At 47.3% G+C, this 142,931-nt stretch overlaps 1 protein-coding gene and 2 long non-coding RNA genes across 5 annotated transcripts in view; 1 reads left to right on the top strand and 2 right to left on the bottom strand.

The window, feature by feature from the left end:
• Positions 1-36,032: 36,032 nt before the first annotated feature.
• On the top strand, positions 36,033-109,288 carry NUAK1 (NUAK family kinase 1). Of its 3 annotated transcripts, none has more exons than XM_070254438.1 (8): positions 36,547-36,721; positions 68,164-68,284; positions 73,496-73,565; positions 86,172-86,323; positions 88,953-89,018; positions 99,931-100,050; positions 101,872-102,004; positions 104,796-109,288. In XM_070254438.1, exons 2-8 carry the CDS (start codon positions 68,201-68,203, stop codon positions 105,947-105,949), a joined length of 1,779 nt encoding a protein of 592 aa, XP_070110539.1. In that variant the 5' UTR covers positions 36,547-36,721; positions 68,164-68,200; the 3' UTR covers positions 105,950-109,288. The 3 variants fall into 3 exon arrangements, with proteins under 3 accessions (XP_023487236.1, XP_070110539.1, XP_070110540.1); XM_070254439.1 differs by lacking the exon at positions 73,496-73,565 and adding an exon at positions 38,301-38,400 and having other exon boundaries at positions 36,594-36,721; XM_023631468.2 differs by lacking the exon at positions 73,496-73,565 and having other exon boundaries at positions 36,033-36,721.
• Positions 87,216-91,588, bottom strand: LOC138921266 (uncharacterized). Its single transcript, XR_011433702.1, has 4 exons — positions 91,239-91,588; positions 89,454-90,243; positions 87,721-87,864; positions 87,216-87,419 (listed from the first exon to the last, which is right to left on the bottom strand). It is a non-coding gene; the product is annotated as an uncharacterized lncRNA (long non-coding RNA).
• A 30,883-nt stretch (positions 109,289-140,171) lies between the features above and the next one.
• The window catches only part of LOC138921176 (uncharacterized), a 5,425-nt gene continuing 2,665 nt past the window's right edge, over positions 140,172-142,931 (bottom strand). The window contains exons 2-3 of the long non-coding RNA XR_011433523.1: positions 141,914-142,931; positions 140,172-140,989 (exon numbers count right to left, since the gene is read on the bottom strand). The exon at positions 141,914-142,931 is cut by the window's right edge and continues 35 nt beyond it. This is a non-coding gene — a long non-coding RNA (uncharacterized lncRNA). The remainder of the gene's footprint in view (positions 140,990-141,913) is intronic.

The following is a 142,931-nucleotide window of genomic DNA, read 5'->3' as shown; positions in this document are numbered from 1 at the left end:
CAGCTCATTTCGCAGTTGGCAGATCAGAAGTCTAGAGAGGAGGAGTCTTGAGGATTTGCACAAGGACATCCCTGTGACCAGAGATGGAGCTGGGTAAGAACGCAGTTCCTGACTTCTGCTTCACATATAAATCAGGACTCGGCTAGGCTAAAACAACCAGAATTCCAGCACTCCTGTGACTTCTGGTAGAGACTGCAACGACGTATGCCTGGAAGCACGTTCTATGAGATGCTCCGTGAAAGAAGGGTCCAGCGGCGGGTGAAGGGCGGGCAGTGTCCTGCAGAGACTCAGGGCGTATTTGCTTCCAAGAGCAGCTCTCCACATCAGCTTGCTCACGGACTTTTGGTAAACTGTTTGATTCAGTGGAACTTAGAGAGAAGGACCAGCTGCAGCTCAGGTTGGGACGAGGGAGGTGGAAATCAGATGAAGTTGGGAGGGTGTATGGTGTCGGGGAAAGGCCGTGGACTCCAGAGTTGGGCAGACGTGGGGACAGATTCTGTCCCTTGTGTGATGTACTGCCTGTGTGATGCTGTGCCCCTCCTTAGACCCTGCTGTCCCACTTGGACAACAACGGCTCTCATGCCTGTGGGAGCAGAGATGAAGTTGCTGAGACACCTACACATGGGGGCCAACTTGACTATTGATATTAATAATCTTAGAATAATTAACAAGAGTTCCAAACATATATTAAGAGAATGTAGATTCTTTGGGTATTAATAGACATTATTTGACAAAAATTTCTGTGACCAAATAAGTTGAGAAAATGCTTAGTTAATCCAGGGACACAGATAGATTTCTTTCTGCAGGACTTCTCAGTGCCTTTAGTTGGGTTCTTTTCCAACTCCATCTCCAGTCATGTTTCTTAGGATTACTAATTCTGATTTTTTTAAAGGGGAAACTTTGCTTTTTCATTTATTTTTCGATAACTATTTGTGTCCTCTAAGTCTTAAAGCACCCAGAATCTCTCGTGATACTTTGAATGTTAACTAGTGAGGTATCCGGCACCAAAGGGATGATTGATATGTGTGTCACACACGGTGTCATGGGGGATAAAACCAGCATTTATTGAGTGAGTGCTTACTCTGTGCTGGTTACTTTACACACATAATCTTATTTATGTCTCACAAAAGTCATGTGTAAGTTATTATCCCCATTTTATAGACTGGGAAACTGAGGCCCAGATAGCTCAAATAGTCAAGGCTACTCAAGTGGTTTATGGCCCAGCTGGACTTAAAACCCAACTTCAGGCTGACTTCATCGTCCACGCTCTTAGAGTGGTGGGTAGAACACGGACTTTAGGAATATCAGAAAACGAGAAGGGACCAAATAGGAAAATGAGCATCTTCCTGAGCAATGAGACGTAAATAGAGGATTGGGGTTGGGGGAGTGAGTTAGCTGGGCCCCATGCTTTCCTCTGGCCCGAGTGCTGGGGAAATAATTGAATGAATGAAGAACAGGGTCAAGTTTCCTAAAGGTTTTGACAAGCCAATAAAATGACAGTCTTCATCTAGATTCGGGGATGGAAAATGGGGGTAATTGAAAGAAATTGGCTATTTCTGCCTCCCTTGGCTGAGCTCTGGACCTTACATGTGTTCGGCTTGGATCAATTGTGATTTTCCTACCCTGTTTCTAGTCTTTGTTTTATTTTTTCTCTAATTTCTGAAAAATGGCTTTGGAGCCAGTTTCTGAGAAATGGCTTTTTCATTTTACACAGGGTTGCTTCAATAACTTAATATTACTATGTCATCTGCAATAATCCCTTGAATATTGGAAATAACATCCTTAGGGGACAGAAAAGCGTGGCTCCTCTCCCATTTGGGACTAATGATTCTTCTTAGAAGAATGAAATGGAGCTCGGGAGAATTAGGCATCGAGAGGGAAAAATGGAAGGTAGGCTTGAAGCCAAAGCATTCAGGTTTTAGTCCCAGCTGCGTTAGGACTGGAGGCAACAGCTAGCTGTGTGACCTTGGGCGAGTCCCTTTACTTCTCTGAGCGTCAGTTTCCTTACTTGTCAAATGAGAGGGTTGAACCACGTCCTCTCTAAGATGTATTCCCACTCTGATATTCCATAGCTATTGTGTGTGCATGGAATAAATAAATATACAATACACACTCAGGACAGCTGGAGAGATCAGGCTTGGGGTGCTGAGTCTGGGGGGCGTTGGGGCCCCGGCTCTGTGCGAAGGTGAGGTCTCCTCCATGACATCAACCTCAGAGGATTAGAGGTGCTCCCCCAAACTCTGGGTCCTATGTCAGACCTTGCAAACATGGCGTGCCACCGTGATTACAAGAAGGTTTGCGTCTTGGCCTGGCCACTGTGCTGGCTGAGGGACGTGGACAAATGCTGTCACTAGACTTTTAAAAAGTATCCCAGAGTTTGCGATGCACAGTTAGGTCTGGAATCCCTGGTGCCAATCAACTCTCAGGTGTTTTCCACCTCTAAAATGGTTGCAAGTCAGATATTTTCTTAACGTGTGAAACTGAAATAATAAAACAGACTGGTAGTGAGGGTTAAGTGAGATGATATGTGGATAGTGCCCTGGACATAGTAAACGCTCCATAAGAAAATTGTAGCACGAGGCAGGTGTTCAATAAACACCTGTCTACGTACTCCGTGTGTGTTACTGCAGCTCCTGCTCCTGTCAACCCCAGGCCCTTCCTGCACCCCGCTCTCCACACCCTAAACATCCTTCTCCCTTGCAGATGTCCCTATTGTCCACTCTGCTTTCTTCTTTGAGCCTTTGTCCCAGAGCAGCTGTCCCTTCCCCAGCACCTGCCTGTTGGGCTGGCCATTTGGCAGGGCCAGTTTTCCCAGCATGTTCCAGTTCCATGGCCTCGTTGTCTGAGACTGGAATTCTGAAAGTAGAGTTTGCTTTTAAATAACACAAAGTGTTTTCTCTTTGTTATAAAAGTGACCCATAAACTTAGAACTGAAAGTCTGGAAAATAGGGAAAGAAGAAAAAAATTAGATCTTCATTTGTCTAAAACAGCCAAATACAGTGACTGTCAGCCCCTATGTCATATTTTCTTGCATTCTTTTTGTCTACATGAATGCGTTTGAATGTAATTGGGATCATAGAATTGTGCACCTTATTTTTACTATATCATTATAACAAGCACTTAAGATATCATCACAAATTCTTCTTAAGTGCACTTAGTAAACGGTATCTAATACTCCATCAACACAAGTGGCCCATAATTTCTTTAACTGTTTCCATTTTGTTTATCTGAAAGATGTTTGTTGAGGGCCCAGGCTGGGTCAATCTCCATGCGAACTATTAGACACTTAGGTTGTGTTCAGTTTTCTAATGGTATACACAGCCCTGGGGTGAACAATTTTGTACATAATAAAATTTTTTCCATGTTTGAGATTATCTTCTTAGGCTAGGTTCCCAGAATTTGGAGGCAGCTGGCCAGGGTTAGTGGAAAAATTGCAGGTCTCTGAATCAGATGCCTGGAGCCCGTATCCCAGCTCCACCTTTCAGGAGCTGGAGGACCCTGGACAAGTGACACACGTACTCTGAGCTTTGGTTTCCCATCTCTAAAATAAGGGTTAGAAAACCTCCCTCCCAAGATTATTGTAAGGATTCAGTGGTAAGGGCTGGGCTGAGGCCTGATGCGTAGTATTGAACAACAACCACCACAGCAAAATATATTGTGTTATTGAGTTTGAGTGTATGAATATTTCAGACAGTCTATTGGGTTTTATTGATAATAAGTCCAGGCGTCTCTTGATTACCCTTCTCAGCTGTTGTCTGATTTCCGCTCACTCGGGGTCTGGGAAAGCCTTTACTAGCCTCTTCTCTCTCTTCATTCACCCAGGAACACCTCTCTGTGAGGCCATAGGGAGGGAAGTTGGCTATGAGGTATAATCTAAAGAGAACCAAATTATCTGCCCGCCCTAAATTGTCTCCCCGACTGGCCTCCCTTGGTGCCCAATATCTCCGCCATTAGGGGGACTTCTCCGGCCTAGGGAAGGGCTCTGGACTTACCTACCAGAAGTGCAGTTTGAAATCTGTCTCCGCCTAGAAGATCCTGGGATGGAACCTCTCTGAATGAAGCCGCCACTGCCTGGAGGAGCCCTTGTGCCCTTCCCCCTGGAGCTGAGAGAAACCAAAGGGGCTTGTGGAGACCCCCGCCCGCGCGGTGTTGGTGGAATCTGATGAGGTTCGGCTGCGGGATCCCATCGCCTCCCACTCTCCTCTGCTCGGGCACCAGCCCTCCATGCAGGTCCAGCTGACGTTTGCCCTCCAGGACTCTTCCCCACTATTGTCAGATTCTGATTTTTAAAAGATAAGCCAAGACATCTGGATTTAAAAACATATAATCTCTCAAGTTTTAAATGTTAACAAACTCTTACTTTTCCTTCCAGACTTCTTCCAGCTGTCACCTCCTCTGGGGAGCCATCCCTCGCCCCCCTAGTCCCCTCTGTACCTCCCACATCCTCTGCTTTTCTCCATCATCTCACCTGACCTTGCAGGACCTCTCACAGGCTGCTCACCTGTCCATCTCTCACATTTGTCCCTGAATTATTCCAGGGTGTCCACTTGGCCTGACTCATGCACTTTCCTCAGGCCCAGCACAGGGCTGGGTACTTAGAGGTGCTGAATAGACATCTAGAATGAACGGATGAACCAATGGCTGGTGAAGAGCTAAAGCAGGAAGATGTTACATTATGATGCAGAACTTGCAAATTAAAGGACCAGGTTGGTAAAAAGAACCATCCCTGAAGGCGGCTGCACTTGAGACGACAAGTGACAGACTACCTGTCATGAGAACAATCTAGTTTCTGCCCCTTTATGTGGGTTAAGCAAACTGCCACACAAAACATGCCCTGGGATCCTTGCATGTCCCTATGTGGAAAAAGATTACACATTATACTCTGTAAAATAGCTATGCCTGAGTGGAAGACAGCAAAAGCAACGGGACGTAAATGACCTCAGTTGTAAGGGTAGCCAGGATACTGGTGAGGTTCTTTCCATTACAATATTTTATATGGGTACAAGAATAATTTGTTTAGTTGGAAATAATTTTGATAGTGAAAAATGCAGAAAGGTACAAAGAATATCCTAACAGACATCCAGGTACCCACCACTTTGAGTTGCTGTGAACATTCTATCTTATTTGCTTCCAATATTTTTATATGAATGAAATTTCGAAAATTGCAGATAAAGTTGCAATGCTCTTTTCTCTTCTTTCTCAGTCCACCTCGCCTACCTCCTGCTTCTCTCCACCTTACCCACCTCACGCGCCACGGGCACCAAGATCACATGGTTAGTGGGGTTCCTTCCCATCTTTCTTTTACTCTTGGCAATGTTGTTTTGAACAATACATAAAAATGGGAAAACAAAAACAATTTACCTTTCTATACCCAATCCCTGTTTTGTTGGATACCAGGATGAGAGGCCTAAAAGCTAAGTTTTGGGGACTAGAATATTCTAGTAGGCATCACTGAGAAGAGTGTGGTTCTTAGGAGGTGACTTACAAGGCAGTGTTACAGGTTCAGTGGGTTTATATGCGTTAGGCACAACCAGAGAAATGATCGTATGTTCAAAATTTACAACAGGGTGAGTATTATAAATATATAGCTGCATTTAATCTTTCCAGAAGCTGGGAGGAAAAGTATTTCATCCCTATTTTACAGATGAGGAAATTGAGGCTTAGAGAGGCGCCGAGATACCCCAGGCTACTCAGCTAATGACAATCACAGCTGGATTTGAACCCAGGTCTGTCCGACTTCAATGCCCACACAGAAGACAGACAGCTGAGTGACACGGGCTGCAGACGGATTCAGGCCTGCAGACCAGGCTTCTTGTTCTCATTAAATAGGGCTTCTCTTTGGTGCTCTGTTTTCTTGCACTCTTTCACAATTTTTCTGAAAATTTCTCTCCTTAGGCCAACACTTTCCATCACAAAAGGTGATTTGTTTTAGAAAAGTTTGAGTAAAAACAGCTCTGTATTTCTTCCTTTCCGGAGAATGGAAAAACACATGGTCTTCAGTTGTGTTTTTAATAGCGACTTTAAGCAACAACATGCAGACACTCGCATAAATTATTTCTTCTTTATTAATCACCCCAAATGCCATCCACAGAGTTTCCAAACAACAGCTGGGAACGTGAGTTGAGAAACTGAGTAATTTCTTAACATATTTATTTTCTTTATGAAATCTGTATCCTCTGCTTTAGAAAAATAAACGTGTTTGCGATTTCTCAACTTGGAGTTACTTCACATTTTCCAAGGACCAGCAGACTTCCAGGTGCTTTTGGGGGCATTCAAGCAGACACAGTTCCTATCTTTGGGATTTTCAACTTAAAAATCTCATCAGGCAGGCAATGATCGAGAAAGATCCATGAACGAACAATGGCTGGTATTTGCCCCGTGCTCTGCAGTTTAAAAAGTGTGTTCACATATCGCACTTCATCAATCACCCTGGAGGTGGGGAGAGGACACCTTGTTATTCCCATTTGATGGAGTAGGCAAGCAGGGGTCTCAGTGATTGAGGGCCTGGCTGAGGTCACGTGGCTGGTGAGCATCAGAACTTCCCACCCCAGTAAGGTGTTCTGACTCCTGGGTCCGATGCCACAAGGAGACAGATGGATAGGGGTTTGAGTCCTGACTCTGATGCTTTCAGATGTGTGCCCTTGACAAGACATTCAGTCTCTCTAAACCTCACGTCTTCATCTGTCAAAGGAGGAACTAGAATGCCTATAACTCGAGGGAGAGGAGAAGAATCAGTGAGCTGAGGAGAGATCTGAAAGAATGGATGTCTTAGATCAGACTCACCGAGTAGCTTAGGCAAAAAGGGGGATTCACTGGGAGGATCCTGGGGGTCTTATGAAAACCAAATGAGTGCTCTGTCTTTCTTTCTCTCCTTCATTTCTTCTCTTCTGCTCTCCCCCAACCCCAGCCCCCCACCATGGCTTCTCATTCAGCCTGTTTTCTTCCTTCCCTCCTCCCGCAGGCTTTCTCTGCTTCTCCGGGTGCAGGACACATAATGGCCACCTCAGCTCTTACTTGTCATCTTAGTTCACCAACAGGGAAGCAACACGAAACACCCACAGAGAAGAACTAGAATTTCTGAGTACCAATTACACATTTTAGAAAGACAAAATCCAGTTGGCCCAGCTTGGGTCAAGGCTCTTGGGGAAGGGCCATGGGGGCATAGGTCAAGCGGTCAACAAGCATGAAATAAGCCCTTAAGTACCAGTCTGTGTGTTTACTGCCACGACCTCACCGGGTTTTTAAAACTGCTATTAATGGAGCATTTCTGTGAGTCAGGCACTGTGCCTTGCACCCGGGATTCCATTTCATCCTCACAGCAACCCTGGGAGGGAGGGCTTGTTACTCCAAGTTTTTTGATATATGAGGAAACTGAGGCTCAGAGAGATTAAACCATTTGCCCAAGGCACATATGTAACAAGAGACAGAGCAGAGATTCGAACTCAGGTCTGTCTGACTCCAGAGTGGGCACAGGGTAATCACCAGGCACTACGGCCTGTAGGACATTTATTGCTTATCTGAATGTTAAGGAAGGAATGAAAGGATGAGTGACTCAGTCACCGTTATTTGAAAGATGCACGAGAGCAGGAGAGGGTGATGCTTCCTTCTCAAGCTCTCATGGAGGCTAGAATGCTCTGATTTACACAAGTTCACTCCCGAGTCCTAGAGTAAAGTACTGTCTGGGCCTGTCTCGCTACTTCATCTGTTGGCTCTCCAACTCTCTCTTTCTTCAATCACAGCCCCAACTCAAGCACCCAAAGGCCCCCTGCCCTCCGGCCTGCACTGAAGTTCCAACTGGTGTCTTTTTCACCCCTCAACACAAGATAACGGACAAAATCAGACTTTATCCAAACAGAACGGAGCCTTGTTCAGGCCCTTGCAGGATGGGAAGTCTTGAGGACGAGGTGAGAAGTCTGCCCACTGACCACAGGGCAATCTAAATAGGCCTTGATATTCATGGTTTATGCTATTGAACCAGCTCCAGACCCTTTTATAGAGCTTTGCTTGGGGCAGTGGAGGTGACCTGGTTAAGTGGTAATAAAACTCTGGAGAAAATTGTTGTGCTAGTAGCTAAGAGAAGAATTCTTTTTGGGGAGAGAACCTGTTTATTTGGGAAAACGTTGATGAAACTGATTGGGCTGAACCCCTTGGGGCTCATACCAAGAGCATGGAGAGCTCACCAAAATCAAGGATGGCTCCCTTTTCTAGGCTGGGCACAACTTTTTGATCTTTTAAAATAAGTGACAAGGAAGAAGATTCTGGACAACAGGAGATGTAGCAATTACTGCCTCTTTAGTGCAACTTGAACCAATCCAGCTATTACCCCACCATTTTAGTCCTCAGTGTGGGGCATGGGGCATGCATTCCTTTTTGATTTGTGTGAAGAGATCTCCCAGCTTGGTTGGGGGCAGACCCAGAAAGTTTTGCCCACAAATGGATATCTGCCTTGAAGGAGGAGATGGTATTTTTATAAAACCTCCTGGGGAAAATACCATTAGAGGGATGGTATCAGATCATAACTCCAAAACTTCAATTGAGGTAGCTTTAACAAGTCCCCTTTGGCTTTTAAAAGTTGATATATTAAGCAACAAGAATGGCCCAATTATTGAATGACTATTACTTATAGGAATGTTCCAAGTATTATACATTCCACTTGTTTTAATAACCAAAAATTTGTCTTTCTGAGGAAGATGCACACAGATCTTCGTGTGACTCATTGGAAGCAAAGGGAAATAATCAAATCCACTTTCATCCTTTTCTCGAAAGACAGAGGGGGGAAAAATCTTAAAATGCATGTTAAATGTGAAGAAATTCAGTTAGGAAATAAAAAACATGCTAGGTATTTCTAACAGAGGGAATTTAAAGGAGGGTATTGTGATAAAGATGTTAGAAGGGCTGGATAAACAAAAATGAGAAGGAGGAGGTGGGCAGGAAGAATAAAACGGAAGACATCCAGGCATCCAGAGCTGCTGGTGTCCCCGGCAGGAGCCAGTGCACTGTCGGGGAAGTTGTAGCAGTGAGCTCTGGGTCATTTGAAGATGTGCCTCCTTAGCTGGGCTGGGACTGCCAAAATGGGGCTGCTTCTGCCACAGTGGCTGTTGTCTAGAATCACCCAACTGAGGCCGTCACTATACCAGGCCCCAGAAATTCCACCTGTCAGCATCAGAGCAGGAAGCTTCTCACTTCCTCCCACCTGCCTTCCCCTCTCCCACCAGCACCTCCCATTGGTGGAACTAACCAGGAAGCCAGCTTGCAAGGGAGCCTGGGAAATGTAGTTTGCCGATTACTTAGCTCCAGGTGTCCAGAGCAGAGCACAGAGGCAGCTGCAACGCTGCGGATTGATTAAGTAAATTACGGGGCTGGGCCTGTCAAAGAGGGATTTGAACAAGGGTCTCCTGGATCATCAGGGCTCCAAAGAAAGTGGTGGAATTGGAAAGAGAGCTGGGGGATGAGAATATTGGGGACAGCCAGAGGGATTGGTGTGTTGGAGGGAGAGGAGATGGTCGTGCAGGAGAGGTGTGACCCCTCCCTGCTACCTCTCCTAGCTAAACATTTTTCTTATTTATTTAGGAAACAGGTGAAGGATTTTATATCCAATTTGATGCCAGGATGGGCCAAGACAGCTTATGAAGGCCCAGGACTCCTCAGGCAGAGTCCCTGGGAATGTGCCCCTGATTCAGACAGGATGAGTGTCCTTTAGCTGCGTCTGTGCCTCCTACCAGCAATCCTATATACATCTCAAGGGTTGGGGGGCCCCGTTTACCTCTGAGTTAAAATAGACCCTTTGCTTGGAATTAGAAGACCTAGTTTGTGCCTCTAATGTGCCTCTTACTAGTTGTGTGATCTTTGACAAGCAACTTGTCAAAGTTATATCAGCTCTCTATTTAGCCTTTCAGATTCCTCCTCTCTGAAATGGCAGCTTTGCAGGGTTGTTCTGAGGGTGAAATGAGATAATCGATGTACAGTTCCTGGGGCACTGCCCACTGAGCATACTTTTTTCTTTTTTTGTAATTTCCTCCCCTTCCAGCTTCACTTCAAGAATGTCTTCTCTGTCTCTTAGGGCCCAGATCCTTGTGCCACCTCCTCCAGGAAGCCTACCCAGCTCTCGGGCAGAGTGAGACCAAATGTCTTCTGTGTTCCCACTGTCCCTTGTGCTTTCCTTTCTTGGAGACTTCCTGGTAAGGTATTCGAAGGGAAATGTTTGTTTTTACATCTTGCCCCCTGAGCTCACTTGAGCTCCTTGAAGGGATCAACTTCACTTTATTTGTGGTCTTATTCTTCTTTAGTAAAAGAATTTTTCCCTGGGCACATGGCTGTCCAGAATAAAGACTTCATTTCCCAGCCTTCCTTGCAGCTGATGTGACCACGTGATCAAGTCGAGATCAATGGGATATGACTGGACGTGAGGGAGGAGGTCTGTTGGCCGCCCCCATCGTCTTTCTCTTTTCTACTAGCTGGAAGGCTGACGTGGCAATAAACCATTTTGGACCATGTGGATGAAGGCAACATCTCCATGTTAGTTTTCTGGGGCTGTCATAACAAAGTACAACAAACTTAGTGGCTTGAACAACAGAATTTTACTGTCTCTCAGTTCTGGAGACCAGAAGTCCAAGATCAAGGTGTTGGGAGAGTTGGGTCCTGCTGAGAGCTGTGAGAGAGGATCTGTTCCATGCCTCTCTCCCAGCTTCTGGTGGTTTGCTGGCAATCTTTGGCGTCCTTTGGCTTGTAGAAGCGTCACTGTGATCTTTACATTCACGGCATTCTCATTGTGTGCATTTCTGTGTCCAGATTTGCCTTTGTATGAGGACACTGGTCATATTGCATTAGAGGCTCACCATACTCCAGTATGACCTCACTTAAACTTACCTAATTACGTCTACAAGGACTTCATTTCCAAATAAGTTCACATTCTGAGGTACTGGGGGTGAGGACTTTGACACATGAATTTGGTGGTGGGGGGGATTTGAATTTAGTGGATGCTGTGCTGCGCTGATCAGATTACCTTTCTGGACCTAAGGACTGTTCCCACAGCTGCCAGCCCTCAGCTCTCAGCCCTTGCTGAGAATTGCTCCCAGCTGAATAGAGTCTGCTGGTGCAAGGTCACCCCCCTTCCTGGGGGCGGCCGGTATCCAATGACCAGTCTGTGTGTGTGGATAAAGGCCTGGTCCCCACTCCTCAATTCGGCTGATGCTGAAAGGCCATCAAGGCCATCAGGGCTTCCCCAAAGGGCTGGCTGAGGCCTCGTTGTGACTCCATCACAGCCAGCTCCTCCCTCTGCTCCATCCAGCATGTGCCCTTTTCCACAGGTGTGGATCCGGCATACTAATCTCCATCTCGAAGTCTGTTTCCTGGGGGCCTCGAACTGCAACATGCCCTAAAGACGCCAAAGCAGAGAAGAGTCCTGTGTCCTCGACCCCAGGGAGCTGCCCCAGCAGCCCTGTGCTGTTTACTCCCAACTGTGACGTGAGAAAGAAAGAAGCGGCTCCTTCGTTCCAGCTGTCACTATTCATGGTCCCTGTCCCTGCAGCAGCAGCTGTATCCTGAGCATGTGTTGAGGCTGCAGGGGGGGGGATGCACGCTGAGCAGGAGACTGGGCTGGATGAATGAACTCTCACGTCCTTCCAGCCCGGACTTTCCAGGATTCCCAGATTTGGTGAACACAGCATAGGGGCAGCGGTCCCCAAATCTGTGCATCACTACAATGCTTGTTTGGGGGTTCCGTCCAAGACCTCAATCGTCTTTGTGGTGGGGCCTTGAGGGTTGTGATGCAGCCAGCTGCAGATGGCATTTGGGATGCACTGATGTGGGGGAAATTCATTGAACCTTGTTCAGGGGACTTCGTTCCAGGTTGGAATGTCTCTCTTCCCACCTCTGTTATTTTTCGGGCTTCAATTTCCTCATCTGGAACCCAGGACTAAGTGATTTGAAAGTCCCTTGCTCTGCCTACTTGAGAAAGTTGCACGAGGCCAAATGGAGCCCAGATGAAGGGCTTTGAAAGGTCAGTAGCGCTGTCTAAACACACGAGGTGTGATTATCATGATTGGTATTGACATTAAAAGGTTGTTTTGGTCACAGGTTGTGGGAACCAATGCTTGACAGATGGCGTACCCGTAAGGCCCAGTGGCCTTGTTACTGGGGGATTTTCCACTGAATTCGGTTCTCTTTCAAAGTTTTGTTTTGAAACCAGAGAGCCAGTGAGGAGCCTTGATTAATCCTGGATGCGGGCTGAGCAACTCGGCTAGCTGAGCGTGGGGCAGGCCTTTTATCTGGGCCTGGACCTCTGGGTGACCTGGGAAGAGAAGCTCTTTCAGTCCCTGAGACAGCTGGCCGCGGTTGACCAAATGAGAGCTGCAGGCCTATTGCAGTTCCCAGAAATCTCTGGATTGAGCTGAACCACACTCTCTGCCTTTGTGTTGATATACATTGTTGGGGCTGGGGGTGTGCGTGCACGTGTGTGAGGGAGCAGGGAGGAGGAGGAAGACGGAAGGGAGAGGGAGACCACAGCCTATGGGAGCTGGAGGGGACCTTAGAGCCTTCTAATCCAACCTCTTCACATTGCCAGTCATGACACAAGGCTCAGAGAGGTTTAGTATCTTGCCTAACATCACACAGCAGATTAGGAGACAGCTAGGTGCTGGACACAGGATTTTTAAATCGTCTAGGCCTGGGGCTGTTTACCACCCGTGGAGGCTCAAGGCTCAGAGAGCTGGGGAGTGGGGTGGAAGGGTTAGACTCATTTGCTTGGACCCAATTTCACATCTCAGTAACTGGTTTCTCCCTCTGGTGGGGCTAGATCCTTGTTAGATTAGCTTCTCCTCAAAAGCAGCCCTGGGCAGTGACCCGGCTGACCCTGGCTGACCCTCCTTTGAAATGCAGTGGAGAGTTGATTATGGTCTGGTGCAGGGGCAGCCTGACACGCTCTGCTTCTCAACAGACTGCCCCCACTGCGGCATGAAATTCCTCCATTGCAGGCCCTCTGTGGGGTTATCTTTCTAGGATTCCTCCGTTTAAGATGTAAATCGCCCCAGGAGCAGCTATGCTTTTCCATCTGCCCTGCTGCTGCTGCCTGAGGGCGTCTAGGGATCTCAGAGCAGGTCCGGAGAGAGACCTGACTGAGCACAGGTGGGGCGGGGCGACAGGGAGAGGAGGAAGCGAGGACCTGGGTTGTGGGAAACGCTTTTCTCACTGCACACCTCCCGCGAGGGCTGGCGGCTCGGAAGGCCCTGCCCCTGCCTTGGTGACGGCACTTGCTTCTCCTGCTCGGTGAGCTTGACGTGACTCCTACCCTCATCCAGGCCGCCCAGGAAGTCCAGGGTCTCCTGAGAATTGGGCTCATCTTTGACTTCTCCCACAGATGGGGAACAGGGGGCTGCGGTGGGTGGGTGGGGGTGCCTCCCCTTAGTGGGCCCAGGAGAGGGCTAGCTGACACTTCCAGCCATTTTGGGAGGCACGGAAGGGCTCTTGAGGACCTTTCCTATGCTTAAGTCCTCAAGGTGGCCTTAGTGAGAGAGCAGAGGCTGGTTCAGAAGTCTGTGATGGCCATGCGAGGGCTTGGGGAGGGGTCGTTGCAAAGGCAGGGGAGGCCCCCCTCTTCCTAGGGTGATTTCAGGGAAAGGAGTAGAACCTTCTGACCTCTGAGTTTATCCACAACCCCCCATTGGCTCTGTCTTCTCACTAATGGATCGGCATTTCTTTGAAAAAAGAAAGAACATTAAAAAAAGTTTTAAGTCATGAATATCACAGAAAATCTAGAAACGCATAAAGGAAAAACAAAAACAATCACCTATAGTCCTGTTGTCCAGTGAAAACCACTGTGAGCATTTTGGCTTGTGTCTTCCCAGTATTTAGAATGTGTGTGTGTGTGTGTGTATGTGTGTGTATGTGTATATATGTGTGTATGTGTGTACGTGTGTGTAGGGTCCAAGAAAAACAGCCCTCTTCCCCGTCTGACGTCTGAACCTCTTGAGAGAGTCTGAATGAAGGGAAAGCAGGGAAGATCCTAATGAAGAGAGGGGAGCATCACAGAGACGTGGGCAGAGCTAAGGAACAAACACACAGTGGTGTGCCCCTCTATGGCTAGCAGCAGCCGGAAGTACTTTCCTCCCCTGAGGATGCCAGGAAAGTGGAGGGACTGGCTTTGGAGAAGCTGTAGCATGAAGACGGCTACAGGAAGGACCATGGCCATGGAAGGATGGACGCAGAAACTGCCAGCGATAGGGCACTTCTCACCCTCTGACTCTTGCTGGTGCCTCCCATTGGCCGCGCCCGACTGGAAGCAAGAGGTCAAGGGGGCACTGGTGATATAGCCCACAGGGCTCAGCCTCCCGGGCCAGAGAAAGACCAGAAGGGATTGGTGTTGGTGAGGAGGGACAAACAAATAGACAACAGAAACTTTCTTCCCTGGGGAGTAGTGAGTGAGGAATCCGAGAGAGGCTGATTTCCATGGTGGAGATGCTCCACAAGTAAGTGAGGAAAGGAGAGGAAGCCCTCCCCCAACTATCCTACCTACCTACCTATCTATCTATCATCTATCACGTATATCTGCCTCTCAGTTCTTCTAGGAGAAGATTGTGGGCCGTATGAAGTAGCAGCTAAGTGTAGGCTTTGGGACCAGCCAACTGGAGTTGAGTCCTGGCTGGACCCCTTAACGCTGTGGGAGTTGGAGCTGGTTATGTCACCTCTCTGAGGCTCAGTTTCCTCATCTCTCAATGGGACGAGTGGTGGTTGGGAGGATCAGATGAGTGAATACAAGTATTTAGAATGGGGCCTGGCACATAGTAGGTTCTCAGTTAGTTTGTAGCTACGCCAACAATTCATTGTATTAAGAACTAGTGAGTAGTTGGGTAATAACTTCCTCGAGCAAAAAAAAAAGAGCCAGTCACCAGGTCACGCGGGTAGGGCTGGAGCCTGCTTGCCCCCCTCTTCTCTGGACACTCACCCCAGGTTAGATTCAGCTTTCCCAGTCAGGGCCCTAGGGGTGACCCTCCAGAGGCTCTTTCTGGGCATTTCCCTTCCAGTTCATGCCCTTGAAAATAAAAGTCCTCCGGAGGAGGGAGCTTCTCACTGAGGTGCCAAGAAGTTATCAGATCTTGGCCAGACGGGAGGAGACATTTAGTGGCTCAGACTGGAAAGGAGAGGAGAAGGGAAGGAAGAGAGAGGAGGAAAGTGCTACAAGAGGCAGGAAGGAATGCATGAGACACAAAGACCAGCTCTCCCCATAGTCCCCACTGCCTGAAACATGGTGAGGCTTAGTGAGGCTGGCCAGGCCTGCCTCAGATCCCTCTCTGTCCCTTCCTAGGGTGCAAGTCCTGATAAGAGCCTCAGTTTCCCCACCTGTAAAATGGGAATAATAACCCCTCATTTCCTTGTAGTGAGGTTAAATGCCACAAAATAACACATCTGTGGAGCTTGCTAGAGTGCCTGGCACAAAACATGGAAAGCAGCGTATGGTCATGAAAAATAAAACTAAGGGACCTGATAGACCTTTCTCCAAAGAAGGCATACAAATGGCCACAGGCACACGAGAAGATGCTCAACATCACTAATCATTAGGAAAAATGCAAATAAAACCCACAATGAGATATCACCTCCCATCCGTTAGGATGGCTATTATTAAAAAAACAGAAAATAAGAAGTGTTGATGAGCATGTGGAGAGACTGGAGCCCTTGTGCACCGTTGGTGGGAATGTGAAATGGTGCAGCTGTTATGGAAAACAGTATGGTGGGCCCTCAAAGAATTAAACATAGCATTACCATAGGATCCAGCAATTCCATTTCCAAGTACATACCCCGAAGAAATGAAAGTAGGAACATGAAGAGATATGTGCACACTCATGATCTTAGTAGCATTACTCACAGTAGCCAAAAGATGGAAGCAACCAAGTATGCATTGATGGATGAATGAATAAACAAAATGGGATATATACACGCAATGAAATATTATTCAGCCTTAAAAAGGAATGAAATTCTGACAAAAACTGTAACATGGAACAACTTTTTGCTTGTTGTTTGTTTTTTGGTGAGGAAGATTGGCCCTGAGCTAACATCTGTACCAATCTTTGTCTATTTTGTATGTGAGATGCTGCCACAGCATGGCTGACTAGTGGTGTGTAGATCCATACCCGGGATCTGAACCCATGAATCCCAGACTGCTGAAGTGGAGCATGTGAACTTACCCACTATGTCACCGGGCCAGCCCCTGTGGATGAACCTTGAAGACATTACACTCAGTGAAATAAGCCAGTCACAAAAGGACAAACATTGTTTGATTCCCCTTACATGAGGTACCTAGAGTAGTTAAATTCATCGAGACAGAAAGTAGAATGGTGGTTGCCAGGGGATGGGGGGAGAAGGAATGGGGAGTTGTTTCAGAGGTACAGAGTTTCAGTTGGGGAACATGAGAAAGTTCTGGAGATTGGTTGAAGAGCAACATGAATGTACTTAATGCCACTGGACTGTACACTTAAGAATGGTTAAAATGGTAAATTTTGTTATGTATATTTTACTGCAGAAATGTAAAAAAACAACAAACTCAAGGAAGTTATAATAACAACGTTGTTATTAACAACAATTACTCTTATCTTTCTGAAAGTGGATCCTATTTATTTTCTTAACATACTTTTCTTCTCGAGCCCAGCACAGTGCCAGGCTCTCAATACATGAAAGCTTCAAAGAAAACAAACCAAAGAAACACCAACTGAAGGAAAAGAACCATGGAGGTTGTAAGAGCTCCTCCTCTGCATCTACCTTCTCCATTTCCCTCTTCTGGAAGTCAGATCCTGTGTCTCTTCATGGTTTTATTTCCAGCGCCTATCACAGTGCCAACTTACTAGAATTTTTTTCAATGAATAAGTGACTAAGACTGTTCCTAGGAAAAGCCTTGTCTCTGTTCCCCTACTTACTCTCCTGGAAATGCATCTCAAATCTATTGACTTGTGTATATAAATGCAGCAGAGGAATTAAGAAGCTAATAAAAAAGACAGCTCCTCCTTTGCAGAGGGGTCAGAGCTGCCTCAGTCTGTTGAGACAGAGCCCACTGGGTGAAAATCAAAAGCCTTGGGGCAAAGGAGCCAGGCCTTGGTGAGAGGTTGGCAAGGTTCTTATCCCTTTCTAGAAATGCTGAGTCCTTAATCACCACCCAGAAAACAGACAAGTGTCATCTCCAAGATTCAAGTCCCCTCCAAAGGGCCTGGCCTCATTCCCTTTGGATTACACAAGAGGTCTTCCTGGCACTTTATTTTATTCATTGAACATTCCTTTGAAATGTTCTGATTCCAGGACACACAATAGTCACTTCTTGGTAGGTTGAGATTTGTCTCAGGGTTTGAGAGCTGGTATGTTAGAACCCTTGGTGACCAGAACGAAAGAGCTGTTTGCCCGTTTGACTTATTTTCACAGAGTATTTGGAACCATTGTGGTCTTTTCTCATCTTGCAGACTATGCGACTAAACTTTGGAGTAAGAAAAAAAAAGGAAGAGGCAGAACTGGGGTCTTCAACCTAATGGCGGAGGGCAGCAGCTGGGCTGGGTTTTGCCTCGCTTCATCCTTAAGAGGGTCTGAGCACAGTTACTGCAACTTTCACTACCATCCTGTGCACACCAGAGTTGCCAACTGTATTAGTTAGCTTTTGCTGTGTAACAAATGACTCCAGAATTTGGTAGATTAAAAAGCCATTTATTTAGCTCATGAGACTGTGTGTGACTAGTTGTTTCTCTTATCTGGGCCATGTGGGGCTGATGGCCCTTGGGCTCGTGCATCTGTGGTAAGCTGTAAGATGGCCTGGGGGCTGGCTGGTCTAGAATGGCCTCAGCTGGGTTGGCTCATCTCTGCTCCAAGTGGCCTGGCCTCCCATCTTCCAACAGGCTGGCCCAGCCTAAGCTTGTTCCTGGGGCAGTTGCCCAAGGCTTGAGAGAGTAGAAGTGGACAAGGCATCTTGAGACCCAGGCTTGGAACCAGCTGGACATTGCTTCTACTGCATTTTATTGGCCAAAGCAAGTCATAAAGCCAGTCCAGATTCAAGGAGTGGGGAAATTGATTCAAGTAGGGGAATGGCGGCAGGGCTTTTTTTTGCAAAGAATCTACCATTCTAACTTTACAAGTCTGCTGGCATCTGGGACATCATGTAAATGGAAGAAATAATGAAACAACACTTAGTAGGGGAGCTAGAGGCAATAAGGTGTAGTGGTTGAGAGCATGGCTTCCATCCACGTTGTCCAAGTTGAAATCCGGCTCTGACGCTAGCTTTGTGTCCTTCGGCAAGTCACTTGACCTCTGTATGCCTCAATTCTTCCCCTTCAACATGTGGATGTTAAAAATAGTGCCTCCCTCGTAGTGTTTGCATGAGTTTTAAATGAACTAACATTTGAAAATCAGTTATAACAGTGACTAGCATATAAGTACTATATGAATGTTAACTATTATTATTAATTATTTTTATTGTCATTGAAAAAATAAATAGATGTTAGTCACTCGGGGGCCTAGGAGAGGTCACATCATTCTAAGTGTCGCAGGTTTGGTGAGACCCCGCTCAATTCGCCTCCCCTTCATGTTGTGAACCAACTGAGAAATGGACACAGGAATCAGATAGAGGCAAGAGGAGTTTATACTGGGAAAGTTGGACTAGGGATCTCAGCTTGAGTCTGAGGCTCGTGTGGTCCTCCTGCTCCTTTGCCCCATTAATTGACTGCTTACTCACCCTTTCGCAGGGGTTAAGTCCTGCTCTGATCCGTTGATCACAGAGCAGGAGGAGAGGAGAAAAATAACTCAGGTAGTGTGCATGCAGGCAGGTTCCCAGGGAGAGACCCCACACAGGATAGCCCCCTTTCTTCTGCTCCCCCCTCAGATAGCCGGAGATGGCAAAGACAGGAAGTGATCTCTCCTGAAGGGTGAGGGGAAAGCCGTCCTCATCAGCTGGAAACACATATTTGCTCTTCAGATATTCACTGTCCCTCCCAGTTCTCAGAGGGAGGAGTACACACTCTCACCCCACGGATGTTGGCTCCCCAGTGTGACTTGCATTGGCCGGCAGAATGGAGCAGAGTTGACATATATCACATCCGGTCCGAGGCTTGAAACGTGCTCCCACATTTGGCTTGGCATCTTGAGCATCTGCTTCTGTCATGAGATCGACATACCCCAGACAGTGGCTTCTCTTTCAGCCTGGGTCCTACAATGAGAAGACACATGGAGCAGTCTTGAACCTGACCTGTGACTTGGAGCCCAGCCCAGCTGTGCCCAGGGCAGCCACAGAAGACAGGCAAACTGATAGTGAGAAATAAATATTTCTTGTAAACCCCTGAGATTTGGGGGGTTGTTTGTTACTACAGGAAAAGCTGACTACTAAAAGTAAGTAATTGGCTTGTCCCTTGACCACTAAATGGAAAGAAGAACATGAACCAAGTCAGCGAGGAAAGGATGAGAAGCTGGTAGCAGTTCAGGGATGCTGGGGCATCACACGGGATTTCAGGCTGGAGAGCAGGCAGGGACAGTCTAAGGAGGATGGGCCTCATCGGTTAAGGCCTTTGGACTTTAACCTGAAAGAAATGGGAGTTATTAAAGGGTTATTTAGGAGAGTGACATGGGTAAGATCTGAACTTTAACTGATCCATCTGAATAATTATAAAAGGACCTGGGATGCATTTGGGCCTTCTGAAAAGAAGTGAGATGGCTGAGGCCAGCTCCTACTTTAAGCAGTAGGTGGAACTCAGAGGGAACTATGCCCAGATTGGAATTTAGGGCCTTGGTTTCCTGAACCCTGTCCTACCCAGATGTGTCCATTAAAAAGGAAAAGGGAGAGGCGAGACCAGATTCTAAATCAAGCTGTGAAATAGGCTTGTTGTGGGAAGACCCTGGACGCAGAATTAGAGAAGCTGAGTGTGTCTTGGTTCTGCCACTTGCTTAATGGTACTGGGTCTCATGGCATTATTTGTAATTCTGCTTGCAAGTAACAAAAACCTGGTTGAGCCAGGGAAGCAAAAGGGAGGGTTTATTGTAAGGATACAGTGACGTTTTGCAGAACTCAAGAAAGAGATTCAGCTGGGCCTTAGGAAGAGACCGGAATCAGGAACGTAAAAGTCATCTGGGGCCGTACAGCTTGTCTCTGCCCACTTGCTTTATTCTTTTTCTGTCGACTGACTTTTTCTGCTTTTTGGTCCTATAACAATGCATGCCCCTTAGCTCTTGAGTTTACATCTTCTCTACTCAAGTAATTAGCCCATACTGATCTAAAATCACTCAATACTCACCTCAGATACGTAAAAGAGAGACTTTGGCCCATCTTGGGTTTCTTGTCTACTCCCATGTCTAGGAGGTCAGAGTCATGGTGCACAAATGTAATTAAGGGGAGTTCATACTTATAGGTGAAGTGGGAGGTCAAGGACATTGCTGTAAGCTGGATTGTTACACCCAAATTTATCTGTGGGCTATCTTAGAACATAGGTTCACTGGTTTACCAGGGACCTATTTAAACAGTGGTTTAAATAAGATAGATTTCTCATGTAACAGTCCAGTTATAAGCAGTACAGGGCAGAGAGAGCACAACTGCAGTACTGGTAGGCTGGGCTGCTGTTATCTTGGTGTCTGCCATGGTATCCCATGGGTGGGATTTCCCCCTCATCCCCGTGGTTCATTATGGCTTGTCATCAGATTCACTTTCAAGATGGCAGAAGGGGTAAGATTCCATTCTCTCTAAGACCATGATCCAAAAGCTGCCCATTTCTCTTTTGCTCACATCCTATTCTCCAGAACTTAGTTCCAGGGCCAACTGGGCTGCAAGGAAGGCTGGGAAATATAGTCTTTATTCTGGGAGCCATGTACCCCGTTAAAAATCAGAAGCTGTACTACTACAGAAGACGAGGAGAGGGAGAAAGACACGGGGCGTACATACCTGCTACGGTGTCATATTTCTTACCTCAACAAGTTGTTTGGGGATCAGAAGATCTGGTAGGTGGGAAAGTTTTGTAAACTGTAAAGCGCGATATAACGGTTCACCTCAGCCTTGGTTTTATGAGCCATGATAGAAAAATCTTCCTATGAATTGCTTGTAGTTCAATGTTGGGGTGAAGAGGCTTCACTTTGGAGTCAGCCAGGACTTCATCATTTGTTATTTGTATGACTTGGGGTGAGTAATTTCAACTTTCTGGGCCTCAGTTTCATCAGTGATAAAACAGGGCTAACAATTGTGGCCCCAAGGTCACTCAAGGATTTTGAGAAGATCAAGTAAGACAATGTATGCCAGGTCCTTACTACTAAGCTGGCATATAGTTAGTGTTCAACGGGTTATTGTTATTTACAGATCCACTTTGATATTAACCACTGGATTCCCCAGATTGGGCTCTAACTGAATTTTGACATCTAATGGAAATCAAATCTCTGAGAACCTTTCTTGGTTGCCTCCCTACAAGCCACCCCCAGACTCCTTTGTCCTTCCCTGCCTCCCACTGTGGAGCCTGAATACACTGGGAATTTGCTTTCCCAGCTTGCTTTGCGGCTAAGTGTAACTATGTGACCAAGTTATGGTCAATGGGATGTCCTAGGAAGTGTTTTCACCTCTCATACAGGGAGAGAAAGACATATGAAGGGAGCTCCTTTTTGCCCTGGCTGATCCCTCACCCCACCCCTTCTTACTTCCTTTGAAAGCAGTAGTATGAGAATGTGATGTCTGGAACTATGGCAGCCATCTGTGACCAGGAGGTAATAACCCATGGGATTAAAAAAAGCCAAAAGCTAAGAATGGTAGAGAAGAAGAATAGAAAGAGCCTGTGTCGTTGGTGTCTTTGTTGAACTGCTGAGCCAACCCTGGAATAATTTACCTTCAGCCTTCTTGTCACGTGAGGTGATAACATGTCTTCATTGTTTAAGTCATTTTTACCTGCTTGTTTTGATCCTTGTCACTAAAAGCATTCTCACAGAAATCCTCCCATGTGGGAAGAAGGTACATTCTCACTAAGGCTGTTCAAAAGAATATGTCACACACTAAAAAGTCCCTTCCCCAAAAGGGTACAGCAGCTGCACCCCCTCTTATGGTGACTACTCTGAAATGGACATCATTCGTTTCGGATTTAAGCATTCTGATGTATTTACTTAGCACCGACTGTGTCAATGGCACTAGTGACAATGAAAAAGAGCCCCAAACCCTGCCTTCAAAGAGCTCACAGTCTAGAGGAGAGAACAAATAGATGAAGAGATAATTCCAAAAGAGGGAAAGGCACTGATGCTATGGAAGTACCAAGGAGGGAAACCAGCCACACAGTGGGGAGAGAGAAGAAAGTCACTCAAACCAGGAAAGAGAACATTTACTGAATACCTACTATGAGTGTGTAGAGTGTATGAGTATATGCTTTGAACTTGAAGTCCCACTTCTGGGACCAACATCAGCCCACGAAGGGAGAGCTGTCTTCCTCCAGCAAGGACCACCATCTTTTCAGCATCAGCATATTAAGGTAGCCTAATTTACACATCCATAAAAGACAGAGAGATGGGTGGGGGAAGCAGAGCCAGCATGGATGCTAATGAGCATATCTAGAATCAGCACACTGGAATTTGCTTATTTGCATATAGCATATAGCTTATTTGCATATAGCTTATTTACATATAGCCTAGAAAGTGTGAACAGTGAAACCCCAGGGAAACCAATCACAGAAAAGGAGCCCCTCACTTGGGAGCCCAGGAACCCTGAGCTTTCATAGCTAGCTGGCATTTTTTGGCGCTGCAGGGGCTGTGCTGTGCACCTCTGTACCCTGCTCCCCTGTTGCCCTAAGAAACCCTTGCAGGTTTTTGGCCAGAGGCTGCGATCATGGACCATGCCCTGATGAGAACTCTTGTACCGGTTCCACTCCACCAGGTGGAGACAACTGCTGAGGTGAGAGAGACAACATCCATTCCTACAGGGGAGCCATTCCTACAGATACCTTCCTGGACATTAAGGCACTGATAAGGCCTTTTATCCCAAAGGAATATGTGTATGTACATTCATGGGAAAGTTTAGTTTAGACAGTTAAATAATTTTATGTTGGAGGATCTTTTAAGGTTAAATAGTCCTAATTTTGTGTGTGTATGTGGGGGGGGGGGGGTGGTTAATCTCAAAGGCATCCTCTGATGGGTTTCTACTTATGACAGAGCCAGAGGAATGAACAAAACACAGCTCACTGTGGCCTTAGACCCCTGTAGCTTTACAGGGTTCTCATAAATGGGGACTATGCCAGATGCCTCTGCTAAAGTATCGGGGGTGGATTTTGTGAAGTCCGTGGTCTCTGCAACTCTATCTTCTGTAGGTTTCACTCAAGAGGCCACAGCCACAGTCAAGTTGGACTCTACAAATCCAGGAAAACAGCCTCAGAGGACAAGGTCATCTCTGGCCCACATCGCCATATGCGGCTTATTTGCAAAAGAGATGGGATGTTCTCCGTCACCTGCATCGACGCTTCTCAAGCTCGTCTGGCTCTGCCTGACATTCTGTAAGTAGAGTTTCATCCTTTTGGCTAAGGCTGAACAGGCAATCTGTGTCTTATTAAAGTACATTCCTTGGAGCGTGAACTTTTCCACTTACCAGCCACAAAAGTGATGTTCTCACATCGCCTCCTCTCATTGGCTGCCCTTGACAACCTAGTAAGACAGGTTTGATGATGATGCCTGTTTAATTGATGAGGAAACTGAGGCCCAAACAGAAGCCACAATTTAAACCCTGGGCTTGAATTACAAATTTCTACAGATGATGTAGGCTCTCGGGCCTCACATTGCACATCTGTAAATTAGACACAATAATACAATAGCGTAACTCTCCTGCATGTTATGAGGGAGACAGAATGAAGCATGCTTCTCTTTTGCTCATTAGTTCATTCATTCAGTTAGCAAGTGATTCTTTGCAGTCCTGATGTGTGGGACAAGGGGCTACCAAGATGCCTAGGGAGAAAGTGCTGTTCCAACAGTAAAAAATAACAATATCCACCTTTAACTGAGCCCTTAGTTTGTGCCAGACATGAGGCATACTTTAATATAATCCTCTCCAAATGATAGTTGTTAGGTATTGGTCCCATTGTGTGGATGCAGAAACTGAAGCCCAGAGAAATTAAGCAATTTGCCCAAGGTCACACAGCTAGCAATGGAAGGAGCTGGGATTTGACCCAGATCTGACTCCAGAGCTTTCATTCTCTGTAGAGAAGGCCCATCCCACATTGGATTTTTCTCCGTGCTTTACTCCCTTCGACTGTGGCCGGGCTTGTTTTAGCTAGATGCAGCTGGATGCTAAGGGGTCACACAGTCAAATGGAGATCTGAGCCAGCCGGTAGGCTGATGACCCAAGCAATTTGGTGACAACTGCTGGGACATTTTTGGTCAAAGTGTCGAGTGCCCAAACTCTGCCTAATTGCTGTATCTTGCTGTGGCTGGCTGTGACTGAGAGGGCTGCTCACCGTCTCCTGCCTCGGCCGCAGATCCTTGCGTCTCTTCCCCAGCTGCCCGGGTGACGGCCCGCAGTCCACTCTTTGTCAGGGTAGGGACCTGGTCCCTCAGCCAGAGTCCACTCATCACCTGCTGTCTGCCTGATACGAGTGGCTGGCACTACCACTGAAGAGAAAGCCCGCTGGTAACCAGAGAAGGCCAGAGGTGAGAACACGAGCACAGGCTGGAAGCAGACTGCTCGGTGGAAATACCCCAAGGACACGTTAATTTCCCTAAATGCCCTTCCCGCATGATGAAGGCACTAAAAATCCAGTCAGCTGCCCTTTGGAAGGAACATTGAGGAGGCTGCGCTTTTTGAAAGAGCAGGAGGCCAAGCTGAAGCCAGGCTGGGGTTCTTTGTCCTGTCCCTTTTCTGGCTTTTCATTTTGGCTCACCGTCCTCCGATTTGGGGGGGTAAAAACTCAGTGCATCCCATTTGATTTTAGAAAGGAGCTTGAGACCCAGCAGCTAACCACATACAAAGTATTTTACAAATGGCTTTCACAAACATGCTCTTCCTTTCATCTGGACCACGTCCCTGTGATGAAGGGTATCATTATCCTCATTTTATAGATGGGGAGACCGAGGCCCAGAGAGACCTCATGATGTGGTGGAAGGTGGCAGGATGAATGAGTTGGGAGAACAGGACCCTAACCTGGCTCTAATCTAGGAAATAACAATGGACGCAAACGTAGAGCCCTTTACAACAGACACAGAGTTTTTGCATCTAACTTTTCAGCCCATCCTTACAACAAACCCAGTAAGGGATTTCATCGTTATCTCGCATCTTACAGATCACACTGTCAGTGACAGACCAGGTCCTTTAAATCTATATTCTGCCCTCTTTCCATATCACTTCTCCCTGGATTCCTCAAGTTCTTCGAGTCTCTATCCTAGGAGCTGGTGATTTTTTCTGTCTGTACAGGGCTGCATAGTAAATAGTTTAGGCTTTCACGGGCATATGGTCTCTGCTGAAACTACTCAATTCTGCTCTTACAGCTTGAAAGCGGCCATAGCTGAACACAAATAAGTGGGCACGGCTGTGTTCCAATAAATCTTTATTTATGGCATTGAAATCTGAATTTCACATAATTTTCAGATATCATAAAACTTGTTCTTATTAGATTTTTCCGGCCCCTTAAAAATGTAAAAACCAGTCTCAGCTGTGTAAGGCACAAAAACAGGCGGTGGGCCATAGTGTGCTGGCTCCTATTCTGTCTTTATCTGTAAAATTGGGGCCTCTCTCTTAGACTTGTATGGATTAAATGAGATCAGACAGGTCATGTGCTTGGCACAGAGTACGTCATCATCCTTAGGTCACATTGTCAGAGCATGAACTTCCCTGGGCCTCAGTTTTCCCATCTATACAAAGGAAAGTGTTGGCCACATGCAGCCCTAATAATCTATGACTTTCTGCTGAATTGCTTCTTGATAAAGAGCTTTGATTGCCTGCCTTCTCCCTATCCTGAGGACACCCACACCGCCCGGATCTCCCCCGCATTTCTCTACCCCACCTCCATTTTGCCAAGTTCTTTTTCTCCATCCTGTCATCAGATATGTTGTGCCTTGGCTTGCCCTGAAGCGGACTGGATTTCTTCTGCCTCTGTTTCACAGAGTTGTCAGTGGGCAGAGACTCAGCCACTTGGTGGTGCTGTGGGAAGCTGTTTTTTCTTATAAAGCCACCTGGATGTTTCTCCCGGAGAACTTCAGGTCTAAGGGTAGGCACACCAGAAATGGTGCTTCAGGGGGCAAGCGGTGTGGTTCATACCTGTGTGTGTGCTTCCAGCGTTTGTTTGCATCCTGGTAATTTGGGCAGTCGGGGCTCTGAGCTCAGAGGTTTCAGGAATCCCGAGGAGGGTGCTCATATTGGAGGGACCAGGGAAAGACAGATCTGGGGAGGCTCCCAATGCCTGCAAGTTTCCCAGAAGCCCCCTTCTGTCGTGCTGGGGAGGGAGTCAGTCTCCCTGCCCCACGTATAACATGCAATTTCTCTTTGGAGCCATTAGACCTACTATCAAATGGCCTGTATCTTTCAGGGAGCTGACTTTTGTGACTTTTATAGAAGTGCTGTTTGTGAGATGTGATGTTGCTTGGACACCAGCTGCAGGGTAGCCAAAATATTTGAGTTTGAGTCCTGGCTCCCCATCTGTGAGCCATGAGACCTTAGGTAAGGCACCCAGTCTCTTAGCACATCCAGAGAAATGTGAGGGAAACAAAAATATCTAATCCCAAGTAAGGTATCATTTTGAGAATTAAAAGAGAACCCTTGGTGAAAGCTTTTGTAAACTGTGAAAGCATGATTCTGATGGGTGGTATTAGAAACTTCCTGAGGGCAGAGGACTATCTTATATTACTCTTTAGCCCCAGTCCTTGCACAATGACTGCATCTCATACATGCTCAAGTACCATCTGGTGCATGGATGAACGAACAGGTGGATGCAGAGCACCATGAAGGGAAGCAGATTGGAAATGTGCCTATTAAGTTAAGGGTTTTAAGGATGAAGCTGGAGAGGGAGCAGGAGAAGCAGGCCCTTGAGGGGAATCTGGGGCACGTGCCTCATCTGCCGGGAAGGTGGCTAACACATGCCTCACCAGCCGGCCGCCTGGGCAGCCTGGCTCCGCTTGGGTCCAGCTGCCAGGTCCCGGGCCATCTAAGGCCTGTGTGACCGCTCCAGAGGAGGTGGGCCAAGAGCTTCTGCCCTCATGGGCAGGCTGGTGATGCGCCTGGAATGCCCTCCCTCTCGTGCCTGCTTGTCAAGCCTAAGTCCTTGGTGACAGTAAACATAATGGATGCAGGACCTGACACTGAGCTGTCCCGGGTCTTGGCGGGGGTGGGGGGAGGGGCTGAGGGACCAGTATCCCATGGTTAGAAATACAAATAAAAACAGGACAGGTAAATATAGGCAATTATGTAGGAAATCTAGATCCTAAAAATACTTTTCCCTGATCTAGTTTTTAGTTTGGGACAGAATTACTTGGGAGATTGTAATTGCTTTATATGGTTGTTACAGAAGCTGATAGAATAAATCTAATAATATTATTATTTAAACAGTAATAATAGCAGCTACCACTTGTCAGTGCTTACCACATGCCTATGTAGGTACTATGCCAAATGCTTCACAGGCATTATCTTATTTAGTCCTATAAGGTAAGCATTAATGCTGTAGGATCACATCACACAACTCTATAAGGTAAGTATTACTATGATACCCATTTTATAGATGAGGGAACTGAGGTTTAACCTTTAATTACTTACTGGGGTCATAGAGCTGGCAGATGAAAGAGCTGGAACTCAAATTATTTATCCACTCATTTGTTCATTCCACAAATAACTATTGAGCACCTATTATATCCCAGGTAGTGGGGATTCATGAGTGAATCATACCGATAAAAATCTCTGTTTTGTCCAGACAAACATAATAAATAAGTAGATTACATAATATATTACACACTGGGAAATGCTGTGGTGAATAAAGCAGGGAAAGCGGATAAGGAACATCAGTGGTGGGACGGCAGAGGAGACAGTGGGCTATAATTTTAAACAGGATGGTCAGGAAAGACCCCACTGAGAAGGCGATATTTGAACAAAGAGCTGGGTTGCTGAGCTGCATGGGTCAGAGAGCAGAACTTTGATGCTTTTGAACTTTGCCCAATGGGCAAGTTGAAAAATTGTAGTCCGAAGAATATTTCTATGGATTCCCCTTTCCCTTAAGTTCATTCTTTCTTTCCCGGGCTATGCATTTCCAGAGTAAGAAACAGAAAGATAAACTAGGGAGGAAGTAAAGGTGGTAAAATTCATCTATCCATCCATTTATCCATCCATCCAACTATCCATCCATCCATTCATCCATCCATCCATCCATCCATTCATCTATTCATCTATCCACTTATCCATCCATCCATCTATCCATTCATTCATTTATCCATCCATCCATCTATCCATTCATTCATTTATCCATCCATCCAACTATCCATCCATCCATTTATCCGTCTATCCATCTACCCATCCATCCATCCATTTATCCATCCACTCAGTGTTTATATGGCACCCATTACAAGCCAGACTCATACCTCTACTAGAAAGAAGACTAAGATCTGGATTTGTACTGTTGGATACAGTAGCCACTAGCCACATGTGGCCATTGAGCACTTGAAATGTGCCTCTGTGACTGGGGAACTAAAACTTTAATTTTATGCAATTAACTAAAATTTAAATTAAAAAACCCTGGAGCAGTTTAAAATATTTTCCTGTTAAATACAACTTTACTGTTTTGCTAGGGTTACATTTCACTTTGACCATTCAAAACTTAGCTCTGAATTGAGATTTACCGAAAGTGTAAAATACACAATGGACTTCAAAGAGACAACAAAAAGAAAAATGTAAAATTATGTTGATTACATATTGATTGTATATTGAAATGATAATGTTTTGGACACATTAGGGGAAATAAAATACATTATTAAAATGAATTTCTTTCTCTCTTTGTTTTTACTTTTTTTAATGTGGCTGCTAGAAAAGCCGAAAAGACATATGCAGCTCATGTTATATTTCTATTGGACAGCACTTCTAGACCTGACCATCCTAGAGCTCCCGGCAATGGGGCAGAGCTGGGCACGTAATGGAATAATTGTAATTCCATGAGGTAAGTGCTATAAGAGACCTAGAAACTGAATGCCCTGGGGACAGTTCTGTCCAGTGCAGATCACAGGAGAGGTGACGTCTTAAGCCAGGTCTCCAAAAAGAGTAGGAGTTTGACATCTGGAGGACAGGAAAGGGGGTGTTCCAGGCATTGGGCACAGCATGTGCAAAGGCAGAGAAACAGCAAGAAGTGCCCCTGGAACGTACAGTGCTGGTGGGAAGAGGTGGTGTGGATACAAATCAGAGTACTGTTAGGGGCAGACCACGCAGGGAACGAGCATTACCCCGCAGGGGGAAGGCGCATTTGCCGGGCACCGGCGTGCCAGCCACTCTGCTGGATGCTTTCTCCTATATTAGCTCATTCATTGACTCCACACACATGTGTTGACTGCCTACTATGTGCTAGGCATCGTTCCTGAGGCTGAATATACAGCAGGGAACAGGACGAAGTCCCTGTCCTCATGGAGCTGACATGCAGGTAACAATATCCAGGACAAGGAGGAAAGAGAACAAACCAAGGTCAGAGATGTTGAGTGACTTGGGCCAAGTCACACAGCTGATGAACAATAAGGGCAGGATTCTAATCTGGGTCTTTCTGATGTTACGCCAATGCTCTTGTTACTCTGTCATGCTGCCCCGTGTACCAGGCTAAGGAGTTTGGACTTTGTCCTGAAGACCACCAGCAGCATCCCAGAGGAGGGAGACACAGGGTCAGAAAGATGTGTATTCTCAGAATGAATTATGGTGACCATGGAGGAGGGATGGCACTGAGGAGAGTGACTGAGTGTTGGAGTTCTTGCTCTGTAGTTCTTGTAGGTGCCTCTCCTTAGAATTTGTCATAGTCCCCGTCCCCCACGCCCCCCAAATCATAACCCTCTCTCTCCAAGTCTATTGTCTATACAGTGGCCAGAGGAAGACCTTTCAAACCCAAGTCTGATTATGTCATCGCTCTAATCAGAATTGGCCAATGGCTTCCTGCCTGACTCAGAATAAATGTCTTACATCATTCCACAAAGCCTTTCAGGATCTGGTCCTTTGTTACCTCTCTGGCCTCAACTCCTACTCCTCTCTTCCTATTCCCTCCACTCACAATGACCTCCTCACTGTTTCATGAACGTGCCAAGGATATTCCTGCCTCAGGGCCTTGGCACTCACTATGCCTGGGAGGCTGTTCTCCAAGATATCCATATTGTCCCCGAGATATCCAGATGGTACACTCCCTCACTTTCTTGGGGCCTCTGCTCAAGTGTCACCTTACCAGAAAGTGTTCCCCTTGCCACCTTCATCATTCTCTACCGCCTTAACCTGCTTTATTCTTCCTGCCAGCCCTTCCTAGTACCTGACAGGCAATACACTTATTTGTTCAGGGCTCACTGTCTATCTGCAAACCTGATGAAGGCAGGGACCTTGTTCTGGTTCACTTTTGTATGGGACAGAAAGGCTCTTCCGTTGTGGCCAGTGAGAGTTCTCCCACCTGACCCCAGCGCATCCCTGCATGTGACGGATCTACTCTCTTGACTTTCCGGCGGCCACTCTTTCCAGGGTGACGCGGTGTTGCTTTCTGTTTCTGGAGTCCTGCCAGTGCTTTCCCTGTTGACGGGGAATTTATCACATTTCAGTTTCCTTTCTTGATGATAGAACCTTCCAATGGATCTTGGCTGCTTTATTCTCTCAGGAAGACACTATCTTATTCTTCAGGCTAAAGTTTAGGACAGAGAAAACAAAGTAAACCAAGCTGCTGTCAATCATCTGCTTGCTCCATCCTCTTCACACATGCCCAGAGAAGGGAGGAAGAGAAGGAGCGTGCAAGAAACGTAAGACTGAATCTCTGGAAGGAATCAAGAACTGTCAGTGCCAGAGGCTCATCATAGGTCGTCTCATCTGATGACAGCATCCCACAGAGAGGTGAGGGCACCTGCCCGAGGCAGCATCAGCGGTCCAGCAGGGCCTGGAAGCCCTGCCTCTTGTCCTGTGATTGTCCCCATGCTACAGTGGGTACTCAAACTGATGCTCTTCCCAAACATGATCATTCTGCCCTCTCAGTCACCAAATAGATGAGAAAAATGGAAAGTGGGATCTCAATCGGATTATTTCAGTTGAATCCTTGTAATTTGGACAGATTCTACTCATAATTCTGTTTCCTGGTGTCACCATCTATCAACCCCCATAAAAAGGTCTTCCCTTGTATGCTTTTCTACACAAAATATACCACCACTGGAAACGCAGCAAATAACATTAGCAGCTGACTTTTATTGGGTGCTATAATGCATCTTGTGCTGTTTTTAGGGGTTTTCCTTTTTTTTGCATTAACTCAACCAATCCTCCACAAAAACCTTTTGAGCTAGGTATGACTAATGTGCCCACTTTAAAGATGGAGAAACTGAGAAACACAGAGGAAGCTGCCCAGGATCACACAACTTGACAGTGGTGGAGGCAGGATTTGAACTCAGCTGGTTTTGATTCTGGTCTATGCTCTTAACCACCCTCTTGACTCTTTCTCTAGCCACTTAGCAGGGGGAGAAACATAGCTTTCTGTTTTGATTTGTGAGTAAATTTTGGTTTTTATTTTAGTTATCTATTCCACATTCAAATAGCCTGCGTTCTCCCAAGAAGTGGGGTGGCCAGAGGTCAGTTGAATGCTATAAATTGTGTTTAGTATCCACAGACTGGAAGCTTTATAAAGGTGAGACCACGCCTGTCTTGTCCCAGCGCACCCCGAGCCCTGGGTGCCTGATATGTAGTGGGAAATAAGAAATATTGTTGAATGAATAAGTTTGTTCCTCACTGTTTTATGACCTTGAATACTCCTCTTATTTGATCTCTGATACACGTAATCCAGAAAAAATGAAAGGAAACACTCTGGTTCCAAATAATCTACTTTCTCCTTAAGTAAGTAGACAGAGAATATAAAAGTGGCATTTTTGGTTCCAACTATTCAGATGGTTGTTATAATCTGCCCTTTTGCTTTTTATATGTAAATTCAAACTTACTGTGAGCTGTATGTATTAGGGCACTTTTAGCTGCTGTAACAACTCCCTAATTCCAGGAGCTTAACACAATAGAAGTTTATTTCTCACTCAAGTACCAGTCCAACGTCAGGTCAGGAAGTGGCTTTATTCCTCCGGGTGATGCAGAGACACAGGTGTCTTTTATCTAGTGACTCCACCGTACTCTGGGGCTTGGGAGTCCTCTGCCTCCAGCTAGGCAAATTGCGGAAGGCATACCCATTTTTTAATTACTGGCCTAGAAGTAATGAACATTACTTTTGCTCATATGCCATTAGAGAGAACTAGTCACATGGCCACGCTTGGATGCAAGGGAGGCTGGGAAATAGATCTCCAGCTGCGAGCTGTCAGTCTGCTCCCTATGGAAGGAGAAGCATGAATATGTGGTGCGCAGCTAGCAATCTTCCGCCAGGGTGAAGAATAAGTAACTTCTTAGGTTGCTCTTTAATGTAAGACGTGTACCAGATAACATACTCAGGTTAGAAGTCACAAGCTTAGGTGACTTTCCAAACGCTCTTCTAGACAAATGGAAGACTGGTGTGGTGTCACTCAAAGCACGGGATGGGAGCTGGGATGTCAGGCAGCTTGGAATAGGGGTCAGAGCAAAGCCTTAGAGTCAGAAACCTGGCTCCAAATCTTGATTCAGGCAGTGCCTTCCTCATCACAAGCAACTTAACTTCTTTGAGACTCAGTGCTCTTAACAGCCAAATGGGGATCACCACGCCCACCTTGCAGTTTTGTGATGATTAGAGACAATACATATAAAGGTCCTGGCAGACAGTAGATAGTAGATCAATGATAACTGGTATTACTGTGTTTTATGAACAAAGATTTCTCAAGAAAGCAACATACCTCCTTTCTTTTAAATTGCTTTGGAAATAGAAAGTGTAATAAAGAACAAGTAATGAGCCTTATTTAAATGTAAGTTGTAGGACAGTGTGGATGTCATGCTTCCAATTGCAGATGTTACAACATCTGTCCCATATCCAGAATGAAGCCAGAAACCAGTCTAATCAAGTAGTGTGATTAAACTGCTTATAATTGCCTGAATTCTAGCAGGAGCCGTGGAAGACGACAAATAAATATAATATTAATAGCCATGATTTATTGAGTGTATATATTCTATCCCTTAATCCTCATACCAACCCCGTGCAACTTATTATTGTTACCACCGTCAATACCACCTATGTTATGCCCATCACCATTTTGTAGATGAGAGAACCGGGGCACAGAGAGGGAAAAGAATTGTCCAAGATGGTCAATTCCTGGTGGTGGAACAGGGATTTGAACCCAGGCAGTGTGACTCCAGAACTCAAGCTCTAAATCAAGGAGCGTGGGATCTTGTTGGAGGAAATGCTTTGTCTACGTGAAAACACTAGAACACAATGCATGATAACATTGTGCTAAAGTGTGGTTTGAGTTATAAATGCTATAGGAATTCAGTCTGGAGAGGAACTCCCAGCGCTTGGGCATGACTGCGTGCCAGGCATGTATTGGGTGTTTCCATCCTTCCCTTTTAAGGAGAGGCAGCACAGCCCACGTGGAGGAGGAAGAGCACCAGCTTTGGCACCGCACAGGTAGGGTTTAAATCCTGGTGCTGCTATTTACAAGCTGTGTAATCTCAGGCAAATCACTCAACCTTTCTGAAATGGTTTCCTCAATTGAAAATAGGGATTCTAACAGCCACCTTACAGAGGAGGGTTTACTGTCATGGTGGTACCAGCATATGGTGGGTGTTATTCATTCAACAAACACTGATTAAGTCCCAGGCCCATGGAAGCAACACTATCAGCCAGAATAAGCTAGGTTATGCTGCCATAACAAACAATCCACCAAATCTCACTGGTTTAACACAAACACATTTAATATTGCTCACACTACTTTTCTAATGCAGGTTAGGTGGGACTGCTCAGCCATCTTTAGAGACCCAGGCTGGCTGGGGGAGGCTTTATCTCTGTACTTCCATGGGTGTCAAGATAGGATTGCTAAGACTGTCCTCTCTGAATTGTCAAGACACGGGGATTTGTCCATTGGCTCTTAAAAGTTGCCACCTGAAAACAATGCCTATCACTTTTGCTCATTCCATTGGCCTAAGCAAGTCATACGGCCTCACCTAATTTCAAGAGGATGGGGTAGTGGATTCCCACCACATCCCTGGGGAGGGGAAGAACCAGAAAATATTTGGTGAACAGTTTTAATTACCACTAGGACACAATCTGTTTATCTGCAAACAGATCTGCTAACCCATATTCTAAGAAGGAGAAACTGAAGCTCTGAGAGGTTAAGTCATATGACCAAGGTCACACAGCCCATCCACTGGGGAGCCCAGCTCAATGTGCATAATATTCGCTCTGACTCTTTAATCTGCACGCACAATGTCTAGACTTCGTCTAAAAGCAGACTATAGTTTCAGGAGGTGGGCAGGGAGGCCCTGCAAGGGTGGAGGATGGAATAGGAATTGAATAAACACGGCCTTTGCGTTTGTATTATGCAATAACCAGTGTGCTTCTGGGGAAGGCAGGAAGGGGCAGAGGGGTTTATGTCAAGCATCAGCAGAAAAGTTGGGACAGACAAGAATACCAAGCACTGGAGTGTGGCAGAGGCACACCATGGAGGATATGATGATGGCAGCGTTTTAGGCCCTTACTCTGGCAGCAAGGAGGGGGCTCCCGGGGAGGACCGGCTTGTGCAGGAGTGCAGGGTAAGGTGATAAGGGGTAGACAGGAGTGAAGTCAGCAGGAATGCACAAAGGATGAACCCGAGAGCTGCGGAGGAAGGTCGAGCCAGCTCACGGGAGGAAACGTAAAGAAGCACCAGTGGATGTGCAGAACGCACCAGACATTCTTCATACCTCTCTTCCTATCCCAGTCTGGTCTACTGCACCGTTCATAAAAAAATTCCCTGAGGCCTCTTTTCCTCTTGCTTTTTCCCTTATTTTTACTCGCCGCTTCTTAGGAGGACGGAGGCAGCCTCGCCGCGGTGGAGGCCCTCCCTGCCTGACCCTCGGATTGCGGGGGTACCTTGGCTGTTACCATCTCCAGGATCCGGCCCTTTCACTTAAAGGAAAACTGCCAGGGCCCGAGGGGCCAAGAGGCCTGCAAGTCGCAGGCCCCGGCCCCGGCTCCATCCGAGGTCCCTGGTTTGCCCACCTCCGAAGGCAGCCTCGGCGGTCAGGGTGGGCGCCCCGTCTCCCCCACGCCCCCAACTCTCCTCTCCTCCCAGGCGGCTGCCCCGCCGGCCGGAGTCCGGGCTGGTGTTGCAGGGCCGGCGGCGGGCCCAGCGTCGGCCTCGGAGCCTCCCTTCCTCCCTGACTCCGCCTTGCTTCGGGGAGCCCGCGGGGCCGGGGTCCCGGCGCCCCTCTCGGGGTTCTCGGGGCGGGCGGCCCTTCCCCAGCCCGAGGCGGGGGCGCGCGCGGCGGGGGTGCCAGCCCTGGCTAGGCGGGCAGGGCGCGCACTGCGCCGGGAGGGGGCCGTGACTCACCGCCTGTAACCCAACACCCGCCCTGCCCCCCCAGCATTTCCCCCATCCCCGGCCTGGCGGCCGCCGCGACACCCGAAAGAAAATGAAGGGGCGCCCGGACCCGGGGCCCCCCCGGCCGGATCGCGAGCGGGCCCCGGCGGCCCCCAGCTCGGCGCGCTCTCGCTTCCCCGGGCCCGGGGCTCAGCGAGCCGCCGCCGCCCGGGCGCGAGCAGGAAGGGAAGCCGAGCGGCCGGAGCAGGCGGCGGCGACGGGCCCGCGGTAGCTGCGGCGGGCGAGCCCGGGGAGGGGGCGCCCGGGCTTGGAACCCCCCCGTCCCCATCCCGGCCGAGCGAGGACAAAGCCCCCTGGCCGCCGCGGCGGCCTACACCGCGCGGCACAAAGGGCGCGTCGCGACACGCGCCCATCCCCCTCCCAGCGCGGGGTGGCCCCGGGCCCCAGGGGCGGCGGTGAGGTGGGGAAGCCCCGGGCACGCCGCCCCTCGCGCCCCTCCCCGGGGCCCGGCGAGCGCGCCGTCCCCGCCCCCGCCCGTCTGCCGTCCTCCGGGGGAGGGGTCGGGGGGCGCGGCGCCCCACATAACACTCCCCCTCCGGCGCGCGGAGCCACCCCTCTTCCCTCCCTCCCGCGAACACCACCGCCTCCCCTGCCACCGCCGCCACCTCGCCCGCCGATCCGCAGCTCGCCGCGGCCGGTGGGCGGTGCGCGGACCGTGCGCGCCGGCGGCGCCAGATGTGCCGTCCCCGCCGCCGCCAGTGACCGAGCCGCAGCCTGAGCGGGATCGGGCCGCCTCCCCGATGCTGCGGGGGCGACCTTGAGCGCACCCCGGCTTGCCTCCACGGGGACCCCGACTCCCCGAGCGCTGCGCCCGGTCCTGCCCTCTCCAGCCCGGCTCGCCCCGCGTTTAGACATGGAGGGGGCCGCTGCACCCGCGGCTGGGGACGGCCCCGACTTGGGGCCGGGGGCGCCGGGCTCTCTCCCGGAGGCGGGGGCGGGGGCGACTGCAGCCCCCGCAGCAGCGGCGGCCCCGGAGCCCAGGAAGCCGCACGGGGTGAAGCGGCATCACCACAAGCACAACTTGAAGCACCGCTACGAGCTGCAGGAGACCCTGGGCAAAGGCACCTATGGCAAAGTCAAGAGGGCCACCGAGAGGTTTTCGGGCCGAGTGGTGAGTGGGGAGAACCCTGAGGGGCGCGGGCTGGACAGGGCTGGGGACAGAGGGCGCGCGGGGCGGGGGTCTTGGGCACGGAGGCTTTCTTGTCCGGGAAGGGGTTTCCCGGGACCCCCCAGACAGACTCCTCGCTCTCCCCCCAGCTCCCCGCGACTCAGGCGTGTCTCTCTCCCGAAACACTTGTTACATCCTGTCTGCGCATATTTTGGGGGTTTTTATCCCAGCAGCAAAGTAGTGTTTATGATTTGCAAACACTTTGCAACGTTGGGACCAGCGGATTCTCCCTCGCGGGCACGCATTCAGACCGTGCCCTGGAATGCCTTATTGCTCTAACTCCAAACAGACCCACATCCTCAGCTCAGAGCTGGTCCCCCAAGTCCAATGTCCTGTGGATGAATGCGACTCCCTCTCCCCCTGCATCCTCCCTTCTACTCCTCATCACCCCGGTGCTGCCGTCTGCTGCAAGGGAGGGCAGGCTTCTGCCTGTTTTTAAGAGTGAGGGTTAGGGAGCAAAAGCGAAGGCTGCTGCACGCCTGAGGGTTGTGACAGTTAGCGTATGGCTTCTGGGAGGACTGAAATGCCCAGGTCATAGGGAGCCGCACAGACGCTGAGTTGCAGGGACTCAGTTGCATTTCAGGTCCTGACTGCAGGGCTACTAAGTTGCTTAAGGGGTCTGGCCCAGCCGCCCCACGCTTTGTGACAGCTGAAATCCTGCCAGAGTCCCAGCACCATTTGCACATCCCCAGGGAGCGCCTTCAGTGCCTTGGGGTCTCTGCATTGTCCCAGACTTGGTTTGTTGTCATTTTCCTTTCTGCAGAACAGGCACTTGAAATCCACACTGCTTGTGGCTAGCGGGCTGGGTTCAAAGTGACTGTTCCAGAAAGATTTTGTGTGGTGTGTGGCAAAAAATTAACATGGTTCTTTGATTTGAAGCATGTTAGATGTATTTTAGTCGATTTAGAGCCAAAGTCAGGAACTAATTATAGGACTCCTTGTGTACACTTTTGGGGGTGTTTCGGGGCCCAGGGTTGCTTATAAACTTAAATGACCACAGGGAAAAAGCAAAATGAACTGTCAAATGAAGTTGTAGGTTGATGCTGATCTATTGCTTTTGCATCTGTGCAGCATCAGTTCTCTGGAAAAAATGGGGCACCAATCGGAAGGTTCAGCCCCCCAATTCTCAAATATTTGGATGCTTGGAGAACTCCCTCATTCTAAGCTTCACTGTTTGGGTTGATACAACTTTATCCCCTAGCTTAAAAAAAAAAAAGTCTTGTTATAGGTTAATTGGAAATTTGAGACGTTGTATTTTTAAGCTGTCTCCCATAAAGAAATTCTACAGCAAGCAAGTCGTTGAGAATTCACTATGCGCAGGTGCCATTTTTGTAGGTTGAAAATATTAAGGAGGAGATAGTTGTAAAGATGACCTTCCGAGGAACAGCCGTGCGGGTTTGTGGAGGAAGAGGTTGAAAAACGTGCACTTCATTCATGCTTTCCTTCTGAGGTGATATTCCCCAGGCTGGACGTTGAATAAGCAAAAACTAAGCTTAGCTCCTTGCTCATGTTGTCTTAATAGCTGTTGAAGAATCGCACTGGGAAGTTGGAAAGCGGAATAATGAAAAACAGACGCGCTTCGAGCTGCAGGTTGAGGATGTGAGCTCGTGAAGGGTTGAGTGGTAAGGGTGTGTCTGGGCTCTGTGAGGGGACACAGAAGCCTGAAAGTTGGGGAGCTGCTGCAAACTGGAAGAGGGAAACCTTGTCTCATGGCAGACACCTTTCTGAGCTTCAGTGGGGCTTCCTGTCAGGCATTCCTCTGGCTGCCTGATCCCCAGACTAGGTTACAGCGAAAGGGATTGCATCAGTACACCGGAGCCTGCCTTTCTCTTGTGGTGGGTGTCTCTCTCTTTTATTTGCAGAAACTCCGAACATTCCGTCGGGATTTAGCAGAAGGACCACTAGGGGGCGCCCTGAGAACGGAAGAGGCTCATTTCTCTGCCGCCAGACTTGAGTCTTGCTGTTATTGTCCATCTCTAGTGCGGTTTCCCATTGTGCTATTAATTTCAGCTAAATCTCTTGTTTTACTCAAAAATTATGTAAAGATTTTGAATCCGGTGGCAGATCCAGGCCCGGAAGCTGGCAATCCCCAAACTGCTTTCTATTCGATAGATAAGTTTTGAACGTTAGCAGAGTCAGCTGGTGAAAACCTTGCAGTAAACAGATGGGAAAACTGAGGTCGGGTGATGGGCAGGCCGCCTTGGCCTTGAGTCCTCCCCTTGCTGAGCGCACTGCTCGCAGATGGTGTGAGAACTTAAGTGAGAAACAGGGATTGTCAGGTGGAAAATTCCCTGTGCCTGGCTCGACAGAAAATAAAACAAACACGTAAAAAATTGGTCAGCAAGTTGTTCTTGCCTGTACAGTGCCTGGTGACTCAGAATCCGTCAAGAGCAGCAAGACGTTTTCATCTGAAGTGTGGACTTGGAGTTTTCCTCAGTTTCTAAGGATGCACGAAATATCTACAGCTTGCTTTTGAGGGGCAATTAAGGAGACTTGAGAGAGTGAAGTCTCTGTTCTGCCTTTTCAATCTTCAGGTAGAATTCCGAAGTGGTGTTTTGTTTCTGTTTGTCCCCATACCTTTTATGGCACCTCTCAAGAGGAGCAGTGGCTTGAAGCCGCCTTGCCAGTGTGAGTGGCCAAAGTCCGGGGCGTGAGATGCTGTGGGATCAGCATGCCTGTTGAAAGCAGCTCCCAGACAGAGAAGTGTTTAAAAATGAGAATGTTGTGGCTTTTGATTGCACGTCTGGAAGGGCCTTCTGAGTCAAACACAACACCACACGCCTTCACCTTCTATGTTCTGTGAAAGGCAGTTCCGGAGAGAGCTGCAGTATCAGGAACTTGGAGTCTGCCCCCTGCGTGGTCCGGGCATCCTCCCCTCTTCATTCCCCAGTGTGGTCTTGTGGCCTCTGCCTGACATGTCCATGAGACCAGGACTCAAAGTGGGTTGTTCCAGAGATTAGCAAGCCTAACAATGAGGCTCTCTTGCAAAAGGGCTGAGAGCCCTGCCTTAGGTTCCTATGCTGACTGATCCTTTACTGCTTTGTGACCTTGCATCGGCTATGTCACTTTTTTTTTTTTTAAAGATTTTATTTTTTTTTCCTTTTTCTCCCCAAAGCCCCCCGGTACATAGTTGTATATTCTTCGTTGTGGGTCCTTCTAGTTGTAGCATGTGGGACGCTGCCTCAGCGTGGTTTGATGAGCAGTGCCATGTCCGTGCCCAGGATTCGAACCAACGAAACACTGGGCCGCCTGCAGCGGAGCGCACAGACTTAACCACTCAGCCACGGGGCCAGCCCCCGGCTATGTCACTTTTTAAAACCTCAGCTTCCTCATCTGTAAAATGGGCTGCTGATAGTACCAACTTCACGGACTTGTTCTAAGCGCAGAATAATCTATAGAAAGCCTCAAAAGGGGAAATTAGCCAATGTCATTCCCTCTTTTAGCAAATGTTTTTCTCATCTCCCTTGGACTTTCATTTAGATTTAAGACCATCAGAGAGACATGATGCATTGGACAATTAGCCTTGTATCACTGAGAGAGAGGTAGGGGGAAATAATAGACTTTTCAGGTTAATTAGGGAATGTGAGGTTAATTAGGGAAATGGGCCCAGAGGAAGCCAAGACAAGCAGCCAGATTCTGATAAGATCTGAACACATCTCTAAAGCCTTGAATTTGGGCTTTGTTTATTGCACAACTTCTGTTTTGATACAATATTGGGCAGGGCTGTGGAGAGGAGCTCCTCTGTCATAACATGGTGTGCATTTTCTTTGAGCCAAGCTCCCTGGACCTTCAGGCTGCACAAAGTATTGCCAAAACCCCAAAACCAAAAACAACATTTTGGCGAGAGGTATCATGTGATCACCTCATCGTCAAGGGCCAAGTTCAACTTTCCCTCTGCACCAGGTTTTCTCCTGTGAGCAGGATATGGTGGGGCATGAGTGGGAGGCAAGGTCTCTGGGAGGGAGGGGTCCGGCATGGGAGTGGAGGACTGGTGGGCAGAGTGTGCCCCCAGTTTGCCATGATGTCCCCAGGTACCAGAGCTCTAGACTAGGTCATGGGGCATCTTCACTGAGCAAGGGAAGTGATTTGACCAGAAATGGGTGTTTTAAGCACTGGCCCAAGGTTATTCACAGCCTGGTGCTGGAAAAACCACAGATCAGGGGCCCAATTTAGTAAGCTGGCCTGCCGTGCCAGGGGGTGTGTGGCTGCTGTATACACGGTGGCTGAGGTGCCATGTTGCGGCTGAGGCCCAAACCCAGTTTCAGGGAGTAAGGGACGTTGGCAAACGTTTGGTCCAAATGTCTCATCCTGGAGGTGGGGGAAGTAAGGCATGGAAGTGTTAAGTGACTTTCCTGAGGTTGCCCAGCTGGTAGGTGACTGAGCGGGGTCTAAGCAACCTGATTCTAGAGTTAGTATTTTTCTATCACTCATTTAATAAATCTTTACAAGAGCAAGACATGATCCTCACTCTTAAAGAGCTTCTCATCTAGTAGCAAAGATGAAATGTACTTACAAATATTGAGCTAATTCTGTTCAGTTGAACAAAGATTTATTGCCATCTGCCATATGCTTCTCACTATGTTATTCATGGGACATAGGCGTGAATAAACCCGAGGAGCTTATGTCTGCTGGAAGAGACAGTGTGAGCAGTGCCTAGGCCGTGGGTCCCTCTTCTCTGCAGGACTCTCTTATTTCAGATGATTTTCAAGTTGGAGCATAGCTCCTTGAAGCTTGGTCCATTAAATTGTGTTCGATCCTGGACAGGAACACCCCTCCCCGTATTGCCACTGCTGCTATTATTGCTACCAGCTGATATTGTTAAGAGCTTGGGGTGTGTCGCACCCTGCTAAGTGCTCTACAGACATTTTCTCTCACTTAATCCTCACAACAACCCCAGGAGGTGTGCACACTAGTTAGGTCCATTTAACAGAAGGGGTAAAAGATGCTTAGGGAGATAAAGTCATTTGCCCAGGGCCATACACCTAGACGGTGTCAAACAAGTCTATCTATTTTGAAGCCCATTGCTGCAGAGAAATGGAGAACATTCCTTCTGTTACACAGCTGGTGACCTCTGCCCTTGGGTGTGGTACTTCACTCTCGGTACAAGAAGACCAGCTAAGGGATGCTTCTTTTTCTGGGGAGTTTCTTGTTGCTGCTCAGGAAGGGGATGAAGAGAAGGGGCCGTGGAGTACTTACTGTAGGATTGAGGGGGCAAGCGCTGTTGAAGATGGCCCTTGATTAGGGTTTCAGAAGACTGAAATATGGGGCGTCTCAGGCAGAGAGAAGCTTCCAGGTGGGCAGGCCAGATTGCTTGGAATGCAGAGTTTGTGCTGTGACAGAGTAGGAGGCAAGATTGGTAAGATGGGATGAGGGTAATAATAATAGTTAATAATGATGATACTATTAGCTGATACTTCTTGAGTGCTTATAACATGCCAGGTACATATTAACTGATTTAATCCTTGTAACAATCCTGTTATGGTCCCATTTTCTGGATGAGGAAACTGAGCCACAGAGAGGTTTACTAGCCTGCCCAAGGTCACATGCAGCAGCAGAGTCAGGGTTAGGACCCCGGCAGTGTGACGGCAGAGGCCTTGACCGTCTCCCTTCCTCTGGGGGGCCGAGCTGGGTTCTGCTCTCAGCGGGGCTCTGAGCCCTTCTATCTGGTGTGCTGGCTTGGAGCAGGAGGCCAGCCTGGAGGTTTTCCCAAGATCTGAGGTGTGAGAAGATAAGGATGGGAACCACATGAGGGACGAGAAATATGTCTGCTTCTGGCGAACTCTCCCCTTGTGGGGCCTTGACTGTGTTTCAGTGAATCAGGGAGCTCTCTACCTGGACACGCACTGAGTTCTTTGCTCCTTAAGCAGCCTCAGATTCTAGAATCTGTAGGGGGCCTGGAGAGGTCAGTTGTTCCCTTCCCTATCTGCAGACAGAAGTGCACGCACACCACGCCACGACCTCTGCATGGTTCTTCCTCCTGGGAGGCAGCAGGAGATAAGGGTGGGTCCCTGTGTCTTGTCTGTTGGTAAGCCCTGTCTAACCATCTGGAGCCTACTCTCAGCACCTGGCATAGTGCCAGGCACGTAGTAGGTCCTCAGCAAAGGCTTGTAGGATGGAACTGAAGTGAATACATTGAGCAGGGGACTCTGTTAGGAGATGTAGAGGGTGTAGGTCATCATCCCTGATCTCAAGGAACTTTCCGATTTGTCGGGAAGGAGAGACCATGGCTGGAAATGAATGGCAGGTTACGTAGCAAAGTCCGCGAAGCCAGGCAGACCCCTCCGTGCACGAATTCCCCTTCTGTTACATTTGCATGCATACATTAGGGAGGGAGAGACATCTATCCAGGGCTGGTCGGCTTTCTGGCCCTGGCTTCCTGTCCTCAGTGGCTCTGGAGTCAGACAGCATAAGTCTCATTTGTCTTTCCCACATGAAAGTCCTGGAGCATCTGTAAGTTATGATTTGTGAAGTATCTGCTTTAAAGCAGAATGCATTTATCATCGCGCTGGCCCAGACGACACTGTACAGTGCAGGAATGAGGAGATCCCGGGCTCTGGAATAGGAGGGGCCGAGCCAGATGACCCACCCATGAGTGGAGTCTGGCTGTATTGATAAAATTCTCTGGAAATGGCCCAGGAGCAGCCAGATGTTGACTTCGCGGCAAGGCTCTTCGGTACACTTTTAACTGCATGTTAAAACAGGGATGGGCAGTTCCACTCCTGGATCTGCCTGGGAGAAATGCAAACACATGTCCACACAGAAACTTGCTCACCAAGGTTCACAGCAGCATGATTCCTGAGAGCCCCAAAGTAGAAGCAACCCAAATGTCCATCAGTGGCTGAATAGATAAATAAAATATGGAACGTTCATTTTATTTATGGAATATTGTTTGTGATCCATTCCATAATTTTATTTATGGAATATTTATAGATTATTATTCAGCAATAAAACGAAATGAAATACTGACACATGCTACAACATGGCTGAAGCTTGAAAACATTATGCTAAGTGAAAGAAAAGATCGTATATTGTATGATTCCATTTCTATGAAATGTAGGTGAATCCAGAGAGACAGAAAATAGATTAATGGTTGCCTAGGACTAGGGTGGGTTGGCAGTAAATTGGGAGTGGCTGCTAATGGGTATGGGGTTCCTTTTTGGGGTGACGAGAATGTTCTAAAACTGTTTGTGGTGATGATAGTACAACTCCGTGAACATACTAAAAACCCCTGAACTGTACATTTTAAATGGGTGAATTGTGTGATAGATGAATTCTATCTCCATAATGCTGTTATTAAAAAAAAAACCCTGGGGCTTGGAGTGGTGGGTGGGGAATGGGGATGGGGGTGGAAGCCCATATCTATCAGGCCCCTGAGATTCCAACCTGTGGGTCCACATAACTCTCAGGCTCATTTTGTGAAAGAAATGGAAAGTGGCATGCTGTGTGCCGTGTTCGAGAGGGAGCCCTGGATCCAGACCACCTGGGTCTGCATTCTGTTCCAGCCGCTGATGACTGTGTGATCTCGAGCTGATCACTTATCTCCGTCAAACTTCTGTCTCTCATCTAGGGCTCATCATAGTTCTCATTTTATGGGTTGCTGAGAGGGTTCAGTACGATGACGCTATGTGACTGAGCCTTTAGCCCAGTGCCTGGCACATAGTGGGTGCATAATAAATGTAGCCAGGCCCATTGCTAATCTAAAAGGCACATCTGTCTGAATTAGAAAAAGGCCTCCTTCTAGGTGGATGAGTTTGAGAAGGCTCCCTCCTGGCCTGAAGCAGCCCCCAGACTGGTGGCTCCGTGAGGAATGAGTGGGCTGGAGGCCTTTCACTTGCCCCTCAACCCGGCACCTTGTGTGTGGATGACCTGTAGGGTCCTGTTTGGAGCCCTGGTGGCGCCTTGCATCCTTCTTTGTATTAGCTGTCACTCATCACCAAGTGGCTAAAGTGTCCCCATCATGAAGACACAGCATAATTTGGAGGTAGGCACTCCTTTTCCTTTCAGTCTAGCAATAAACCAGCTGTACTTAATGAGTGCTTACCTATGTGCCCAGGACTGTGGGAGATGTCAGAGGATGGTATAAGTCCTGCCATTGAGATACCTAGAATTTAGTGGGGGCGTGTCATTTATGCATCTGGAATAATCTGAGGACAACACGTGGTTGTATGTAGATGAGGTGTAGAGGGGGAAACCACGGCTGTCCCGTCAGACAGGCTTGGGTTTAGATTCCTCCCCGCCACTCAGCAGCCGGAGGATCTACAGGCTGCCTGTGTTCTCCGAGCGTCTGTTCCCTTATCTAGAAAATGTGGCCGCCAGTATCCTACCAGGTGGGGTCGCCATGAGAAATAGGGTTTGGAAGCTTCGAGCGCAGAGCCTGGTGTATAGTAGGCTCTTGAAAGCTAGACTAGTAGTAGTATTTTAGTGAGAGGTACTAGCATCGAGCCCTTGGTGGTCTTCTTATCTCGGATCGTGGATTTCCCTGCTTAAAACCCTCCCATGGGTTGCGTGGGAACGAAACTCTGGATTTGCCATGTCCTTCAAGGCTCCTGCCTGGATGTCCAAACTCCCACTCCCTTATTCCTCTGTCTCAGCCCTGTGTCTGTTTCCTTTGGAGCATGTTAACCATGTGGATTTAATGATTTGTCTGTCTACACCCTCCCTTCTCTCCCCCATTAGAAGGGAAGCAGGGGCGCTATCTTACTCACCCCTGCACCCTGGCCTGTAGCTGGGGGCCAGGCATATGGTGCTCAGTAAGTGTGAAGGAAGGAATGAATGAATGAATGAATGTATGAATGAACAACTGCATGAAGAATGCACCAGCAATCCTGCGCAGGGTAGTTCTGTGAAGTTGGGAGGCAGCAAGGACTCCCAGGAGGAGGCTCCTTGGAACTCCATCCTCTTCCTTTCATGGGTCGCCTCTCTCCTCCCCGCCATGTGGACACCATTGGCAAGTGCCTCTCAAGTGTGCCATGGCTGGAGAGGAAGAGGGGCCTGCTTCCCAGCCTTGGCCTCTGCTCCCCCAGTTCTTTGCAACTCATGGCCTCCTTGAGTTGCTCCCATATTTTTCATCTTCCCCCAGAGACTCCAGCCCCCTGTCTACGGAGCCCTGGTGATCAGCTCTGCAGAGCAGGCAAGCTTTCCATGCGAATTGCAAGGTTTTCAAAACATTTTCTCCTTGGGTTGTAAATCAGGTACTTAAAGAATTGTAAACCGGCTGGAGTGTGGAGTTCATGTATGTCTGGAAAAAAACGCCATCATGATTTGCCTTTTAAACTCGAGAAAAGAATTCCACTTCGTTTACTTTCATTAGAGATACTGAGAGGCCACACGAGGTTCTCGGGGCAGGGGAAAGTGCTAAGAGGCGACTGTGGTAGGTTCCCCGCTTCCCGGAACTTGAGGAGAATGGTGGTGTTCAGGTGGCTCAGGAGCACCTTGAATCTTTTTGGCCAAAGGGCAATTTCCCAGTAACAAAAGGGGAATTGCTGCTTTGTCTTGGTATTGCCTATGGGCCCATTCCCTCCCTGTTCCCTCCAGCTTGTGTGAAGCTCCTCATATTCATGTGGCTCAAAACCACGAATGCAGCTGATGGCTGCAGGTTAGAAGGAATCCTTGCTGGCTGTCGTCATTCCGTTGTGAATTGGGCCCAGTTCATGTAGGATTCACCCCGGCTGCCAAAGGACACTTGTATCCCAATCTTCTACAGGATGGTGGGAGGGAAGTGGGCGATCCAATCTAGGACTCTAACAGGGAGCCTGGGGTGGTTCTAAGCATGCCTCTGGAGACGGGCTGCCTGGGTTTGAGAGCCCCCGACCCTTGAACCTCCTGTGTAAACTTGAGATGGTCAGCTTGACTCAGTTTCTTCATCTGTGAAATGGGAGTGACTGTGAGGATAAATGTGGAGTTCTTAGAAAAGTGTGGGGCCCACAGCGAATGTTCTCTAAGTGCCGTTCTTGGGAGGAGCCCTTTTGAGAAAGGCAGGATGGCTCTTGGCCGTCTTTGCACCTTGGGCAGCCTGGGCACAGTGCATTGCACATAGTAGGTGCCCCTGTGTGGAACTGCCTTTCTTCACCTCTAAATTAAGGGCTGAGCCAAAATGTTCTCCAAGATCCCCGCCAGCTCATGGAAGAGAATCCTGGGATTCGCTGAATGGAATTGGTGAAGTGTAGACTTCATTTCCTGTTGCCTAGTTTTTGGCAGAATGACTTCTTGTTGGGGAGAAGGGGAAGTACCTTCAGTTCTCAAAATCCTTTTCAGATTGTTGGCGCAAGCTTTGCCAAGCGTCAGGAGGGTCTCCCTAGTGGTGTCAGCCGGCGTGCGGAGACCCTCTAACCTTCTCCTAAGCCCTGCTTCCCCCGGATGTGAAGGCGTTCCCGTGCAGTTCAAGGCAGGCCCTGCGTTTTAAGCACGTCTGTGAGGTGGGTTCCGAACGAGGCTCTGTGTGGGAGAGAAAATTCTCACTTTCAAAGAAACTGTCAGTTTTCTCATCTGTAAAATGGGATGATAGTAGTAGACCTGCCTTCTAGGTTCTTGTAAGTCTCAGGGACGGTGCTGAGAACAGTGCCTGGCCTGTGGCCAGTTCTCAATAAATGTTAGCTGTTATTATTTGGGATTCAGAGGAGGGCAGGCTCATGTTCTGCTGGGTTGCTTCTTCCTTAGATACTTAGTTTTGGGGGCTTTGCTTTTGGTCCCAGTGAGGCCAGAGCCTTGTGACTGCCTCTGCTCTGGGTTGTGCATTTGGGCCTCCCTTGTTTCTCTCTGTGACTTTAGCAGTGTGGGGGATTCAGCATCTGCGGAAAGCTCAGCTTCTTCATCTTGGTGACACAGGAGGTGGAGGCAAGACTTCGGATAAGAAAAAGACTAAGGAGGGGCCCTCTACCCAGGGCAGGGGATGTTTTGGGCAGTCTCACTTAAAAGGAAGACTTGACTAATGTGTTTCCTACTGTTTCGTCCTTAAAGATGAAATCAATCAAGCAAGCTCTCCTTCATGGAGCACTTTGTATTTGCCGGACCTTGGGGTAAGTGCACTGCCTGCGTCATCTCACTGACTTCCTGGTCGTCCTTAGACCCATCGAATGAGAACGATGCTGTCGGGATCCCCACTTCACTGCAAAGCGCCACAGTATTTATAACCTGGGATGATGGCAGGAGTGAAACTCACATCTGTCTGAGCTCCGGCTACGAGCCCACACAGTTTCCCAAGAAGGAGGAGAAATATCTCTGTCATTTTTCTCTTGTGGCAGGTGTTCCTTCTGCCTCTCCCAGGTAGCTCGTTTAGTAATATTTGTTAGATATTTGGTGAGCTTCTTCTCTGTGCCAGGAACTGTGCTACATGCTGGGGGGACCACAGGGAACAAGATATGACCTCTGCCCCAAAAGAACTCAGCCACCTCTTGGTTCTAGAATGTGCGTCTACTGCTTGTCATTTCTAGATCCCCATCCTTGTGGTCCACACTTACCCCTCCTTGCTGACCCATTTAAAGAGATGAATTCTCTATTGTATTTTTTTTTTTTTTTTGAGGAAGATTAGCCCTGAGCTAACTACTGCCACTCCTCTTTTTGCTGAGGAAGACTGGCCCTGAGCTAACATCCATGCCCATCTTCCTCTACTTTATATGTGGGACGCCTACCACCGCATGGCTTTCAAGCAGTGCCATGTCCGCACCCAGGATCTGAACCAGCGAACCCTGGGCTGCTGAGAAGCCGAACACACGCACTTAAACACTGCGCCACCAGGCTGGCCCCCTATTGTTTTTTTTTTCTTTAATCTCCTAGAATTTCATTCCTTTGTATCAAGGACATCCAGTATTCAGCCTTGATTTTCTCAGTATCAGTTAAAAGAGATGGCCAGCAAGCTTCGAGAAGCTCTCATTGGTCCTTAATGCAACATTATTACTTTGTATAGTTCTTGGTAGATTTGAAAGTGAACTCTTTCTCCAACTAGCAAAAGCAGTGGGAGGGAAGAGGCTGCTCCCCGGTTGACCTGGTGAGTTCAGAGCCCAGCACTGGACGGTGTTGGATGGCAGGGCGGGGCAGTGATGTGCTTGCTCCAGGGAGAAGCCCGCTTTGCATCTTCCTCGTGGTTAATTGATATCTGTTTCCCAGGCAGAGTCAAATGGAATGCTCAGGGAGGGAGCCGATGTGTGAGTGGGCGTGCAAGCAGCTGGTAGCAGAAATCCTGGAGAGGGTAGGCTTCAGTGGAAATCTCCACTGAGTCCTGTGCACCTTCTTGAATGTGCAGGAAGGTCCGGAGCAGGAGGATCCTTTCTCTCACAGTCATCATAGGAGGACACATTTATTGAGTGACGAGTGTGTGCTAGGCGCTGTTCTAACTACTTTACACCCTTCTCTCCTTTGACCCTGCATTATTAGTATGTTCATTGTGCAGATGAGGAAGGAGAGGCTTAGAGAGGTCAAATGACTTGCCCAAAGTCACAGAGCTGGGATTTAGAGATGGGCTGTCTGATTTCAGGGTCATGGTCATAACCACTGGGCGCCATGGCCTCTTGGGTATGGATTCTTGGAAGCTTCTGCAGTTTCCGGCTGTGGTTCTTCACCCACACACGGGATGGTTGACTGCTGTTGAACCCGGACATAAAGCTCAGCGAAGTTGTCTCCAGTCTTGTGAAAATAGCAACTGGAGGAACTTTCTCCCATGATCTCAGTTATTCTGTGTCTTACTAATGTAGGTCCTCTCGATGCCTAATTCCGTGCCTGGCACACAATAAGAGTGCAATAAATATTTGTTGAATGGCTGTGGAGTATTATGAGTCTGGGGACGTTTTCAGGAGACTTGGGGGCCAGCCCCACCATTGCCGCAACTTGAGGTGTGTGACCTTGGGCAAGATGCTGTGTCCCTTCTATGGCTTCAACTAACTTACCTTTGAGATGAGAGCTCTGGGACAGATTTCTGTTTCAGGATTCATTATTCATTCAACAAATATTTATTGAGTGCCTGCCATATGTCAGACACCACTCTGCTCTGGGTGATAGAGAGAGTGTGACAACGGGATAGATGAGGTTCCTGCTCTCTTGGAGCTTACATTCCAGCCTGGAACCTTCCAGATTCTGCATTTGATGAGTCTTCATGTCTTCTCCCCACATCGCTTCAAAGCACTATGGCTGAAGCCTCCCTTGTTTATCTTCCTTCCCTAGAAGGCATGTTCCACCAGAGCAGGGATTTTCATCAATTTGGATTACCGGTGTCTCCCAAATGCCCAGGACAGTGCCTGGTAAGCAGATATTGGTGACATGCATGCATGCATGAGCGCCTGAATGAATGGTTGTGGTATCTCTCTTGCTAATGAAATCTCAGAATATAAAATTCTAGGGCTAAAGCCCAAGAAGAAAGTTAAGGAGCAAAAGTACCATTTTCCAGGAAAAACAGCGTCTTTATAAAGGCAAGATGCAGCCGAGATCAGGACGGTTTATTATCCCTGCTAGCTGAAGGATTAGGGAGTCAGGCACGATTCCTCGATTTTTCCTCTGGTGATGCTTTTTGCAAACCACAGAGAGAACCAAACAAAAACAAAAACTCTCCCATCTTCCCCCCTCCTTTCCTTCAGGCAGAAAAAACACTTGCTTCTTAAAACAGCTCATGAAGGAAAAAATTATAACAAATATTTTGCATTTCTCTGGTGGCGGCACAGTCTGAATTCCTTTCAGCTCCACAATGAGTTCTAATTTTATGAAATGTTTGGATTAGCCACCAATTTTCCGGTGGAATTTAGGAGGCTTGTGTTCGTACTTATGCTTGAAGTGGAGGAATCTCATAAAATCCATGCAGCGTCTCAGGCCCAGTGGGACGTTCTAGCCAAGGACAAAATGACCATCAGCGAATGACAGGGGAGAGAGAGATCTCTCTGGCAGCTGTGGGCAGGCTTTATGGAGAGTGGTGTGTTCCTGAACCACAGTCCCTGGGGCTTGGCCGGGCCGCATACCACTTCCAACTGATCATGGGCTATAAAAATTCCAGCCCAAGTACAATGCCTTGTACCTGACCTTGTTCTTTCAGTTCTCGGAGCCAGAGAACGTTCGGGCATCCGGTAATTGGGTGAGAGGCATTTGATAACACATGGTGCTGTGTACTCCCCTCCCCTCCCCCCCTGCCCATCGCACATACTGCCTGGTGTTCTAATTTCCAGTTACATATCTTGTTCTGCCTCTAGAGCCGCACTGTCTAATATGAATTCATGTGACTATTAAAATGAAAATTAATTACAATTAAAATGAAAACTTCAGTTCCTTGGTCACACTAGCCACATTTTAAGTGCCTCATAACCCTGTGTGGCTAGTGGCTACCATTGGACAGTGCCGAAAAGATCATTTCCACCGTCACAGAAAGCTCTGATGCACAGCGCTGCTCTGGATGCTGAGTTTAATGAGAGCAGTGACATGCCCCACCCCTTACCTCGCTTTGTTAGCTCCGTAGTAGCCCTTGTCACTGTCTGTAATTGTTTCTAAGCAACCTCATTCATCATCTTGTCTGTATCTCCATGGTCTAGACCAGTTCCTGGTATGTAGAAAGCCCCCAGTAAAGATTTTTTAGAATGAATGAATGAAGTTGTCTCATTCAGCATTGTTTTGCGTGTGCCTGATACTTAGTGGGCCTTCAAAAAAATTGGACCAATAGTTATATCTAACCGTTGAATGGATTCATCTGATATTTGTTGAGCACATTCTGTGTGTCAGACATCATGCGAGGCTCTGGGGATACCGTGATGAGCAAACAGACTTGAATCTTCTAGTTAAGGAGCTTGACCGACCCAATGGTTCTTCCATTTGTGGGCAAATGTGAAACTCCTGGGTGTGCCTGTTAAAATGCACCCTGCTTGGTATCCACCCCGGAAAGTCTGATCGCTCAGGGCTGGGGTGAGACTTAGGGAGACCCGAGAATCTTCAGCATTTTTACCAAGCAACGCAAGTGAATGTGATGGTTTTGGTCCATGCTCTGTGCTTTAAGAAACACAGCTCTGGACAAGAGGAAGCTAGTTGCTATATTCATCTGGGGATACGCCACCCTGCCTTCTTCAGTCCATACCTTCTCTTGTGATGACTGGAGGGCCGTAAGACCCCGAATTCTTATACTGGGCCTGAAGCTTGAGAGCTCTTTGCCTGTTATCCTTTCGCGGAGTAATAATAATAGCAAACAATTACATAGCAGTAACTGTGCCAGGGGAGACTCTAAGCCTGTTAGATCACTGACCTAAATTCATCCTCGTGGTAATCCTAAGAGGTGCACACCATTATTATCCTCATTTCACAGTGGATAAACTGAGGCACAGAAAATGAAGTCACTTGCCCATGTTCACAGCACTTGTAAGTGGAATTCAAACCCTGAAGGGCTGTGATACTGCCGCTCGCAGTTGCTGGACTCTGAACAGCTGCCTCTCGAATGCCCAGTGGGCCTTTATGTTGTGTTCTGCCAGTTGCTCAGAACCAAAGGTCAGGCGTATTTGTGAAATGCTTGTTTGGGGGATTAACATCTGAGGCCATTATGAGCTCCGTTGATCTACAAATGCCCATCCCAGGCCCCAAGAAGTGTAATTCATTCCTTCGGCAGACATTCCCCGTGGGCCTACTATGCACCAGCCCTGTGCAGGGCTCTCAGGGGAAAGGGCCTTGCACTTGGCCGAGCTGGGGAGACAGAGGCATAGGCAGGGACTTCCCCCGAAGGCGTCATACCTGATAGAGGTTTTCTTCCGTACGGGGAAAAGCAAAGCGAATCTTAAGAACTAGGTATTCCCTCATTTTACTGCTTGTAACTCAATTTTTTGCATAGTTTTGCTGTAGAATCTGCTTCTTTCACCCAGGAGGGGTTCTGTGTGTGTATTTTGTATGTGTGGTGGGCGGTCCAGTGTAAGGAAGGATGTCTCCCTGCCACCCTGTTTAAGCACTCAGCAAGGCAGGACACCCCTTAGAGTTGGGAGCTGCCCAGAACTCCTGACCCACTTGGGAGAAGCTGGAAAGGAGAGTGAAAAGGAGAGGAGCGAACACTGATAGACTATTTAGTGCAGGATTCACTCAATGAGGCGGTTACATGCGTCATCTCGTTTCACAGCAGTTCTCAACGGTTAAAGCAGTTGATGCTGAGAAAGGATAACTGATCTGCTCGAGCGAGGTAGCACCTGGCTTCAAAACTCAGGTCCATCTGACCCCTTGGGCGCTCTTCATGCTGTACCACTGGTTCTCGGTCCTGGCTGAGCATTAGAATAAACTGGGGACCTTTAAAAAATTGTTTTTTATTGAGATGACGTTGGTTTATAATGTTATATAGATTTCGGGTGTACATCATCGCATTTTGACTTCTGTGTGGACTGTAAAAGTCTAGTTTCCATCCATCACCGTACACATGTGCCCCTTTACCCCTTTTGCCCTCCCCCCTGCCCCCATCCCTTTTGGTAGCCACCAGTCTGTTCTCCGTATCTCTGTGGTTTTTATCGTCTACATGTGAGTGAAAGCATACCGTATTTGTCTTTCCCCTTCTGACTTATTTCGCTTTGCGTAATACCCTCAAGGTGGGGACCTTTAAAAAGCTCTCTGGGGATGGAACCCAGGCATCCGTATTTTTAAACAGACCCCTGGGTCACTGTACAGCGCTGCTGGAGTTGAGAGCCACAAGCTGGAGCATGCTGACTGTGGCGGTCCAGGGATCTGCCCCCCTGAAGGTATTCCCGTCAGTGCCCGGTCCAACTGGGAGCTTGCTCACAGGAAGTCGCCTCCCCTGTCCTTGCCCCCGGTATGCCTTCTCCAGGGAGGCCTGGTGTATCCCAGGCTGTCCCGCTGGACCTGCGCCGGGACCTTTGGCTCTGTTGCATCAGAAGCTGCCCGTAAATCGGCAGCCGGCTTTGTTTTCTTTCTAGGCCCCAGTTGTAGCGACCTTTGTGTGTCTGTTTATTTCAGAGAAATAATTCCATCCTGCAAAATCGATCCCCTGGGGGCTCCAGAAGTACATTTGGAGGGACTTCTTTTAGTGGAAACGTCCTCTTAAAAGAGGCTACAGCTGCTCCCTTTGTCCTAACCCTTGTCTCACTTTGCCCTCTGACATCGTCCTCTCAACCTCGTATTTTGAAGTTCTCACTGTAGTGTTCCTACTTACGCATATCTCTGCATAAGGCCTATTTGTTAATAATGATGATGATGATGATGAAAGCAGTTTTGGAGCATATACTGTATGTTGGGCACACTATGGGGCATTTTCTATGTTATCTCCTTGCATTTTGCCTTTTCCTGACAGTGATGAGAGTAAACACAAGTCTGAAATCTTGGACTTTTTATCCTTAGAATGAAGGAAGTTATAGTCGTGCCATTTGCTGGCCTTGTTGGAGGGTGAGGTGTCCCATGGACTGTAGAGGCCGCCATATTGGGGCAGCTGGCGTGGCTGGGATGGCAGTGGGTAGTTGGCTAATTGAACAGGAGGGTGTGGGAAAAAACAGAGACTAGCCCCACTGCCCCTAGTGTCCAACTTGCCACAAGCCTCAGTCAAGGATATGGAGACTCCTGGTTAATTTGATTTGTTGGTTTAGTGGAAATACTAATACGCTATAATAGAGAGCTCTAAATAGATTTTTCCAGGTAATTGGAACACACTCGCTTAACAGCCAATCTTTTAAAAAATTGTAACCATTGATTATGGAAATCTTTCTCAAGTGGATGCACCCTTTCTTGCCTTCTTAAAACAAAGTACCTTGAAGGTAGTTAAGCCCTTTCGTGGTGTCTTTAGGAACTTCCCCTCTAGGGTCCTCAGTACTGTGTTTTGGACTTCTCATGTCTGCTATTTATGGTTTGTCTATCTTCTCCCTCATCAACTTTCATTCCTTTCTGTGACCTTCTTAAAAGATAAAATTCTTCTTTATCCTTTAGTAAAATAATGCGTGCTCAATACTGCAAACTCACAAGACAGAAAAGCTAAAGACGAAAGGTAAAATTCATGGTCCTGGCTTGATTCTGTCAGTGAGGCTGTCTCTAGTGGCTTTCTAGTTCCATTTTTCCAGTTCTCCACAGATTGGCTGTGACCAAGCTTGTTAGAATAGTTGGTAGGGAAGCTATGGGTGACCATCTGCGGGGTCCCGGTGCATGGATTCTATGACGTTTCTTGGGGTGGCTTTTCTAAGGGTTTATTTCTTTTATTCATAGAGTCTTCACAGCTGAACGGGCCCTGACACTAAGTCTAGTGAAGTTCCATTTTATCATGTAACAGGATGGGCCACTGGGGGAGTAGGGCTGGCCAGGGTCACCCAGTTAGTATGTGGCCAAGCTGGGTTTCTTGACTCAAGGTCCAGTGCATTTCCCATCTTGCCACCACTTACCTGTCTCCTAGATTGTGCATTAAGGGCTAAGTGGCTTTGGAATAAAGGAGCTATTGCTCTATTTGGATAGCTAAAACCAGGAAAAACCCACCTTTACCTCAATCCTCTAGGTTGCTCAGGTGACAGATTTTTAAACTTCTTTTCTGAGGCAGCCAGAAGTGGAATGGAGTCTTTTCTTCAGCATGCCAGACCTCATCTCTGAACATCAGTCTTCGATTAATACCAAGATGGACTCAGAAACACACTTGAAAGCAACTTGCGTTATTATCCCTACATAGCTTACATTTTATGACCTGCTTAAAGATGCAGGGAGCATAAATCTTGGGGAGGACGGTCTTATTTACTTGTTCGTCTTTTCTACAGATGGGATGTTTGCATCAGAGCCGGGCTGGCTTCAGATGTCTGCTCCAGGATATTTTAGCTGAACTGTATGAGTCCATTAAACAAATGTAAGAGTTTTGGGGAAAGAAGGGCTGTGTCTCAAACCAAATGTTTTCCATGGAGAACATCTGGGGAATATTGGTATTTGTGTGAACAGTACATCAGAAAGCAGCTTGGCGGGGTTCAGCTGGGATGTTTCTGGCCTGTGGTCGCTAGATTTGACAATTTTGTTGTAAGGGAAGAGTTCTTATGAAGTGTTGCCATAGAGGCAATGCTCGATCCAGGAAGGGGTGTCCTTGTTTGGCCGCACACTCAGATTGTTCTGATTCGCTCCCTGGCCAGATCATCTATGACATATGGACAGTCCAATATCTGAGCTAGTTTTCTCCAAGGCTTGAACTTCAGAGAAAGGAAGCATCACAGTGCTTCAGGGTGTTTCTTCTTTACCCTGTGGTTCCATAGATTTGAGGAAATGTGGAAACAGGTGTGCCCCAGTGGAAGCAGCGTTGGCCGTAGACTTCAAGTACCTGGGTTGAAACTTGGGTCTTGCCTTTATGACCTGTGGGGACTTAGGGAATTCCTTTTCTCAGTTTCAGTTTACTTCTCCTACAAAATAAGTAGCCTGTCTCATGGGGTGGTGGGGAGAGTGAAGTAAAGTGGGATGGCATTGTATCCCAAGGAGGGGGTCATTCCCACATCATGGTATTGCATCCATGGGTTTGGGTCTTCTCCACAAGTACGGATGTGGTTTGGACCAGAGTGGAATCTGGGATGTCATCTGGGTAGGTTGTCTGACTTCAGCAACTTCAGCAAGTCGGGTTTAGGACTTAAACATATGAATGATAAGTAGATGCTGGGCCAGGTTGTGGTTAGTTGGTGGATGGGTAAGAAAGGAATTCTTATCAAAATTAAGACATGATATTCATCATGTTTGGTTCAGTTCAACTCAACAAATGTTTATTGGATGTCTACTATGATGTCAGGAGACACAGGGGTAGCAAGGCATCTTAGTTAGAGTTCCTGTCCTACAGTCTGCTTGCTGTGCCTGGTCATTCAGTGACCATGACTGACTCTCCCTCGTGTTAGGTTATATATTGCCTGTGCTTTAGTAGCATGGACCATGCTGGTGTATTAGTCTGCTCGGGCTGCTGTAACAGAATACCACAGACTGAGTGTCCTAAACAACAGAAATTGATTTTCTTACAGTTCTGGAGGCTGGAAGTCCAAGATCAAGGTGCCAGCAGGGTTGGTTTCTTGTGGTAGCTCTCTTCCTGGCTTGCAGACAGCCACGTACTTGCTGTGTCTTCATCTGGCTTTTCCTCAGTGTGTTTACACTCCTGGTATCTCTTCCTTTTCTTATAAGGACACCAGTCCTATTGGATCAGGTCTCCACCCTAATGACCTCATTTAACCTTACTTGCCTCCTTAAAGACCCTATCTCCAAGTACAGTCATTGGGGGTTGGGACTTCAACATATGAAGTTTGGGGGGACACAATTCAGTCTGTAACACTGATAACTATTTTATAGGTGTGAACATTGTTTGGCAGAGAATATGGCTAGACTTCCTGCACCTTCTGGCAAGATAGTTTGAAATGACCCTTACCGAACCCCCAGTCAGCCAGAAAAAAGGGCAAAACTCCGCAATAATTTAATATGGCTTTATTGTGGTGTGGGAGGAAATTATTGTAAAAATTACATCTGGATGGGTCCTGAGGACGGCATTTGGACAGTAGCAGCAGAGTAAAGGAGCCAGTGGGTGATTTTATGGAGGAGATGACTGAGTGTAAGGCGCGCAATATGAGTGAGCAAAAGGGACAAGGGAGATTCTGTCCTGGCTCTTTTTGTGGATGGAAAAATGGATACTCTGGGCAAAATGAGACTCAATTCTGATCTTATTTAGGAGCATGAGTGAGACCCAGGGGTGAAAAGGGGGTGCTGTGAATGGAAAGACTTCTCAGGAGCCCCACCTCAGCACACATCCATCAGTTGGCCTGTGACCTCACACAAGAACGCTTTGCTGGGAAAGGTCTTAGAGTCTTAGAAAGAGCATCTCCTTGGCCAAACTCTAGGGCTATGTGTCTACTCATTGGCGTTGGGGGGAGGGTGAAGTACCTTGACTGATGGTCTCTTTGTGCCAAAGCCTGCTCACCTTCTGGTCCTGTCTCAAGTCCCACCTGCTCCCTGGAGCCCTCCCTTGACTTCTCTAGCCCGCAGCATAGCTGGGTGCTTACCTGCTTGGTAACCTTGTTCTCTCTTCCCACATATTCATCGACATCTCCAGGGAGAAGTTAGGGGTCTTGGTTGCAAGTGACAGAAATGGACCCTGTGATTCATTTAAGGAGAAAATGAGTTTATAAGGTTAGGGTGTATATCCCACAGGACCGGCTTGGGAAAGGACAACTAAGGAAGCCCTGAAGAACTAAGTAGGAGGAACTACTAACAGATGACTCTTCAGAGACTGTTGTTGGGGTGAAAGTTGTTGAGATGAATGCCCCAGCCATTTTCAGAGCACTCAAAATTCCATTCTGGGGAGAGAGCATCTCCTTGGCCAAACTTCTGGGTGATGTGTCTATTCATTGGGATGGGGAGGGTGAGGTACGTTGACTGACAGTCTCTTTGAAACTGCATCCAATGGGGTTGTGGTCCCCGGAGCAAAGTCAGAGTGTTCTCACTAGTAGAAGGGTGAATGGATGCAGGGCAGAGAAGAGCCCCCGGGTCCACCGCCCTCTCCACTTGGTTAGTAAGACTTGAAGGGCAGGTCTGGGTGACGTTTCACAGGACCTGGATTGATGCCTTATCCAGAACAGATTTCCCAAAATTGCTTGCTGGAGAATTGACGCATCATTGCATCATTTTAGGGACACGCCCCCCCCACACCCTCCTGTCCAATTTTGCCTTTTTACCCAACTGCATTGGCTGGCCCCACAGAAAGAAGCAAGGAGCACCAGCGGATGTGCTTCTGAAGATGGAAGTGGCTTCAATAATAGCTTAAAAAAAGACTTAGGATGGGGACAAGGCCGTGTGGCTTTGGTGGGGCCTCCATCTCCACAGACTCCAATTCAGGTCGTATTTATCAGACACCTGCTATGTGCCGAAGACTGTGCTACTTGCTTTGTCGGTGTGGCACAGAGCTTAGCAGTGTGGTCTTTGGGTTTAGCGAGACCCAGGTGTCCTATTTATTCCTAGGGCAAGTTACGTAACCTCCCTCACACTCACTTTATATTCATGGAGAAAGCAGAAGTAATAATGTTTTTGCAAGAATTTAATGAGTGAGAACTTGAGAGGTTAAATAGGATAGTGCCCAGTGCCTGGCACATAGTAGGGCTTCGTAATGGGTAATTATTATGATTACTATTAGCTATTGCTGTGAATCACCTCCCAGCCCTTCTGGAGTGGGCACTCTTATCTCCATTTGACAGATGAGCAAGTTTAGGCTCAGTGACTTGAGGACAATTAGGGGTTCACCACTTGAGAGATTAGCAAGTATAAGAAATCTCAGTGGCAGGTGGCCCGGGGTTAGGTTGGGTGGAATAATAAGATGTCCTATTATGGTTTTATAGTTTTATAAGGGTCCTTTTTAATCCTTGGGGTCTGTTTTGGCAACAGCTTTTTGGCATATATTATAGACCAGGCACCTGGTGGGCACTGGAAATGTAGTGATTAAAACAGAGCTGGTCTCCGTGCAAATGAAGCCTGTAAGTAATGGTGAGCGAGGTTATGAAAGGGGTCCTGGACGTGCGTTATGGGGGCTCCCTGCAGGGGAGGGATGCGAAGGAGTTGGTCAGCTGAAGAAGTTAGTTGCAGGTGATAGAGTTTGGAGGGATCCTGGCAGAGAAAATGACAATCAGAAACTTCCAGGGGCCCAAGCACACTCCACCACCCGGGCTGCTCCTTGGGTCCCTGTAATGACCACAGATCCCTGCCTCAGTCTCCCCAAGGCTAGGAACTGAGTGATGGGTGTTGGCTGAGGCTCACGGAGGCAACCTGCCTGCTGGGGTGGCAGTAAATGCCCCCCTGGGACTGAGCATGCTCCTTGGGGTCAGGCTGTCACTGCTTGGGGCTGTGCATTTGTCGTCAGGGGCGCTGCTGTGACAAGCATCCCCAGGGGGTTTGTGGTGGTAATTAGCGGGCTGACAAGCATCCAGATGGATTTTGCAGTGGGGCTGTGGAGCAGGGAGCAGCCTGTTAACTCTCTGGGTAATGGACAAGGAGAGCTGCCCTTGGAAGGAAAGAAGCTGCTACTTGTGAGATGATGAATGAGGCCTCCCGAGGCCACAGGGGGACAGACTGCAGCCTGGGCTCTTGTTCCTTCCCTGTCTGATATGTCTTTGCACACTGATTGCTATAAATCAGATTTCCGGATAAGAGGGATTCTGTCAGGATAAAAATAACTTGTGGAGAATCGTCCCTTTCACTTACCTATAAAATGGTTAAAATATAAAATCTAAAGCCGTGCCCCTGTTTTTGCTTGTTAAATTCTACTACCTTAAGAAATTAAAAGCTTTTTTTCCTTTGTTCTGCTCACCTGGATCCACTAAACCCTGTGGACCAATTTCCTTTCCTTTTGGAAAACTAATTTTGTTTCTTAGGTTTTTCTGTCTTTGTTCATTGTTTGCAAGGTCAGCGATTCAGTAGCAGCCTGGAGTTAATATTTAAAAGCAGTGTTTTCAGTGAATTAAGAAATAATGGGATCAAAACCTCCCAAGTAGACCTATTCATGTGTGATATCAAATCAGGCTTCGGAACCAAAGAAGGTTTGGACTGAATTGGACTGAAAACAGTGTCTCCAGCTTGTCTGTGTGAGGACAGGCCCCTGGCATTAGATGGAGGTGAAATAATGCTCCACGCTTTGACTCAGGCCATGATTTGCCTGCACGCTTAGGAGTATCTGTCACTCCACATCTCGGTTTATGAATAATGCAACACTTCTGGGGACTTTGCTGCGCTGGGGCTTGCCTGCCTTGTAAACGTGAAACCTTCTGGTGGCAGCTTCAGTCCCGTTGCCAGCTGTGGCTTGGAATTTGGTTAGGACTCCTTGCCTGGAGTATCGCTCCCGGACTGGAGTGGGACTCGGGACTCTTGTTGCAATTCCAGTGCCGTGTTAGCTTCGGAGATTTGGGCCTGTGCTTTAGCCTCCCTGGGCCTCAGTTTCCTCATATGTAAAATGAGGGGCTGGCATAGAACAGGCTGTGGTCCTCGCAGCTCTAGCATCTGCTGATGATAATGGTGCTCCTTCTGCCTTCCGCCATAGTGACTGTCTGCCTTCTCTGCCCTGCGTCAGAGACACGCTCTGATAGGACCCCCACCTCAGCCTTGTGGGGTTGGTGGTCTCGGCATCCTCATTTGCAGGTGAGGGAACCAAGGTCTGTGGGGTGCTTGCCTGAGTGCCTCTCTGTGCAGGGGGTGCCTGGGCCAAGTTGCAGGGACTGACGACGAGGCCAGGGTGCTGATGCTGAGTTTCTTAGCCGTTCTGGCGGGGGTGCTGCTGGTTTGGAGGTTGATAAATAAAAGTTGCACAACCCTGAGCTTATCCAAGCCGTGTTATAAACAGCGTGAGCGTCATCAGATGCTTCAGATGCTACTGGTTGAGGCTGTCTGACTTCTAAGTAACCTCAGCCCTCTGGTCCAGCCCTTTCCCTGCTCCCCAGGACACTTGTGACCTGGAAGAAAAGCAGTGTGGAATTCTGAGTGGTGTAGCATTTAGCTTTCGGAAATGTGAAAGTTCAAAAATAAACAGCTGCTTGGCCACACGAACCCCAGCTAAACACCCTTGAAATTTCAGTGTTTCAGTGACTCTAGTGTAGCATTTCTTGTGCTCCCAGAGGCCTTTTCATGTAGGGAGCTTTGGGGTCATTTATTCAAGCAGAGCCTGGAGAGACTTCCAGAGGATTCTGGTGAGGGAAGGCTCCTCACAGCCTCAGCCAGACCCTCTCTCACAGAGCAGGTGGGACGTGAGGCTCCAGGACTCACTTCCTCTCTCCTCCCTTAGACACAGTCACTTTTACCAGCTGTGGGAGCCCCAGGTTGTCTGCAGAGCGTGAAGCGACCCATTGGCAGCCAGCTTCCCTGGCTTTATAGCATCACAGGCCTGCCTCCACCTGGGATGAGCGACATGTCCGCTGGGAGCAGACTTTCCGTTAGCCAGGGGTAAATTAATTTGGGTCACTCAGTCCCCTCAAGGAAGCAGCTTATTTTAAATTCCCCTCTCTATAGATGGGCAGTTCATTAATTTTCATTAATCATCTAATGTTTAATATGACTGTAATATTTAAGTTACTAAATAAGTGGCGTCATGGCCATATTGACTCTGGTTTAAGATGGCAGTTCTCAATCTTCAGAGTGTGTCAGAAGCCCCTGGGAAGCTTGTAAGAAATGCTGATACTGGGGCCAGCCCGGTGGCATAGCCGTTAAGTTCACACGCTCTGCTTTGGTGGCCTGGGGTTTGCAGGTTTGGATCCTGGGCACGGACCTACACTGCTCATCAGCCCACGCTGTGGAGGCATCCCACATACAAAATAGAGGAAGATTGGCACAGGTGTTAGCTCAGCGACAATCTTCCTCAGGCCAAAAGAGGAAGATTGGCAACAGATGTTTACCTCAGGGCCAATCTTCCTCACCAAAAAAACCACAAAAAAATAAAAGAACTGCTGATGCCAGCTTGCCCCCACCCTCAAATTCAGTAGATTTGGGGTGGGCCCCAGAATCTGCATTTTGACCCTCAGTTTCCCCTTTCCTCCCCAACCAGGGGATCTGATGTGGGTGGTGTGCTGACCACCCTTTGGCAAATTGCTCTCTCTGAGGATCTAATTCTGCCCTCCGGGCTGGTTTGGTGCTTGCTTTTTGCATTGCCACCAGCGTTAACTTTCTATTGGGCTTCTTTTCGCTGCTTTTTTGGTTCTGGGCTGGTCGGCCATGGCCACTATCTCGTGTTTACAAACCCAGCGCCACACAGGGAGTGAAACTCTGCCCGTGATTTCTTAGTCATTAATTCCACTTGCCTCGCAGCATCCCCACGTGCAATTATGGCTTTCTTTGCTCAGTCCTTGAAGAGGCGGGTGGTGAACAAGGAATGACTATACATGTAGATAAAAACGTCCCAGGCCCCTCGGAGGTCCTCCTAAAGCAGGCCCTGGCCCCGTCAAATAAAAGTCTGATTTGCTGTTTAAATTCTGGAAATAGAACACGTTTTTCATGGCAGGAGAAAAAAATCAGTCCCATGTGAGGAAACATCTCTTATGGGGAGTTTTGGGAAATAAAAGATTGAGAACTGAGTTATGGAGGATTATATTTTCAGAACCTTTTACAAGATTAAAGGGCTGGTGGTGGCGAATGGTGGCATGCCATTCTTTGAAGAAAAAGCTCTTTCTTACACATGCTGCGCTTCCTGGCATGAGGGCGCATCTCCTTAGAGCCTGTTGATACAGTGCTTGGCTTCCAACCTGCTTCTGTCTGAAAAAGCATCCATGTACTGACATGAATCAACAGGCCAGAGAGGAAGAGGCCCACAGGCCCCGCGGCGGAGCTGGCTTGGGTCCCTGCAGGCCCGGTTGCATCACGGCAACTTGTTAGCGTGTTGTCCTGAGTTGGCCAGGCTGCTCACAAAGAGCAGGTGGTCATTTAATTCGTTAGGGGCTTTGGCTGCAGGATGGCCTCCTGTGTGGCATCCCCGTGGTGCCTGGGCATAGCCTTTCCGAGCAAAAGCCATTTGGTGATCTTGGGGAGCTGTGTCCCAGGTGGAGCTGTGCCTCGCCCTGAACTCTGACCGTCAACCAGACAAGAGCAGGAACCCCGATGCTGGCTTCCAACTTGACTTGGCTGCCCGTCCCCACTGGAAGTGGCCTCTGGGCCCCTTGGTAAGGAAAGATCCCCAGTTGCCTCTGACTCAGTGCCCCGCAGCTCCTGTGGAACGTGGCCGGGGTGAGATCACACCTTGTGAATGGCAAGGAAGCTGCCAGCTCCTGTTGCCGGGATTAGAAGGCAAACTTGTTCTCACTAAGTGATGCTAATGCTGTGTTTATGGCTGTGTTTCTTCCCTGCTGCTCAGCCCCTGAGTCCTGCCTCCCCGGACCTCACATGTGACCGTGGAAAACTTCATCTTTTTAGAAGGGCCCCGTCCCACTGGGCTCCGGAGGCCCTTCGGGATCCTTTGAGCATCCTCCCATTACCCAGCCTAGATCACCGAGCGCTCAGCATTCACAGTGGCCCCTGGGGCAAGCGACGCCCCAGGCTGCAGAGCAGGTGGTTTTTGGTGATTAGTCAAAAAAGGAAAAGCTACCACTGCAGAAGAGGAGGCTGGGCCTGTTACATTTAATAAGAGATGGGAATTGGCTGGGCTGAGTTTGTCTCTTGAACAGGCAGGCACCCCGGGGCAGAATTCGCAGGACTGTGGCCAGACCTCCTGCTGCATACAGTGTAGATATTAAGCTATAGGGTGGCCTTATTTAAAAGCAGACCATTTTATAAGGTGCACGGTACCGTCTAGACTTGGGAGCATTTATGGAAGTGGCTCAAACACCTGAGTTCTCTGCTCCTGGCATTTCGAAGGCGGGCTGAAACCTCTGGCTCGTGCAGGAACAAATTGGATTTTTTTTTTCTGGAAGGTGTATGATTTCAGACATTTGGTAATCTCTTCCTGCTGGGCTCTCTCCTTACCACAGTCTTTCTTTGTAGATGTGGGTGAGGATTGAGGAAAACTGGAAAGGAGATTTGTCCACCTTGCCAGCCATCTTTATGTGTTTCTCTGGTAGCCCTCGGCCACGAGGGTAATTATGTCATTATTGTGTCATTTTTGCTTACTGCCCTTCTCCCCCTGTTCCCCCTGCCTTGAGGGCTGGGGCCCAATCGTGCTGGATCCCTCTTATGTGGTCTCAGCATCGCGGTTGGTACCTGCTAGGCACTCAAAAGGAATAAGTGAATGAACAGTCAAAGTCCAGAAAGGCTGAAGTGGGTATCTTGAGTCAGATTTTTGTCTTCTAAGGAGGAACGCTTTTTTCCCCTGTTCACCTGGATGGGCAGCCGCAAGAAGGAGATGGGGAGATGGTCCTGGGTTCAAGTTGTTCATCCTTCTGTCTGATCTCAGACTCAGGTGCCGTGATGATCCTGGGGGGTGGCCCCAGCTGCTCTGGGCTTGCTGACATTTCAGATGAAGGCACAATTTAAAGACCCAGGGGAAAGGTTCTTTTGACCTTTGTGTGCTTTGGGAACAAACGTGGTCTCCATTCCCAAGGCCTTCAGTCACTGCCTCATGAGGAACCAGGAGGAATTCAAGTTTGCTCTGAGGATGAAGGGAAGGAAGGAAGGCCCTGTTGACGGAGCACCGTCTCCAGGTTAAACATGGCTGACACTTACTGAGCATTTACCTGGTGCCAGGCACATTCTACGTACCTCACAGAGACTTGTGAGGCAGGTACTATTAGTTTCCCTACTTGAAGGATGAGGAAACTAGAGCACAGAGAGGTTATACAACCTGCCCAAGGTCACACAGCTAGTGAGTGGTTTTAGTAGGACTCAAAGCCATGTCCCTAGCCATTATGCGGTACTGCTTCACTGTGCACTGGCTCAGTTTGTCCTTCAACTTCATGAAGCAGGCACTATATTACATTACTGGAGACACATTTATAGATCTCTTTCTCCTGCTTTTTAAACAACTCTTTACAAATGTGACAACCATTCTTAGCTCTCTGGGTCCTACAGAAACAGGCCTCGAGCTGGATTTGGCCTGCAGGCTGAATATGCAGCCAACAAAGAAGCAAGATGATTTCAGATGGTGCAAAATGCCCTGAAGAAGATAAAATGGGAAAGGTATAGAGAGAAGGAGGTGGCCAGGCTAGGGCCGGGGGTGGGGTGGGTGGGGTGGGGGTGGAGGGGGGCTGCTTACCAACTAGAGGGCTGGGGGGGCATCCCTAAGGGGATGGCATGAAGCTGAAGCTTGAGTGATGAGAGACCTGCCATGTGTGAGGCACTTAGCACAGTGTCTGGACTCTGTATTAAGTGCTCCAAGAATGCCTGTTATTATTACTGTCGTTGCTGTTGTTTTCATGGATGGCGTTAACTGGCTCCTCGACCTTGGATGAGTCATCTCACTGCCCTTGGGAGTTGAACTGAGTGTCTTTCCTCCCGCCTTGGCAGTTGCACAGTTGTGAGTGATTTCTAGCGTTTCTCTCCCCCTGACTTCCCAACCCACCCTGTGAAACGGGGCGGGGGCAGGAGGAGCCCTCTTACGTTTTCAATAGAAGATTCATTGTCGGAGCAGCGAAGCTTTTGTGGCGAGACAACCACCATTGTCATTAACATTTAGGGAGCCCTTTTAGTTTCCTCAGCTCTGAGCGGGGCTGCATTAGAATGTGGGTCCATTTTTCATCCTGGGCGGGAAGCATCGCCCTGGCAAGTACACCGTGGGACCGGCGGGCCCCTCGCTCCACCGTTGGGGGGAATGACAAGTGGGCTTATTTTCTTACCCCCTAGAACGTCGCTACCCTCCCCTGACCCTGGATGGTGAAAGAATTTATTTCTATTGTAATTTGACAATAGGGCCTCCTCGAGGCCAAGTTCAGCCTGCTGCATAATCAAAGGGGGTGGTTTCTCCCCTTGGCCCATCTTTAGTTCATGGAGGAATGTAGGAGTTGGTCCAACAGCCACCCACATCCTCCACGGCCTGTGTGTGTTCACTGTCTGCTTCCTCCGAGAACAAGCTCCCAGGATTGCAGGCTCTACTCAGATAAAATAAAGCTTTCCAGTCGTATCTTTACGTTTGACGTAAGCCGAGGGAGGCATTCGTTGTTACATACTGCATGGGGCTGTCGTGAGGGCCTGGGGTCGCTCTGAGCCTGGCACTGTGGTCGGAAGGGGCCTTGAAGCTGGAAGCTCATTCATCTTGTGCAGCCTCCTTTTATCCGGCCACGTGGTTTCTCCACAGTCTAAGGGAGGGTGGTGCCTGCCCCTGGGCTTACAGCAGGGCGTCCTGTGTTTCCCATCCGTGTTCTCCTTTCCTCCATTGCCCATGTAGGTAGGATGCCAGAGAAATCCTAAATCACCTTCCTATCGTGCCTGTCTTGGTGGTGGTGTTTGACCAGAGTGGTCCCTCCTTTTTTGCTCCAATTCCACTATCACTTGTCTGGTCTGACCTCTCATCACTTAATAGCATCAGACCCTCCCCTCTCTCGTGCTTCCTCCTTTCCTTCTCTCCTTCCCTTTCTGTCCACCTACCACCTGTCTGCCTGCCCACCCCTAGTGTTTTCTCAGGCCTGCCACGTGCCCCGCACGGTGTTAAGCACTAGAGATAAAGCAGCGAATAAGATCCGCACTCAGGTAGAGTCAAGTAATGACAGAAAGACTGATTTAACTGCAACTGGGGAAGGTTCTGCGAAGGAGAAATACAGAGAGCTGCTAGTCAACTTACCCTGTTTTTGGGAGATCAGCAAATAGCAAAAACAATAATAATAATTGCTTCCCAGTGCTTGTTGAGTCATCGATGGACTGATTGTATTTTAGAAATGTTTCCGTGTATAGTCTTGGTGGGGACCTGGTGTAAGTCGGAAGTTGCCAGTATTCACAGGTGTGGATGCCTTCGTGCTGAGGCTGACCATGGTTCACCCTGTGATAGTCAAGGTGTGTCCTTTGGGTCCCTGAAAACAAGCACATTCTTTTCTCCAGAGCACTTCATGCCTTTGTAATCCAGAGGGATGGCTTAACTGCCTTTCATCTAGGAAAGGGTGGTACAGGTAGAGTTGAGGTCACAGCGGGACTAGTTTGATGGGGACTAAGCAGGCTTTCCGAGCTGGCAGCAAATTGGTTGGCGTGCTTCCTTATTACCCATGGATACCTCCCCCGACCAAAGTCATTTTTGTCCCCCTTACAGCCAAGGCAGATTGAATTACCCAGCAACTTGTTTATGAGCAAGGATGAATCCATTGGTAAACATATTTTTCCTTATTAGATGTCCATAGTCATCTAATGCCTTTTTATTTGTGTTTCCTTTGAGTAATTGCTCTGCGCGTTGGTCCTGGCAATTCTCTCCAGTTTGGATTTGCAAGCGACATTGGCACGGAGCTTTTGGAATCCACTGGGGCTGGGCAGGGAGTCTAGCTGTCACTCTCTTTGTTTGATCTCGATTTCTCTCTGGCAGAGCCTTTTTGTCACATCACGTGCTATCGAAGGTGCCTTGGGGAAGAGGAAGGATGTAGGGAGGATTTTGGCTTCCGAGCAATTGCATAAACACAGCAGAGACTGGAGTCTTAAAACCCAAGGTTTGAGGCAGAACTGGCCTTGAGATGGGCCAGCCAGAAATGCTTTTTCTAGCCATCGCCGAGGCAGCTGCGTGGTGGAGCTGAGCCATCCTAATTTCACCTATCCGTGTTTAATCATCGATACCCTGTAAACCAAGCTCTCCTTTTTTTCCTTTTTTCAAAGGATCGGTATTCCTAGAGTAGATGAATCTGGCCACGTGAAGCAGCCTCCGCTTTATGAAAAAAACCCACCATCCCAAACCCCAGGCTGTTAAAACCTGATGTTTTCTGTTGCCGGGAGCAGAGGGTTTTTGCTATAAATGAAAGATGTGGCAGGGGGTATTTCAAAGCTTTGTTTTGGTTATTGCCGGTTCTGCCAACGAGTAACATCTGTATTTATTTTCCACACTCTCCCGATGGCTGATTTGCATCTGTTTAGTTCTCTGAGTAACATTTCATTTCCTGACTTTATAGGTCGCTATAAAATCCATTCGTAAGGACAAAATTAAGGATGAACAAGACATGGTTCACATCAGACGAGAGATTGAGATCATGTCATCCCTCAACCATCCTCATATCATCAGTATTTATGAAGGTCAGTGATTTTTTTTTTCACCTCCGTATCAGTTACCATTTCTCATACCATGGGGCCTGCCAAGATTTTTAGGTAATTGCCCTTCTGGACAGGAGCCAAGTATTTTTTTTCATGATGCAAAAATAGCCGGGTGTTATCTCTTATTTGGTTACCTTGAATGCAACCAGACACACGTAGCGCAGCTCACTTTGGTCATAAAATAGCTCTGGCGGGTGCCTTCCTCCGTCTTTCCAGTTCCTTGGTGGTTGCTAAGCAACCTGCCTTGCTGACAGCCAGTATGTGAGACAGCTATGGTTTCTGAAAATGGCACTTTGCTGGGTGACCAAGTAACGGGGGATCCATTATAAACGTCATTCCCCAAAGCTGATGCTCTGGTGGTGGTGTCATGAGTTACTGGAAGTTAGGCTCTTTGAGTTAGAAATTAACTTTGAGCAGGTCCAGGAAATACCGAGAAAGAAGAGGGATCTGTAGATGCGGCAGATGCTTCTTAAGTGGAGTCCAAGCTGTATTCATTTTAGTAGAAAGGCGGGATGGGGAAAAGCTTATAAAAACGTTCCTGCTTTAACTCTTGGGTCCTTCGTAGGAAGAAATGGAGAGGATAAACTTGCCAGTCTACCGTTTAAAAAACAAATCCTTCAAAATTACGCAAGCTATATGTGTTTATTGCAGAAATGATTGAAATACAAATGTTAAAATTAAGACAGTAATTTCTGTTCTAACTCCCAGTTTGATAAATAGCTCTCTAGCCATATTTATATTTTCATCTACTTCTCTATATCTGCATGTGGTTTTTATCCAAAGTTAGATCATACTGTTTGTAGTATTTTTTCGTTTGATTTTTTTCATTTTTTATATCATGCATCTCTTCCTATGTCAATAAATATTCCCCTGTAAGGACATTTAAAAAGGCTTTGTAGTATTCCTTTTATGGACATACCATAATTTATTGAATCTCATTCCTTTTGTCAAACATTTAAGTTATTTCAAATTTCTGGTTATTATAAACAGGGCTTTAGTGACCCTCCTTATACATCATTCTTACATTCATTTCTGATTATTTTCCTATGAAAAATTCCTAGTCTTGGAATTACTGAGTCAAACTGTTTCTCCAGAATATTTATTAATATATGGTTGAGTCAGAAAAATGAGCCTATTTTTAATTTCTGGTCTGATCATAAGTTATACAGTGAGGACTAAGACAAAACCAGATGGTAACCCTAAAATTTTTCTGATATTTAAAATTTTCCTTCTTCTGGTTCCCTGCTGTTTTTTGCCATTCTTTTTTCTGCGGTTTCTATTTTCATTCCTCATCTAGCAGTAAATGTTGGTAATATCTTTTATCTTGATTTTTCTAAAGCTCATTTTGGCCCCCTTGGGGATAGGATGGTTAAGGGAAAGTTTCATTCATTCAGTCATTGATTCATTCCACAAACGTTTCTTGCAGTGATTCTCAAAGTGCAGTCCTTGGACCAGCAGCATCGGCATAAACTGAGATTGTTAGAAATGCAGATTCCCGGGTCTCACCTAGAACCTGCTGAATCAGCACTTCTGTGTTTTAACAAGTTTGGGAACCTTTGGTCTACTTCTCCTTAAGCACTGTGTTAAATGTTCTTAGAAATTAAGGAGGCATATGCTGTGAATCTCATACTCAAGAGCCAATACAAGGCATGATAGAAAAAGTATTGTATAGATATGTAAGCAACATATTCTGGGACCGTGGAGTCCCAGGGGTTAGAAGTTTTCATGGAGATGTACGACATCCAGGCTGGGCTTTTGAAGGAGTTTTTTTGAGGAAGAATTGGCAAAAGTAGAATTCCAGGCTGATAAACTGAATATGCCCGGTGAATGAGGGAATTTCTAGAAGTTAGAAGTGAGTAGAGATACAAACTGTAGGATGAGAGTGAGTTTTATTAAATTCTGAGTGGTTTTGCTCCATGTGGTCTGGTTACCATGGAAACCTGAAGGCAGTTGTGAAAGGTGACGTGTATGGACCAGTGAGGGTCACATGCTCCGTGAGCACTGCCGTGTTGGGATTCTTGGCCTAGAGCTGGACCCCTCTTTATCAGGAAGGCGGAGAGAGTGTTATCCCCGGGTGCAGCTCCTAGGTTCTTTATCTGGGAGACGGTCTGTGGGAACTGAAGTCTGGCATGGAGAAGCTTGACTGCTTCGCTAGCATCCTGCCACCTTTGGCCTTGGGAATCCTACAGGCCCAATGGGGAACAGCAATCTGTCCTCCTCCCAAGGAAAGGCCAGAAGATGAACCCTTATGGAAGAGCATTCTATTATCAAAGTCAAGCTGGCCTCAGTCCAGCCCATGCTGGAGGCTTCAAGAAGAAGGGAAGCCCTTGCTTATAACTTTAAAGATGGGCACCAGCGTGAATTAAAGTTCCTTGGGTGACTAGAAATAATTTCCATCAAGGCCGCAGGTGGGAGCTTGGGCCTCAATCCATAAAACCCTCTGAACAGGTTTTAGGGAGTCAGGAAGGAGCCTGAGTTCTTCCATCAGTCTTGAGTTTCAGTCCCAAATCCTCCACTGTGGCCTAGAAGTGAGACTTTGGGCAAGATGGTGGGCCTCTCAGTGCCTCAATAACCATACCTGTGAAATGGGGATAATGTTCTGCCTTTCTCAGAGGGTTTTCGATAGGATTAAATGAGATATGTGTTCTGGTATGGTAAACTCGAAAAAAGGTAATTATTGTGAAGATGGTATAATCGTTATAAGTGGTTCTTAACCTGGGGTCCATTGACAAGTGTGTTTCATGGGTGAGGGTCTGTAAATCCTCTGGAATAGTCTATAGCTACGTTGTCCAATACAGAAACCGCTAGCCACAGATGAATATTTAAATTAAAATTAGTAAAATAAAATAATTAAAAATTCAGTTCCTCAGTCACTACATTTCACGTGCTCAATAGCCAGATGTTAGGGTTAGTGGCTCCCATACTGGATAGTGTACATATAGAACTTTTTCATGGCTGCAGGATAGGACCCTGCTGGTGTATACTGTTTTATGTGTTAAGTGCATGGGTTATTTTTTTCTGGGGAGAGGGCGCATAGCACTCATCAGACTCTCAGAGGGCTGCCTACCCTCAAATGAGTTTAGAAAAACCCACTGCCATCAAGTATTTTGTGACCAGCAGAGTCCCATACAAATAAAAGGTATTGTTTTTATCCAGAAAACTCCCAGGGACTTAAATGTGGCTTTTTAAAAAATTTTAATTTCTTAGAGATCTCCAGTTTCTGTTCTATTCTATTTCCCTTCTCCCACGCAAGTTCTGTTTCTCCCACATCCACTAAATAACTGTGGAGGAGGGCAGCTCCCCTCCCTTCCCGAGTGGTTAGGAGCGAGATCGCCAAGGTGCTGTTCCAGCTCGTACACCCCTAACTGGGACCCCGCAATCTCCAGGTCTTATGACTGTATCTGCTTCACCGCCCAGGACCCCAAGATGCAGCTCTGAGGGTGAAGTTAGACATCCTGGCGTCATCTGGAGAGCTCTGTAGAGTTTATACAGCACTCCCACATCTAGTCTCGTTTGATCCCCACAGCAGACCTGTGAGGTGGGCGGTCCAGGTGTTCCCGTTTTGCAGACTCTGGCAGGCTGACCACTTGCTGGGTGTACTCGTTCTCTGGGCTGCCACAACTAAGTACCACAGTCTGGGTGGATTAAGCAACAGAAGTTTATTGTGTCACAATTCTGGAGGCTGGGAGTCCAAGACCAAGGTGTGAGCAGGGTTGCTTGCTTCTAAGGCCTCTTCCCTTGGCTTGTGGACGGCTGTCTCCTCCCTGAGTCTTCACACCATCTTCCTTTTTTATATGTCTGTGTCCAGATTTCCCCTTTTTGTGAGGACACCAGTCCTACTGGATGGGGGCCCACCTGAATGACCTCATCGAACCTTAATTCCCTCTTTAAAGACCTTCTCTCCAAATAGTGTCACATTCTGAGTTCCTAGGGGTTAGGACTTCAACATAGGAATTTGGGGGGACCCAATTCAGCTCATAACACTGGGTATCACAGCTAGTTGGCGGCCCTGGCACATTTTTTAACTCTGCCAGGCCTCAGCCCTGTATTTCTGACCTTGTGTCTTGGTTTGCTGGCTCTGCAGCCCACCTCTCTGCCCCAGGCGTCCCCCTCAGCCTGCCCTTTTCCATCCTTTTCTACCCTGTGGTGTGGTAGGGGCAGTGTGGTGGCAGCGTTGGTGGTGGGACCCAAGTCTGTGAGTTAATACGCTGGTGTCTCTGCCACCCACAGAGTGAAAGGGGAACCTTCTCTCTGAAAGCTGATTGGTTGTTTGATAGGCCAATGAAGAGTCTTAGCTGAGTGCGGCGATGCATTAATTTGCTTAGTGAAAATGTCGAGGCGTCTAAGTGGCTGTTGGGACATTGGCCAAGTGAATAGAAGCTATTAAAGAACTTTACAATCATTTCTTCCACAAGGACCTTTATGATTTAAAATACACACACACATACACACACACACACAAGCAGCAGCAGTAGCAGTAACAGTAATGGCAGCAACGTGACAAAGCAATGATGTACCCAACCCTGTATACTTAGGGACGTTGGACTTTCATGAGGGGAAGTCACCGTCTTGGTCTGTACTATCTGGTGATATTGAAATCCTAGTTCTAGAGAAAAAATAATTCCTTCATTAAAAAAAAAACTAATTAAATACTTACTCTGTGCCAGGCCCTATTCTAGGCACTAGGAATACAGGGTAAACATGACACACTCGTGTCTCATGGAGCCGACATTCAGTGAGCAGACCATGAACAGATAAGTGACTTGAGCTGAGACCTGAGTGAAGTGGGGAGTGAGCCCTTGGAAGACCTGGGCATGGCAGGCGCATTCCAGGCAAAAGGAACAGCATGTGTGAATGCTCAGAGGAGGGAAGGATCTTGTGTTGGTGGAAGTGATAGAGGGCCTGTGAGGCTGAGGGAGGGAGTGAGTAGGATGGTGACAGGAGAGAGGAGGTTGGAGAGGACCAGATCTTGAGCACACTGGCTAACGGAGAAAGTGCATTTTACACCAGGAATGAGGAGAAGCCACTGGTTTTGAGGAAGGAAGTAGTATTTTTTAATTTACACTTTAGAATAATACTAATAATAGCTAGGAGTTGTTGAGTGTTTACCCTGGGCCAGGATGCATGCATGTATTATCTCGTTTAATCCCAGTTTTGTGGGTATTTTAGAAAATATTTCTGCACACATCTCAGGAAGAAGCTTGGGGCCCAAATCCAGTAAAGTCAGAGGTCAAGTGTTTTCTACACTGCAGTCCATCGAAATGTAAGTTACTTATATATTATTCGCAACACCCATAGGCTCATAAAATCTGCGACTTCACTGAACTGATGCTGCCGTTCACCAACCTCAAAAGTAATTCCTTTCAAACGTTTCTTTCTCTACCCGGAGCCCGGGGTCACCCTCCTATTGACCCATGGGTGCAGGTGATTAACCCTCAAATTTGTCGACTCTATGTAGACGCAAAACGTAACTGGCTTCTAATTCTAAGTAAAATAAGAGGATAGAAAGACACCTTCCAGGGTGTGAAACTAAGGGTAACATCATCGAGAGAGAGAGAAAAGGAAGAAAGAAATCTCCCGCCGCATCTTGGGATGGACCTGTTTCCAGTCAAAAGCATTCCATTCTCTCAGCAGGGGGGTAATTGACGATAGGGAAAGAACAGCTGAGGAGGAAGTGCCGGCCCGACCGGAGCTTTCAGCTTGCTTACCTAGGATGGAAGAGATAAAAACAGTTTCTGCCTGAGGTTCTGATTTCAGTCCCAAGTTCAAACATCAAAGGTGCCTTGTCTCACTCACATTTCCCCTTTGAAAGCCTAGGAGCCCCAATCAGCAAAACCTCGAGAATGAACATCTTGCCTTGCCGCTGGACCCTCAGGGAATCTTCGCACCCCATCTGGTGTCAGTCCTGTGTGAAAGCGAAAGGCGGGGTGTGGGCAGATCAGCCTGAGCCTTCACTTTCCTGCCCTTGTTTTTTGTTCCTGGAAATCTCTCTTCCTGGCCATGCAGGATTACATCTCTTGATTGGCCCTTAGCGTTGTGCTATGCTAGAACCAGCCGACCCTCTCCTGCCCTCCCCTCTCTTGGGTGAGGGTGACCCTGGCTTTCTGGGACAATTAGGCAGCCTGCGTGGCATCTGTCAGCTGTGATCTCTCACCTTTGGAAGAGTTTCTCAAACTTCAAAAAACACAGCAGACAAACAGATGTCCTTTGGTCCATAAGCATGTGAGTCTCATGCACTGGCCCCATGAGCCTTAAACCTGCTGCCTGTGAGAAGACGTAAAAGAGACTATATTCTAGAAAATTCTCTGAATTCCTACTGATGAAGATTCTAGGCTGGTTAATTTTAAAACTGCAAATGAGAAGCAGGCTCCAAGGACTGGAGTTTGATTGCCCTTTGCTGAGAAACCTTTACATTTGTAAGGGAAACCTCCATCTGTAAAGATGCCTCCCTCTCTGTGCCAGGAAGAAGGGGGATGGCCTTATATCTAGAAACTCTTAATGGGGAAGGCAAGAACTTAAGTTGGTTACTGTCTGACAACCTCATGTAACTGATTTAGGGTGGTGGCTTCTGGCCTTTACTTAATCCGATTTGATTCTTATCTAAAAGTTGTGGGACCACCCAATGGCCAGACCCCACCTGGACTAATACCAGTGTAACTTTTTCATTCCTTTGTTCTTTCCTTTGTCTTGTAAAGAGATGGCTCACATACCTATGCCTTAAGTTTAGCCTTACTCTCCACCCATGTTTGCAGCAGAAGTGGGGGCAGCAGCAGCCGCTCCTCCTGCCCCTGGGCCCTGTCCCCACGCAGCAGCCTGATTGCCCATGGGTCCTGTCCCCATGCTATTCCACACTATTCTCCAAGTAATTTAAAAAGCTCCTGCCGTCTTCCTAGAAGTTACGTTACAGTATGGTTTTTCAAGCCACTTATGCCTCCTGAGATTCTGTTACATCTTTGTGGAAGGGGATGTTGTTCTTACCTCCTGGTTAAAATCACTGTTCTGAAAATCCCACCAGAGATGCGGAGGAGAAACCAAGAGACAGGGTCTGTGGAAGGGCCCGGAGCCTGTGTGGCGCCCTGCAGGCTCAGAGGACAGGGCGCCCCACTGCCTGCCTTCTCCTCCCTGTCAACTTGTGGCGGGGACATGGGGCCAGTGCAAGATGGCCCCCAGAACCCAGCAGAGGTCCTGGAGTCAGAAGCTGTTACTGCCACTGGAAGATAACCCCTTGAGAATGGCAGGGCCCTGATAAACTACCTAGTAATACATTTGAGCAACAGTTTTCAGAGGGCGATCCAGGACCAGCAGCATCCACATCACCTGGGCCCCACCCCAGACCCACTGAATCAGAAACTCTGAGAGTCGGCCCAGGGTTCTGTGAGGCAACCAGCCCTCCTGGTGACTCTGATGCATTCTCAGTTTGAGGACCACTGTGTTAGAGAAAGCCCTGCTCGGTAGGTCAGAAACCGAAGTAGGGCTGCTTGGCCAGCGTCAATTATTCAGAAATACCTACAGTGGAAGCACTTTACATTTTTCTTCCCAGGCTTGAGTGTCTTCATCCATGGTTTTCAGGCAGCAGGCAGGGGAGTCCTGATTTAGACTCTTTTGAAGGCAGGGGATGGCTGAATTCCTCTAACAAGGTCTGTGGGTTATTAATACTACCCACTGCTGTCATTCATTCACTTATTTAGTCATTCATTCACTTATTTAGTCATTCATTCATTCATTTTACAAAAATTTTTTGAGCACTTATGTTCCAGGTACTGTTTTAGGAGGGTGAGTATATTTTTATTGTCCAAACAGGCTTAGATTTGAATGAGCCAGTTGCTCTGCCAGTTGCTACTGTGTGACCTTGGGCTAGTAACAACCTGTCTAAGGCTTAATTCCCTTATGGATAAAATGGAACCAATAGCTAGTGATGTTATAGATACGGTCGGGGGGGATTAAATGAGATAATGAATAAAATTGCTAAGCCCAGTGCCGGGTACAGGAAACAATATTGATTGTCCCTGATGCGATGTTTAGGGATCTGAGAGGTCCTTTGGCTAGAGTCGAAACTTCTGTTGGGAGGTGGTAGAGGAGTAGGTTGAGGCCAGATTGCCCATTTCAGGGATTCTGAATGCCGGATGCACATCGGAATCTCGTGGGGGGCTTTTATAAAATGCTGATGCCTGGGCCTCACCCCTAGGGATTCCAATTTAATTGGCCAGGCTGAGGAGTATGGACTTAATCCTGCAACCAGGAGGAAATGAGCCCTGCTTGAGAAACTTGTCTTGGTCTGATCATTTGTCATCAGTGAATTCCAGAGAAGAATGTGTGTCTGGCAACAGTCACCAGTGAGCCCCGACTGACACCTTTGGGCCTGGGTGTGCTTCCTTAGCCATTTGCTTGCTGCCCCCATCAGAGACTTAGAGCTCCATGAAACAGTTTGTTGAACTTGGCAAAGTGGTCTGTTATGCTTGTGTTTACTCTTTTGAACCCATGGCGAATTGCTGAGCATTTTAACGCTCTCCCTTCGCTGCCAGACTCACAAGTTCCACATGGACTCTCTACAGACTGCATCCAGATTAAGGCCTCGCCCCCGTTAATGACACGGCACCGGAGAGTTTTCTTCACTTTTAATCATGTGAACGAGCTCTTCAGCTGTGAATCTGTCCAGCCACGTTTCTAATGAGTTTCCTATTAAGTTAGCTATTTGACCTTCAAGTGTATTACTTTCATTGTTTTCATTTGATTACACCCAAGTCATTTTTCTAGAGGCTGGAGATTAGAAATAAAACAGCGAAAAACTAATGCTACTCCCTGGTTGTCCTGCCTCGCCCTCTTGGGTTTCCTGGAATTCAGTCTTTTCTAGTGCCTCAAATAATACCGCTTGTACTTGAAGCTAATTTTTAAAGAAAAAATAGAACCGTGTTGCCGTTTAATATAGGGTCTTTGGAAATTAACTGGGATGGCTCCGGTAATTTGCTCAGGCAGTCAATAGCATGCATTTACGAAGGCTCATAGAGTATAGACGAGGGCCTCCATCCCTCCACGATTTCTGACAGGGGGTTCATCTGGTAGGTATGGCTCTGAGATTGAGATCCGGGCTGTGGAACACCCCTGGGGACTGAAGAATGGACTCCAGTTCCAAGAGCTAGGCTCGCCTCCATGTCAGGCTTTGCTACGAGTCCTTTGATGTCTTTGAGTGTTCGTTTACTATCCCTTCCATTCTCTCACCTCCCTCCCATCCCTTGAGGGCACACGTGTAATCTCAGGTGCGAATTCTTATTCCGATACATATCCTTAATAATCCTGGGTTTGATCCAGGCGTGTCTTCATTTGTTCTCCTTTCTTAAACTAAGACTTGCTGCCTCATAGGAACAGGCTAACGCTTACACGTGTGCTTACTGCTGTGCGCTGTGATAATCTGCACAAAGAGGGTAGAGGGGTAGATAGTCTTCATTTTAAGATAAAGACACTGAGGCGCAGAAAGGTTAAGCAACTTGCCAAGGTCACTCAGCTGGTAAGTGGCAGCACCTGGGTTGGAACTCAGGCAGCCTGGCTCCAAGAGTCAGGCTCTTAACCACTGCGCTCTGTTGCTGATGAGCTGGGCTGGAGTTTCGAGTGGACAAGATATTCCTGTGCCAAGGGGGTCTGGTGGAGGCTACAAGGAGAGGTGTGATAACCACAGGCCTGGCTTTTCCACCCTGACTGCTGGGAAGTGGGGGATGAGCCCCTGTAGCGAAGCCCTCTGTGGGGGGAGGCAGACTAAGGCTGTCTTCGCAGAGGGAGGGATTTCTACCCACTTCATTGCCCGATTTGAAGGAACTTGCTTTTTCTAGAAGTTCCAGTGTCAAGTGCAAGAGCCTAAGCTTGAGCCTGGGGTGGTTCTGAGATGTTCTGGTCAGTTGTCAGTGCTCTCTCAGATTCATGGTTGTGTGAGCGTGTTTGTGTGTGTGTGTGTGTGTGTGTGTTTGAGTGTGTGTGACAAAAAGGCTGAGACAGAGCAATAAAGGGAATGATCAGGGAGACTGTGGGGTGTGGCTGATGAGTGTGTGGGGATGGTGGATGGAGCCCATCACTTCAGATTCCTGCTTGTTTCCACGGCAATGCCCCCAGGATGGCTGTGGAAGGTGGGCAGAGTCCAATGACTGGTCCAGCATGGTGCCCGGGATTCCCTCTCCCACACTCCTCTCTTATCCTGGCCATGTCCCCTGCCTTCCTGGCATTTGATACTGGTCTCCCCAAGTAGCACTAATGATCTTAGCAGGAATGGATGATTCTTGGCAAGCCTTCTGCATCCCCTCTTCCTCAGGTAGCTTATCCATTTTCTGACCGTTTCTTTTGCCTTCTGTGGAGTCCACTGCTGGCGGTGGGCGGCCTAGTTGGCTGTGGTTCTCCTTGGGCATGCCAACCAACATCCAGAAAGAGTTTTGGTTTAAGAAAAGACAATTAGTGAACTAAAGAGCCTTTCATTGTCCAAACCAGGAAACACATTGACTCAACTCTGACCAGCTCGCTGACGATGGGAGAGCTGCCAGTCCGGTTTAATTTTCTCACTCCTGCTGCCCTAGGCTTTCGGACTGAAGGGATCAGAGGACCATTTTGTGAAGCTGTGAGCCCATGAGGTGTTTGAAATTTAGTTCTGGGGAGGAAACTTGAAGAATGAATCTTGTATTGACTAAATGACCTAATTAGGTTGCAGACAATTCTTGCAAAGGGAAGTTCACTCCATTTTTAAAATGAAAAATAAGGTACTTTCTGTGAGGATCCTACTGACCTTTAATAAAAAGAACACCCCTGAGGAGTGGAACGGGACTTCTGTCTGAGGTTTTAGGAAAGTAATAAAAATGCTGCTGTGTGGGGAGGGAACACCGTGGAAGGGATGGCAGCCTCCTGGAACTAAGTTAGGAGATGGAGTTGATAGAAGGCAAAGTCATAAAGAGAATTCTGACTGGTCCACTCTAGGCCCTTGGCCTTTTTCCTTACAACCAACAAATGAATCTTCCTCCCCTGGAGTTCCGTGTAGACCCGAAAGATCTCCTCCATTTTTTATAACCTGCTCTTCACGGAGCTTCCTGTAAATTGATCCCCACTCTCTCCCTTCCCCAGCTCATTTTCTTTCTAAATGGCCTCATTAGGCTCTAAAATGGCCAATGGAAGGCTAAAATCCCAAGATCTCGTCACTCATCAGTATTTCTCCCAGGCCCGAGCATTGTTTTTATAATATGCATTTTCTCAAGTTATACAAGTTGCGTTATTAACCCCGAGGGCAGCAGGGAGGGAGTCGTTAGGAGTTGGGTAATTAGCGTGGTTGTGAAAGCCAGACAATCCGAAGGCAGAACTGGACTGTGAAGCTGAACATCTGATGAAATTCAGAATTAATTTGGAGAAGCAGCTGTTGCTATAGCAGCCAATCCTCACTCTCCCTTGAAATGGAAAACAAATAGAAAACAAGAAGAATAATTCAAGTTGGCGTCTGGGAAGAAGGCCCTTCTGCAGAACAGTAGAAGAAAACAGAGTTTGGATATTTTAAGATATGCTGAAACGATGGTGAAATGGTCTCCTGCAAGCAAAACCCTAGTCATTTTTGATGGTTCACTTCCATGCCTGTTTTGTCTAGGAATCTTTTGAGGCCCATTCAAGCCACCTCACTAATCCTTCTCTCTGATCATCTAGGTACTTAAAGTCTGTTTCAGACAGGTCAGTCCTTGAATTATTTTATAAGTACTAGCTGTATACAACTAGCTAGCAACTCCTCCCGGCCACACTCTGGTTTTGTACCCCCTTTGATACATAGCAAAATGCTCAGATAAATGCTTCAGATTGGCTAATAAAGTGTTTTCAGAAAAGGTAGTGACGTGGGTTCTCTTTAGGGAAGGAGATTTTTCTTTGAGAATTATGCAAGGAGAGTAAACGGATGATGGAGGAAGGTGGTGGAGAGTTGTGGCAAGAACAGAAGGTTTCGAATCACACAAATTTGGGATCCAGTCCTTACTGGTTATCTCTCCAACAGAAATGCATCAAAAGACATGCACAAGAATGTTCACAGCAACGTGATTCATAATGACCTTCGCCTGGAAACAGCCCAAAGTCTATCGACAGTAGAATGGATAGCTAAGCCGCGACACACTCACAAAATGGAGTACTCTACAGCAGTAAGGGTAAACAATCTTTGATGACATGGAACAACACAGATTATTCTTACAAATATAATATTGAGCTAATGAAGCCAGACACAAACGAATATATACTGCATGATTCCATTTTTAGAAAACTCAAAATCGGCAAGACTAATAATGTATCCTATTGGCTTATATACATCCTTGGGGAGGTGGTTAGTGGCAGAAAGAGGACATGGGGGCATTTGCTGGGTGCTGGCCATCTCGTTTCTCTATCTGAGTGCCCGTTCCCTGTTTATGCGGGAGGGATAATATTAACACCTATCTCAAGGATTGTTAGGATTAAATGTGACAATCCACGGCATGCAGTGAGTGTTCAATAAGTGTGAACTATTGTTATAAATAAGCCTCCTAGGGAAGGAGAGGCCACTGTCTGGGGAGGCTCTTGGGAAGAAGCGAGCCCTGGACTGTTTCATAGGTTCAGGATCCTGGATGCTACCCTGTCCTTTGTTCCATCTGTTTATTGTTCTTGGCAGTGTTTGGTCTCCTGTCTGACTCCTCCCCACCCAGAGCGCCTTGTGTGCATTCAAGGCCTCTGTGTTTCATTCCTAGCCTACTTCTTCCTTCTCTTCTCTTAATCTTGGCACCTGCCAACTGTTGGTAGTTCTGCCTGCAGTGTTCCTGCTTCTGCGCTTAGCCGTTCTGCCCCTTCTGCCAGGCCTGCCTTCTTCTGCTCCTTAACCTGGTAAAGACTTCTCCCAGGACCCCCGGTGCCATCTACATAGTGGGTGCTTTATAAAAATTTATTGGTATACTAAAAACCAGGATTCGCAGCAAATGGACACGGCCCCAGTGCTGTGGGCTGACTCAAGCTGAGCTAAGTTTCTATTCAAGGTTTTAATTTTCCTGGTAGGCCTGGCATGTCAAGGGCTATAGTTTGCCTTACCATTCTGGAGCCACCGGGCTTCTGGGTAAAACTGTCTGGCCAAGAGACACAGGCTTTCATTTTTCAGAAAGGAAACCCTTCCCAACTGGTGGAAAATAAGCTTTTGCTTAGTGACTAATAACATAAACACAGACAAGATTTCTGGGCTTATAAATAACCAGTTGCAAAAGTGCCCAAGGGAAGCGGCCCTTTTTGCCAGAAGAATGGCTGAGAGCGTTCCTCTCACCTCGTTGATAGTGACCTTACGGTGGGCGAGGAGCCTTGGGCCAGCGGGGCGGAAGCTGGTCATTCTTCAGGACAAATTCCCAAGGCCTTGTTCTTATATGTTGTAAATCCTGGGCTGTTCTGGAAAAATAATAGCTGATCTCTGAGGTTCTTCCTGCTTGAAAATCCTGTGATTCTGCGGCATCCACAGCATGTTTGAAAGAGCAATGCCAGTGGGGAGAGGAAAGTCTATGGGTTTGTTTGGCCAGAGGTGCCGAAGAGGCAGGTGAAGGAATTAGGAGAAGAGCTGTTATTTTTTGAGGACTGGCGGAGGCACCGTGCTGAGGGCGCTGGACCTATGAGCTCACGGAATCCCCCGTAACCATGTGAGGAAGTTGTTAGCCTCATTTGACTGAAGAAGAGACTGAGGTTCAGGGAGGTCAATGTATGTGAATAATAGGATGGCGGCTAAGAGCGTGGAGTGTGTGGTCAGACTGCACGCCCAGGCCTGGCTCTGCCTCCTACCTGCTCTGTGGCCCTTGCGGTTTTTAACCTCGTTGTACCCAGGCTTTCTCGTCTGTGGAACCAGGCTTCTCATAGGACCAAAGCCATATGACGTAATTCATGCAAATGCTGTTAGCACAGTGCCTGCACATAGTAGGCCTTCAAGAAATGCTGCTCTGTTTAGGAAGAGTTCAAGAAGCTTTGAGAAAAACCCCACACGGCCTCCTTGATGAATCATTGATGCTCTAAGTCTAGAGAGATTGTTTGCATTTAGTAATCTAGGGTTATAATCGGGGCCTGGACCATAAGACTTGGGCTGCTTCCTGTAGGAGGGGTGGCGGTGGTGTCCCAGAGTCAGCCCTGGCCGCGTGGACAGTTCTCTCACCTGGCTGCCCACCAGCCCCGCCTGCCACAGTGAGGGCCGATTTTATCACTCGGATATTGTCTCATTCATCCGGTGTTACCCAAACTGGCTCCTGCTTGGTTCCTCTGGATGTAAATAGGATGTGGAAATGGCCGAATCAACCCGCAAAACTCTAAGTTAAAGCCAGACTCTCCAAGGGCGATCGAGTATTAGCGTTTTCTAAAAATTTTCCCTGTGTTTGACCATGAAACCCTTTTGTTTCTCTAGAATATCTTGCAGGACTAGTGCTCCATGGCAGATGCATTTGCAACTGTTCCACAGTCCCTCCAGATGCAATCAGCAGAGAGACAGGAGTGACAGGCAGGAGACCAGTGGGGCTGGGGATTTAGGGGAAGGGTGGCCGGGCATGGGAGACGGGTGGACAAAGTTGGGATGCATTTTAGAGGGAGGACCAGCACTTACTGATGGAAACTGCTTAGTAAAATATTTGGCGTATCGAACTGTGTTGAAATGAATTATGTTTAAATCTCCTTGATACCAAGTCAGCCAGTTGGAACAGGACAAATCCAGTCACTGAAACAGTCCTTTTGTCTGCATGAGGCACGTGACCCGCACACCCTCTGACAGTCACTGAAGGGCCAGTGGCTTTGGCTTCCTTTAAGGATGCATCAGACTTTTTGGGCTGTGAGCCTCCTTGTTTGTTTCTCTGTCAAAGTACTTTTCCCTCTTTCTTCCTTCCCCGTTTTTAAAATTAGAAAACCCGCTGGCCTCTCCAGGGCACATCTTTATCATTTTCGGAGCCTGAGCCATGCATCCCGAGGCAGCTTTTGCAGTTTCCACAGTTTATTGTTAATGAAAAGTGCACAACAGGCTGAAATCCCTGGCAGGAGCCGAGGCTGCAGGGTACACGGAGGCCAGCAGACGCGGGAGCAGCCAAGTTTATCTGGCTGTTCTCTCTCCTCCTCCTCCCAGCCCTCCCCCTTTCCCCCTTCATTTTATCAGAGAGCTTTGGCTGGACTTGAAGGAGCCAAAAAGGAACTGGAGGGGCCTGAGCTTCTAGCAGCCAGTGACAAGGTGTGGGAGGACAGGGGACCCAGGCCTGGGGCATGTTCCAGTTCAGCTCAGTTCTCACTGAGTGTGTCTGTGTGTCTGGCTCAGTGCTAGGCCCTGGGGTCCAATAATATTAATACCAACGATAAGACCTAACATTATTGAGTGCGTGCCGTAAGTGCAGGCCTTGTTCTAAGCATTATAACATACCCCATATCAATAAACTCTCCCAACAGTTCTAAGAAGTACTTACTAATATTATTTACATTTTACAGTTGACTAAACTGAGGCACAGAGAGGGCAAGCCACTCCCCCAGAGTCACACAGAAAGAGGCAGATCCAGGAATCCTGCTTGGAGTATCTGATTCCATAGCTACAGTTTTTACCTCTCAAAGTCCAGGCTCACTGTCCAGGCAGAGGAATGGATTGATTAGTACAGGGAGAGGCAGAGGGAAGCACACTGGCTGCCATATTTGAGGTCAGTCTTGACTGGTGATTTGGAGTTTCCCTGGCAGGAAAGACAGGTAGGAGTAAAGGCAGAGGGAAGAGTGTGGAGGTGTGAAATAGCCCTCTGTGTGTGAGTGAGTGATTGTGAGAAACAGCAAACAGCCCTGCATCAGTGGGCATGGGGGGCCTAATGGGAAATAGTAGAAGCTGATGAGATGGTGGGAGGTAGGCAGGGTCCTTCAGGGAGGGTCTTGGGTCCCCTACAAAGGTTTTTGTTCTTGTTTTTGCTTTTTTTGCTGAGGAAGATTAGCCCTGAGCTAACATCCATTGCCAATCTTCCTCTTTTTTTGCTTGCTATGTGTGTTGCTGCTACAGCATGGCTGTTGAGTGGTGTAGGTCCGTGCTGGGGATCCGAACCCATGAATGTGGGCTGCTGAAGCAGAGTGTGCTGAACTTAACCAGTATACCACAGGGCCAGCCCCCCTACAAAGGTTTTTACCATATCCCTTGGGAGTGATGGATTTCAAAACAAGTATTATTAATTTGTCTTGGCTCAAAGGACGTCTTATGTGAAAGCCCGAAGGAGGGGACAGATAGCAGTGGAGTGGCTTTTGTTGAGGGGGTGCTGAGGACCTGGAGCCTTGTGCCTCCCCTCACCCGCCTGCGTGGGCATCTGCCTGGAACTCACAAGCACTTCGTCCAGCAGAGTTTGAGGATCATTGCTATAGAGCATCAGGGTTGAGGAGAGAGAAGCGTTTACAAGCATTTTGGAAAACGATTTCCGTGGTGGTGTGGAGGTTGGGTGGGAAGGGCTGAGTCTGGGAGACCAGCTTGAGGTGACTACAGTGGTCCTGGCAGAACACGAGACGGCTCCCCACCCACGCTGGAAGCCAGAAATGAGCCGATTGAGAAGCCGCCTAGTCTAGTGGTTCAGCCGAACGGCCTGATTGCCGGCTGTGCAAGTTTCTTAACTTCTCTAGGCCTCAGCTTCCTCGTTTTTCAAGTGGTAAAATGACAAATATTTTCCTGATAGTTTGTTGTAAGATTTAAATGAGTCAGTACGTGGTGTCAGGTACTCAAAACCTTACAGAAGCCTGGTGCATGGTAAGTGCTAAGTAATTATTTACTGTAATTGTCCAGAATGCATCTATGAAGTTTTGAGTTCACACATTTAATAAATATTAATTGAGCCCCTGTGACAAATAGTGTTCTGAGTGCTGGGGAAACATCGGTGAATGAAACAGACCAGCCCTCATTTATATTCTAGTTTGTTAGCGCCATGAGTCAGTTCCACCTCCTAGCGCCCCTGTGTACTGCAGGGCAGAGCCCTGCCTGGTCTTCCTGCGCCATCCTCTCACCTTCCGGCTCTCTATCAGACATGCTCTACTGATATTCCCAGGATTTTCATGGCTAATTTTTTGGAACTGGGTGGCCAGGACCTTCTTCCCAGTCTGTCTTAGTCTGGAAGCTCTGCTGAAACCTGTCCACCATGGGTGACCCTGCTGGTATTTGAAATCCTGGTGGCATAGCTTTCAGCATCACATCCACACGCAACCACCACAGTCTAACAACCGACAGATGGGTGGTGTGGTTCCCTGACTGGGAAACGAACCTGGGCCATGGCGCTGAGAGCGCTGAATCTTAACTACTAGACACCAGGGCTGGCTGTATTCTAGTGGGGGAGATAAAATAAACAAACATACAGAATAGATATATAAAAGGGCTAAGAAGGGTCCACGGGATCATGCAGGACCTGGGAACCACATTTGGAACTTTGGGTTTTATTTTGAGTGAGATGAACAGTCTGGAAGGTTTTGAGCAAAGAGGACACAAGTTCAGCCACCCCTTTTGGGGTCAGAGCAGCTTATAGGTCCGGGTAGCTGGTCTGTATCAAATGGTTAATAAGTGGTAGTTATGTGTCCTATTACCCATTATTCCATCTCCAGGGGAGCTGTTCTAGTGGGACGGGCTTGTGAGAAATGATCCTGGTAAAGGGGTGGGGTCTGCCGAAAAGAGGCATGTTCTCCTTAACATTGTGAAGGCGTTTCCAGAAACACTAGTGATGATGTCATTGTCCACCTGGCTGGAAAACTTGCCCAACCCACTGTGACATTGAATGGCCTGACTTGTCTCCTGGCCGCTAGCTGTTTGCCCAGCTCAGAGACATCTCCATCGTCCTCTCTCACACTCTTTGTAGTCAGAAGCGAGCTTGTTGGATAAACAGACTATCTGTGCATTGCTCTCCCCCCACAGTGTTTGAGAACAAAGATAAGATTGTGATCATCATGGAGTACGCAAGCAAAGGGGAGCTGTACGATTACATCAGCGAGCGGCGACGCCTCAGTGAGCGGGAGACCAGACACTTCTTCCGGCAGATTGTGTCCGCCGTGCACTACTGTCACAAGGTACAGCTGAACCTGGTCAGAGCTTGGGCCACAGGTGGTTTTTATGGTACCACGTGATTCTTTTCATATCATAAAGGTGATGTCTGTTCATTGTAGTGTTTATGGAGAATTTATAAACAGGAAGAAGAAAATCTCCATCACTCTTAATTCCAGAATCCGAGGATAACCCACTATTGACATTTTTGTTTGTTTATTTCAGTCTTCTTCCTTCCACTCCTAACATTTATTTTTGACTTAAACTTTTTATTTTGAATAATTTTAGGTTCAAAGCAAACTTTCCAAGATAGTACAGAGAGTTCCCATCTACCCTTTACTCGGTTTACCCTGATGGTAACATCTTACATTACTCTAGTACATTTGCCAAAACTGAGACACCAATAGTGTGTTGGTATTGGCGAAACTCAAGATATTTTTTTGGATTTCATCCGTTTTTCCACCAGTGAGTGACTTTCTCCATTCCAGGAGCTAATCCAGAGTACCACATTGCATGTTTTCTTACATTTGTGTCTTGCTTTTTCACTAGGTATTTTAGTTTAAACATTTTCCTATGTTACTGAAAATTCACTGTAATTATTGTGATTGTTGGACATTTAGGCTGGTTCCAATTTTTTGTTATTATAAATAATGATTGACATCTTTATCCATTAACCTTTTCTTCTTATTTGAGTAATGTGCTCAAGAGAAATTCCAGAAGCACAATTGCTAGGCTGTAGGTTCTAACCCTTTCTATGCTCTTGGTGCCTTTTCTTGGATGGGTTACATCCACATAGGTGACCTACCTCCACACACATTTTATTGCGATGCACGTAATGGGGTGGGCTCATAACACAGCCAGTTTAGCTACCCTGGGTCTCTGGAGAAGGAAATGAAGGACACGTAATTCTCAGCCAAATTTCAGCCAAATTATTTTAGTCTTGATTTCAATCCCATTCTTACTTTTCCCCAGAACTGTCATACCTGGAACCATCATTCACTTTGAGGACAATAGTGACTTGAATCCAACATGGCGTCCAAAATAGAGTCAGAATCTTCATTCAGATGATTGCAACCTGGGGCCTTCTGGTTTGTTCAATATTCTGGTTAACTGAGAGTAGCTCTGTAAGGGGTTAGAAGATGGTTATTCAGATCTAAGACCCTTAACCCATATGAACGTTATTTGGCTTCTCTTTGCTGTCTCAAAGGCACTGATGATGCAGCTCATAGTGTATTTTGTATTTTGTCATCAGACCTCATCCTAAAGCACCACAGATCATATTTTCATTATTGAAGTGTGTGGATACTTGGGTTTTGTATGAATGGGGCTTTATTAGACTCATTCCATCCTATTATGAAAACTAGGAATGCAACAGTGTAAACTAGACTGCTCCCAATATTTAAAACTAAACAAAGTCAGGTACCTCGTATTCCGTATCTTTCCTCCAGGAGCTCTGGTTTGTACATTTCTGAATCCAAAACACATCTTTAAAGGTTTGGGTTAGAAAAAGAGTAGTAGCAATAGATGTTTTCGTCTCTCCAGTCAGTGCTTTGGGAGATATGAAGAACTGTCAAATGGAAAGGAAAATCGACAATAAATCACCAACTGTAAACATGCGGATTCTGAACTAAAGAAGTCTTGAATGAAAGATGAAGAATTTCCAGCCAGTTGGTTTGCTTAAAAGAGCAGCTTTAATTGCAAATGTCCTTTATGCTGAAGGATGTTTAAAACTTACCCATCGCTATTTATCTGCCCAGCCCAAAGCAGTTGGTTCTTTCATTTCCACTTCTCTTCCTGCCCCCCCCCCCACCAAAAGATCATGGGGTTTTAAAAAGAATTGAGCAAGCCACTTGTTACTGCTGGATAGACCCACAGCCTATTGGTTAATGACTCCTTTTCACCTTAGCTGGCCGTCTGCTTGTCACTGTATTTCAGCTTCCAGCCTTGCCAGAGTTTCCTTGAATGGAAAGGTCACCAGTATGGCAGTGACCTGCTTTGGCCAGCTCAGTGGCTACAGGCTCATTGGCCTCTGCCACCTTCATCCTTCACCCCACATCGAGTCCTGCTGAGCAGAGAGGGACTTGCAGAGTCTTCCCTCCCAGCTGCTTAGGAAATAACCTCTTGGGAGTGCTTCTGTTATCCTCAGGACAGATCTGGATTGGTTTCAGGAGTCCAGATAGATTGAGCCAGGCCACTTTCCAGCATTGGGGAGGCAGGCAGACAGACAGACAGACAGACAAGGTCTGCGAGCCCCACATTCTGAGTCCCCAGCAGAGAAATCATCTTCTTCCCTGGCAATCACATCACAGACAGACATTGTTCGCGGCTGCCTGGGACTATATTGCTTTCACACAGTGGAATTACATTCCAACAAAGAATCCCCCTGCTGTTTTACAGGCTCTGGGGGAGAATGGATTCCAGTCATTTTTCCCTTAACCACACAGCAAGTGACTAATGCTCTCCTGTCGCCGGTCGCTGGCAGGGAGCTTCATGACAGTGGGAGCAGCCCTGAAGGAAGGAGGCGAGGACCACCGGGCTGGTGCATTTCTTTAATCTGTCAAACATTTCCCTTTGCTGGCCCTCCTCTTTCCTCTCTCTCTCTCTCTCTCATCCCAACTGCTCCCATTCAATTCCCTGCCTGTCTTCTCGTTTCAGAACGGCGTGGTCCACCGGGACTTGAAGCTGGAAAATATACTGCTCGATGACAACTGCAATATTAAGGTAAAGCTCTTGCCTCGTTGATTGATATTCAGGGTCTGGGGAGTGCAGCCGGGTGAGGGCTTAAGATGCTCCAAGCTGCAGCCTAAAAATAAGGCAGCCACTTCCTTCCCTGGCCGGCGGCTGGGGAGAGTCACTGGGTTTGAGCCCTCAGATCAGTTCAAACAATTCAACTCAACAAGCGTTTATCTATCTACCTGCCAGACGTTGCTCTTCATGCTGGGATAAGAAGAGATGACGAAGATACAGTCCTTGTCCTCAGGAAGCTCCTAGTCTACAATCATCACCGTAAAAATACTTATCACAGTAACACATTGCTTATGTATTTTGTATCATATTTGCCTGATATCGCTTAAATTCAATCTTCACAAAAACCCCATGAGATAGGTACTGTTATGTACATCATTTCACAGATAGGAAACTGAGGCAGGAACTTACCCGCGGTAACACAGTGTGTGTGGTGGTGTTGGGGTTGGAACCCATGTCTGTCTGACTCATGAGTCCAGCCTTCGAACCACTATGCGCGATATGCCAGCAGGGCGCCAGGTTATTTTGGAGTTGGAACTCTTTTCTGCCACTTTTCTCTCACTGCCACCCCGTGTCTCCTCCTTCTCCCTCCTAACCCTCCCACCCCGTGAAACCAGCCGTGGAACTGGGAAGCTGACTAAATGATGGTGGTGTTTGCCGTTGGGAAAGACTATATCCGCGAGTGACAGAGTTTCCTCTGATGGAGAGGATTATTGCTGGCTGCTGCCGGAGCTGGAGAAAGCTCTCCTGGCCGACAGGGTTCAAGTGCCTCCTGCAGAGCAAGCACCCCAAATGTCCTTTTGATCACGTCTGCAAAATAAGCAAATACGGTTTCAAAATAAATGGAGCTCGCCGCATGGGTTTCATTATGAAATGGCCTTAGCACTCCCTGCACCAGGAGATCCCTCTAATTGGCCGCTGGTGACGTTAGTGCCTCATCCCTGGTCCCTGGACAAAGCCTGGGAATGACCTTGCATCGTCCTCACTTTTTGTTGTTGTTGCTATCCTCTGAGGGGGCAGTGCGGGAAGACCGTTTCCTTGTTTGGAAGGATGGGGTTGCTTAGGTGTTTGGATTCTGTTTACAGGTCATGGCAGCCACCGTTGGTCACCATCATCCTTTGAGAGGCCCCCGGAAGCCAGGTCCGGGTGACCTCTTGTTCTTGCAAGAGGTTGACCGTGATCACGTATTTCTCTGCAGTCCCTGGAGGAAGGAGGAGACAGTTAGTGAAGGCAGCTCTTCCTAGGAACAGGAAGGGAAAGCTCAGGGTCTCTCCTTTTCTGGCAAAGTGGCTGGATAACTCTAGCAGGAGCACTGGCTGTAGAGTTAGAAAATTCCATCCTGTGTGGCTTCTAGCTGCTTGACATTGGGAAAGCCATTTAACCCTGTTTCCTCAACTATAACATGAGGGGACAGTAACACCCACAGGCTTGTTTTGAGGACTGAGTGAGACACTCTGTGTTTAGCTTCATAAGCTCCTGAGCACTGTGCAGTGAGCCGAGGTTAACAGCAGTGGCTTTGGAGTGTAAGAGCCTGGGCTTGAGTTGCAGCTCTGCCCCTTACTACCGGCAATATTTTGGGTAGAGTACTTGCCTAACTAAGCCTCAGTTTCCTCATCTGGCTGGTAGGGATGCCAGTCCCTGTCTCTGGGGATTGTTGTTTATTTGCTCCCTTTTTTCACTGAGTATTTCTGGATCAGCCAGCCCCTGTGGTCTAGTGGTTAAGATTCGGTGCTCTAACTGCTGTGGCCTGGGTCCCTGTCCGGGTTAGGGAACCACACCACCCGTCTGTCAGTTGTCATACTGTGGTGGCTGCGGGTTGCTGTGATGCTAAGAGCTATACCACTGGGATTTCAAATACCATGGGGTCACCTATGGCGGACAGATTCCAGCAGAGCTTCCAGACTAAGACAGACTGGGAAGAAGGAACTGGCTGCTCACTCTGAAAAAATTGGCCTATGAGTATCAGTGGAGCAATGTCTGATACAGCCCTGGAAGGTGAGAGGACGGTGCAGAAACACTGGGCAGGGTCCAGCTGTGCTAAGAGTCGAATGGACTCAACAGCACTGACAAAATTTCCTGATCAGTTACTGTGTGCCATGCTTTTGGCCAATCCTGAGGAGTCGGTGACAAACGTGAGGATTTTAGACAGTACTATAGTCAAGGCATTTAGCACTTAACTCTTAATATCCAAGGCACCTGCTTAAGTGGCTGGTCCCCAGAGAGGAAATTGAACTGCAAGTCAGCTGCTCTGAAGGTGCTTGGGTCCTGGGGAGTGGCGGTCAGGCCATGGCTAGAGAACTGTGTTCTGGTCTGTGACACATTTTCTAAGGACTGGTGTCATCCACCCTGGTAGCTTTCTCTGCAGATTCTTCTTGCCACCTGCCCCCAGAGCTCTCAGAACGAAATGGAGTCTTTACAAGGCCTGGAATGCGAGCCTCTCGCTCGGGGATTGGGTTCTGTGGTACAACGTGACCTCTTGGTCCCACGATGTCGGACCAGAAGTGATAAGGCACATAGCTTCCTACGGAGTCATAGAATTCCCCAATGGAGGAGAAGAATGGTTAGAATTCTGAAAGCACTTGTGCTGGGAACAATGGGCAGGGGCCCAGGAGAATGGCTCATTTGCATAAGCAACAGGGCAGTGATGTTGGGTCTCTGTGAGATTGACCACGACCTTCAATCTCGGATCCATGTCCATGATGTAGGGAAATAGCAGACACACAGAACATTATAAAAATGAAGGTTTGGTCATATCTTTTTCCTTAAGAATTTCTACTCCTGGCATTTCCCAAGGTGAAACGCACACACACATCTAAACAAAAACCAAACCTTCCCATTCTCTGATGCTGGTCCTTCCTTGTGCTTGTTCCAGGAGTGCTGCTAGGATCTGGGCATCCTAGAGCTTGAAAGAACCTTGAAGGTCATCTTCCAACCTCTTGTTTTAATGGTTATGCCCCCAGAAAGTCTAAGTGATTTGCCCAAGCTCACCCAGTAAGTCAGTCTAGACGATATGGTGGTGGCACAGTGCATGTCACACAGTGGGTATTCTTAAGCGGTTTGATTTTGGCATGAAGGGATGACAGCCAGGAGTAGAACTCACATGTCTGGCTTCCAGGCAGATTCTCTTTTCATCATCTCACACCCACTTCCAAGGTTTTTTTAAAATGTGTTTCAGCTGCTGTTGGTTTGTCTTCCGGCCGTGTCTGCTCAGCTCTTCCTGACTCAGCGTTTTGCTGAAAACATATTTAGAAAGGGCACTTGTAAAAAAGGCAGGCAGACACATGGCCACAAGCTGGCCTCCACGTTCACGAGAGCCCATGTCATCAGTGGCTGGCCTGGAGGACCGTTGACACGGATGGCCTATTCCCAACCAGCGGCATATGAGCAGCAATGTACCCCTCTGGCTCCTCTCTAAATAGGGGTCCATCTTCCATATTCCGAGGGTGGAGGGCTTCGCCCAGGAAGCCTATAAAAATGCTACTGGTGTAAACTTGTCACATGTCACTGAAGTTTCGGTGTGAGCCATGCTGCTGCGCCTCTCCCCTTCCCTGCCTGATGTTGATTTGCAAAGAGCACATCTGGCACTGGGAATTATTTATCTGGCCACTGCAAAAGGGTGTGGCTTCTAAAAATATTCACACAGTCGGTCAGCAGAAAGAATGAGAGCAATGTGCTGCTTTGGGTCGCATTCCGTACTCTGTGGAGAAGCATGTCTACTAAAATAGACACCCAGCCTAGCATTAATTTGCAATTAATAAAAATGGGCCAGATTCACATCCCACTCTCTGGGAGAATGGAATGCCGACAATTCCCATAGAAGGCTCCTGTAAAAATGCCTTACAATGAGAAGAGGTCCAGGCACCAGGGTCAGCCGACCTCCTCAAAGAGGGCTGGGAATTTGGTGAGCTCCCAGGGCTCAGAGTAGATGGGCGTCGGAAAAATGGCCTGTTGCCCCTGATGACAATAGAAGCGTGGTTGCTGCGGATAAGAAAGGAAGCTTTGAATGGCCAGGGCTAAGACGAGATAGAAACCTCTGAGGCTTAATAAGACCAAGTGGGGCAGCTCAGGATACGGGCCTCTGGGCTTTGATTGTATGAATGTGAGAATTCTGCACTGGTGCATTAGGTAATCCGTTCATTTGTTCGTTCGTGTGTGTGTGTGTACATATATATCCATGCACGGCTGTGTTCACGCCTCCATTCCCACACTTACTCATTTGGCAAATCGAGTATCTCCTATGGGCAGTGTTTATTCAACCACAAATGTTTAATAAGTTTCTACCGTGTACCTGGCCCTGTGCTGGATGCTAGGGATTTAGTAATGAAATAGATGGCCAGGTCCCTGTCCTCTTGGAGCTCAGAATCTAGCAGCTGTTAAACCAGCAGTTTGTATAAACAAATGAAGACAAAGTAATTGTGCCGTGGTGAAGAAAATCCATGTGGGGTGAGGCTAAGGAGTGGCAGGTTCTCTTTTAGCTGGGGTGTTCGGAGAAGGCCCCTTGTGTAGGACTTGAACTCCTCAAATCCACCAAGCCTTCTCTGGCTGCCTGCTTTGCACACATGGTTCCCTCTGCCTGAATGCTCTTCCCACTGCTCTTTGTCTACCCCTCCTTTGAGTCTCACCTTGAAGGCCTCCTCTTCCAAGAAGGCTTCCCTGATCTTCTTCCCTTGGCAGGGCCAGGTGGCCCTGCTGAGTACCTCATAGCACCCTATGTAACATGTTGTGGAAGTGCCAAGCAGGAGGTGGTGGGTCTGTTAGCTGGATGGACCAGAAAGCCTTTGCTCAGGAAGTGGTGAGTGAACTGGGTTTTGAAGGATAGGTAGGAGTTCAGTAGAAAGGAATGTGATGATGGCTTTTTAAGAGGAAGGAGCAGCAAGCACAGGAACAGGGCATGGAGGCTAGAAAAGGAAAGGAACCTTTATTGAGCCCCTGCTAGAAGGACCTGCCACAGACCTTATCTCCTTTGGTTTTCAGAATGTCTCCATCGGGGTGGGTCTCATTGCCCCCATTTTACAAATGAACAGGCTCTCTCAGCTCATAAGCTATGGGGCTGACCACAAACCTATGGCTGTTTGATTCTGCAGACCAGGTACCTGATGCGTCTATTCTACCCTCTATCGGTACCACCCAAATGTGGCGTAAATCCAGGAGAGCATCACACGAGGGCCCTTTTGTGGTCCTCGCTTTTTGCCCTTACCTTGTTTGTAGGCAGCCTGCAGACAGCAGCCCGTGGGAGAGCCTCTCCGCGTGCTGATGGTGGCCAGAGCAGCCGTGCAGGGACGCCACAGTCGAGTGTGCAGTCAGCCGGGACGGGTTGCTCATCACTGTCCTCTGAGAGGCTGCTTCTCAAAGGCACCCTCAGTTACGCGATCCCCAGATTGCTCGGGGTTGGTCATTTCCAGTCTCTCCTGAGAGGCCGTGTGAGCTTAGATCTTCGGAAGATGAAAGCCGACCCCTCTCACTTCTGCTGTCTGTTCCACTCCCTACCTTCACTTCCTGATGACTCAGGAGTAAGGCTGTTGTGTTTAAAGCCACAGCAATTAACTCCAGGGCCGGAAAGGAGCTACGGAGTGTGTCTTCCTCCACGTGGTTGCTGTCTTCCTGAAGAGTTCCGCACAAAGGACACTCCCTCCTCAGCTACTGAGAGCAATAACTCCCCTTTGTGGGAGTTCTACGGCCAAGGCGGCTCTTCCCCTCATCTCAGGCCCTTACCGCCCTGTGTCTCAGTTTCCTCATCTGCAAAATGGGAGTGATAATGGTACCCTCCTCACAGGGTTGTTGTGAGGATGTAACATGTAATAGCTGTAGCACTCACAGAACAGCGACTGCTGGGAGGCAGTGCTGCCGTCCTCGTCGTCGTTATTATCATCTCATTTAACCTGATTTTGGTTTCCACAACACCGTGGGATTGGTGCTATTGCAATTCCATTTTCCAACAAAGGAAACCAAGAGTCAGAGAGGTTAAAGTAGAAATCGCTAAGATTTATTGAAGCCCTACTATGTGCGAGGCATGGTTTAAGCACTTTCCATCTCTCAATTCATTTGATTTCAGATCAGCCCTGTGAGGTAGGTTACATTATCCTCATCATCCCCCATTTTACGGAAGAAAAAACCCAGCTTCAGAGTGGCTAATGTGCAGCAAATCCCCTGGGCATCTTGTTAAAAGGCAGACTCTAACTCAGCAGGCCCGGGATGGGGTCTGCCATTCTCAGTTGCTGTTGTGCTCCCAGCTGGTGGTGTTGCTGCTGCTCCACGGACCTCCGTGGAGTAGAGAGGGATTAACTAACGTGCTTGAGGTTAGTGCTGGTTCAAGAGGTGAGGCCCGGATTTGAACCCAAACACTCAACCCCTACATCTCATACTTTTCCCACCATGCAAGGCAGCCTCTCATGCTGCCCACGGTTACTTAGAAATGGATGACGATCATTTCTCTGGGCTCTGGTGGGCAGTGGCTCTTAGCAAGTGGCTGTTGAATAAACCAAACCATCAGCATTATCGTAACAGCTGTAATTTATAAAGAGTCAGCGGTGCCAGGACTGTTCCAGGGGCTCGACATGCGTATTCTTCAGTCCTTACAATAACACCTCTGTGAGTTGGGTTCTATTAGTATTGCCAATTTGCAAATGAGGAAATTGAGTGGCTTGACAGGTCCCAGCAGTCATCTTGTAGCACCAAGTCCAAAGTTAGCCCCAGGTTCTTCTGGCTGCAGAACCTCTGATCGGTTGGTCCAGTCCAGCGCACTTCCTCTTAGACACTGCAGATGACGATCAGACGCTTATGTTATCATTGTCATCAGCATCCTTTCCCAGCGGTTAATCATCGGCAAGCTGTTACTTCCTTTTCGTCGGGTGAGCTCACAGTGATTATTCACAGTGATCTGAGGGTAATCCTTTTTTTTTTTAAATGGTGGTAAAATGTACGTATCATAAAATTTACCATTTTTAGGTCTACGTTTCAGGGGCATTGAGAACGTTTGCGTTGTCGTGCAACCATCGCCACCATCCATCTCTAGAACTTTTGCATCTTCCTATGCTGAAACTCTGTGCCCAATAAAAAGCAACTCCCTGTTCCTTCCTCCTGCCAGTTCCTGACACCATTCTAATTTCTGTCTCTGTGAATTTGCCTCTTCTAGGTACTGCATATAAGGGGAATCATATCATTTTTATCCTTTTGTGTCTGGCTTGTTTCCCTTAGCAGAACATCTTCAAGGTTCATCCATGCTGTAGTGAGGTTAATCCTTTTGAAATGTGAATAGTGACTTCCTCGTTTATCTTTTTAACTCTGATTTTCACCCAGTAGGGTACACCTCTGGAAAGGCTTGATATTAATAAAAAGTCCAAAAATTGAGGACATGAGTGTTGACTTCCCAGATTCCTTCTCAGAGCCCAGGCTGAACGTAATAGCCCAGTTTGGAGACACAGGGTGGTTCTGAACCAGTACGGGGCAGGGGAACAATCCATAGCCAGCAAAAATGCAAAGTAGTGGGGCCAGCCCGGTGGCACAGTGGTTAAGTTCGCATGTTCCACTTTGGTGGCCTGGGGTTCACCAGTTTGGATCCCAGGTGCGGACCTATGCACCACTTGGCAAGCCATGCTGTGGCCAGTGTCCCACATGTAAAGTAGAGGAAGATGGGCACAGATGTTAGCTCAGGGCCAGTCTTCCTCAGTAAAAAAGAGGAGGATTGGCAGCAGATGTTAGCTCAGGGCTAATCTTCCTCAAAAAAAAAAAAAAAAGCAAAGTAGTTACCTTTCTTCAAAGATCACCAGTATGTCAGCAAAATATGACTTAAAAAGCAAAGCCCCATTACCTCTGCTAGAGAGTCACCCTCCATAGACAACTGGGGTCCCGTTACAGAGAAAGCATACAGGTTGAGAAGACTCCCAATGCCCACGTAGTTGTTCTCATCTCTGCGCCCCTCAGCAAAGCTTCTGAGTCCTCTAACCTTCAGTTGCTTCACTTACAGAGCGAGGGGCAGGATGAGCTCATCTCTGAGCGCTCTTTCAGGTCAAAACCAATTCTGGGACTTGGGTATTTTGTTTTGTGATGTTTTAAATCAATATTTCCCAAATTTCAGCTTTCTTTCACTCTCTTCATGGATTTTGCCTTTTCCTGCTATCTTCTGTGCTATTTTACTTTATATTTTTTATTTAGTTCAGTTCCGTTTTAAAAATTATATTCGAAAAAGAAACCTTCCTTCATTACCTTAGATGGAAAACCAGTATCGTTTTGAGCATCAAACATCAGTATCAAGAAGTTCATAAAGTTACCTATGTGGATTTAAGAGTGGGAGGCAAATATTTATTGAGCTCCAAAGCCATGCCAGTTCCTGTTCTAAGCATTTGACATACTTTATGCCATTTAATCTTCTCTGTGACACTGTGGGGGTGGACACTGTTCCTACCTCCATTTTACAGATGAGAAAACTGAGGCTTTGAGAAGCTGCATAACCAATGGCCTTTTCCCTTCTTATAGTTCATCGACGCTCCTTAGGGCAGTAAATCTTAGAGCTGCAGCCCAAGTGTGAGTGGCTCAAGGTTTGAGAACTATGTGTGTTTGTATGTGTTGATTAATATGGCTTTTCCATTGAAGTGCCAAGAACACGGACTAATCTAGATCTCTATTAATCTTATGTGAGCGGCAGTGACAGTTTTACTGGGAGAGGCTGATAAACATCAGTCTGTGAGGATGGGAGTGGGCCATAACATAAACACACTCCTCACAACGGCTACAAAGAACGCAAGGATGCCCAGACTTGGAGAACCCCTGGTGCGAGTGTGCGTGTGTATTTGCACATGGCGCCGGCGGGGCCTCTCACACGTGTGTATTTGGAAGCTCCTGCGGTGTTCCAGACCCTGCAGACTTCACAGCGGGGAAGGGAATGTATTTTCCTTGGGACGCGTGCTATGCTGTGGCTGTCCCTGCCTTAGCTGCCATCGGAGAGGATGAAGCCCTGGACTTCTTGGGGTATGCCAGGGCTGCAGCCGTGCCATTCCTCTTCTGATTGACGGGGCACACTTCATAAAGTTTCCAACCAGCTTCCTGCAAGCAAGTCAGGGGCTTTGATAAGAAAGTGGAATTCAGGGCAATTAAGTGCAATCTGAGCCCCGAGAATGCGTTTTCTGAGGGCGGTTGTACACCAGCTGCTTTCAATGACATTCCATTCATTCAGGGACAACTTTTACAAAATAGGCTTATTCTGGGGGCTGCGTTCAAAAGAGAGCCTCAGCTGCGTCTGGGCTGGGCTGCTCTCTGGGCATGTGAATCGCTCAGCCTATTTATTTATAAGGCGCCAATGGGAATCAGCTTGGGGAAGGGCAGGAGCCCCCAGTGGCTCGGCTTGTGAGGCTGGAGTGAAAGGCTCAGGCTAGAGAGGAATCTGTGGATTACCCGGGGCCGTGCGCGCAGTGGTCTGGAGCTGTGGCGACGACACGGCGTTGACATCGCCAGTTAGCTCTCCTGAGATGAATAACCCCATCCCCCTAAACCTCCGTTTCCTCGTCTGTTCAATGACTTTTTAAAAAAATTGTGATAAAATATCCATGACATAGAATTGACCATTTTAACCATTTTTAGGTATACAGTTTGGTGGCATGCAGCACATTCACCTTTTTGTGTAAATCGGGTTTTAGATAGGATTAGACTAGAGAGCACAAAGTGCTTAGAACAGTGCTGAGAATTGGAGGTTGTTGACTAAGTGGCAACTAAGTCTATTATTATTATTATTTTGCATTACCCGTTCATGATCTTGTGCTTTGCAAAATATATTGCCTATTCTAATGACAAGTGTTTCTTGGGTGGGGGCAGGTGCTAGGTGTGGATGGTAGAAAGATGAGGGGAAGATGTGGAACCTGCCACCTGCCTCAGGGGACTCAGTCTAGTAGGCAAGGAGAATTTATATATTTATATTATATATACATACGTATATATGTACATGCATTATATATAGTATATATACATTATATGTATATATATGATAATGTGTATGTATATATACATGGAAGAGTGCTGCCGTAAAGGGTAATAAATAAAACATTTCTAGAAACCAAAGGTGAAGAGAATGATTTTAAGGAGCATGCAACACGGGAGAAGCAAGATTAGCTAAAACATTTGCACGGAACCCGAAGACGTAAAGTTTATAAAACACTTTTCCATGCATAGTCTCAGTTTGATTGATCAGTTTTTTTTTTCTTATTATTCTCACAATAATCCTATAATCTAAAACAGCATAGGGATCCCGGGTTCCCATTTTCTGCTGTGCAAACTGAGACTAGCTAAGTGACCTGCTCCATGTCACACAGATGGCTAGTGGCCGAATTTGGCCCGAAATGTGATGACTCAAAACCCAGTGCGCTGGACCTGTTTTATCTAGGGTCACAAGGTGGGCACAGTACGGTTCTGATCAGAGTGTGGATGGATGAAAAGATGGTGGTGTCAGTTGCCCGGGGCAGGGTTTTCCAAAGTTGGGATATGCACACCACCGTGGATGCAGTATGATTTTAGGTGGGCCACAGATAGCTAATTTTCAGATGAATAGTTATGCACTCTAGTGTTCATCAGAAACATCAAGCCTCGAATTTTGTGGCGATTTCTCAGGGCAAGTCTAAATCGAGTGAAAACAGAGAGTCCACGGAGGGAGTAATTTTAAGTAAGTAACAGCATGAAGTGTGCAGATAGGACAGAACTTGTGATGAAGGCCAAGGACTGCAGTTGGGAGTCACTGGTCCCCTTGTGTTGACGGGTCCCCTCATAAAGACTCAAGACTGGGGGGAAAATGGTGACCCAGCAGGCAGACCCTCAGGTGCTCTCATGCCGTGTGGTGAGAGTTGATCCAGGGCAGGCACTTACTGGAATGCTAACGGGCTTCCCTGGGTCTTGCTTCTCTTTGTAGATTGCTGACTTTGGGCTTTCCAACCTGTACCAGAAGGACAAGTTCTTGCAAACTTTCTGTGGGAGCCCACTCTACGCATCTCCTGAAATTGTCAATGGGAGGCCTTACCGAGGGCCAGAGGTGAGCAGGTTGCCTGGTGTATATGGGGGGAGGGTGGGGAGTGGAGTTGGGGGCAGGAAAAGAGGGGAGGGCAAGAACTGAATCCAGGAAACACTTAAAAAGAAACCAACAAGCAAGCAAACAAATAAAACTTTTCCTTATACGATTATAAAAGACATAATATACACACCCGGGAGAAAATTTGAAAAATCCAGAAAATAGAGTTACCTGCAATCTCTCTCTAAGAGAATACCACTCAATATTTTTGTGACTTTTCTTTTGGACTTTTTTCCAGTGTAGATCTTTGTGTTTCAAAAATAATTGAGATTATATAGGTATATACATGTGTATATCTTGCTTTTTATTAACTTAGAATTGTGACATTTTCTGAATTTATGATTAAAAACATGGTTTTTAATGAGAACATATGTTATTCTATGAATGTACCATCATTTATTTAATCATGTCCCTAGATTTAACCAATCAGATTGTTTTCAGTTTTCCCTATTGTAACAAAACAGACAAAACAAAAACAAAAAGCTCTCAGCTCCGCAGTGAGTACCTTTTTTCGTATATTTTTGACAACCTGTACTTTTGATTAAGGAACTACATTTTAATTGCATCTTCTCTTTCATGAGACATGCATTTCTCTATATGCCTAAAGCTTTCAGGGCCACCGTAAAAGATGTGTATGTGAAAATATTATTTTGAAAACGGGTGAGTTTCGAGTGATTATTCTCTTTCAAAAAGATGCTTTCTTTACAGAGAGATTCATCCACTTAGCATCCTTTTGAATAGCAGCTGCTCAGTGGGTTGAAATGTTTCCTTCCAAATATTTATCTGTTTGAGAGTATTTGGGGCCGGCCTGGGGGGTGAAGAGACGACTGCCAACAGCCTCTACCAATTAGAGTGAAGAGAAAGTGTTCCTAAAATAAGAATGTAAGGGAGGAGCGTAGGATTCAATTTACAAAATTGTAGAAACTCGACACTGTACGTTTATCATCGATAATGAATGCTTTGATCTCCCATGATCTCTCTCCGAGGTTACAAGCTGGCAGGCTGTGATCTGGCCAGCAAGCTTGCTTTATTTGGCCATATTAGTCTTTCTAAAACAAACTGAACAAACACTTAATAATTGAGAGATTTCACATGAAAGTCTGGTTTCTGACTTCTCTTGAAAAACCAAAGGGTCTAGCAGGGCTGGGCCAGCATTACTACGCAGCAGCCACTGGCCAAGAGGAGGCTGCTTGCTTACGCTGGGTGAATGCACGTTTCAGTTTGTCTCCATCACCAGCGCTCCACGTCGTCCCCCAGGTTCCCTCCTGCTTTGTTCCTGTCTGCTGTCTGCCTGGCTCTTGAAAGCATTTGAGTCTGCAGCCCCTGACCCATTTGAAGAAGGTGCAGGAAGGACTTGATTTCTGGATTAGGAATGAAGGCCCCTGTGTCCCAGTCTTCTCTCCATCACTGGGGTGAGGCTCTGGAGAAACCATTTAGCTTCCTTATGCCTCAGTATTCTCATCTGTCAAATGGGGTTGAAAATAATCCAGGCCCTACCTGTTTCACAAAACTGTACTGAAGATCAGAGAAGATAATCTGTTTGAGAAGGTTTTCATCTACATTGCGACCTGGTCTCTGTTTGAAATGGAAAGTTCAGGCTCTGAGGCAGGCCCCAGCTGCACTGCATATCAGGTGTCAGGCTGCGGTGGGACCCTGTCTGCCAGGTGCTAAATTCAGTTCCTGGGGTCGTTGAGGGTGGGTGCTCACAGGCTGTGATGCTAATGGTTTGCAAGGCATCCTGGAATCTGCTTCCCAGCCCCTATGTGTCCTGTCTCTCTGCTCCAGGTGGACAGCTGGGCCCTGGGCGTGTTGCTTTACACTCTCGTTTATGGTACCATGCCCTTCGATGGTTTCGATCACAAAAACCTCATTCGGCAGATCAGCAGTGGAGAGTACCGGGAGCCCACGCAGCCCTCAGGTGCGTGGCCGCGGAGGGTCGGGCGGGAGTGGTCGGCGTGCCTGCCCCAGCTCACTCCTGCTGCTTCTGTTTTACTGTCTGTATGAGGTCTTCTGCCTTTCCTCCTTCTTCTCTCCAGACCGTTGCCTTCTGGCAGAGCTGGCCTGCTCAGCTGATTGCCCAAACTTTCCCAAATGGAATTTCAAAACAAACGTCCTATATGGCGGATGGGCTGGGAGTCCTGTTTGCTTGCTGTGTGAATGTGGGCGATTCCCCTTCCCTGTTTGGATTCAGTTTCTCCCTGTAAATTAAAATTTTGGAAAAGGTGTTACATGAAGTCCCTTCCAGTCCATGTGGACATATGAACCACCTTCACTGGACTGTAAGTGCCATGAGGGCGCCAGCTGCTCTTTCTCAATCCTGTGCCCCCGGCGGGGGCTATGGCACATGGGCACGGTTTCGTGATCTGTTGCTGTATGCCAATTGTATCCCATACCCTCACAAAACAAACTCAGTGGTTTCAACAACAACCATGTAACCATCTCTCTCGATTCCCTGGGTCGGCTAGAGCTCTTTGGCTTCGCTTGGGCTTCTCCTACAGTTGGAATCAGGTGGCCGCTGGGCTGGGGCTGACTGTGGGACACCATGTGGGCTCCCTCTCTGTGAGGAAGCTCCCCAGGCTTCTCTCTCCAGGAAGGAGCCTGAACTTCTCACATGGCAGCTTAGAGATGGAGGAAGAAGCAGCTACCAAGCCTTCTTAATGTCTGTACTTGGAAGCCAGATAATGTCGCTTCCGCCATGTTCTGTTGGTCAAAGCAGCCGAGGCCATAAGCTCCATCTCTTGATGGGAGAGCATCATATGTGGATGGAAAGGGTGTGTACAGGTGGCTGTGTTTGGAGTGTCGTTAACACAGACCCTTCATACATATACGTCACACACACACACACACACACACATAAATGATTCTCATTATTTGCAATAGTTGTGTTCTATAAAGTTGCTATGAACACAAAGCTGGTGAATCCTGAACCTTTGCTCCTAGTGGAAATACAGGGCTCGATTCCTGTGAGCATCTGGTCACAATACTTTTGTCAACCGATCAGTACAGAACCTTGTTTTATGTATGTTTGTGTAAAGCACCTCATTTAAAATATGTTCTTGATTCATTAACATCGAACTCACAACCACCAGCGCCGTAACTCACGCCTGGACGACGCTTACCCAGCCACATACTTTCTCCATAAGGTGCCCCACAGCCCTCGTGGATTTAGGAACTCAAGACAACACTTCCACACTATGCTTGGGGCCATTTTAAACAGCAGGATCACCAACAAAAAGTACAAAAAAATGTAAAAAACATGGACTAAATAGACTGTGAAAAGGACACTTGTTAGTATGAGAGCAGAAACGGGGAGGCAGAGTGTCCTCATCTTGTTTGGCCTCAGCTGGTGACACACATACACGTTGGGGTTAACTCGAATTTTTTGCCACTCTAAGGATATAATCAAATGACCAGGAGAGCACCTCGAGTATTGATTTGGGGGCTACAACTAAATTTTAATGAGTACGCAAATTTACAAGTATAGAATCAGTGAATAGTGAGGATTGACCATTGTAGATGAGTGTATGTCTATAGATAGGCATATTTTTTCAATAAGCCAACCTTTTTTTTTTTTTTGGAAAGATTTCAGATGACCTCTCTGGCAGTCTTATTTGCCTCCCCAGCTAACTGATTCCAACACAATTCCTGGCACGTGACAGGGGTTCAGAAAATACTTAGTGAATGACTGAATGAGCGATCGTCGTGTAACTTTTCATGGGTATGGCTCACTCCCGGCCCCCTTGCCAGGCCTTGCCAGCTGCCCATTAGCCGACCTATGCGGGTGAAGGGAGGTGGCGCCTTCCCAGGATTTAATTCAACCCCCATTGGGGGAGCATAGTTTGATCTTAGAAGTCAGTTTATAAGCTATGAGAGTCATTTGGTTCCTGTGGCCTCCTCAACATCCCTTTGGGACTTTCCCCTAATTCTCTGGCAGCAGAAATTTGCAAATGGAATTTTTCAGACCGGCTGTAAATGGAGAGCAGATATAGATCAGCTCTGTGATCTGACAGCTCAGTAGGCTCCGGCTTATGTCAGAGAGAGAAAGAGGTGTGCTCCCTGGGTGTGGGTCTGAGAACCTGGCCAAGGCTTGGGGTCAGGCCCGCCTAGGGCATGGCCCCTCTCACTGCCTGGGGGTGCCAGGGTGGAGCTTCTCTCTATCCTTCTCTGTCTTCCCCTCTCTGATGAGGAGCCTTTTTTTCTCCCTCTCAGCCCCGAATTTCCTTTTCGTGCCTACATGCTTTCCCGGTAACCCTGAGCACTGCATGTTTATACAAGCCTACCTTGGAGGGACTAAAGAAATCCAGGGTGATCTACACCTGTTTCCCCTTTTGGTAAAATGATATCCACCAAAGGAATGGTGGGGCCCTGCTCGGGGTCGGGTCTGGGTTCTTTCCCGGTTACCTGGCCTTCCCCATTTTTAAAGATCTTGAGTTGATGAAAAGCTCAGTAGTTCATGACTTTCCTTCACTCATATGGAAAACGTGCCAGGATGTGACAGCGCACTGGCCGGTGGTTCGGAGCCTTGATGATGCTTTTGATGTACAGTCTGGAAGACTTTGGCTTTCCGCTCTATAGTGTGGCTGGACCAAGGTTCCAAGTAGAGTTTTCTTAAAGTGAGCATCTCCTTAGCCACTCCTGGAGTGTCAGCCCTGTCCCAAAGCCAAAAGCTCCCATGTAATGCATCGTTCCTTTTGTTTCTTGACCCATAGATGCTCGAGGACTCATTCGGTGGATGCTGATGGTGAACCCTGATCGCCGGGCCACCATCGAGGACATAGCCAACCACTGGTGGGTGAACTGGGGCTACAAGAGCAGCGTCTGCGACTGTGATGCCCTTCACAACTCCGAGTCCCCGCTCTTGGCGCGCATTATCGATTGGCATCACCGTTCCACGGGGCTGCAGGCTGAGGCCGAAGCCAAAATTAAGGGCCTGGCCAAACCCGGGGCCTCTGAGGTCATGCTGGAGCGGCAGCGGTCGCTGAAGAAGTCCAAGAAGGAGAATGACTTTGCCCAGTCCGGCCAGGACTCGGTGCCCGAAAGCCCATCCAAGTTGAATTCCAAGAGGCCCAAAGGGATCCTGAAGAAGCGAAGCAACAGCGAGCATCGCTCTCACAGCACCGGCTTCATCGAAGGCGTCGTCACTCCTGCCTTACCCTCTGCTTTCAAGATGGAGCAGGACTTGTGCCGGACTGGCGTGCCCGTCCCGAGCTCCCCCGAGGCAGAGGTGCCTGGTAAACTCAGCCCCAAACAGTCAGCCACGATGCCCAAGAAAGGCATCTTGAAGAAGACCCAGCAGAGAGAATCGGGTTACTACTCCTCCCCAGAGCGCAGCGAGTCTTCAGAGCTGTTGGACAGTAATGACGGGATGGGCAGCAGCATCCCCTCCCCCAGCCCCCCGGACCCAGCCAGAGTGACGTCCCACAGCCTCTCCTGCCGCAGGAAGGGCATCTTGAAACACAGCAGCAAGTACTCAGCAGGCACCATGGACCCGGCCCTCGCGAGCCCCGAAATGCCCACACTGGAATCCTTGCTGGAGCCTGGCGTCCCCGCCGAGGGCCTCTCCCGGAGCTACAGCCGGCCTTCCAGCGTCATCAGCGAAGACAGCGTCCTGTCCAGCGACTCCTTCGACTTGCTGGATTTGCAGGAGAATCGCCCTGCCCGCCAGCGCATCCGCAGCTGCGTCTCCGCCGAAAACTTCCTCCAGATCCAGGACTTTGAGGGGCTCCAGAACCGGCCCCGGCCCCAGTACCTAAAGCGGTACCGGAACCGGCTGGGAGACAGCAGCTTCTCGCTCCTCACGGACATGGATGACGTGACTCAGGTCTACAAGAAAGCGCTGGAGATCTGCAACAAGCTCAACTAGCTCCCCCGGGGTGCAGGGCGGGGCGGGGGTGGGTACGAGGGAGGAAGGGGAGCAGTGACTTGTGCTAACGAGCTGGTTACCTCTTTGCTGGCCATGACAAGAGACTGAAAAAGGATTGGTGCTGCCATCTTGCTTGGCCAGGTTTGCAGCCTTGAGCCAGCACCTAAAAGGGAGATGTGGGCTCTCTTCCAGTCCTGTCAACTGCCAGTCAGAATTTGGGTCCTAATTGGCATTTGCTTTGTGGCACCTCCCAGAGGACCAGCTGTCCCGGGGAGGTGGTGTTGGCCAGCACTTAGAGGGTGGGGAGGAAGTGTGTGGGAGAGGAAGCATTTCCCTAGAAGCGTCCAGATGCTTCTGGAGGAGGGGCAAGAGAGACTGGAGCCATCTGCTGTGGGTGAGCTCAAAGAGCTTGCTCCTCCTCTCCTCCCATAGCAAGCTTGGTCTGAGCACACGAGGCCAGCAAGTAGATTTCAGCAACCTGATCTTGAATCAGTGATTGATTGATAGTGGCTGCTGAATGTGCTAGCTTGAGTAGCCCAGGAAGGAGTGCTATGATTGAATAGTAATGGCTGCCATGGGAATGGGAAGTGGGGCAGTAGCACTCTTGCCATGTAGTTGCCATCCTTGACCTGGCTAAGCCCTGGGAGTTAGGTTAAGGCATCCTGTGGGATCTATGTGAACTTGTATGCCTCTGGCGTGGCATTTGTCAATTTGCTAGTCTACCATGAATGGAAGACAGAGCCTTGGTCAGAGAGAGAATGCTCTGAACTCTGCTAAGGACATAGAGTCAGCCCGTGGTGATTTTTTGGCTCCCTGCTCTCCACTTCTTCTTTCCTGATGTCTGCTTTGCTGTTCAGCATAACCCCCCGAAGGTAGACAGGGAAAAAGATAGTGGTGTCAAAACTATGGTGTATAACAGAGCTCAGGACCCTCTGTGGTCTTTGTGCAGATGAGGGGACGTTGATCCACACCAGCAAGGGGGCGACTTGTCAATTTCCTTAACGTCTCAATATTAACTGGAATGCTGCCTCTTGGGTTCTCGCCTGCATGAATGCTTTGACTTGGATGTGATACTGTCCATAGTCTCCAAAGGAGCCACTGGCTCAACCGTTTGCTCTGTTTACTGATCCCCCAAGTGTAGACCTCTCAGAGTAGGCGAGTTTGCTCTGGGAGTTAGTGTGTAGGTGGGATATTTGGAGGAGGAAAAGGAAGTCAGGCAGAAGGTGTTTTATCCCCAAATCTGGGTATTCTGTCATGGTTTTGGTCTCCTAGGCTTTGGGGAAAAAGGTGTTGAAAGAGCAGAGTGGGTTAGGAGGAAGCATAGAGGAGAGAGAACATTTTCTTAGGATTCATTGAAGTGATCCTGGAGGAGGCAAAAAAGAGGTGTGACAGGACTCTTATCTGACAAAGTCACTCCCACAATGGGACATCTCCAGACACTGGGTTCGAAATGAATGGTCTTCTTTGGGAATTTGGGATGACTTCAGATTCTACTGCCTTGGGCAAATCGAAACCCTCGTATCAAGATGGCTGACTTCCGAGAGCCACCTAGACACATAAGGAGGACTAGTCTTGGGAGTGTTTTTGGGAATACCAACAGACAATGGTTCATAGGGAGATGAGAAAGAACTCACCTGAGGGCACTAAGAACATTAAGTAGGATGAGGTTGCCCTTTCCCTGAGAAGGCAGCTCCCATTTCTCCCCTTCCCACCAGCTCTAGGGTTTGGGCTTGCGCCTTCAGGTTGAGCTGAGTAGTGTATTATGGCAAGCTTCTCAGTTTGCTTTCATTCAATTCCATCTCTTTCCTGAACTCCAATATAGGTTCAAAGGGAAAAAAAAGCTATAGCAAATTGTGTGTATGAGGTGTGTGGGTGCATGGAGGGCATTCTGCAACCTCTGAGCTCCCTGCTCCTTAACTCGTTTTATGCAACCTTTTCTGAACAGCCTCTCCTGCCTCACTGCCGGCCCCTCACGTGGCAGCTGGCCTAGCGGGTAGCTGTCAGCATGACTTAGGTATCACACCTACCTACTGGTTGATGTGTTTTTTCCTTTTGCCAAGTGATTGCATCTGTTTAGTGTTTTCCATCCTTCTAATCTTTAAATAAAAATGACATCATCGAGGAAAATAATCCCACACACCCCAAAAAAACCCCCACATGTATGTTCTCTTTTGTCAAGAAGCCCAGACAGTGGATTGTGGCAAAGACAGTCCTCCACTCAGAGGCCGAGATTCTGAGTTGAGTCCTGGTGTGCTGCTAACTAGCTACTGGCCTCAGACACTGCCGTGTTTTGGGGGCTGAGCGTTCCCTTCAGTGAGGGTTGGAAGGGTGGATCCGCTGGTGTCTCAGGCCCCACCTCGTTCTGACATTCTGCTAACATCCTCTGCTTTTAGATGCGATGTTGACTGCCCTTTCAAGGCAAAACTTGGAAATAGAGGGAAAAGCCCTGAAAAGCAGCTCCTCTATTTCCTGAGTCAGTCCCATCCTCCCTACCAGCCAATCCCCAGCCGAGGAAGTCATGTTTGAGTCATTTCCATGGAATTACAAGTGAGAGACACTTTTCTGACCTGGTGGACCAAACGGGAGATTCGATGTCAGCTCTCTGGTCCTTTCCTTGCCTCGGTGGGCCTTTCGGTGTCTTAGTTTACACATCTGCCAAAGGAGTAGAATTATACTTCTTTTTACAGGTAAATTTCAAGGCATGATCAGTTTTCAGGAAGTGCTTCAAGACCCCAGGCAAAATGAAAAATGCTAAGTCCTCTCTGAATTTCCATCCCTGTTATAAGGTGCTGCTTCTTCAGATGACGGGGGCGCACTTTTCAGGATGAAATTCAGGGATGTGTTGCCCAGGCCTGCTGTCTTGAGTACAAATGTGAATGATCGACTGACTGCTTATTGCCAAACTGGAAATGTTCTGTAGGGATTTACTGGCATGGTATCATTCCTAGAAGAAAAAAAAAAAGAGAGAGAAACTTGACTGCATTTTTTTTTTAAATCCATGTTGTGACTTTTATTTAATTTCTATTTTTTTTTTTTTTGGTAATAAAAAGTTGACTTTTTTTATTTGAATTTGTCTTTTTTTTATTTATTGGTCTGAAAGGCATTTCAAAGGTATTATAATAATATATTGGTGTAATTTAATTGGTGCAACATGCTTTATGGCTCCAGTCAACATTGGTTTTAACTCATTTGATTGGTTTGAGCCCGGAACAGCCTACAGGGAAAAAAAAGCTGGATAACCACCCAAAGTGTTTGTGTTTTCATTGGAAACTGATTTTTGTTTTGTTTTTTGGGTTTTTTGTTTTTATTTTTAAATTAAATAAATTGCAATGAACTGAACTGAAGTGGGACCTTGCCTCTTTATTTGGTTGTTTTTCTCGTAGTTAAGTAAGTGACACAACGGGTTTAAGTACCAGAAACCCACCCAAGGTTGCTTAAGCACCAAAGGAGAATTGATTCGAAGTTCTCAGAAGAAATGCAGCTGGCGGTGCAGCTGGAACCAGGAAGTGGAGAAGTGGGATCCAAGAAAACTAAGCACCCTCTTTTCTGCTCCTCTTTGCAGACAGCTTTATTTTTCCCCTCCTTTTGTAGCCTAGCTTTCTCCTCCCTGATTTTGTGACCTGCCTTGGCTTACCCCATAGCTTCCAACTTTCTATGTTCTCGGTTCCAGTTTCCAAAAGAGACTTTTGACCCAGTTCCTTCAGTCTGGACTAGAGATACCATCAAAGGTTAAGACTCAGCCACACTTTCTCCCCATGCTTCCTCTTCCCCTGCCTGCCCCCTTTCTCTGCACTCCCCTCTATCCCACGGCAGACAAATGGCTCGTCTGATTGCTCAGAGTCCAAGACCAATGGGCCAGTTTCCTAATGGGGAAGGCAACTGCTCTGTCTGTAATAAAATGGCATCTTGAGCCGCATTTTGCAATTGTTCTTTGTGTGAACAGACCCTCCAGGAAGCTTTTGGAAAGAGGATGAACAATTGGGTCAGACTGAGGAGTTCCTGGATCCTGGTCACAGTATCAAATGACATTAACCCTTTCCCTCGTACCAAACATTAGAGAATCATACTCTGCACTGAATAGCAGTGTCAGGGGATCCATCCATGAGAAGTCTGACTTCCCAAAGAAATTACAGCTTTCACCCCTTATGGTCTCCTGGGAGAACATCTGATGTAGCATTGTCAGATTTAACAAATAACACCAGAGGACGCTCAGTTAAACAATGGATAATTTTTTATTGTAACTGTGTCCCACGCAATATTTGGGCCATGCTTATTCTAAGAAAAGTATTTATCTGAAATTCAGATGTAGCTGCCCATCCTGAATTTATCTGGCAACCTAATCCGACGGGACTTCATTGGCTAATTTGGGTATGGCAGAGGGTTGGGCCTGGATGCTTATAATTGTGACCTGCCAAATTAGGACAGGTCCCTGCCTCTCAAGCTGGGCTGAGGTGGGAAGAACTCTAATTCCATGTGGGACGTGATGATTGCTGCTGAGTCAAGCTGTTTCACCTCTTTGGGCCTCAGTTTTCTCACCTGTTGGGTATGTTAACTGCTACCTTACCCAATTCTTAACGGGGCTGTGAAGAAGGAGTGAGAGAATTTCTATGAAGTTATCTTGAGTATAAAACTCAGCACAAATGGGAAACCATAGTGCTTTCTTTACAGGGCAATACTCACTGACTTTTAAAATAGGACATTTCAAAGACAATCTACCTGGATTGGAGGCTCTTAATTCTTGCTGCCACTTTTAGCAAATGGGCCTGTCAGTCATTTTCAGGGTAACGGACTAAGGAGAAGTTTATTTAAAAGTAAACCTCTTTGGAAAGACATAATTCTGCAGCCAGATAGAAGGAACAGCATGTGCACGGGCTAGAGGCTGGACCAAATGTGACACATAAGGGGTAGTGAGGGAGTAAAGGTGGCTGGATTGGCACGGTTGACATGTTGTCAACTGATAGGTTGGGAGGTTAATGGGGAGTGGTCACTTTAAGGAAGAAAATTGAGAGAACTTAGATTTCTTAAGCTTCTACATGGTGCTCACTCCATCCTTGTTCAGCGGAAAGTGGCAGAAACCCAACTTAGACTATGTTAAGTAACAAGATGAATTTACTGCTTCCTGTAACTGAGAAGTCCAAGGCCTCTGTCTCAGGCACAGCTGGATCCAGGGTTCAAGCGATGTCATTGGCCTCCTTTTCACCCATTCTCACTGAGTCGGGGCTTCATTCTTAGGCAGACTCTCTCTGCACAGCAGCAAGATAGCTTCTGTTTGTAGTTGGGTTATGAGGTCCTTTTAGTGTGTGATCCTAGAGTCAGATAGAGATTCTTAACTATGTTAGCCAGTATGTGCCAAGGAAGGACTGTGATTGGCTTTGCCGGGCTCACGTGTCTCCCTCCGGCCCAGTCACAGAGTGAAGAGATGCTCTGATTGGACTGCCTGGATCATGTGCCCACCCATTGATATACTTGAAAGCAGCTCCTTCAGAATCACACAGAGTGGGGGAAGGAAGCCCCCCAAAGGAAGCGATATAGAACTGACAAAAAGCAACCCATCTTAGCTACACCTTTTGGGCCACAATTTCCTCATCTATAAAATAGCATTAAATAATCCTTAACGTTTAGAGTTATGGCAAAGATGAAATGAAATAAAATACCTAATACAGGGTCTGACACATAAAAGATTCTTAATTTATACTGATAATATCAGGGAAGACAACGGCATAACACTGTAGACAGGAGATGCACTTGTTAGGAAGGTTTTAGCTGTAAAATCAGCTATAATATCAGGAAATGCAGCTGAAACTGGTTTAAGCCCTAAGAGACTTTATTAGCTCATACATGCGGAATTCTAGAGTTAGGGTAGATGTCACATTTACTTACTGGGAGAAATGGGTAATCAACAAATGAATGAATAAACCGCTGCAAAAGTACAGATCGTAATAAGTGCTATGAAGGAAATGGATAGGATGCAGAGATAGAGAATTAAGGAAGAGGGAAACCTCCTGTAGAAAGAGTAGTCAGGGAAGGCGTCTCTGAAGAGGTGACCTTTGTGTAGAGGTCTGAATGTGAAGAACTAGCTATATGAAGAGTGAGCATTCCAGGTAGAGGGAACAGTATATGCAAAGGCCCTGGGGTCTTCAAAACAGAGCTTTACAGGGTTAATTTCTGGTCTGTTGGCATAGGGCAACGACAGTCCAGGGATTGTGGTGTTTTGTTAAACATGTGTGGCCACATTCTAACATGGACTGGCTGTGATCATTTATGACTTTGTGTACCCTTAATTACAATGCCCGCTTCCTTCCACAGGTGGTCCCCAGATGAGATACATGCCATGATGTGCAATTTTAAACAAAAATATGTTTCCACTGCAGAAATTCACTACCAGTTGATTGCAATTTATGGAGATGTTTTTAATCCACAGAACCATGCAAAGTTTGGGGCATGGAAGTGGAGTAGTGGTGATGCTCTGTGAAGACCAGAAAGTGAAGACTAAGGTTTTCATGTCACAAGACCTGCCCCATGCTATCACAATTGTCTGGTTCCAGCATGGAATTGTGTGGAAAATTAGCAACCAATTTTGTTTTAAAATTGTGGAGATTATTTTCCTACTGATGAGAAATTTACACTGCCTGTCTCTGTCTGACTGGGAATACCCATTGTGTCTTAGCCAGCTGATTGCCCTGTCCACTCCCTGTGCTAGTTTTCATAAATTAGTCTGAATAGGTTATGTTATGCTAAAGTAACAAGTAAACCCTGAAATGTCAGTGGTTCAATATAATAAACAGTTATTTCTTATTCTCACCAAGTCCAATACAGGTTGGGCAGCTCTCCTTGTCATGTCATCTCCACACAGGCACTCAGGGATCTGAGCTTCTTGCATCCTGTGGTTCTGCCATCTTGGGGTCCTTCATTTCTAGCTGTGCCAATGAGATCAAGAGAGAGGACAAGTCAGGATCTTTTAAGGATCAGGCCTGGATGTGGTGTACATCATTTGTACCCGCATCCCATGGGCCAGAACTCAGTCATTTGACCCCAACCTAACTTCCTGGATATTCTTCAAGTCTATAGTACCTAAAAAGTGGAAAATCAAATGGAATCAGATGAACATGTAACAACCTCTCTGTCACAGCTTATGTCTGCTTCCCATAAGGAGGTCCCAGCATAAAGAAAGATCATTGCTGTTAATATTAACCAAGAGCTTAGCGAGCTGCAGGCAGTGTGCCTACTTTTTACGTACATCATCTCTTTTAACGCCCCTCATGGTCCCTTATCTCCACTTTTACAGATGAGGAAACTGAATGTTGGAAACATGCAGCAAGTTTCCTGAGTCACCCAGCTATCAAATGTGGAGCTGGATTCCAAAACAGGCCTGGCTGACCGGCTTCTGGGCCCAAGATCTTAACCACTCTGTTGGGCCCCTGGGATGATCCTTCTTCAAGCCAGGCTCCTTGATCATAACACCCAATCCTGTTGCCATCCCTGTTCATGTAAACAACATTTTTCTGCAGGAACTGAGCAGAAAACCATCAGGAATGAAGGCACTGGCCCAAGTCAATGTACTCTCCTAACAAACATGGAGAGGAGAGCAACTGTCCACCAATATCCCATTAGTGTCAGGTTCTAGAAGGTCCAGTCTCAGCAGATGGAATTAATAGGATTGCTTCAGATTTCTTAACTCTTCTAGAGTGGCATGGGATGGAGGAGTGTGTCTCCATCCTAAGCGTCTGTGTCGGTGTCGCAATCCAATGTACACATCAGGATAGATGCGGAGAGGGCTGATGGCCACTCTGAGTTTATTATAACCAGCGTTTCAATATATACATAGCCTACATCTGTTAAACATACACAGGTGTTCTGGATGAAGTAATTAGCGAATGCCAAGAATTCTTAGTGATTTCTCAAGGAGCCCTCCCTTGGTCTCTGTTTTGATATTATCATGTTGTTGCTGTGCTCCTATATTTTTATCTCAGAGCAGGCAAGGTCTCTTAGGCAACGGTCCCTCTTGCTCCCGATATTGATATCGTTTCTCCATCTGTGCCCCCGGGCGGCCGCCGCCTGGCTTAGGTTGCCCCCCCAGGGGGTCTTACCCGTCATTGGCTAACCGGCCTTCTCACCTCCGGGTCACAGTTTGTTGGCAAGCTTTTTCCAGTGATTATTAACCCTTCCTGTGTCAGGGGCAGCTACAGTCTGCTGTGGCTCAGAAGTCTGTAAGGGGAGACAGTAGGCCTGCAGTGGCTGGGTTTCTTCTGACCAAAGCTGTGTATTCACATGCACCCCCTCAACACGCTCTTTCCCGTGCTGGGGTGCCTCCGGGGACTCTGCTTCCACAGGGCTGAGAACTCAAAGCGACTGCGTGGAGTCATATGGAAACACAGGATGCCAGGGTGGACTGCATGGACCTGCCTGGGGTCAGCCACTGCAACAGCAACTTCGATCACATAAAAAGCACAGCATTGCCACATCTTCAAAGCCCAGAGCGGGGTGATGACACAGTCATGACCTCAAATCAGACTTCCAAAGGAACACCTCACTGTCAGCTGCAACTGAGGGTGGGGAACAGTTCATTTTGGAGGCAGCTGGAGAAAAGGGGCTCCAAAAAATAGTTATCCTGAGAAAGTTCTGCAAATTGGGATTTGTGAATCATCGAAACTGAAAAACATCTGATTCAGCAGTGCCTAGGGCATTCCAGAAGCTTCAGCCATCAGGCTTTGGAGCCCAGACAAAAGGATGTGTGCAAAGCAGAAAGCCAGATGCAGGCCTCAGAACCAGCCCTGCTGGTCAGCTCCCAAGAGGCTGTGATTGTGGGTTCAGCCCCTGGGAGATACAGATGGTCCCTGGCAGTGGGCGCTGCTTAGACTCGCTTCTCATAAACACGTCTTTCTGGGCACCATGATGAGGAGGTAAAAAGACATGGAGGGCTTGAGGAAAAGTGCCTCTCTTTGGAGAAACAACTCATAATCACATGCTCAGGCCCTTTTGGGATTCAGAATAGTGGGATAATGTTGCCCATGAGGCTAAGTTGGAGCCACCGAGAGTGCTCCTTGTTGAGAAGAGGGCTCCAAAGGGAAGAGACAGATTTAAAGAAGCGAGTCATCCTCCAAGTTTCCAGTGCAGTCTCGCATGGGTGCTTTGACTGGTGTTTCACCTGAGGTCTTTCCTGTCCTTGCATCTTCCATTCTGGCTAATTTATTCATGATCCTGCCACTATCTCCAATGCCAACTGCCTTGCTCACAGCCAAAGTCCTGGACCTCATTGCTTTGTTTCTTCCTCCGCCTCACCTGCCAAGCCTTTCTGCCTTTGTCTGGCCCTTGAACTCTTACTTGCCTTTGATTTTTGCCTCCTGCTCATTCCCTGAATATGAGCACTGCTGTGACTTCCTAGCATGCACCCCTGGATCAACCTGTACCCTTTACCTGCACTGGGTGACCTTGTTGCCTGACCCAATGCCTAATAAGTGATTGGGAATCATCCTTTCAAGCCAAAGGAAATCAGGGGTCTTGGTCCAACGTCGATTCCAATGCCGAGCTGGGAGTCTGGAGACCTTAGTTCTGGAGTTTGGGATCTCGATCCAGTTGTTTTTCTCTTTCTGGACACCATTTTCCTCTTTTGCAAAGGGAGGCTTGGATTGGAGCAGTGATTTTCCAACTGTGTTCTTGGGATCACCGTAGAGAATACCCATCTGGGTCAAGGAGAGTGGGGAAAAAGAAACCTGAGTTGCTGTGATTTAGAAAACCTCCCCACGGTCCAACCTAAGCTGTTCCAATTTGTTTGTGGATTGTGCTTCTTGAGAGGTTTTTGTTCGAAGAGTGAAATTCATGGCTAGAAAATTTTCCAAAAAGAAGCTCTGGGCTATATAGTTTTAGTGAGTGGGGTTCTGGTAAATGCTTAACAACCGGCTCTCTGGGGGCAGACAGGGCAGTGGGGTGGTAGGTAGGGGAGGGTGGAGTGTGGGGAGATGCACTGATTTGTAGAGTTTGCCAATTTCTATAGCATAAATTCTCCCACCATGATTGATTTCAAGACACCAATGTGATATCAATGAGCTAGCAAAACTCCTGGAATTGTAACCACGGGCTCTTGAGAGCCGGTATGTGCCTCCTCCAGCACCAGCTGGTCTTAGTGGTCTCCCCTAAAGCCACACGAATGGAAAGAGCTACTCCAAGGCCCTTCACTTGGTTTTTCACTGCATGGGTGAAGTGGGAATATAACGGTTTAGTTTTACAGCATTGCTCCCTATTTCTTTTAGGATCAGAAACCCTCTACCCTTGTTTATGGGAATGCTTCTTGCCTCTCTTTTAAAATTGATTCATTCAACATGTATTTATTGCATAGCCTGTCTTAGGTGCAGGGGATGCGGCAGTGAACAGACAGAGATGGTCCTTGCCTTCCTGGGGATAAGCTCTAGTGGTGGATGGTGAAGGCAGACAATAAACAAAAAAAATACATACTATGGCAGATGCTGATAAGTCAATGGAAGAAATAAAGCAGGACAAGGAAATTGGAGGGGGTGTGTATGTGCGTGAGGAGCAGTGATTTTTGTAGAGTGCTCAGGGAAACCTTCATTGGTTAGGTGACACTTCAGCATTAAGCCCTACAGCTGTGTATTGAAAAAGCCTTCAGCCAGAGGAAACAGCAAGTGCCAAGGTCTTGAGTAAGGAACACACTTGAGGTGCTCGGGACACAATGAGGACCAGGGTGACCGGAGCAGAGTAAGCAATAGGAAGAGTGGCTGGAGATGATGTCATTGCCATTATGTATTCAAATGCTTGTTTTGCTGATTCATCTCCTTCCTCTCCTTCTTGAACTCCAGTTACATATATTTTACACCACTTGACATGGGTTGACATTTTTTGTGACAATGAGACACTGTTGACCTTTTTTGGTCTTTTTTTCTCTCTGTGCTTTGTTTTACATGTTCATTTCAGTGTGTCTTCAAGTTCACTGATATTTTCTTTGGTAGTGTTTAATCTGCTCCTAACTCGATCCAGTGAAATTTTATTTCAGACATTGTGTTTTTCATCCCTAACATTTCTGTTTGGTAGGTATATTCATTCAGCAATGTTTCTGTACTCTGGCTGGTGGGAGCTTGAATATTTCCAGCCCTGGGTAAGCTCTAGGAATTGCTCAGCTTGCTGCTCCCTGGGGGTTGTTTTTTTTCTTTGCTCACCTTGATAGACTTTCCCCCCACAAATTAGCAGATTAGTATTTAGCTAAAGACTCAAGAGTGTTCCCATGCAGATTTCTGGAGCTCTTTTGTTGTATAGTGCCCTTCTCTCCAGCACTCTGTGCCCCCAAATCTCACTTCCTTGGCCTCCAGGGTCTCCCTTATCTCTATCACTTGTTTCCCCTCCTGGTGATTCTCACCAGAAACTGCCCCCAGGTCAAGATGGGGCAATTGTAGGATATACCTTGTTTTTCCCTTTCTACTGGGGATTATAGTCCTATGTTTCTTGTTGTCTCATGTCTGAAAACAATTGTTTAATACATTTTGTTCTGTCTTGTAGTTATTTTGTTATGTTTTGTTTTGTTTTGCCGAGGAAGATTCACCCTGAGCTAACAACTGTGCCAATCTTCCTCTATTTTTTCAGTATGTGGGCTGCCAGCACAGCATGGCTGCTGACAGAGCAGTGTAGGTCCACACCCAGGAACCAAACCCAGGCCGCCAAAGTGGAGTGTGCTGAACTTAACCACTAGGTCACCAGGGCTGGCCCTCTTGTAGTTTGTTTTTACACTGGGGCAAAGGGTGAGCCATAAGAGTTTCTCCTTCATGGATAGAAGCAAAAGTTGAAGTTAAGTCATTTGCCCAGTCACAGAAATAGCTGATGGCAGAACTGGGTTTTAAACTCAGATATGGGAGACTTCAAAGCCTATGCCTTTCCTGTTATCAAGATTCTATTCTCTACCCTAACCCCTTTAATCACATTCCAGAAAGAATGCAGGTAAAAATCCAACCAGTGAAAAGCAAATTAGTTATTCTGCTTGCTGGTAATTCCAGTAAAAAGGACTGGCCAGGGAGTTAGCTGTTATGGTTGCTCCTTCTCAGAGGTGCCCTGACAAAGTGGGCTTTCATTTATTTTCTTCTTTGTGAGAGTGAAGAAGGTATGGGGCAGCTCTTCCTTTCTTTGTTCACTCATTCACTAACTCTATCATTTATTTATCCATTCAAGCTTATTTATGGACCACCTACCATGTTCCAGGCACTAGGCTTTGCTTCACACCGGGGAGTGAGAAGTAATTCCCAACAGGGTTTCTTTTGCTTTCTTTTTCCTCTCCTTGTTCATTCTCCCAAACCTTCAACACGATCATGTGGGACAGGCCCAGATGGTGACATTTTAGGGATGTCTCCTGGAGCCCGGTGGAACTTCTGAGTGGTTAGGAGAGAAGTCAAGATCTCCTTCCCTCTTAAAATAAATGCCACTACTCCTGGGAGGAAGCACACATCAAGCCATTGTCAGCTAGACCTTAGCCAGCCATGAATGTTTCAGGAGAGATTTATTGAGTGCTAACTGAGAGCGAGTGCGGAGAACAACATAGGCCCCTTGGGAACTGGGACAGGATGAGAAAGCAAGGGAATTCTTACAGGAAAGGTGACAAGGAGAGACTCAAATTTTGCCTCAAGCTGAGCCACTTAAGTACATGTCTCTTGCCTTCTTTGGTCCGGGTGTCATAACAATAACAAAGTTGAGGGATGTTTTGTAGCTTACAGGTCCCCCCACACTCATTTTTTCCTTGGAGCTGCCCCTCAATAGTCCCTGGAGGTAAACATTGATACTGCTGAGGAAATGGAAGCTTGGAGAAGGGAATTTATGGGCTCAAGTCATCCAGCTGGTAAATGCATAGCCTGAATGTGAACTCAGGCCACCTAACTGCAGGGCTCCCAATCCTAATTCTGCTCCGTCATCTAAGCATGCAAAGTTGCTTGCTATGACCAAGTAATCTGTCTTCATTACTGACGCCATCAATTAAGCATTTTGTATATGCATTCCCTCCACAGAGGACCACGTTTTGTGCCAAAGGTCATCAGGCCTTTGCATATCGTCCAGATGTTTGTTGCCAGTCTTGGGAATGAGCTCTTCCCCTTCATGGCTGTTTGATTGGAACGGACATGAAAAGGGAGTCTGGCCAACTGCTGCCTGGGAGACCAAGAAACGACAAACAAAAGGACATAAAGATGTTCTCATCTTAAAGAAGCTCTGCACTACAGCTGGGCAACTAAATTGGAAATAAAAGACTGTTGAGAGAAGCAGGAATGAAACGATAGTCCATCATTAGGTTTGCTGCTGGAAAACAAAATGCAATGTATTTGCAGGGTGAGGTTGCAAGGCTGTTCCTAAGAGATGCATCAGCATGCCTTAAATGAAGGCTGGATGGGATAATGAAATCAGCGCATTTCCTGCTTCTCCATGATTTATATTTCTAAGGCTGCACTACATAGTAATTCAATAAAGCTGAAATGTCAGGAATGGCTGGCAGATTTTTTGGGAATATGAAACTTGACTCGTCGTGGTGTTTCAGTTTCAGTATCTGGATAAGTGAGAGATACAAAGGGACATCAGAACCCATCTTTCTTTTGGTTCTCCTGTCCAATCTCTACTGTCTCACCATGGCCCACTCCATCTCAACTTCATTCATGTCAATGTGATAGGTTATTTATGGAAGGCTTCCTGAAGCTTATCGTCTATTTGAGAATGATGAGGTATTCACTGCCCCCCCATTCATAGTCCTCACAATGAGGAAGTCTATGCTGCAATTCACGATTTTTCTTTTCCTCTTGATGTAGCAAGAGACTTTAGCTCTGTCCCCTGAGTAATATGGGGATTGATCCTCCTGGCCATTTTTCTCTGTTAGGGCCCAAGGGACTGTTTGAAACCTCTTTCTTGTGTGTGTATGTGAAATGAGGAGACAGGAGAGAGAGAGAGAGAGGAGAATGTATTAATCGTAGTAGGAGAACGCTTTTAGTTTCCATTCTAATAGCTTTGACTGGCTACTGTGCCACTTAGGGTTCTGTAGCGGAAACCTGCTCTTTTTGTAGGTTCTGCATCACTTCCTTTGGGGAACTGTCCCTCCCAATGCAACGTGACTCCAGGGGGGCATCACCTCCTGTGATTACCTTCTACATTGCAGGGGTGAGCTCTTCACCCCCTCCAACTAATTGGATTTCTTTTTCTCCTGGACCCAGTGATTGGTCCTGAGTTCCCCCCAAAACTCAAACAAGGCCACTCAGTGCCATTTGGGTGGTCAGGTGTGAATGTTAGGGGAGAGGAGTTTAGGGTTCTTGCTTTTCTTTCTGGAATTACCCTGAGACGGATGTAAACCTAGGGATACTAATGGTGGCCAGTTTTATCACCAAGTGAAAAGAAAGATGGCCCGAGAATGAAGCCAAGAGAAGAAAACAGAACTAAGAAAGTAAATGAAATGTGCGCTGTAGCATCATTTGAACTTCCGGGTCGAGCTGTCCCGAAAGCAAATACTGCCTCAAGATTTCCCAGTTATGAGAGTTGGTCCCTTTTTTTGGCTTAATTAGTTTGATTTGGGTTTCTGTCACTTGCAACCGAAGGATTCTTGACTGATAGGGTTTCTGAGCAAAACATGGGATAAAAAGCCAAAGGAAACTCTTAGTGGTACAGTGGTGGCCTCTGCCCTCACGTTGTTCATGGTCCAAGGGGCTGTCATGTCAATGGCTTCTATCAGTCAGAGTTCTGAGCTTCAAACACTAGAATTGAGTTCTAGTTCTTTTATGCAGAAATGGAAATTATTAAAGCCTCTTCGGTAAACACAGACGTGCAGGAGAGCCAGACTTTGAGGCTGCAGGTGCAGAAACAGACTTCTGTTGTAGAACTTGGCAGGTGGAGACCCCCTGGCCAGCCCCAGTGTCAAGACATTGCCCCTTGCAGTGCCAACATCTGGTAGGGTGACGCAGAGAATAGGCCATTAATGATACAATATTTGTCACAGCTGCCTCTGAAAATTGCAGGTGGCTGCCACCACCATTGCTAGAATAGACTATATGTGGGGTCTGCATCTGGGTCAAAGCCAGGCATGGGTTTGTCTAATTGGTGGGGACTGGCTCACATATCTGCACCCTAGTGGCAAGGGAAGTGACTATCAGGTTTCTATAGTACCTTGCCCTAAGCCTCATAAGATGAGGATTCCTTTGGACATAGGATGTGTGAGGCAACCAGATAGAATGACAAATGTCTACAGTGTTGACCATATTAGGGAAGGTTCAGTTTGAACCTACAGCATCTTTGGCCCCAACTACAAGAACTGTGGAGCACGTGGTGTGGGAAGACCCAGGTTGGACAGGCTTTGCAAAGTAGGCCCATGTGGCATATTTCCCCATAAAGCCACACAATGAATGCTGCTTGCAAGTTATCTTTTAGTAGAATAATAGTAATAAAAATGATACAAAATCAACTTCTGGTTTAGGATTGATAGGGTAACAAATAATTTTACTTTTCCTGCTCTGGGTTCTAACTCCATTGAGAAAGCAACCCAGGTGTTAGCTTTATTCCTGATAAACCCAAATTGGAGACTATGGCCTGGACCCTAGGCCATACTGGACTTTTTATCCTTCTCTCTTCAAGTGAACTTGTCTAGCAGTGGACGAACACAGCTTCTCCCACACAGAGTGCCTCATCTGGGACCGAAGGAAGGACCTGGTATTCCTGTGGGCAGGTGGTAAGCAACAGAGTGAGCCCAAATGCCTTTGAGTGAGTTTGTCCTATGCTCCTTTTCTGCTTTCACCAGCCAGATAATCACCTGTGCCATGGAAGAGAGGAGTAAAAAGAAGGACGAGTTGTGTCCCTCTTACCAATATTCCCTTCTGTCAAGTAGCAAAGGACCTCCCTCCCCTTTGTCAAAACGGAAAGAATAAACATCTTCCTAATACGATCATTCACTAGGGTCTTCCTCTGTGTCAGACATGCTACTAGGCACTTTCGAAAGTAATCTCAATAAATTTCCATGAAAACTCTACAAAGTGACATAATTAGAGCTAACGCTTATTTAGTGTTTATGCCGGAAAATTCTCTAAGCCCTTGGCATATCTTATTTAATTCATTCCTTACCAGCTTTAGGCAGGGGCCTCGCATGAAAGAGGAGATTTTGTAAAGGACAGTTTCCAGAGGTGTGGGCAGGGTGCAGGGCAGCCTCTGGGGAGCTGCAGTACCCAGGGACAGGGAGGAAGGCTTGAGGAGGGGGCATTTTGGGGCTCTGGAAGGACAGAGCTGTGGCGAGAGGGCCTCCTGGACAGAAGCTCCCATCAAGGGCAGCCACAGCCGAGGTGACTGTTGGAAGGGCTGTCTCAGGTGCACAGTCTTTCAACCTCCACTCTGCATAAGAATGGGCCATCTTGGGCCTGGAACACTTTCTTACAAGAGAGAAAGAGCTGGCTCAGCCTGTGCCAGGCTGATCACCTTGTGTGGGAACATCCGTCCCTCTTGCAGGCACGATGAGTGCCCCTTTGTCTAAAGCTTGCGCGTCACGTGGCACCTGGCCAGCCCCACGGTTGCACCTGTCCTCTGCGGGCAGGGGACAGGTTCCTTCTGCTGCGGCACCGAGGGGAGCGCATGGGCCAATTGCTCTGCCTCAGTCCGCTAGCTGTGGGGGACGCATGCCCACTATTGAAGCTGATCTTGCTCTGTCTCTTCTCTGCCTGACCTTGACCGTGTCGGATTCCGGAGCCCATGATCTGTCCGCTGCACGGAGGGGACTCAGAAATGACTATCTTGGCCTCACTCTTCTCCCTTCCTCTGATCCGCCAGTGCCCCCCCTCAGCTGAAGTTCAACTGGAGCCAGAGGGCAGGGATATCCACTGATGTGGTTCACACAGGTCACCTTCCAAGAACTCAGAGCAGATAGAGAGAGGAGGAGAGTACATCCGGAGGGGCAAATGGGAGATGCTCAGCAGAAGCACACGCGCCTACTGTCCCGATTTTCTAGAGGAGGAACCAAGGCTCCGAGAAATTACACAGAAAATGGGCCCAAGGTTATCTCAAGAAGTGGTAGACACAGAGCAGTTCAGCCCCCCTCACTAAAAGCTCACCATCACCATAGTCATTCTGGCCCTGCGGCCTTTGTCTGCTCCTTCTTGCCTCTGAAAAGAGGTCCACAGGCCTGTGTGCCAGGCTGAAGGCAGCAGATTGACATCCATTGAGTTTCTATTCTGTACTGGGTAATGTACTTTCAACAGGTCTATCGAGACAGGTATTACTGATTTCATGCTATGTGTGAGGAATCTGAGAGATTAAGTAACTTGCTTGAGGCTACACAGCTGGTTAAGGAACTAACCAGGTCTATTGGATTCCAGAGCCCGTGATCTTTCTACTATATCGCAGGGGAGGGGCCCGGGAAGGGAGAAGAAGGGGGAATGAGAGGGAGATAAGGAAGAGGCTTTGGGTAGGACATGTGGAGATGGTAGGCAGGACTGGAGGAGAATCCAGGTGGTGGCAACCCTCTTGAGCCTGGGAAGCATAAGGCACGTGGGCAGGAATCCCAGAGTGCCATCTGGAGTCCCATGAAGTCCCAAAGCAGCGTTTATCTCTGCAAAATCAGGAGGGCAGGCCTGTGCTGGGCTGCAGCTTCACAGGGAAGCAGAAAACCTCGTGCTTGGGAAGCAGAGACCGACACGTGTGACTATGCCGCAGATGGGAACTTAAGATCACATGTCGGAGGGGGCGCAGCTGGCAGAAGGCGACTTCCCAGCAGCGCGGTCATGGTGTCTGAGATGCTCCCCATCGTTCCTGCCGTGACTGCTTTGCACACCTCCAAGTTCCTCCACTTCTCTCTTTTTTGCTTTTTTGCTTTTTTGTTTTTCACTCTATATTTTGTTTCATCAATTCCTCCTCTTCCTCCCAGGGCCCGGCGACGGATTCTTGCTTTGATATTCTTCAGGCTTCTCAGATGCAACGCATTCAAATCAAAATTACTTCTTCCCATCCAGCAAACCTGCTTCTCTTCCTGGTTGGTTTCCCATTTTGCTTAACGGCACGAGATGTGCAGGACAGAAACCCAGGGAGGGCGGGTGGCTTCTCCTCCCCTTTCCCTCCTTCCGTCTTGAGCTGCTTTCTCCATCACTCTCTGTGTCACATCTGCTTCCACTGCCACCGCCTTAGTTTTCACCCTCGTCTTCTCCCACACGAGCCGATTTCCCTGACTGCCTCATCCCTTCTCCACTCCCTCCTGCACGCTGCCATCTGAGTCATTTTCCTAAAACGCGGATTGGACCTCGCTTCAGAACATTTTCTAGGTGATATTTTAGCAAGGAGAGAAGTTGGAGGCACTGCAGAGTGGCTTTGGGAAGGAGGGTGTGGTGGGCACATTTAGGGTCCCACAAGATTCCAACCCTAAGGTCAAAAAGGACTTTGCAGATGTGATTAAGCTTAGACTCAGTTGGCCTTAAGAGAGGGAAGCAGCAGCTGGAGGACCCAGGTGGGCCCAGTGTAATCGCATGAACTCTGACCTGCAGCAGAGGAGGGCAGAAGGGAGGTCAGGGGAAGGACTCAAAGGCCGTTGCTGGCTTGAAGATGGAGGGGACCACAGGCCAATGAAATGGGAACCTCAGTCCTACAGCTGCAAGGAACTGAATTCTGTCAACACCCTGAATGAGCTCAGAAGTGGGTTCTTCCTCAGAGCTTCCGGAAAGGAACGCAGCTCTGTCAGCAGCTTGATTTTGGCCCCCTGAGCAGAGAGTTCAACCATGTCGAGCCGGATGTCTGAACTACAGAGCTGTGAGATAACAAATGCGTGTTGTCTTAAGCCCCGAAATTTGTGGTACTTTGTTACAGCAGCCCTAGGAATAGGAAGAGAAAACTAATTTCTGAGGGAAATGAGCGTGCCCTGCACACCTGCTGCTGACCAGGCCCTGAGGCAAGTCCTGCTCACGGTTGGGCCAGACAGGGCTCTGAGTTGCAAGCAACAGAAAGGGACTCCAGCTGATCTAAGCAGGAAAGCAATTTATGAAAGAAAATGGGGCAGCTCCCAGAATCTCCAGGAAGCCTGGAAACAAGGCTCGGAAAACTAAAGGCTTAGGAATCTAAAGGAAGCAAGGTGGCCAGAACTCAGCCAAAATTGGGCCCCAGAGCCAGTTTGCGGAGGAGACTGCGACTCCCGCTGCTGAAGATTGCCTTCGTGGCTGCTTTGCGACCGTAGCCAGGTCCGGCCTCTGGCCACTGGGGGCTGCTGGTGGCACTGCTGCCCTAGAAAATGGGATGGTCCAGGTCAGAATTGCCAAGATGAATTCTCCCCTTCTCTGCTTCTGTGGGTTCTTACTTTCAGATTTGAAATCCTGGGCATGTGTGTCTGACGGCTCTGGCCTGGGTCATAGGCCCAGAGATTCAAATGCTGGGCAGCCAAAAAACGACCCACGGCAATGACAAATCATCCTACACCATCTCATTTAATCCATATAACAACCCAGCAGGGGGCTACTATGTCCCCATTTAATAGATGAGGAAACTGAGGCCCTGGGGAGGTAAAGCGACTTTCCCAAGACCCTGAGCTTGTACAGGGCGGGGCTAAAATTGAGCCCAGGTCATCTACATCTGCATGGTGTGGGCTCTCCCAGCTGTGACTTCAGGAGGGTGAAAGTCAAGGGTCAGATCCCTTCTGAGGAAAGAAGAGGCAGGTGGATCCCGTTTGGTCCCTGGTTCAGAGGACTCTGGGTAGACGTGTTGAATGGGAACAGAAGTGAACCAGACACAGTTTCGACCCATTTGCTTGCGAGCCCTGGGCATGGCAGAACTTTAGTTTTTTCCTATTTGGTGAAATATACCTTCTAACATCTGTTCTGAGTCGGTCCCCCTTTGTTACTATTCATTGTGTGACACAGCCTGCCATCTATCAACCTCAAGTGTAGACGGGGGATGTCTGAGGCCTTTCTGGTGAGAAACCCCACCCTTCTCTCTGTCCCGCCCACCCACACCAGATGTCAGCTCTCCTCTCCTCCTGGCTGTCCCGCTCTACTTTGCATTGCAAAGGAAATGGTACAGCGTGCTGGCAATCCCAGTCACCCGGGATTCTGCCTGGATACGAGGGATACCAATCACAGCATCCCGTGGGTCATAGGATCCGCCTGGTGTGTTCAGACTCCGGGCCTCATCTAGCATCCTTGATACAGTTCTCTCCTCCTGCCCCTTATCCTCCTTGCTCTGTGCCAGGCCAACACCAGAATGAACGAAAAAAGCTCTCACTCGGAGCCTGTTTCCTGACTCGGGGTTTCTGGAACAGGTCCAGGCATGGGCCAGTGATTAGAGTTTTGAGTTTCTATGACTGGTGTGAGGGCCAGAAGGATGGAAGCAGGCCAAGTTCAGACCCCTTAGCAAGGAAACCCCAATTCAAAAGTGCCTTGAGGTGACCCCCCCAATAAAAGCCATCTGTGAGAGTGATTAGAAGCACTGATGAGAATTGGTTCATTTAGGCATTTATTTATCATAAAGATTCAATATATATACATAGCGATGTAGATACAAATACAAGTCAATATTCAAATACATAAAATAAAGACTCAACATACAAATATTTCATGTTTGTTGCACACTCAGGGCTATGCAGTAGAGCAGAGGAATTAAGCAAAAGGATTGTTGAATACCTACTGTGTGCCAGGCACTCAATACACATGATCTCATTCACTAGTCACATCAATTCATCACTGATATTTAACAAATGATAAAATGCAGACTGAGAGCATGAGCTAATGGGAGAGAGACTGTTTTCATAAGGTGTGAAGTACGGTGGAGGGATGATTATAATCACTGCTCCTACGATTAATCATCATTAGCAGTAATAGTGAGGACTGTGAAACACAGAGGGTCGGGGTGACACATGTTATCTGCTCCACAGCGTGTTGGGGTCCAAAGTCAAACCAGGAGGGACTGCAAGCTGATGGGCAGAGTCCTTTGTCCAAATCCCACTTCCTGTATCTATTTAGACACACTCCCTCCTGGGTATCTTGCTCGCATAACTCATCTGTTCCTAACAACTACCCTAAGAGATAGAGACTATCATGTCATTGAGGAGGTGGAAGCATAGACGGAGACCAAGGACCTGCTCAAGCTCCTATCGTGAATGGGGATTTGAACTCGGGCACTCAGACTCCAGAGTCTGCTTGCCTCACCACTCAGCCATACAGCCTCCTGCTCAGCTGCTAGCCTTTATCACATCCTGAGAGTGTAGCATTGCCAAATTTTGCTAATAAAAATATAGGATGCTCAATTAAATTTGAATTTCAGATAAACAACAAGTAATTTTTGGTATAAGTGTGTCCCATGTGATTTGACCGTGTGCCAATGTGTGTAAAGAGTCTGCTAGACACCTAGCACCTAGTTTGTGTCTTAAAAAGTTTCCTTCTCCCATGATAGACGACTGGCTGCCTACCCAGCTCCTATTATCTCTCTCTCTCTCTTCAGTAACAAACCCTAATTTCCAGCTGGGCACGTTATCTAGAAAATTGTGTTTCCCAGCTTTCCTTCCTGCACCCTTATAACTAGGTGTGACCAAATGAAATGAAATCACAAGCGTTTGGTGCCTCTGGAAATTTTCCTTAAAAAAGAAGGAGACATACTGTTTTTCCTTCTCTTTGGTCTTTCACATTTTCCCCATCATCTGGCCTGTATGTAGATGAAATCACTGGCACTCTGGCAGCCATCTTAGACCATCGTGGACCAAGACATGACCTTGAGGACAGAAACCATAGGATGAGGTCAGTGGAGCAGAGAGATAGATGCTTGTGTCCCTAATGACCTGGGATCTACCACACTTGCCCTGAATTGCCTAACTCTAGACATCTTTTGGGTATGAGAGAAATACACTTCTTTCTTAGGAGGTTCCATCTGTGTTAGGAGCAGTCAAATGCAATTCATAGCTGATATGCATCTATTTAGCAAACATTTAATGAGCACCTCTTATAAAGCAGACATTGTGCTGGGTTCTTGCAGGAAAAGAGTGCCATCATGTTGCTCATGGTCTTCTCAATTTTTCTTTATTTAACATTTAGAGCTAGGAGAAACTTGAGCAGTTAGTCAGTCCATTCATTTTATTTATTTAATATCTGTATACTTTTCCCCTCATGTTCAGAGAATTTTGTAAGTCATGCCTCTGAGCTCATAGCATGTTGTTATCATTAGTTCCTGCAAAGTCTCACTCTTGTTTTCTTTTTCCCCTTTTTCCTAAACACCCACGCCCATTCTCTCTCCTTACAATAGGCATTCATTCTAATGTGATCTATATATATATATGGAGATAAGGATATATACATCCTTAAATATGGGTGTGTTATTGTAAAATATTGCCTGTGTATATGTTTTTAATTTTCACAAGTGGTATTGTGCTATAAATCTTATTCTATCCTTATTTTCTCATTCAATACTGTTTTTTGAAATACAAATATTATTATTAACAATAAAGCTACCGAGTGAAGTTTAAGATTTCTCTGCCAAATTCTTTGATTCTTGTTCTTAGAACACACCCCACTAAGGATGAATAGTTAGGATATTGTGTTTAAAAGTTTGTTGTCCATTTTGGTGTTTGTCTTTTTTCTCCCTCTTTTTGGTTTAGTTTATTTTTTAAATATGTAAAACACATAGTTCAAAAGACAAAACTAAATTAAAAATCCCACTCAACGATGTGTCCTTTCCATACCTCCATCCTATTTCTGGCCCTCGTGCCCATAAGAGTAACTATTATTATTGGTTTCCGGTATATGTTCCCAGCAAATTTTGGGGACAAAAATAAACACTTACATATCCATATATATATATGGACATATTATTTCTCTTTCTTGTTACACGAAATGTAGTACATGTAGAAACAGTGTTCTACCCTTGCTTTTCTTTCACTGAACAATGTATCCTGGAGTTACTCCAAACCAGCTTACAGAGCCCTTCTTTCTTTTTACAGTTGCGTAGTACTCCATTGTACAATAGTTTCTTCAACCAGTTTCCTATTGTTGGAAAGTTAGGTTGCTTCCCTTCTTTTATTATTACAGACAATGCCACAGTGAACAACCATGGGCATGTATTGAATTTGTGGAGGTGCATTTTCAGGGCGGATTCCCAGAAATGGACTTGCAGGGTCAAAGGACAAATGCTACATCCCTTTACGAGATATTTGCAAATTCCTCACCATGGAATTGCATCATTTACATGTTGTAATGTACAAGATGCCGGTTAATCCACAGTCCTGCCAATAAAGTCAAACTTCCATATTTGTAACAATCTAATAGGTGAAAAAATGGTATCTCAGTATAGATTCAATTTGCATTTTTTTCTTATTAGGAGTGAGGTTGTAGGTTTTTTCATGTGTTTCTGGCTGCTTGCTTGTTTTGCAGGTGAATATTGCACCTTTGAAATCTATCCACGTTGCTCTCGGTATGTATGGTACGTTGTTTCTTTTGCTGCGTTGCATTCCATAGACCACATTCATTACGCTCAACTTTGTTACTTCCCCTGGCATCACCCATTACCATAAACTGGAATTTCTCTGGCATATTTGCACCTGGGACATACGTACATTTAATTTCACTCAGAGCTCACAGATTGCCTTCTGAAACGTCTGTAATCATTTACCTTTCCACTCACCTGGCATAGATCTTTCGCTTTTCAGATTTACTCATTTTACAGATGAGGCAAAGAAGCCTGGATGAGGTCACAAAGTTTGCCAGTAGGAGCCAGGATGTGAACCCTGGTCCTTGAAGTCCGTGTTCATCATTGTTGACTAATGCCTTAGTCTATAAACATGAATTAATTCAATGAGCATTTATGGCATGCTTACTGTATGGCAAGAAAGGTATCGAGCACTGGAGATACAAAGAGCAGGTTACAGTCTTGGAGGGGAGATCGGGAAATAAGCAAATGGCCACAGTCAGGATTTATATGTTTTTGTTTGCAAAAGTGCACATGTCACATGGATGGTCTGTGCAAACTGGCCAAGCCAGCCTTTCTTCCCACTCTTGCCCAAATCTGAGCAGGATGAAGATGGGGGTGGTTTCGTTCTTTTGCCTTCTCTGGATCCCCTGCTGCTCACGTGATCATTTGAGGAGGCTCTATGGGAATGTTTCCATATCTAGAAATGATGGCCAGCTAGCCAACCAGAGGAACAAGTTCTTTGGAGAGTCTAATCCACATATAGCTAGAAAAAAGAAATACGTTTCCACGGGCACATCTTCCTCAGACAGTGTCCTCAGGACTACGAATTGAGGGAAACTGAGTTTTTCCTTTTAGTTTTGTCCAACTTGGCTCCCCAAATTTCCCACCTTCGTTAGAAGCAACGAGATTGGACCCGAGCAGGGTCTCACGATTTTTGATGCTTCAGGCCTTTTTTCTGATTTCTTTTCTCCCCAAGTTTTGAAAGATATTGTCTTATGAACAGAACTAGTTGTTAAATAATTTTCTTTTCCTGCTGTTTATGATGCAGATATATAAATATTTCTGATTATATAATAAAATCACATTTTAGGGATTCTTATGATTGTCCTGATAGCCAATCAGGGCTTCTAATCAGCGTCTGGTAAGTGGCGTTGGTGGACTTGGTCTCCAGGATGGGACCCACAGACTGCAATAATATCTGAGACCTTTTCTGGCTCCATATTTCTGATTCTCTCTATCTATCTCTCTATCTATCTCCCTATCCATCCATCCATCTATCTATCATCTCTCATCTTCTATCTAGGCTTACATCTCAGGAACTCCTTTGATGTCACCTCTGATTATTGTGGTTAAAAACTTAGGCTGTGAGGTCAGACTACCTACATTAGAATCCCAGTCATGCCTTTTGCCTCCTGCTGGCTATGTGACTATGAGCGGGTTACTTAACCTCTGTTTCCCCATCTGTGATTCATCTCTAGTATTCCTTCCTCTTATGGGGCTGTGATGAGGAATAAGAGAAATAGTAAGTGAAAAGTGCCTGGTAGTACCCAATACATAATGGCTCATTACGACAATGCTGATGATGACAATGCCTTTAGAAGCTCTGTTTTATTTTTTACCCATGTTGCCGCTTTCACCACTATCATGTAACTTGCTGTGCATTAAATTCTCTAAAACTCACACTGCTTGTGTCGTTGAAATTTGGGGTCTTTGGGGTGTACATTTCACCACCAAGGTTACTCAACGGATTGGACATTCAAGCCTTAGGTCTGGATCAGGGTTTTCAGCTGGGGTGGTTTTCCCCCAGGGACATTTGTCAAGGTCTGGAGACATTTTCGGTTGTCACAGCTCTGGGGGTGCTAATCGCCTCTAAGGAGTGGAGGCCAGGGATGTTGCTAAACATCCTACAATGCACAAGAATGCCTCTACAACAAAGAATGATCTGGTCCAAAATGTCAACTTTTGCCAAGGTTAAGAAGCACTGGCTTAGATGTCATGGAGGCGGAAGTCACTGGATCTGCTGTGAGGAGTGGGAAGGGGTGAGGCCTTTCCCTTGGTGTGGTGGGCAGCGTTTGGTTGGCAGCCAGAGGCTGCCGAATCTCTGATACTGGAGGCTCTTTATAGGAGGCAAGAGCTACAGAGGAGGGCTAGTGTCCCCTTTGCTTTCTACAACACGGGCCTCCTTAAGACCTCTGGTTCAAGCCTTATCACCAAGGTGCAGTCATGTGAGCTTAAACATAATGGCCTTCAGATATTGAGTAGCTCCTGTGTGCCAGGCATGGCTTTAAGCACTTGGAATATATTATTAAATTAAATGCTCTATAAGCTGGGACTTCCAGTAACAGGTAGCATCTTAAACTGGCCTCATCAAAATAAAGACAATTTATTTATTTTCATTGGCAAAGTCTTGGGCTTCAGGTATGGCTAGGTCCAGGGGTTCAGAAAATGTCATTAAGTCTTAGTCTTGTTTTCTCTATCTCTTGGATCTGCTTCTCAACCAGGCTGCCTGTTGTGACAACTTTTCTTCCAGCAGCTCCAGTTTTATAATCCATCCGCTTCACAACCTGAAGAGATTCTCTCTTCCTGAGAGTTTCAATAAAGGTCTCAGAATGAGCATAGATTTACATGTCCATTTCTGAACAACCCACTGTGGCTATGCAACTTTCATGCTCAAGTCGTTCAGGTCTCTGTCAAATGCCCACCTTGGACCTGAGGGCGAGGTCAGCTCCACAGCATGACCTGAGAGTGGGGGTAGGTGGTTCTGCAAGAAAAATCAGGAGGCTGTTACCTGAAGGAGGGCATGGATGCTGGGCATGCAGGACAGATGCCTCATCCATTGCACAGATGAGGAAACAGGCTAACATAGACCAAGAGGTTAAGTCATTTGCCCGAGTCACAGCTGGTAAACTGAGCTGCCAAGCCTCTGACCCAGGTCTCTACTCCAAAGCCTCTGCTCTTTCTGTCATGTACTGCTGAGGGCAGGCTGCCCCCATCCCCCGTTCCGTGCCTTCTCCTCATCACACTCTCTGGCTACTCCTGGTTCTGACATCCTACTTTTACTCCCAGGTTCCTCGTATTAATCATATTCTCCTCCCTCCACACTTACTAATAGAGCTTTATGGTTTATGGACCACATTGCCATTCAATGCCCTGCTTTAGCTGCTTCTCACAATAACTGAGGGAGGTAAGCAGAGCTAAGATTATTCACCTAACTTTTACTGATGTCCCAATCACAGCTCAGGGGACCTAAGCCAAGGCCCATTGATGATGGTGGCATGCAGTGGGTGCCTAATAATGGCATCACACCCTTGAACATTAATTGTCTCCCTACAAAGTGTTTCTCCCCACTGTTTGCTTCTCAAAAGGCAGCAGGAGGTAAGTTAGCCTCGGATCAGATGGCAGACTCGTGGGCATCCTAATACTCACCCTGGAACAGACAGATCTACCCACCAGACACAGGCAGCTCAGAGGTCAGAGCCTGCCGCGAGTGGGAGAGCAGAATGGGTGTTCCATGTGGGCAACACGGTCCCAAGAAGGAGGAAAGCAGAGATGAGAGGAGGAGAGGGGAGGGAAAAGGGCTTCCTGTCAACCTCACCCATCAGGGTAAGTCACCTCTTCTTCCCTAGGGGAGGGGAGAGGGGGGAGAGATGCTGAGAGTGCTACCCTAGGGGGGCTCCTGCCGCTGCTTGGAAGAAGCGTGGTGGGGGAGCAGGAAGGTTCCCCGCAACACTCAGGATTGCCTGTCGATGCAGAGCCCCGGGCTCCGAGATTCATGTAAGGTTCAGGGAAGCTGTCTCGCCCCGGCCCTCAAATTGTTCACATACCACAGATGTCTGAGGGAAAGGGCAGGGGAAATGAGGAGGCACAAGCCGTTGGGGGGAGTCAAGAGGAGGGAAGAGAGGGGAACACACAGATGCCCTGTAACCGCGAAAATCCTATTCTTTTCCCAGCATGCCGTAGTGGTTAGCTGCACGGACTTTGGAGTTGGACAAATATGGATTTAAATTCCAGCTCTGCCATTTACGGTGGGGTATAAAACACATCCTGTAACCTCCCTCCATCATATTGTTCTCATCTATAATGTGGTGCTCATTACATCAGCTTTGTGTGGTTACCATGAGGATTTAAAGAGAAAGTGCTTGTAAAGCGCCCGGAATATAATAGTTGCTCAATAAATCTATGAGCACAATCCAATCCCTCGTCACGGTCTACAAGCACTGTGTGATCTGGCTCCTCGTCTCTCTCCCATCCCGTCTCCTATCCTCTCCCTGTGGTTTACTGCCATGGTGCACACCCCAATCTTCTTTCAGTCCCTCAAATGCGCCAAACTCGTTCCCACCTCAGGGCCTTTGCATGTGCTGTTCCCTCTGTGTGGAGAACTCGCCTTAGGAATCTTCAGCCTCGTGGTCCTTTCTTATCACTAGGTTCTCACCTCTAAGGATGCGTCCTCACATCTTTTTTTTTTTTAAAGATTTTATTTTTTCCTTTTTCTCCCCAAAGCCCCCCAGTACATAGTTGTATATTCTTCGTTGTGGGTTCTTCTAGTTGTGGCATGTGGGACGCTGCCTCAGCGTGGTTTGATGAGCAGTGCCATGTCCGCGCCCAGGATTCGAACCAACGAAACACTGGGACGCCTGCAGCGGAGCGCGCGAACTTAACCACTCGGCCATGGGGCCAGCCCCAGGATTCGTCCTCACATCTTATCTGAGCTTCCTCACCCAAGCTCCTCTCTACCATATCACCCGCTTTTATAACATTTATCATTGTCTGGAATTTTCTGACTTTTTTTATTGTCTCTCTTCCACGAGCATAGAAGTTCCACAGGGACAGAAACCTCCCCTGTGTTGCTCATGCTGTAGCCCAGTAGTGTTGAGTATGTCGTTGGTGCTCAATAAACGATGGAGAGAATGAAGATGGTGATGGCGGCAGTGATGTTAGTGGTCATGAGGACTCGTTAATTTCCTCCTTTCCCAGGCTTCAGAAATACTTTTCTTTTCTGCCCTGCCTCAGCTTCAGAGCCTCTCCTGGGTCTTGGGGGCATCTTGAGTACCCTCCAGGAGTGCAGGTTGCAGAGAAAGCAACCCCTGGGACTTTTACAGGGAGACGGCTCAGCCTCCCAGAGGCAGGCAGGGCCGCGGGGGACAGCGACGGGAAGCAGCGGAGTTTTCTTGGCCTGAAGCTTGAGATTCTGGAGTGAGTTTCCAGTCATGATTGCTTGTTATTGAACACTTACCTGTGTCTCAATATTGGCCAGGATCTTTTACGATGCCTTTTATCAAATTTGCAAACAGCTTTACAAATGTTTTCTGTTAGCTGTTATCAACCTGGCAGGGGTATACCTGTGTCAAAAAATCAGACGCTTGCCTTTTGTGGGCCTGGAATGCTTTCGTTCTCGATGTCTGAGTTCATCTCCTCACCTGGTTGTAGAAATATCAAAGAACAAAATTTCAGGGGCAATGTGTGACCTTCCCCTGGATGGGGAGTACAGGGGGTTATTAGATATGAGGCCTAAAATCTCAGAATCAACCAAGCAGGCTCTGGAGGAGTTCTTGAGGAGAGACTCGGCCCACAGCTTCTGTGGCCTGGCTGGCCTTCCTGAGGGTCTTTGTGTCCCACGTGCATCACTGCTTGAGCTCTTGGTATTGTCACTGCTCATGGTGGAGCATCTGTCATCTGTCTTCAGCACTGGAGTGTGAGCCTTTTGAGGGCAGGGACTACATCTGAATCATCTTTTATTCCTAAGACGGGACCTCGTGCGTAGTACGTACTTGACGTTTCTTGAATGCATAAATAGAATGAATGTAAGTGAATAAAGAATTGAGAGCTTCTTAGTGGAGACACACTTCATATATGGAGGGATCAATGATCAAAGTCACGTCACCCACTGGCCGGGGTTGGCTCTTCCCTCTGTTCATGGGTTGTTCTATGGGCCCTTCCCCTTTCTAGCCACACCCCGCCCCCTATGCTAACCAGACAAGGAACAGGAGGAACGCCAAACTTGCAGGTCTCTCTCTCTCTCTGACACCAAAAACCCAAGACCAGGTCACAGGGTTGAAAATGTCCTTTTGTAAACTGCCCATCAATCCCTCGTATATCACTGTGTTACAGTACACTTTCAGGAATGCCAAAAGACACATTTCTACAATAATAAAAAGTCCGTAAAAATGTGTTCTGTATACATCATGTGCTTCTTATAGAAGGGTTAATAAATACAAACAAAAGGAAGAAAACGGAAATCACCTGTATCCCATCAGCTGGAACGAACTACTGTTATCTATCTAGAATTTTCTAATATGTATAGATACAAATTACATATATGTAAACATGTAAGTGGTTTTTACAAACGTAGAATCAGACGGTACCACTAATTGTAACAGCTCATCCATCTAGAGGGCCTTCCACGTGCAGGTACTATTCTAATGTCTTTCTACGTTCCAGCTGACTTAATCCTCGTAATAACACCAGGAGGTAGGTATTAATATGATCATCAGCAATTTAGACATGAGGAAACTGAGTCAGAGAGAGTTTAAATAAGGCAGCACAGCGGTAAGCGATGGGGTCAGTATTCTCATTTAACAATAGATGGGAATTGCTTGCCATACTCACATTTTTCTATAGTTATAGCTGCGAAGGTTTCTATCGTACCACAATTCATTTAATCCTGGGCGGTAGATTTCAAATCATGTGCCCAATTAAAAAAGAAAGAAAAAGAAGCTCATGATCAGTTTTATTCCAAAATTTGAAAATGAGCTAAGATGTTCCTGTATTAGTATGCTAGGGCTGCTGTGACAAGATACCACAAACTGAGGGGCTTGAAAAACAGACATTTATTATCTCACGGTTCTGGAGGCTGGAAGCCCAAAATGGAGGTGTCTGCTGGGATGGTTTCTTCTGAGGGTTGAGAGGAAAGGCTCTGTCCCAGGCCTCTCTCCTTGGCTTGTAGGTGACCATCTTCTCCTTCTGTCTCCTCACATCACGTCCCTTTGTGTGTCTGTGTCTGTGTCCAAATTTCCCCTTTTTGTAAGGACACGAGTCCTGTTGAATTGGGGTCCACCCTAATGGCCTCCTTTTAACTTGATTACCTCTGTAAAGACTCTATCTCCATATAAAATCACTTTCTGGGGTACTGGGTGTTAGGCCTCCAACATAATTTTTTTGGGGGGACACGATTCAAACGACTAATGCTACCTGGTGTTTGGGAGGGAACATTGGTGAGCACACTTGAGCCCCTCTGAGAACTCCCAGAACTCACGGGGGGAATCTGATGGTAGCTGGAGTTCCCTGACTGCGTGAGGATGGAGACAGACAAATTCTTTTTGTTACTGGTGCTGGGTAGAGGGGAAAATTGTGGCTACAATGACAGATCCTCTTCTTTAAGGGGGTTTGGTTAACTGGCTTAAGGCAGAGAGAGATGTAAAGAATGCTGACTTCACTCAGTCCTCTGCAGTGGGGAAAGGCCAACGCCACAGGACATTTTTGTGGGCCACTTGTAAGAGGTGATGTTAGGCGGCGAGGGACTTTGGGTCTTATCGGTCTTCCTGTTGTGTCGGTCTAGGAAGCAGTCGGGGATGGGGAGGGGTTGGGTATGTGCTGTGGTGTCGGGGGGGAATCTTTACCCCAGCCAACTAGTTGCTAGATGCTTTAAGCCAGGCAGCCCTTTAGGAGAAACTTCTTCCTCTGTCCTCATGTTTTCATAAGGAACTTTTGCCCCATTTCCCGGAAGGTGAAAGTATTTGGAAGTAACGTAGTCCCTACTTTTTGCTCACTGAAGCTTCCCCTGAGGGATGAAGAGGGCCTCATCTGATTGGTCGAACCAGGAGAAAGACCTGAATATGTCTGCCTACCGTTCCTCTCTTTCACCTTTCTGGATGGCTTGTCTGCTGGATAGAGGCTTTCTCACAGAGTCCCCACGTACAGCTGCTCAGCTTGTACACTGCAAAACTCCATTGGGTCCCATTTGCATAAAGGAAGCAAATGGCACCAACTAGAGTTAAGTGGGGTGCTAGCCCTGCATTACCCTCCAACTCTGGCCCCCAGTGGGGTCCACACCTCTGGATCAGGGCACAGATGCAGGCCGTAGAGGCACAGCTAGAAGTTCGTCTCTTGCTGTTCCGGTACAGGGCTCTGTGACAGGCTGAACAATGCCTCCCCACCCCCAAAGATGTCCCCATCCTAATCTCCAGAACCTCTGAATATGGTACCTTACACGGCAAAAGGGATTTTACAGTGTGATTTGTAATGACTTTCTTTACGGAAGTTAAGCATCTTGAGATGGGAAGCTTATCCTGGACTATCTGGGTGAGCCCAATGTAATCATAGGGTCCTTGTAAGAGGGAAGGTGATGAAGAGAAAGAGAGATTAGAAGATGCTATGCTGCTGGCTTTGAAGGTGGAGGAAGGAGCCGTGAGCCAAGGAATGCAGGAAAGATCCTCACTTAAAACCCCTGGAAAGGAGCACAGCCCAGTGACATCATGATTAGAGCCCAGTGAAATAAGTACATGTTGGATTTCTGACATCTAGGACTATAAAAATAATAAATTTATGCTGCTTTAAGCCGTGAAGTTTTGGTAATTTGTTACAGCAGCAATAGGAAACCAATACAGACTCAACTGGCATTGGGCAGCAATTCCCCTGCTTGCTGTCACGGCGTCTGACTCTTCTTCATGGAGCGTGCTCCAAGGTCGAGAGCTGAGTTCCAATACGGTAGCCACCAGCCCTATGTAGCTATTTAAATTAAAATTAAACACAAATTTAAAATTCACTTCCTCAGTTGCACTAACTGCATTTCAACTAATCAATAGCTACATGGGGCTTGAGCCTGCCTATTGGACAGTGCAGACATAGGACATCTTCATCGTTCCAGAAAGTTCTGTTGGACGGTGCTTGGTTAGACTTAGGGATAGTCATAGGAAACCCATTAGCCAGAGAGTATCAGCCGTGTTCTCCAATCAGGCAAGATCAATAATATGGCCGCCAGTTTACCCTTGTCTGATGTCTGTATTTATAGTTCTAGATGTATTCTGCCCTGGGAGCAGCAGGCAGAGTTGATATTGATCCTTTTAAATCCCAGTGCAACCAAGCAACGACAAGGGTGTAACAGACCTGGGGCCTGGAAGGAGAATTGGAAGGCAGGGGCCCAGCTGCCAAGGAGCAGAGGACGCCAGGCCCAGCCACGTTAGGATTTCTTGACCCCCAGAGAGATCTCGGGAGAGGAAGTGGTGAAGTCGTTCAGGAATATAACCCAGACAACAGCTGGGGCTCTGGAACCCTTGAGATCCAGATAAGATTGGCTGGAAAGCTCATTCCATTCCCCTTTCCCCAGACTTCTGAGTATTCTTGATGTTTTCAAGGCCATTTTTGCCCTGAGGCTAACCTCTCTGTGCGACATAAACCCAGACCTGACTTTTAGCTCCTTCATTCGTTTCAATGCAAAAACCTCCCTTATGCCAAGTGTTTGAGAGGCTGTGTGGAGTGGTGGTTAAGGGCATGGACTCCGAAGACAGACCTGTCACTTAATAGTTTTGAGATCTTGGGCAACTTACCTAATTTCTCTGTGCCTCAGTTTCCTCATCTAGAGAATTGGGATAATAACTGAGTTGTTGTGGGGGTTAAATCTGCTAATTTGTGGAAATTCCTTGCACAGTTCCTGCCACATAAAAAGTCCGTAAGAGGAGTTAGTTAACATTTGTAGGTAGATTAGACTTTACTGAAAATTGTAGGTTCACAGAAACAAATCAGATTATGTACCCTGCTGCAAATAATTCAAATATCCAGTTAGCCATTCCTTGCTCTTAAACATCTGTTCAGTTTCTGCCGCTGAAGGTTCTTCCTAGCCCCCTCCTCTATGTGGTACCTGTCCCCTGGTCTTCTCTTCGTCCTCTCCTTTCTTCGGCTGGGGGTCCCCGGGGTGGGGGTCCCGGCTGGCTCTAGCAGGGGAAGGCGTTTTATAATGAAAGTCCCTCACTACTCTTTTACAAGGAATTTTTTTGCGTCCAGACATATTACTCTTTGTGTGTTTATGCCAGTGGCATTTCAGGCTAAAATAGCTGTCGTTATCTATTTCAGAGGAAGTGGGAGATGGATGCTGCCAGACACTGTCTGTGAGCAATCGGCTGTGGCTATGAGTCAGTAATTCCTGGGCCCCCTTCTGCAGGGTCTAGGCTGGGGGCTCTGTTGGAGCTGGGCTAAGGTCTATTCTGGGGTGTTGCCTAAGCCCAGTGTAAGCACCACTACTCAGAGAGAAAATCAAAGGGAGAACATAGGAGAAACTAGCATTGATCTTACAGTCAAAAACATCCAGGTCTCCCCCCAGCTCTGCTACTTACCAGCTCTGTGACCTTGGCCAAGTTACTTCACCTCTCTGAGCCTCGGTTTCCTTACATGCAAGACACTTACAACAGCTATGAGGTTGCTACGCCTGTTCAGTCTGATAGAGTATTTAAAAGACAACTGTCTGTTTAAAAAGAATGGTATACGGTAGGTGCTCAATAAACGGTAGTTATAACTTATCTTATTCAGTGCTCATAACACGATTATGAGGTAAGTGTTATCGCTCCATTTTGACTGAGCAAATTGCCACAGGTCACAAAGCTAATATACACTGGAGCCAGGACGACAGCACGATGATCTGATTATGAATGTTATGATTGCCTTTCTCTCATATATTATACAAACGAAATGCATGAGTACATTCTTGTTGTAAAATCTTATCAATTCAGAAGCTTATAGACTGAAAAATGAAATTCATCCCTCGCCTGTGGACCGCATTTTCCTCCTCAGAGATAACCAACACGGACAGTTCATTATGTGTGAGTGTTGTCCATTTTCTATGAAGTTTCATAATAATTTTCACACACACTTTAGGCATGAATGGGATCTATTTGGCTCTCTAGCCAGTTCTGTGGCTTGTTTTTGACACTTAGCTCTACGTCTCAGAAATTTTTCCATACCCGTACATATAACTTTGCGTCATTTTTCTTAACCACTATTTAAGATTCCGTAAAATGGCTGCATGACAAATTACGTAGGCAAATTTGTTAATGATTTCTCTACTGAAAAATGCTTGCATTGCTGTAGAGTTTCACCCTTGAACTTCACTTGGTGTTGATTTGACAGAACATTGAATTCTGATGTAGTCACGGCTGTCAGTCTTTCTTTTATAGCTTCCGAGTTTTGCGTCTTGCTCATGGAGGCCTTCTTCACATCTCAAGGTTGCAAAACCATTCTCCTGTGTTCTAGTCTACTGAAGCCCCATCATAATGCTAGAAGTGGGGGCCCCAAATATTGTCACTTAAGATGTGGGCGTGGTGTTACCGTGCTGAAGATGAGAACTAATTGCTAACCACTGGCCGTGCTCTAACCGAATTCGTTTGTTATGGAGCCTACTTTGTAGTTTTGCTTTCGATGTTGAAGTCGAACGCGTCTGGGATCTGTTGCTTTGAATGGCATTGAGTAAGATCTAATTTGATTTTTTCCCTTATAAATGAGCAGTTGTGTCAATACCATGTATTGGATAGTCTTTTCCCTTTCTGCTTTTAATTGTCACCTTCATCGTTAAAATATATCCCTATATATAGGTCTGTGTCTGGAATCTCCTGTTCCGTTAATATATTTGCAGACTTAATCGTCTTCATCCATCTGTTTCTTCTACTGCTCTGTACTTGAGCCAATACTACCCTGGCAAAGAGTAAGTGTTCAAATAACACAATAAATATTTTTGAATGAGTTAATGTAGTGAATTACAATGATAGATGTCTTGCTTCCTGATTCTTGCATTTCTTTGATGATAGTGCTAAATCTGATCTGCGAACATGTATTTGGGATTTATCATCTATTTTAGTGACTACGGCCCATGGTTTCTTATTTGTGCCCTCTCCTTGTCTAGCTTTGGCACGAGCGAATGAGTCCCTGGCCTTTCCAGTGGATCACACCTCCTCTCCGTTGCATTTCCACATATGTTAGTGACAGATTTTTGTGCAGGCTGTCGTGACAGAACTGTAGCCCTGAAGCATCAGGGAGAGGCTGTAAGTTAAAAAACTCAGATCTTAATCCGGGATGAAATCGCTGGAATCTGGGAGTTGAGGGGTGGAACTTGCAGGCTGGATGACTCGGGGCAATGGAGGTATGCAGGCGTCAGGTCCGGGGCTCAGTATTGTGAACGTGCCTAAGGAGGGAGCCAGGACACTAGACTCCACTGTAGCTGAATGTGTGCGTGTGTCTTCCTGTTTTGTATCTGCATGGGCATTTGCACATGCGTCTGTGATAAGCATATACGCATGACTGTATAGCACATGCATGTGAACATGTGAACGAGCGTGTGCCTGTGTGTATAGGTATATGTGTAAGAATGTGTGAGTGGGATGCATGTGTGTGTGTTGAGGAAATTCCTGCCTCAGTCCAGGCTGGCTGGGCAGGACTCGGCAGGGATTGCTTAAGCCTTCATGCGTTTTGGGGGTGGATGGATCCATGGGCCACGATGAGGTACAGCTGGGAAAGACTGAGGCAGAGAAACTGAGGCACAGGACTGACAGTGTGGCTTTGAGAAAGTGATTTAACCCTCTTAACCTTGGTCTCCCCGCATAAAACGTGGAAGAGACTCACCACTGCTTTGTCCTCTCCTCCTGTCCTCAAGCTTGGTGTGAGACTTCAAATGAGCTGACATCTGTGAAAGGCCCTTACGGATCAAAAGGGAAGGAAATGCCATCAAGCTCTGGTTTCTTGTTTCCCAGATGTGCTATCACCAATGAGGCTGGGGCCGTGATGTGGGGGCCTGGGAGTGGCCCTGTTTCATTTGCACTGCACTGTCAATCAAACCCGCGGGAATGCCCTTTCCCCCGGAGCCGGTGCCCTCCAGTTCCATGTCACGGGGCTTGGACACTCTTCACATGAAGCTGACATCACCTCTCTGGGTCCTGTGGATAGAGGCACTGGCTCCTCCTACCCCAGCCTCCCCTCGGCACACAGATGAGCCAAGACAGACAAACTGGATCTCTCTCCAGAGCGAACCTGGGACATGCGGTACCCACTTTGAAAACTGCCTGTCCGGGTGACAGGAAGACTTCAGCCACTCCCTCTTGCCGGACCAGCATGGCTGGCAGACTCCACCATCTTTCCCCAAGATCACTGAATTTGCAGGTTGAAAGGTGCTGGGAACAGACTTAAGCAGAGCAGCCCCAGCTTGGCTTCTCCTGCTTTAAAGGTTAGGGTGGGGACAGCGTGCTTTGCCGAGGTCTGCAGGCATGAGACCACCTGTGCCAGCTGGTGGTGCCAGCTGTGCCTTGGCAGCTGAGGACTGGACAGCCAGAAGATGAGGCAGCAAGGGGGACTGGCTACTTCTGAGTATGAGGCAGTGTGGGAGAACACTGCCCAACGGTGACTTGATCAAACGATGCCAAAAATCTCCAGTCATGGGAAGTGTATTAAGACTCTTTTTGATAAAAGTGACCAAAAAAAAAAAAATCCAAAACATCCAAGTCAAATTAGCTTAAGGAAAAAGTAAAAGTTTTTGGCTCACATAATTGGGAAGTCCAAATAGGTTTCAGGCATAGCTGGATCCAGGCCTCAACCATCTTCAGAGTATACTCTCTTCATCTTTTTGCTTTTTCCCCTCTCTGCATTG

Source organism: Equus caballus, chromosome 28 (assembly GCF_041296265.1).
Source record: "Equus caballus isolate H_3958 breed thoroughbred chromosome 28, TB-T2T, whole genome shotgun sequence".
NCBI classification, from domain to species: domain Eukaryota; kingdom Metazoa; phylum Chordata; class Mammalia; order Perissodactyla; family Equidae; genus Equus; species Equus caballus.
Note: the sequence above shows the minus strand (reverse complement) of the source record. Positions and strands in the feature narration are given on the sequence as shown.

Bases quoted from the DNA above. Each gene is read 5' to 3' on its own strand.
- NUAK1 (XM_023631468.2), top strand. From the start codon at position 36,464: ATGGAGGGGGCCGCTGCACCCGCGGCTGGGGACGGCCCCGACTTGGGG. The intron at 68,285-86,171 runs GTCAGTGATTTT...CTCCCCCCACAG, and splicing joins TATCATCAGTATTTATGAAG to TGTTTGAGAACAAAGATAAG. The intron at 89,019-99,930 runs GTAAAGCTCTTG...TTCTCTTTGTAG, and splicing joins ATGACAACTGCAATATTAAG to ATTGCTGACTTTGGGCTTTC.